General features: G+C 37.6%; 1 protein-coding gene across 1 annotated transcript; it reads left to right on the plus strand.

The window, feature by feature from the left end:
• The first annotated feature begins 49,444 nt into the window (after positions 1-49,444).
• Positions 49,445-50,091, plus strand: LOC149175515 (uncharacterized). Its single transcript, XM_089422861.1, has one exon. The coding sequence runs from the start codon at positions 49,502-49,504 to the stop codon at positions 50,075-50,077; it is 576 nt and encodes a 191-aa protein (XP_089278987.1). The 5' UTR covers positions 49,445-49,501; the 3' UTR covers positions 50,078-50,091.
• Positions 50,092-144,179: the final 94,088 nt, after the last annotated feature.

Consider the following 144,179-nt stretch of genomic DNA (forward strand, 5'->3'; position numbering starts at 1 on the left):
AGGTGACATTTTTTAGTGTAACAGATTGCCCCCTAAAGTGCGAAGCCTGGAATAGAATAGGGTTTTGTAATTCTAGGAAGGGTGAAGCGCTTTATCATTTCAAGGATTGCCTTGTGGATGGCCTGGTTGGAACCTGCAATTTTCAACACAAAATACATGGATAAGATTATATCATCACTGAGGTAGGCATTCCCATACTCAGATTCAAAACTTTAACTAATGGACTAACTATCCTGATACAGGAATGATCTTGCAGTACATTATTTTTATAGACTTTTGTAGACACAGTATGGACGCAGCCATCTGTTTATGATAAGTCTACATAGACAATGAATACAAAACTCCTCGCAGCCTGGATGGTAGAAACTAGATCCAGGGTCTTCACTTCTACTTCCCGAATTGGTACGATTCTAGTCATGTGATTAAATGATTCGATGTCGAACATGGTAGAAACCACTTGATTACCAGTCAATGATGTAAACTGTTAACAAGTGTGAGAGAAACCACCAGTAATGTCAATGGTTCTCAAAGTACCAAGCACAACCCGTGAAATGTGAATAGATGTTTTGATGTCGAACACTTCACGGAATCCTCTGATCGAAAGTCAATGATGTAAACTGACGTCAAAGGCGAGAAACCTGCCATTGATGCATGCAGACTTCAAGGTACTGTCGATTCCTAAGTCATCTTTCTAGATAATGTGTCGATGTCGATAGAAAGCGACCCGTTGCAGGCAAGCCCACAACACGAAATCATTGTTCAAGTTGAAGAAATGTTGCTGTAAGGACTGACTCAGGGATGGTCAATGGATGACAAGTATTTTGCAGATGAAAGTTTTGCTTGCAGACCTCTTGAACACATAACGACACAACAGATGGTTTGGTGACGAATAACTCAAAGTTGATCCCTGAACCCGGTTAAAGATTTTCAAAGTGATTTAGTCAACTGTGAGGTAAAAGATTTCCCAATCCAGGTGAATGAAAAGTGTCGTGTTCAAGAGCGGTAATAAAGTTTCTTCTGAGGGAAAAGGTGACAAATAGGTTCATTCTTCTCTTTTTTCCCCCACCATTTCTGGCAAGTACCTCTTTATTTTTAACAAGCTTGAGGAGGATAACATATGCTTGATTATAAGCTCATCCTTCGGACGAGTCCAACCTAGTTTAAATGCGAACCCTAGGAAGGAGTGGTTCGTTCCTGTTTGTAATTGAACAGGTCCTTTACTGTAAAAGTTTAACGAGCCCAGTATAGGAGAAACTCGGCGTTTTTCAATTTTAGAGAGTCTGAAAAACTTAAGGAAACTCCACGTTGAACTTTTTCGTATATTTGTGTCCCTCAAGCCCGAAAAAGTATAAAATAATACCTGGGGGAACCGCTTGATCTTGCGACCAAGGAGTACTTTCATAATAGTATCGTTGACCTGAAAAGTAAAAAGCGATCAAAGACACGTCGTTTTATTTCCTTATCGAGTTTGAAACGACAAAAACCCGGCAATCTTTTCCTGATTTTGCGGTCAGAAAAGAGCTAAAAAGGGGACCGTCTTTTAATTCCGTTTTAACGAGTGAAAAAGAAACACTCGGCGATCTTTTCATGTTTTAGGAGTCAGAAAAGGGCTTAAAAGATGACTCTGAAATTTTGTTTGTGAAAAATTACAATTTCCCTTGAAATCCCTTTGTCCTGCACAAAAGCAACACATTACTCATACCTGTTTAAAATAGGCAAAAATACATTTGAAAACATCTTTTCATGGTAAAAAATGAACTAATTCATCCAAAAAACCTATAAAAAGACCTTTTACCATGTCATTTTTACCGTTTCACTGTTGAGGTTGAAAAAGGAGCTTTTGACAAGAAACTTCCCGTGGTTGCTGCGGAAAATCTGACCGTCGGAATCGAACGCCGCTTCACCGAGGTATTTTACACATCCCACTCTACATTTTTATCCGTTTAGTTTTTTGTTTTTGGTCTCTGTTTTATTTTTTGGGGGGGTTTTGGGTTCAAAATGCGCCCCTCGGCGGACGCAGGTGCCCTTCGGGTGAGCCGCGTCCCCCGACTTTTTCTCACACGGGAAAAAGGTCTGGGGACGCAGTCCGCCTTCAGGCGAGCTGCGTCCGGACGCCCTGTGCTAAAAAGCCGGGGTGCGTCTTCCGCAAAGGGCGCATTTCAAAACCCTAACTCTCTCAAAAAACCACCAAATTTTCTCAAATTAATTTCTAATTGACTCTTTTGATGTGCAGGGCCCAAAACATGTTAGACTGGAGAGAGAGAGAGCACGTAGAAGACGATGAAGCTGCGATTAACCACCAACCCTCTCTGGATGCCTTAAGAACATGTGGATTGTACAAATATTGGACCATACCGGGCATGAGGGGCCAGGTAAGATTTTTGGAATGGCTAGTTGAGCGATGGAACGTTCAAGATCAATGCTTTTACATTGGAGGGCACCAGCTCGAGATAGAGCCCTCGGATGTATACTTTCTCACTGGCTTGCCAAACAGAGGTGAGCAACTCAACCTTGCGGGGACCAGGCCGGGTGGCCAATCCCTTGATGATCTCCGCGAGGAGTGGTGCAGACCAGGGACTCGCCATAAAAAAGGCGTGGAGATAAAGCACATCGCTCTGGCGGAACTTAGAGTTATTGCATTTACGGTCACTAGGATTTGTGGCGCGGCCGCCTTGCACATTGCCTCCGGATCCCAAATGCGGATGGCAGTTGACTGTTACCAAGGCACCATCTTCAACTGGTGCGAAGCTGTGTCGGCTCATATGAAGAGCCAACTAACCAAGGCAAAGAACGGACGACTAAAGACTTTTGGATATGGGCCTCTAGTCGTGAGCTTTGCCTTGGAGAGAGTTCCTATGCTGATCCCTCAGCAACTCACTGTTGATGACTTGGGTCCTCGGGAGCCAAAGCTTGTTCGATGGGTTGCGGTGATGGCCCGGCATCCTGACGAGGGTGCTGCAGTGGTTCGATTCTCGGACAGTTACTTCGACTGGCTAGAGGGCCAGCTTTTTGTGATACAAGACTTTCCATATGCCGGAATGGATTTCAGAGGTGATCCGGACATGGTTCTTCCACAGGGAGAACAATGGGATGACAGAGGTACTTTCATTTTCACAAGTTTTCTAATTATGTATTTTTTATTTTTCATATATATCGTCTCAAAGTAACAGTAAAATTTTAAAAATGCAGATGTTGGACCACAGCGTCCAGCCAATCTCCGGCCTTACGACAGACGACATCCAGCTGCACCGGCACCGGCCTTACAGGATGCGACAGCAGAAGTACTAGCCGATTTGGAGCATGATCTAGAGCGTCTCACGGCAGATATACCTGAGACTACTATGGACGATATTCCAATGAGGCTTCAGCGCTTCGTGGTTGCAGTCCCTGGACCGTTTAGGAGATTTCTGCGCAAGATAGCCCGCGCAGTGGTGTCGTACAGAGAGCACCACCAGTGATTGACTAGTCACTTTTGTAGTCACATGTGACATTTTTGACTTTTTGCACTATCATTTTGCCGATCATAAGGTGTGTTAAACCTATGATCGAAGACGATGTATATATTTTTGGACACACTTCTATCTATATCTATATATCACTATTATCGGCTTATCTTGTTTAACATGTATGATGAAATGTCTTTAAATTCACTTGCATGATTATTATAAATGTCTGTCCAACACTTGAGAAGCAATTGCATCTGCTAATGTATTCAAAGACCTTGGAATATGTTGATATTCAATGTAATCAAATTCACGTTCCAAGAGACGCACTCTCAAAAACAACCTTAATAACACAGGATTTCTAATGGCATAAACTCTATTAAGCTGTAATACAACAAGTTCAGAATCTAACCTCACTATCAAACGTCGAATTCCAAATGAAATAGATTCGGATAATAATTCAACCACTGCACTGTATTCTGCAATGTTATTCGTTGTTTGACCGAGGCTTACCCCATGCATAGAAACTAACTCGTCAGAGGGCGAATAGATAACCCAAGCTGCGGAAGAGATATTCCGTGTACTACGACAAGCACCATCAGCAAATCCAATGTATGTTTGGAGAGGCGTCGACATCTACAATATCAAGAGTAAAACCAAGATGAGCCAAAATAATGACGAAAAACCACACTTGCTAAGCTAAGCACACTGACTAAACTAACACACTTGCTAGCTAGAAAGGAAATCTAACCTATCTAAAAATTTCTCCATCCATCATTTTAAGCATAATACCTCTTTAGGTAAAGTCCATTTCTGGGTTTGCCCAAAGAGTCCCCATCAAAATCAACTAACTCATAAGCCCCTTTTGCTAGCTTTCGCTTTACAATGTAGGGCCCATGCCACATGGGAACGAATTTTCCAGCACCTAGCTTATCGTTCGCTTGATCATATAATAGTACTAGGTCTCCTTCCGAAAAACTTCGAGGGGTTACATTTTTATCGTACTGAGCTTTCATTCGTTTCGCGTGAGTCTCGATAGCTAAAGTAGCGTCACGTCGAGTCTCATCTAATTTAGCTAAGTATAACAACCGTTTCTCCTCTTCGGAAGTAGCTGGAAGTAATTCGACAGCCATTTGAAGTGATGGGATTTCGCACTCAATAGGTAACACAGCTTCTAAGCCATAAACTAGCTGAAAAGGGGTGAAACCTGTTGAATTTTTCACTGAAGTTCGATATGCCCATAGTGCCGAAAATAACATGTTATGCCAATTCGTTCGATGGATACCAATGATCCGTCGAATCATGACGACTAGAACTTTGTTGATTGACTCAACCAAACCGTTGGCTTGCGGATAATAAGGTGTAGAGCTATCGTGGCGCAAACCAAGCTGGCTTGTAAGTTCAGTCATCATGACATTTCGAAAATGGCTTCCATGGTCCGTAATGATTGCTTGTGGGACACCAAACCTAGTTATGATATGATTGAATACGAAAAGTGCAGCTGTCTTGCCGCTTGCGTCGAATGTAGGCATCGCCTCGGCCCACTTAGTAAAATAATCAACCGCAAGGATGATATACGCATGCCCCCCGGCCGAGTGAGGGTTACAAGTAATAAAGTCAATGCCCCATTTGGCGAATGGACCAGCGGCAATTATAGGGTGGAGAGGAGCAGGTGGAGCGCGCATCTTGCGATCAAACACTTGACAGTTGTGGCATTTTCTGACGGCAAGGATACAATCTTTAAACATAGACGGCCAGAAATAGCCAGCGCGCAACACCTTCTGAGCTGTGGCATACCCAGACATATGACCGCCACATGCTCCAGAGTGACAATCATTCAAAACTCTCTCAGCCTCATCGTGAGTTAAACAACGTCGAAAAACTAAGTCTGCCCCCAGGCGATAAAGTGTATCTCCAATAATTCTGTATTGCTGGGATTGAAACCGAATTTTTCGACGGTTTTCCTTGGAAGTTTCAGGCCGAAAGGTTTGGGTTTGGAGATAGATGATTATATCCCCATACCACGGATCTACAGTGCTAATAAGAAACAAAGATTCGTCCGCAATGGACTCCTCTGCCACAGTCTCTGTGTCAGCACTCGGGAAATCACACATCAATTCCGCGAAGACTAAAGATTTCTTAGACTTGGACTTCTCAAACTCCAAGTCGAACTCTTGCAGGATGACGATCCATTTAGAGTACTTGCCCCCTAGCAGTTGTTTTGTCAAGATATAAATCATAGGGTTGCAATCCGAAATAACAGTAGTTTTGCGGAGAAGAATGTAGTGACGAAAACGCTGGACAGCTTGAACGGCTGCCAGGGCCAATTTCTCCACATGCGAATATTTTAACTCAGTTGGATTTAAGGTTCTGCTAAGGTAATATATCACATGCTCTGCCTTGAATTCATCTTCTTGAACTAACACCATTCCAATGGTGGAATGCGAAGCTGCGAGGTATAAGAAGTAGTCCTGGTTGTAGTTGGGAGGATGCAATAACGGTGCATGGGTCAACGCGTGTTTCAGTGCATCAAAAGATTGTTGAGCAATCTCGTCCCAAAAGAATTGTACGTTCTGTTTCAACAACCGTGTAAAACCTTTAGTGACCTCGGCGTAGTTAGGGATGAATCGGCGTAAAAAGTTTGCTTTCCCTTGCAAGCTTTGGAGTTGGCGCAAACTCGAAGGAGGAGGCAATTGGATGATAGCCTCGACTTTCGAGGGATCGACGCGAATGCCGGTTTTGGAAACAACAAATCCCAGCAATCGACCTGTTTCTATACAGAAAACACACTTGTGGGGATTCAACCGAATTCGATAATGCCTACACCTCATAAAGATTGCTCGTAAATGGACAAGGTGATCAGCTCGGTGTAAAGAATGAGCAGGCAAATCATCGAGATAGGGTTGCACAATGTGCTTGATGTCATGAAATGCATAAGACATGGCCCGTTGAAAAGTAGCACCGGCATTCTTAAGGCCAAAAGGTAATTTGCAATAAGCAAATGTCCCCCATGGACAAATGAATGCTGTTTTTGGTTGATCGGCAGGTAGAATATTGATTTGATTATACCCGGAGAAACCATCCATGAAGGAAAACATCTCACTTCCGGCACAATCATCAATAATTTGATCGATATAAGGCGTAGGATAGTTGTCTTTTGGACAAGCTCGATTGATATCCCTATAATCGATACAGATTCTTATTGTTCCTTGTTTTTTATTGACGGGAACAATATTCGATACCCAATCCGTTAACGGGATCGGATAAATGAAACCTGCTTTCAACAGCTTTTCGACTTCGGCTTTGATTGCAGCTGCTTTTCGAGGGTGAATCTGACGCAACCGTTGCCGAATGGGTTTAGCATCCGGGTAGGTTTTGATTTCATGAACAACAATGGCAGGATCGATTCCTGGCATTTCTTCGTAGGACCAGGCAAACACGTCGCGGAATTCTTGGAATAGGGCCTTGTAAGTTTCAATTTCTTCGTCAGTACATGCGGCACCTATATGAATGTTCTCCTGGATTCCGGGCTTCACTGAAATGTCAATGGGAATAGTACGAGAAATATTCCCTAAATTCAGCTCTGAATCAGAATGTTTCGTTGGATCCTGAGCGTCTTTGACATATTCAGCGGTAAAGATAGATGAAAAATCATTTTCAAAGGCATCATCCTTAGGTAAAAACGAAGATCTGTGATGGAGATCGTCCCATGGTAGATCATCTACACTTAGGATTTCGCGAAGTTGTTCGTCAGATGACACTTCTTCGGGAAACGTTATCCGTTCTAAGGGTGAGGTGAAAAGTGACTCTTCACTGACCACATTCATTTGGTCGGTTGAATGAAAGTCGGTAAAAGACATAAGAGCTTCATAAGCAATTTCATACGGACTCAACGGCATAACATCACCGAGTGAGTCTAGCTCAGAGTCAGAGGGAACATACCAAGGATCATCATAAATAATGTTTTCTGACGTGATCATATGAATTGTTGCGAACGAAGGGTCTGCATTGAGTGGAGGGAGAGGAAAAGTTCCCAGTAAACCGGAATCCTTAACTAAACCTACACCAATGTCCCTATAAGGGATCGTCGTTTTACCAACATGCTGGATAGTTTCTAAAGAGGTTGGGTCGGATGAAAAGTATGTCAGCTGATCAATAGTCACGATCTTACCGTTATGTGGAAACTTAATGACTCTGAAGACCGATGAAACGACCGCTGTCATAGCATATGACCAACTTCGACCCAAAAGAAGGTTGTAGTCTAGAGGGGCATCAACCACTTCCACATCCAGACTAACGGTTTTACCTTCGACCCCTATAGGCAATTCTTGTAGAATACCAAACGGACGGAACCCACGGCCATCAAAGGCCTTAAGGATGGTGGGGGATTGGTTCAACGAAGGAGAACCAAGCGATCTCCAACATTGAATCGACATAATACACGTAGAAGCTCCCTCATCAATCACAGTCCGATGAATAGGCCTGTTTTTGACTATCACTGGAATTTGGAAAGCCATTTGATGGGGGAGACGCGGTGTACTACTTTCTAGATCAAAGATCATTAGGTTCGGGTCCTGAACATCGACAGCTCCAATAGCCGACAAAAGCAATTTTCGTTGCGCTGGACATGATTGCAGCACTTCGAGTGCCGACATTGCTGAAGGTGAAACAGCTAAATCTTCAACAATGTTGTAATTCTGGGCTGCTCTCGCATGTGGATTGAAAGCAGACCTTCGAAGTACACCCTTGGCGGGCGGCTTAATCACTAAGTCTGGGTTAGGTTTTTCGATCTGTAGTGGATCGGAACCAGGAGCTGAGGTTGATGGGTTAGAGTTAGAAGATTCTGCTTCTTTACCATCAACAGGAGCCTTACTACCATAATCTTGCGATCGAGTCGCAATCCTGACATGAGACATCATCAAAATGGGTTCTTCACTGGCATTCGAAGAAGAACCTATCATCTTATTTTCCTGCTCGGGGAATGGATTCTTTAACACAGCAGGAGTCGGAGAACCTTTAACTATTTTCACTACCTCGGCCCGATGAGGGCAGTCTCTCGTAAAATGATCTTCTTCACAAATGAGACAAGGATAACGAGGTTTGCGCTTTTCGTCATTAGTTTCCGACTTTTCCGTTTTCTCCTTTGGAGCCTTGTCTGCTTTAGCCTTCTTCTTTCCTTTCTTCTTTCCACCGTTTTTGGATTTGGCCGTAGATGACTCTACAGCGTGAATGTCGGCGGTAAGTTCAGGAGGAGAAGACTCTCCTGTCGGAGAATCAGGCAAAGTGATAATTGGAGTATTGGAGGTCTTGGAAGACTTCTTCTTACTCTTCGTAGTCACGATACCGATCATACCATCAGCGGCATGAGATCCCGAAGGAGCAGCAGCGATTTGGTTTGACTTTGGAAGATCCGGAATTTTCTCGTGTAACGTACCCGACTGAGTGTAAACTAAGTCAAGGTATTGTGCCTGAGCAATGACTTGCTCCTCAGTAACTACGCCGGCCTTAGCTACATCTTCAGTAATTCTTGGTAATAATGATTTTACAAACCATTCAGCTAAAATTTGGTCCGGGATAAAAACTTTCACTAATCTCCTTCGACGTCTCCACTCATGGATGTGATCAGAAATGTACGTGGATGTCGATTGTTTTAGCGAAGTTAATAATTCCGTACCATTATCGTATCTGACTGGTAACTGAAAATGAGTTAAGAATGAAGTAGCTAACTGGCTAAAGTTGTAAAAAGAAGCCCGTGGCAACTCAATGTACCACTTGGCTGCGAGACCAATGAGTGTACGCTGGAAAAGACGTAAGCGGATAGAATCATCTGAGATGGAATTTGATGCACACCAGAGGTGGTAAGTCATCACGTGATTAGACGGATCCTCTCCAGACTTACCTTCGAACTTGGGTATATCGCTGGGCAACTTATTTGGCATTGGCGGCCAGAACGGAAGATATTGAATTGGATCGTTCGTTAGGCGCGTCAAGTCGGGTAAATCTAAAGTCGCAATAAATGGTAACTGCCGGTTAGGATCTCTGAAACTCTGAGTCACAATACCAGCCCCAGGAGGAGGATATCCAGGATAACTAGGAACAGGATTCGCATTGGGGATATTATATCCTCCTGGAAAACCAGGATTAACCGGACCGTACTGGGGTTGTTGAGGTGGTTGATAATTGTACCCAGGATACGGTTGATACTGGTAAACCGGTTGTTGGGCAGCTTGACCAGGTTGATACTGTCCCTGGTACGGAGGTTGAACAAATTGAGGTTGAGTAGTAACAACCGTACTTGTACCAGGTTGACCTGCAGGCATCTGGACTGTGGTTTGAACCGTGGGTCCAGACAACGGTACAGATGTCTGAGGAGCGGTTACAGGGACAGTAGAAACCGGAGCTGCCGATACTCCAGATGTAAGCATGGTAGATGAAGCGGTAGCTGCTGCAGCCGTGTGAGGTGGAGTACTCGGTGCAATTGGCGGCTGAGTAACTACAGAAGTTACAGGGGTCTGAACACTTGACTGGACAGGTTGCGGTTGCTGGGGTGGACCAGGAACTGCAGGTTGTCCTGCTTGAGGTACCGACTGTATACTTGGTTGCGACATCTGTTGACCCTGTGACGGATCCCATGTTAACATTCCAGGGTATTGACTCGTAACAGGTTGAGGATACTGAGATCCATAGCCGTATTGAGGATAGGGTTGATAACTGTAAGGTGTAGTCCCATATGATTGCCCTTGAGGTGGTTGATAACCTTGACCAGGGTATTGACCCGTAGGTTGATAACCTTGAGGTAAATACGAATACTGGGGTTGACCTTGACCTTGAGGTTGGTATCCTTGAGGTTGATACCCTTGGGGTTGATACCCTTGAGGTTGCCATCCTTGAGGTTGATACTGATACTGAGGTTGACTTTGGGGTACGTATTGAGGCTGGGGTTGATACCCTTGGGGTTGATACCCTTGAGGTTGCCCCCCAGTCACAAATGAAGTACCTTGAGGTTGCCCCCCAGGCATTAACGAAGGTTGCCCCCCAGGCGGTAATTGGCCACCTTGAGGTTGGTTAATGGGAGTTGAACCTGACATCATATAAACTTCACCTATACTCAATGGTACATTACCACTGTTTCCAACTAATAACCCATGATCAACAGGTTGAGGAGATGCTCCCGCAAAGGTACCAGAAAGTGACTGATAACCAGTAGGAACAGAAGGACCGCCATGTAAAAATGATTCAGGACTTTGTGAAAACACAGACGACTGACCAGACATATTTACAGGAGAATGAATTCCTCTAGGTGGAACCGGAGTACGAGGTGTAGAAAAACCTACTGAGTTGTCTAAAAAATTGGTTAATGCAAGGTACCAAGACTCACTTCTAGGAGGACTGTAAAAGATGGATTCACGCTCCCTTAGATCAAGGGTAATTAGATCTTCAGAATCAGAAACGCCTATTTCTTCCTCTGGAACAAGTTCTTCTATAGCAATTAATCCAACAGGAAGATTTTCGGTGATAATTCTTTCTATTCTTGGTGAATCAGGAACACTAGGAGTTGGAGTAACAGGTTCTGAAATTTCAGGTTCTTCGCCTGTTTCACTGGCAGATGAAAAACTACCAGCAAGCTCGGAAACTGTAACAGCTTCGGGATTGTAACCTGTTTCTAATCTTTGGTAATCTGGATGGACTACCAAAGAAGATTCTCCTTCTTCAGGTGAACCTACTCTACTGCCACTAGGAGGAGTTACAAGGACCTTTAACCCTTCTAAATGACCCGGAATGTTTTCAGGAGATTCACCCCGCGATTTACGGAGTTTTCTTAACAAATCAATCCCGGTAACAATCTCAGGAGACTTGCCCCGAAGTCTACGGGACTGTCTCGGTAATTCCGCCACAATTAAAGATTTTAACTACAACACACGAAATCAAAGTAAAAAATTTCAAATCAAACCACCTAAAGTCTTCTAAAGAACCAATCAAATTTGAAGCACACGCCTAAATAATCTAGAGCGTCAAACCACACACAAACAGTAGTCTTCCGGACCAAAAGCGCTAGTTGGTGATTAGGCCCAACCTCGCAGGATTCAGTACAGAAATAGTGGGTGGAACAGTTACCCCGGCAACCTGCTTAATGAATAGACTGGACCAAGTTCCTCCACTTTAACCGTCTCGAAGTGAAGCGAACCCCCTAGAAAATCCAAGTGAGTATAACCGACGTCTGCTCCAGGTACAGTGGGACCTTCCCTCCACCGTCACCTTGGGTAGAATCCTAGATATTATGGCCACTAAGGTTACCAATCACAACAATTACACCTGGGGGAACAGTCTAAACTCCGACAGCACGCAAGGGCAGAGTAGCAAGCTCCAATCCCCTTACCGGCTCCTTGACAACAATCCAAGGTTTACCGATAAGTGACCCCTGGCTCCTCGACAATGGTTAATCCGAGGTTTACCGTTTGTAATACGTACTGCCTGGCGTCGTTCCCAACGAGGGAGGAATGATCCCCTCACTGGTTCGGACACGAGCTCGTGTTTCTCCTTTAAGAGGAGCTTTCCCAGAATGTAACTGAAACAATTGGATTTGTTCTACTCAAGATAGACTATCTGTTTGGTTTTGTAGTCTTGGAGAGTTAAGTACTCACCTACTCCAAGACCCTAGCCTAAGCTATGTTGGTGCTTCAGAGCCCTAGAAAAATAAAGATTACTAGATTGATTTTAATTTAAGCGTTACTTTTAAGGTTGTTTCTTAAGTCAAAAGGTGATGGAAGTGAAACTAGTGGTATGTTGACTCGACTCGAAACCACTACAAAATGCACCTAAAATGATTTATCCACTACTTTACTTTTTCGATGAATTGCTTAACTAAAAAGTTGAGAGAATGCAATCCTTATAAAAGCAACTTCTTAATTGAAGACAATCAAAGAAACAATTCGTTTTTCTTTTCCAAGCATAAAAACATAACTTCTCTTTACATGCACGAAAAAACTCTTTTCTTCTTTTGAAAACAAAAAGCTACTTGAAACAAGACTTTTAAGGAGATGTTTTTGTATTTTTCTTTTAATAAAGCAAATAAATCTAATATAACCAAAAAAAAACAATCTTAAAAACTCTTAAAATCTATGAAAATGCACTCATAAGCAAACTAAAGGCAAATTTACTCTAAGCAATCTTAACGAGGCCAAAACTAACAATGATTATTTCTAAGGTGTTTTACTTGATCACAATCAAATCAAGGACTAGCTTATTGCAGAACCAAAAACTAGTCAAAACAAAATTCTAATCTTTTTGTCCTTTTTGAAAATGGAAATCAATACTTTAAAAACAAGCAATTCGAAATTTGACCCAAAACAACTCAAATGACAAGTTGCTCAAACAAGGAGACTTTACGGCAGGCTCAACTTCTAAGAAGGTTGACTAACCAGAGATATCTAAGGCTGGACAACTTTCTAAGCTCAAAGTCACTACAAAGCCTTTCCAAAAATCAAACCCTAGGTCTAAACTTCGTTGAAAACCACTAAAACACTCAAAGCTCACAAAACGAGTTCAGGTGAGAATTCTTGACAGGGTACTAAAGGATCTGGGCAGAAAACACTAAGAAAAAACAAAATCTAAAAGTAATTTAAGGCAAAAATGGAATTTTCTTAACTTTTACAGGAAGACGCAGGCCAGCCGTTGTCACAGGTGCGACCCCGCACTGTGCAGTCGACAACAGCGCGTCCAAGGACGCACTGTGCAGCACACAGAGACTGCGTCTTTCTGGAAAAAAGAAGAAAAACTAAAGCCAACTAAAGCTACAGCTAAGCCACCCAAATACTAATTCTCACAGTCAAAAACCAGAAAATAAAAATGATTTTCTCAAAGCAAAGTTCATATAAAGGAAAAGACTCTCTCATTAATGGATTCCCCAGTGGAGTCGCCAATTTGTCACACGGAATCTGTCAAGGGTGCGGACACGACTGACCTTCCTAGAAGTCTAAGACATTCTAATGACAAACAAGACAAAATGGAGTGATCTTTCTCTAAATACACCTTTTACAACATGAAAACTACAAGTGTTTAGGCTTACCTTATTCCAAAACGCTGTTGTTGAAGTCCGTTCTTGACGATCCGGATGAGCTCCTCCTTCAAGTCAATTCCTGCAACCACAAACAATCAAACAATTACCAAGCACTTGCATTTCATATAATAAAACATATATTCAACATGCAGACCAAGGAACACATGAAATAACTCATTAACACAAGCTATTGAGAAAAATAAACCAGTTTGTATTAATAACGAAACAAAGAAACTCTTACAACCTGGCCTTGGTGTTGTGCAAGTTCCTCCCAGGGTCCATCAAGGGTTTTCCTCTACTTTGACAAAGCTCACCCTCTCCCAAGTAGAATCAAGTGAAGACAATCTCTCCTCACAAGGGCTCTAATGGAAGACCTAAATCCTGCAGCATTTACCCAAAGAAAATGTATAGCTCCAACCTCTTCTCCTTCTGGCTCAATGCCTTCATTTATAGTGCTGTAAAGAGGTTATTCAGGTCCACTATCAATGGGATCATCCCCCTCTATGGGTGGGATAGCTCCCTTATTGATGGGATAAGTTCCCCCTTAATAGAGATACATGAACCAACTGGAGGCGCATCCATTTCATCAAACCGACCTCTAGAATGTTCTAGAAGTAACCACAAGTAACTTTTTCAAGATAAAACTCGCGCATTTTGCCTTTTACAGAGGGACGCACCTGTCCCTTAACATACAGAGCGTCTATGGACGCGGATTTTGTGAACATGGTCAGCGTCCCCGCAGGTAAGGCTAGAGAGAACCTGCGACCCCAGAGATAAACATGATTTTTACAAGACTTTCTCTCATCTTTGAGTTTGAGATGGATAACAGAGGCATGAGACTTGCCTAAGAGGGTAGCATGACTTGTTGATTTGAGCCATACTAACTGTAAGTAGTCAAGGTGACATTTTTTAGTGTAACACATCTCCCACTCAATGACTTAGTTTTGTTTCTGTTCTAGGACTGTCCTCGTACAGACAAGGCATCACCATTTTGACTCTCCATATTTTTCCGTCTCATCTCCTCCGTCAGCAAGGCTGAGACTATTTCATCAAACTGCAAGGCAGTTGCATTCCTAACTATTGCAATAACTAGACTATCACATGAATATCGTAGAGAACACAACAAACTGATGCACTTATCTTCATCTGAAATTTTAATATCAACAGATGCTAATTGAGTTACCACAGTATTATATGCGTTCAGATGCTCTGTCACCGAGTCTCCATCTTTCATCGTTAGGTTATACAACTTTTTCTGCAGGAGCAGTTTATTCACTAGAGACTTAGATTGGTACAAAGTCCCTAACTTTTCCCACAAAACCTTTGTTGTAGCTTCCCTTGATACATTCAACAATACTGAATCTGAGACACACAATCATATTGTGCTCTTTGCCTTCCGATCCAACTTCTTCCATTCTTCATCGGACACTCCCGTTGGTTTAGTACCCGGATCTACCACAATCCACTGATCTTTATTCACCAATAGATCCTCCATCTTGAGTTTCCACAACTCAAAACTCTGACCATTAAATTTCTCAATCTCTATCTTTCAACTGCTCGGCATCTTCTTTCACCACTAAAATCGATCTCGTAAATCTCCCACTGAACAGGGTCTACCATAGGCTCGAGCGAAACGCCTCAGCAACAAAGGTGTCCCCTTGAAGCCAAAACTATTCTGATACCAAATGTAGGTTTTAACCTCATACAGAAATTACCTGCATATGAATTCTAAAACACAGAAAATAAATAATGCAAGAGCAGAACACATAAAACACATATACACAGAGATTTTCCCTTAGATCCCAAAACTGGGACTACCAGGGGATGATAGGTGTTCGCTTGTGTTATATTCTTTCCATGTAGTTAACAGGGGGTTTGAGGGGCACCCGTAACCCCACTTTAAGGGGTCTGAGGCAGCACCTCGGAAAATTTTGGTTTTGGACCCTATGTTAGGTTGGGTGGACCCACCTATGGTTTTGTGCATGATTTTCGCACATGTTATTTGGACGCGATGGTTTTCGGTCCATGGTATTGGATGCTCCGGCATGTATAAATATGTATTGTAACATTGAAAGGAACATAATGAAAAATTAAGCTGGTAGTCCCGGTTTTGGGATCCAGGGGAAAATCTCTCTGTATATGTGTTTTATCTGTTCTGCTATCGCAATATTTATTTTCTATGTTTTAGAATTTGTATGCAGGTAATTTCTGTATGGGGTTAAAACTTACACGTAACAACAATTGAAATAGAGAGTGAGATTGAAGCATGTGGTTTTTGCATGGAACATGCATGTATAAACATGGATTTGTGGGTAGATGGATAGATCTACCACCAGATGCTTGAACTTGTTGAGTTATATCTAGCTCATGTTGCTTGGAGTAGTGTGTTAGGCTACCATGAGTGTGATTGGTATGTCAAATTAAATGGTAATTAAATGATGAGTGTGTAACCATGTGTTTCCCAAAATGGAGGCTATAAATGTCTAGGGAAGAATGTTAAACCATCGGTGATCAATCTATGTGAGATCGAATTGTATTAACTAGTGAATGGTGTTTTAAATCCAACATGAATAATTATAATGTCAAGGATGTGTAGATATATTAACCAAATTGTGCAAATATATTGTTGTGTGTGCTGATCCTTTTGGTAACTATGTGGTTGTTTTATCATTAAACTCATTGATGATAAATTACTATTAAAATCTTAAGGCTTTTGGTATCTAGTTTTAGATTTAGGGGTTGTGTTTCCATATCAAACCTCAGATCATGCTTGAGATCTCAATGGAATTATTGATATACATGTAGTCCATGTGACTTATAAATTTGGAACTAAAAAGACAAGTTTCCCAATCTTATCACAATTAGAGAAAAATTTTGTGTCTTAGTGTGCTATTATTATTGCATTTATCATTTTGTTTTTCTACTTTGTTGAGAATGGTGGCAAAGCATTGGATCAAGTGGTAGAAAGGCAATGATAATAGGTTGTAGCATTTATGGATGGTAGTGATGTTGTAGGATGCAAGCTATAGTGAGGATAGGTGGCATGAATAGATACAAACCATCATGAAGAAGAAAGGAATGCATGGGAGAGCTAGGTAGTAAATAAAAAGGGAGAAACCTCATTGTGTGATTGTTGAGTTGTTTGTCATTTCCTTTCCTATGCATAGAAATGAAAGAGATGTGGATCAGATCTAGAGTTGAGTTTGTATTTCATTTTATTTAGATCTAGGGACTAATATACTTGGAATCATGCCCTTGTGGGAATTTATTCATGTACTAAATGAGCAATATGCATAATACATGCTTAATTTTTTTTAAAGTTTCTAGTGGAATAGGAGGGATTCTTAGGATTGCATGGCTTAAATCTAATGTATAATGGCTAATTGATTGCAACAATCACTTTTCTAGTATATGAAGAGACTAAGTAAGCATTTTGTAGCTACTGGTGATTGATCAACAAAGAGATCAATGATTATTTTTGTCAGGATGTTTTTCAAGATTAGAACATTTTAGTGGTGGAATTCAATTGTAGATATACATGTTGAATGTTTGAAAGTGAAGCTTTAATGTTAGGTTTGGTATCATTAACTCAAAAAAATATAATGATTACGTGAGGTTATGGTTGTATTATTTTCACTAGTATTAGAGGGAAAACGATCCATAAGGAGAATTGTGAAACCATGAAGTCATGGTAGATCTTATTTGAGATAAAATAACTAGTGTGGTAATGAGAACTTGAAATCTATAGAAAAAAAAACAAACCTCTTTGTTTGATTGTTAAATTATAGTGCTAAGTTGTAGCTTGGTTTTAAAAACCTAAAAGTTTTTTGTTGAAATTATTGCATAGAGTAGTGATTTAATAGTTGTTAGTGTGTTGCGAAAATATTGTTTAATTGTTTGTTAGACTATCTACTTATAAAATTTGAAATTGATGTTGAAAATAGAATATGTTTCATTCTATTGATAGGTAAAGGTCCTTATGAAATTGCTATAAAGTAATTCTTGAAAAAACAATGACGATAATTCCCTATTGCATATGATGCTACATAATTGAAATATAAAAGAAACCAATTACCATAAATCTTTGTTGCATATGATATATATAGTTGAAATATTGGATAAATAAATATCCGTAAATCTATGTTTCATATGATATGAAAGTTTAATTGATTGTATGTTATGGTGGTCTTTTTGTGGTTATGCTATCCATGATGCATGATATTGGAATATTTTTGCATTTGTTTTTTTTTTTTGTTAAGGACATCAATGCACATGTGTTTTGATTGAGAAGTATAGATAACACAATATATTGACCAATGGATTGGTGCAGTTAGATTTTATCCCATTTCTTTTGTATCAGGATTTATTTAGGCTCTTCTACTATCAACATTGAAAAGGTCCTGATGATGGATCCTCGTTGGGATTTGAAACGTTGATGAAAAATGGTTTTCACTGTGGATTCTCCGGTAACTAAATCTTAACATCAATATGGTGTTTTTTCAGGTTGTTTTCTATGCCCAATGTTTATGTGTTAGTTTTCCCTATGCGCGTTGTGGAGGATACAATGGCATTCCTTCTTGGTAACCATGTGAAATCGAATCTCTATGTCATGTTGTAATTAATGTTGCTTGTTGATATATTAGTATGTGTGCATTCACTTTGGTGTTATTAACTTTTTATTATTTCTTTCCATATTTTTATTTTTAAACATATTAATGAGATGAAAGTAAGAATGGTAAAATTTATCTATAGTTTAGTTGAACATATATATTAATAAATGAACTAGGTTGCTCATAAATAGAAGTAAGTTCATGGGTTAAAAAGTATAGTAAGTGGCACATGGAAATAAGTATATCTTAATGTATAGATGAAATAATGATTTTCAAGACATTTTTCTAATTAATTTTAACCTTATTTTGGTAAATATTTTTAGAACTTTGAGTTTAAGTTGTTTAATCTGAAGAATTCAAGTGCCTTGTGCATTTTTCAAGGCATTAAATCCATTTATGCATTCAAAAAAGTATTTAAAACAATAAAAAATCACAACCTCACTTGAAATTGTTTCATCAGATTCTAGTGAAAAAAAGTATATTTCGTTTATAAGTTAGACTATGCCGATAGAAATATATGGCAGGGATTGATGTCAAGCGAATAATAAATAAAGAAGCATGTAAATAAATAAATATTAAATTAAGGAGTGTTGGATTCTTCTCATTTTATTTGGAGTAGAGAGGGACACTAGAAATTATATAGGTTCATAGAATCAGATGTTTGGGAGTACCTTTGTAAACATTTTTATGGATTTTAGATGAAAGGGAATATGGTTTATTAAGGCTTAGTTAAGTAATGAATCACCAATTTAATGTCTAGACATTGATATAGCTGATAGACGCATGTTGTATTATTGGATACCTTTTTAATAAATATTGAGAGGGATAGATGTTTATCCCACATTAGGTTAAAAGGAGGGAATTCTAGGTTAATATTGACATGGTCATAAACTAGCTAAGTTAAAATTGATACAATCAATGATCGGTTTATGAGCCCATGGGATTAGGTAGTCCATGGTATTTTTGCATGGTATTTCATACAATGAAGCCTATTTAATTTCTAAGAAGACTTCATTGTAAGATTCATTGTGGTATACGCTTAGATGTTGGTCTATTGGTCTATATAGGACTAGGAAACTAGTGTAATCTTGAAGTGCATAATGTAAGCTTGATTTTTACTATGTAATGTATTTTAACCATTTAGTTCTAATTATTACATTGATAGTGTTGGTCTAGGTAATGTGCTGTAACCATTTAATTGGTAAATAATGCATTGATAGTGGTTTAGAGTGTGGGGTTTTTCTCTCCAAAAGGTTTTCCCTATCAAAGGTTTTTGTGTAATGGTTTATTGTTTCTTTCATTTTGTTTGCATGTTCTAAGTTGCTACACACTTATATCATAGATTAGTGTAATTTTTTTTCTTATTTTTTCTTTAGAATGTATATTCCAAAATTCCTCTAAGTACCTCCCCTTACTTCCATTGAGAGACCACTATGCTAGAAAACTAGGGTTGATTTCTCTTATTTGCTAATTGTTTGTGAATATATGTTGGTTTCTTATTAATTTTATTATCTTAATCAAACAATTACGGAAACATAAATTAGATAATAAACCCTAGAAGCGTGAAGAACATGCTTTGACTATAAAATAATAGTAATAATAATTTTTTCTTTTTTCATGAAATACATAATGATACAATAATAATTATGAAGGTCGAACCTAGTTACATTATTTAACACTCCCTATTAAAGAGGGACGTATTCATAATTACACAACATGATACAATGATACTCTCAAATTGAAATATTATCATAAGAAGAGTTTGGATTGATAAGCATCATGAAGCATCATTATCATAACCAACCTTATCAATTAGACAAAAACCAAGGCCTTGACTGATAAGCTCTAACCCTCTACTAGATTAGAGCACATTTTTTAGAGGCATACATTTGGACACCACTACCACCACCTCTCAAGGAACATACCCCATCCAGATGTTCACTAGGTATGTCCTTACAGGACTATTCCTATCTTGGATTCCCAATCCTCAAATAATATCAATCCTCTTCAGTACTACTCTTATCTGAGATACCCTTCCCTATCCTAAAATAGTATCAGTCCTCGGGACTACTCCTATCTTAGATTCCTAATTCTCAAGGAGTATCAGTCCAAAATGATTATCTAATCCTCCATTCTCCATACTAGTTCCTTCACTAGACTTACGACTGTTAGCCTTGGCCTAGTGCAAGACACATGGAGAATATGGTTTCCACCATCAGCCTCTCAACCAGGGAGGAGATCCTTACTCCCTTTCAACTAGGGAGACATTACCACAAGATTTAGCTTGTCTCATTCATTAGCTACTTATTCTTTCATGGAGATCTTAGTGGTATCTTATAGGTCTTCTCGGCTGCTAATAGCATCACATCATATCGAAATTTGACCTTCCTAGATCTTGACAATCTTCACACAAAATTGTCATCAAATGGTACATCTATCATCTTCAAGGATCCAATCTTCATCATACATACTAGCACATGCCTTCTCCCTTACAAAATTATCAACTCATGTTCTTCCAAGTGATCATCAACATTTTCCACTCAATCCATGTGCTCCCAAATTGAATCAAAAAGTTATCGCTACAATATCATCAAACAAGTTAACTAAATTGTTATATTTTATAGCCTATTCACATACTTCTCCAATATGTACTTTCAAGGAACCAAAACATATCCCATTACTACCATAGTTGAGAAATCACAATAGCCTTTAGTCAAGATGTGGGGTTCTTCATGTCAATTTTTTTCTTGTTGGCTCCCTTTGAGGTAAACATTCCTTTGCATGGTTTATCTTCATTTTGCAACAAAGTTCTTGCTTCATGCTCTTCAACTTTCAATTATTAATCACTGTGTTCCTCGAACGAACCAATCATAACTCTACAACTTCTATATCTCTAATCGACTTCTTTGATGCAAGCTTCAAACTTCTCCCTTCTTTTTCATCTTCATGCTTTTCCATGTTCTTCTACTTATTCCTTCTTTACATTCTTCAAGAAATCGTGATGATAAAAAACAATCATATGGTAGAGTCCTAACTTCCTAGTCTAACCAAGACATATCATGCTTATGCTCCCAAGTATATTTCTGCATCGAACTCTTCCTTCAATACTTTCTGAAGATATGGATTTTCTAATAAAGAACTTTTTCTAAGATATGCATACTTCTTTTCTTCATGTTCACTTTCTTTGAAATTCTATTTTAGTTGTAACCTTTGCATGAGTGATGAAATTCCTTTCTTAAGAAATGCTTCATTTAAGCTTTCATGTTGTTTCTAAACTATCTTCATACATTCAAACTATTATAATTCCTTCGATGCTTCTTCTAAGATCTTTTAAATTTTTTCCATTTGTCTTTACTAATGGTTTTGCTTCTATGAATCTATAGTAAATCCTTGTAGTCCTTCTTTTCTAAATAACTATTTCAGAATTAACATGATGTAAATGTAGTTGTTGCATGAAATATAAAGCACTTGATGGTCCAAATCTTTCTACCCTTTCTTTTCTATAACATTATATGATTGCTTCCAAATATACAATAAATCTATAGCAAAGGGAATAAGGTGATCCTTAATAGACTCAATGAGAATTCTTTGAGCCCTAACTTCTACTTTATTATAGTTGGCCAATTCTTGAGTCTTGTCCCTATCTAGTTGTGAAACCTTGCCTAGAACATGACCCATGACTTCATTTTCTATGAGAATCAATTCTCTTCTTCCAAGCTTTGAAGTTTGATGATTGGACCAATTTATTACATTCTTCATAGTCTTCAAGAGACCCTCGAAAATTTTAATGGTTAAAATAAATGGCTAATTTTAAAAAGGAATTTTAGAGTATTAAAAAGGAATTTATTCAAATAATTAGATTAAGTCAAATATTTATATTCTTAACATTTATTATTATTTTTAATTCCATATTAAAATAAATATTAAATTAATAAAAAAAATTCTAGATTAATATTTTCATAATATATAAAGTCAAACCTTTAAATAAATAAAATAAAATTGAATTAATTAGAATGAAATGTATTATAAATAATATTCTAAAGACAAAAATTAAGATATAAAAGAATAAAACCAATTATTAATATGGGGACAAAGGAGATTCTAAAAGAAACAAAAATAATAAAAAATAGGGAAATAATAAATCAAGAATAAAGACATAGGAATGACCATCAAAATAAAAGAGCAATTTCTTTTATCTAAAATTATGGATCAAACCAAAAGAAATGAAGGAAAAGGTAAACAATAATGGGTTATAAGGATAATAATACATAATAATTTAAAAGTAATAATAATAAATAATAAATAATAAACTAAAATTAAAATACTTAAAAACCATCAAGAAAAGGAAGGGACCCAAAAAATGCTGATTTTCCAGCTATGGTTTCTATTTAGATCGCTTAGCCTCCTTCGTATCTCTAAGGCTTCCCTAAACTTACGGTGATGGAAAAGATCTATACTAGCAATGACTCAGGTGTCTTCAATATAGATGTGATGTTTTGTCTTTTCTGCATGTTCCACCAATGCTAAAGAGTGGGTCATCCTATGTTTGATGTTAGATATATTCTCATGAATCCTTTGATTTATTGAGTGACCCGTCTCACCAACGTAGGGTGTCCTGCAAGAGCAAGGGATCATATAAAAAACTTTATTATCCTTAGGGTATAACGATTCTTTCAAATATATTAGATAGCTTTGAATAGTGTTAAGGGGCATAAAGATCGAGGGAACTTTGTACTTCCTAAGAATCCTTTCAATCTTGTTAGTGGTTCCTTTAATAAATGGAAGGTGCACCCCTGAAATCCAATCTTTAGGTTCCTTTTTAATCCTATAACTGTTGCTATATTTAAGGAAAGCCTTGGGAAATTTATGCTTTTTATAACCATTGTTAAGGAAAACCTTAAAGAGATGGGCTTTCTCACCATCAAGGTGGTCGACATTGGAAACTCTAAATGCTTGAGTGGCTAAGGTATTGAGAACACCCAACTTGTGAGTAGGGAAATGATGAAAATTAAAAGGAAAATACTACTCCATGTGGGTTTTCTTACGAAAGACCTAGTGGGAGAATGTACCATCATCCTTATTGCTTTCCATTTTTCTTGCTAACCTGAATGCCTTCTCCAATGAAATCAGGTTCCCAAAGGCGAACCTCATGTTGAATATTATCCTTTAAAGTCCCTATGAACACATCAATCATATGCTCGTCTGGAATATCTTTTACCCTTATGTTCAATTTTTGGAAGTCCTCAATGTGCTCCACCATTGAACCTTTTTGTTTGAGATTTATCAATTGGCTAAAAAAGGTGTTTCTTTTCGTATCCTCATAATGTGCTATCATTTCTTTCGTAAAAATTGCCCAAGTGACAATTTGTTTACGAGAGAAAAGTCATCGATACCATACAAACTGATTTGGTTCCAAATATAAAGTTGCAATATGTACCTTTTGTGTATTTTACACATTATGGAGATTGAAAAATTGCTCCATCTGTAGTATCCATGTTCTGGGATCCTTGCCATCAAACTTCCTCCTATCAATTTTTGGAACATGGTGGGTCTTCAATCCAACATTAGAGTCTATGAAATCATGATTAACATTTCTTTTGTTCTCATCGTGAGTTTCCTTTACTACCCTTTCACCATTAGTGACCATTTCTTGTAGCAACCTATTCAAATTTATCTTCAATTCTTCCATCTTATCATCCATGCCATTCATCTTAGCATCCACTCCATTCATCTTTGCTTCATTTACCATTAGTGAGAGTGAAATTTTTTGTACATGGTCTTGTAATTTTGATATATCATGTTGCATTTATTCCTCTTCTTCATGAGTCATGCTAGAGCTTTTAGGTTGCTTACTAGGTGTTTCCATTTTCTTTCTTTGGGGCATTAATTAATGCTAATAATTCTTCACTATTCCCTTTGAACTCCTTCAAACTAATTTTTCAAACCAATCTTATGCAAAATTTTAAAAAAACTACTGATCTGAAAATAGGGCGCTTAGGCTTCTTGTCTCACTTACAAGAACCTCTCCCACTCCCAAAGCTTGAATATCCCCAAGTCTATTTGATTAACCAATGCGGAATTAAGAAATGCTTGAAAATATGGGTGCATTCTTGTATTTGTTTTCAACTTATTACTTGCTTTGATTTCTGTTGTTATGCTGCAAATTAGTGCACTGACACTGATGTATAAATACATATAAAAAAAATAGCAGAGATAATGCAGCAATAAAACACACACAGAAACGTCAATTTAATTAGGAGTTCACCCACACTTCTTAGGCTACATCTCTGTGAGCTCTAGTCAACTCAACTAGGCTCTCTGGGATTATGGTATAAGTTTTTTTTTTTACAAGCTCTTTGGCTCAACTCCTACTTTTCTACACATAAACAATGGGTTCAGACAGCATTTAATCCCTAGCTCTTGAAGCTCTGACTCTGGCTCTAGCTCTTGGCTCTGGTTCTTGGCTCATAGTTCTGGCTCTTGGCTCTGACTCTAGCTCTTTGGCTCTTGGTTCTAGCTCTTGGCTCTGACTCTGGCTCTTTGGCTCTGGCTTTGGCTCTCTGGCTCTTCACTCTGGCTTCTTTCTGCCTTCTGCAATCTTCAGCTCTCTGGCTTTCCACTTGAACTTCAAGTGACCCCAAAGACTCCCTTAGATGCTCTGTGTTGTAGCTCTTCGGCTCTCTCTCTCTCTCTGCTCTCTCAGCTCTCTGCTACTACTGCTTTTAGCATTCAGCAAGAAATAACAACTCGGCCACCATCAACAACTCAGCAACCCCTGTTCTCTGTCATTATGTATACATACACAGATACACACACAATAAGTATGACCATAAAATCATTGGCCCACAAGGCAACCAAATTAAAAAATGGAATCCACATCAATGCCACGTGGAATACTCGGGTGAACCTGGGCAATGTTAATAATATTTCTTTCATTTAAGTGTTAATTTTGATCTGGGATTTAGATCGACAAAAAAATTACATTGTCAGAAAGCTCTCACCGTGTTGAGCATGATGTCTACATCAATATCTAATTCTACAAGGTTTTAGAAAATGGAATTTTTGTAACCCAACATATTGTTAAACATTGCGAAATTGGAGTTAAAACATCAATAACACCTTCCACAACCCATATTATTACAAAGGGGTGGTAGGTAGTGTTATAGTGTACCCTTGATAATAATAGGTGTAAGTCTAGATGTAGAGCAACATAATATGAGACATGTTGTATTCCCGAAAATACAATTAATAAACTTTGGGTGGGGTATGTGGTTATCTCAAATCAGGTTTAAATGATAAACGTCAAGGATTAATCTCAACTAAATCATTTATAGATTCAATATTGGTAGCTTATGGACTCATAGTATTGGGTAAGCCATAGTATTTTCTCAAGGTAACAAATTGTGATGAAGCCTATTTAAGGGTTTAAATAACTTCATTATAAAATTTTTTTGGTGGATTGTTGATCCAGGAGCATTCAACCCAAGAGAAAATCATTATAATTAAGTAGACATAGGGGGGTCATGTATTTTAAGGAAGCCGGATTCCTAAGTGATGAATTAATGTAATATTTAAGCTTTTGAGTGCATAAAATAGGAATTAATTAGATAATGTGAGATCTTTTGTAAATTCTCTCAAATAAATGAGAACATGAGTGGTTAATAAAGACAAATGAGTTAAAGGTCAATTATAACTCTTAAGCAATTTCATGATTCGAGGAATGAGAGAGAGTTTTTAGGAATTAAATGAAGTTAGAAGTGGACATAGAGGATTTAGGAGTCAGTTCAGTAGATTTAGGAGTGGAACCAGAATTTGTTCAACAGAGATTTCTAGGATAAATGTAAGCCTACGGGCAAAGTAGAAGGGGGAGGCCACTGATACTGAAGATTAGGCTTGTGGGAGACACAAAGTCTCAAATGTAATCATTTGTTTATACTTATGTATGCAGAGGTTTATTCCTAGCTACGTAAATGTGTAAAATGAGTATTTTATGAATGAATTACATATGAATTTGTAGGTTCTGTAACAGGGTTGCACGTAGAATTCTGCTGAACATGCAGAGGAGAGAATGATTTAGAGGAATCATCATGGGCTTTTGAATCCAATTGAGGAAACAGAGTGAAGCGCTGGAAAGGTAGTGAAGTGATAATTTGCTAAGGAGTTGAGCTTAGAGAATTTGAACCGCGGAAGTGGAAGAATGAAACCCTATGAGGAAACCTGAACCACAAAGGAAACGATGAAGAAATAGTGAAAAACGTAAAGAAAAGGACTAAGGAAGAAGTGAGTCGTCGAAGCATAAGAACCATTGGATCTCGAAGATCAACGGCGCAGGCGACAAGGAAAGAAACCCATCGATCTCATAGATCGATGGTCTTCGAATGCTGAAGAAGCACGAAGGATAATCGGTGAAGAGCAGTTCTCAAAGGCAAAGAAGTGGATTTCAGGCGGAAGGAAAGCTGTAAGCATTTTTTACCATTTGGCTACGATTCCACTATCGGATGACACATAGCAATGGAGGAGTGAGGGGAAACTACTTTATCAAGTGGTTAACCCCCATGCCTATTGTCTATCTGAATTCATGGTTGACCGTTGGATCTACTAAGTGTAGATCAACAACAGAGGACTTTAGGGCAACTTTGCATCAGGAAAGGATATCGACCGTTGGATCGAGAACTGATCAATGGTCGTGATCTAATGGAAATCGCATTAGACAGAGGTCAAAGGTTGGTGGACTGTGAAATGTCGATGCGTCGATAGCGATGAAGCGTAATCAGCTGTTGGAGGTGGTCAGAGATCAACGAAGTTTAGTGGCAGTGTTTAATAATTTGAGATCCAAAATATGTTCGCAAATCGGAGGCGGGAGGAGGTGTGTATTAATGTGACCTGCAGAGGAGCCGATACTTGATTTCAATAAATGCAGAACCTCAAAATATGTGCAGAGGTCGTATCAAGAGAAAAGGTAAATTATTGCATGTTTGTGGGTTATCTCCTTTGTAAAAGGTTTGTAAAGGAAAATAGTGCCGACGAAAGGTTTATGTATTAATTTATATGTAAATCCAACATTATGAAGGGAGATAAGGATTTCATGCGATAAATATAAATAACTAATGTTGAAAGAGGGAAGGTTATATATATATGGAGTTAAAGGGTTAACGAAGGTTGTATAAGGGTTAAGGAAGGTTATGAGGAGTTTTAAAGTCCCGATAGGAGGGATTTGATGAAGGATTTAATAAAGTCATAATTGAAGGCTTGAGGGTTGATTAATAGGGCCTTAACCATTGTTGGGTGAAGATTTGGCTCCTTCGTGAGTTAAATTCCTGGGACAAATGTGCTTATGCATTTTACATGCATACTATGGGTGTAAGCGAGGGTAACCCTACATCATTTTGGTATCAGAGCAAAATTGTAATTGAAACAATTGGTGTTAAAATATAACAAAGAAATTCTATGTGAAAGAATTGAGAACAAAGTTATGTGTCAAAGATGTTTATGCAGGCAAGGAAGGATCATATTCTAATTTAATAGAAAGTGGGCACAAAGAGGGGATGTGTAGTAGAACTCATAGATGCAAGAAACAGAGGACAATCCATTCAATGTACAGGTGAAATGGTGAAACAAGATCATGCTGATATCTTGAAGGTGAGGTGATATATTCTGTTTTTATTTTAGAATGTGTGTTTGTACATTAATGCACATATAAAGGTGAGAAGGTTGCAGTAATCTAGAGTGAGGAGTGCTAAATTGGTTCCAGAGGAAAGAACCAGAGAGATGCTAAAAGACTGAGCTCAAAGGAGAGAAGCTTAGTGAGGCATATGTAGCAAGAATGAGACTTGTTACTATAAAAGTATTGTTGTAGATCATAGAGCCAATTCCATAGAGGATGTGGGTAGAATTTCTAATGGAGGAAGATGGTAAGACTTTCTAAGTGAAAGAAGAGGTGGTCAAAACCAAGTATTTCATTGTGATTGAAATACAAGAGTACAGTTTTGTTCTTGAGAAGTGCAGATGAGTTGAAGCCTAGAAGGAGTAGAGAGAAGTGCTCAAAGGAGATTCCAAAGACAGAGAATCGAGGGCTTGCCAAAGACCAAGTACAGAGGAAAGCTTGGTGAGGTAAGTTGCAACAAGGAGGACTTGTTGTTGTAGAGGCTTTAATGCAGCTCATAGTGAGTGAGTCAGGAGCTCATGAAGATAGAGAAGAAGAAGATGGCTACTGATAGTCATAGTAGAGGTTCTAAGGAAGACAACAACAGAAGAAAGATGAATAAAGAGGATGCCAAGGAAAATGGAAAGAGGATGAGTCAAGAGGAAATTGACAAGGAGATTGTAGAGTTAAAAGAACAACTTGGTGCATTAAGGAGAATACTTGAGGAAAGCTAGAGACTAGGTTGGGTGTTGAGGAAGAAGCCAATGAAGTGGCATAAGTTGCAAGGAAGGCTACAATAGAGGCAAGTAAGGTGGCTGATGGAAGAACTCAAAGAAGCTGAGTTGGAAATGAAAATGGAAGTGTCCATTTGTGAAGCAAAACAGGGTGAAGTTATGAGGGAAGATGAAGACTTGAAGACTGAAACTTCAAGTGAGGCCAAAGGGCCACATGGTTTGAAATCTAACAATTTGTGTATGTTTGCAGGTGAAACATGTAAAGAAAGACAATTTGCTAATATTGTCATAAAGGAGAAAGAAGACAAGCAGAATCTAAATTCTGTTCTGGAAGAGGATGAGATAGATAGGTCTCATATACAGTTGGGGAAAGATATCAAGTAACCAAGCGAAGGGCTTGAGGAGATTGAAGAGGAGACCATCAAAGAATTTCTGAGTCATAAAGAGAACTTGGAACAGTAAGGAGATATGATGGTTGAAGCATCAAGTGAGACCACAAGGTCTTATGTTTTTAAAAATCATATTTTGTATATGATGTCAGGTATTGCAGGAGAAAAGCAACCTTTTGAAGATATCTTCAGAGTAGATGAAGATCTAGAAGTAGAAGGTGACAAAGAAAACTTCTCAGAAGAAGAATAATTTGACTGCATACAGAAGAAAGTCTATGGATGAGTTTATAGAAGCTCTAATAGAGATGAGGAATCAAGAACTTATTCTGATGAAGAATGAAGGAATATTGTCTCAGAAAGGTAATCAAATGATTTTGATTAATGTTATTGATGAAAACCAAATACAGGAGAATGTTAATGAAGATGGTGAGACAAGGATAACTCTAGGTGAAGAGTTACAGAGGGACAACAAGGCAAAATGTACTGAAGAAAAAGAGACTATGTTAGCTGAAAACATAGTAAAGGATCATCAATTCACCATAATGGCACAGTGGAAATAGCTGTGGAATCTGTTGAGATAGTCAAAAAAAGAGAAGGACATCTACTAAAAGATGTTAAGGAAGAAGAAGTCTATGCAAAAGACTTAGCAAAGGAAAAGAGGACATCTGATGATTTATCAGTAACAAAGGAAGGTATGGAGAATTGTGTAAAATTTCCAAATTCTACTCCAATTGAAATTATTGAGTTATATAGAAAGTTAGACATTCAAAGAAGGGAGTTGGAAAAACAGAGAATAGATGTTCAAGAGAGATTGTTGAAAAAAGGAGACAAAAGAATTGTCATGAATGACAATCATAAGAAAAAGGAGGTGGTAATGAAAGTTCAGTAGATTGACACTGCAAAGGAAGGAGTTCACTACGGTGGACAAGAATAGGAAGACATCGTTAGAGTAGATGATGTGGAAGAGAGACTAGTTGACAGTCTCATGAGTTCTTTTGAGAATTCAACATAACATACTGATGTGCTGACAGAGGAGAAAGAAACAAAGCAGCAAACTGAATTGTTGCCAAAGGAAGATAAGGCGTAAAAGTCTTATGATTTTGATGTTAACAAGTGTTTTGTGAGTGCAGGTTTTGTTGCAAATGCTAGAAGAAATTTGGCACATATGAGCAGCCAAATAAAGATTAAAGAAGAAGATTATGTGGAAGAATTTAATCCATGGAACATAGATTCTCAATTGCTAGAGAGAATGCTCGAAAGTCATGATTCAGTGTAGATAGAAATAATCATGAAAGAGGGTAAGGATGATAGGGAGGCAGTAAGCAAAGAAAAAGTTGGAACAAGAGCAAAATAAGAAGTAAAACTAAACTAGCAACTACAAAGTGGAAGTAACCAGGAGTAGTTTGAAGAATTAGTGGACAGCAGCAACAACCTGAAACAAAGAGAAAGAGGAAGAAGTAAGTGGCAGAGTATGGACCAGCCCAAAGATGTGCTGGAAAAAGAAATTGAAGAATTGTGGTAGCTGATGATGAAACAGGCCATAGGGAGGAAAATGATAGCAACAGGAAGAATGATCAATCAGAGCATGAACTTGATTGACAAAGAGAAGAAGATGGAACAGAAGACAGCAGAAGTACAGCAGCAACAAAGGAACAAGACATTTGGACAGTTACAAAACAAAGTATGGGATCCAGGAAGACAAAGATCAGAAGACACATGATCAGGAGATCATGAATATTTTCTACTTTGGGAGTCTAATGCAGGAGCATTCAACCCAAGAGAAAATCATTGTAATTAAGCAGACATATGGGGGTCATGTATTTTAAGGAAGTTGGATTCCTAAGTGATGAGTTAATGTAATATTTAGGCTTTTGAGTGCGTACAATAGGAATTAATTAGATAATGTGAGATGTTTTGTAAATTCTCTCAAATAAATGAGAGCATGAGTGGTTAATAAAGACAAAAGAGTTAAAACTCAATTATAACTCTTAAGTAGTTTCATGATTTGAGGAACGAGAGAGAGTTTTTAGGAATTTAATGAAGTTAGAAGTGAACATAGAGGATTTAGGAGTCAGTTCAGTAGATTTAGGAGGGGAACCAGAATTAGTTCAACAGAGCTTTCTAGTATAAATGTAAGCCTACGGGCAGAGTAGAAGGGGGAGGCCACTAATACTGAAGATCAGACTTGTGAGAGACACAGAGTCTTGAATGTAATCATTTTTTTATTCTTATGTATACAGAGGTTTATTCCTAGTTGTGTAAATGTGTAAAATGAATATTTTATGAATGAATTACATATGAATTCGTAGGTTCTGTAATAGGGTTGCAGGCAGAATTCTATAGAACACGTACAGGAGAGAATGATTCAAAGGAATCATCACGGGTCTTTGAATCCAATTGAGGAAACAAAGTGAAGTGCTGGAGAGGTAGCGAAGTGAGAATTCGCTAAGGAGTTGAGCTCAAAGAAGTTGAACCGTAGAAGTGGAAGAATGAAACCCTTTGAGGAAACCTAAACCATAGAGGACACGCTGAAGAAATAGTGAAAAACATAAACAAAGGACTAAGGAAGAAGTGATTCGTCGAAGCATAAGAACCGTTGGATCTCAAAGATCAACGGTGCAGGTGACAAGGAAAAAAACCCATCAATCTCATTGATCAACGGTCTTCGAATGCTAAAGGAGCACGTAGGATAATCAGCGAAGAGTAGTTCTCAAAAGCATAGAAGTGGATTTCAGGCGAAAGGAAAGTCGTAAGCGGTTTTTACCATTTGGCTCCAATTCCACTAATCAGAGGACACGTAGCAGCGGAGGAGTGAGGGGAAACCACTTTATCGGGTGATTAACCTCCGTGCCTGTTGTCTATCTGAATTCATGGTAGACTATTGGATCTACTAAGTGTAGATCAATGATGGAGGACTGTCGGGCGACTTTGCATTGAGAAAGGATATTGATCATTGGATCGAGAATCGATCAACGTTCGCGATCTAATCACAATCGCATTAGATAGAGGTCAAAGGTTGGTGGATTGTGAAATGCCAATGTGCCGATAGTGATAAAGCGCTGGTCGGCGATCAGAGGTGGTCGGAGATCGACAGAGTCATAGTGGCAGTGTTTAATAATTTGAGATCCGGAATATGTTTGCATATCAGAGGCAGGAGGAGATTTGTATTAATGTGACCCACAGAGGAGCCAAAACCCGATTGCGATAAAGGCAGAACCTCGAAAGATGTGCAGATGTCGTATCAGGCGACAAGGTAAATTATTGTGTGTTTGTGGGTTATTTCCTTTATAAAATGTTTGTAAAGGAAAATAGCACCAACGAAAGGTTTATGTATTAATTTATATGTAAATCCAACATTATCAAGGGAGATAAGGATTTCATGCGATAAATGTATATAACCAATGTCGAAAGAGAGAAGGCTATATATATGTGGTTAAAGGGTTAACGAAGGTTGTATAAGGGTTAAGGAAGGTTATGAGGAGTTTTAAATTCCTGATAGGAGGGATTTGATGAAGGCTTTAATAAAGTCATAATTGAAGGCTTGAGGGTTGATTAATAGGGCCTTAACCATTGATGGGTGAAGATTTGACTCCTTGGTGAGTTAAATTCCTTCGACAAATGTGCTTATGCATTTTACATGCATACTGTGGGTGTAAGCGGGGGTAACCCTGCATCAATTGTTCTTTGGTTGACAAGATTGGGTACGTTGCCACATGCCTCAGTGTTTTCCAGTATAAGAGGAGCAAGAAGCTCAAGGCTTCTCCCTACCTCTAGAGTTTAGTAAGGAGCAGAGCACTTTGTAGCTCCTCCTAGGATAAGATAAATAATTCATGACATGGAAAGGGAAGCTCAAATACAAAGGAGATTCATTTCAGATGCATATGTAGACGAGAAGGTTGGTGGATGGATACTGAACATAGGTAATATAATAAATAGGAAAACAAGGTATACGAAAATAACTAACATTTCCCATAAGATCAAAACAATTATGGCAAGGTGCTTGTTGAGTGCTTTGAAGTAAAATATAAGCTTTTGTTGAGCATAAATGAAGTTCTTTTTAATCTAAATAAGTTGGATGAAAAATTCAATGCCGTAGCTAAAAATATTGTTGACTTGGAGTTCATTGACTCTACTAAAGATAGAGGCCCTCCTAAGAGCAAAGAGTTTGAATCACCCTCCAATTAAATGGTATTTCTAGTTTATTTTGTTTTTATTAGAAAAATAGAGATATGTATAAGAATGAAATCAAATCTCATTGATCAAACTGCTTCGACAACCAGTACATTATATAGGCACACATAGCCAACTTCTAGGACAATCTAGATCCAAATAATTCGGATCACCAACTCACAACACAAACTACGAAGACACAACTCATGACAAATAAACTCAAACACTAACTACAAGAACACAACTCATCAACTATATTTGGACATGTCATTTCTACATTATTCCAACATCCCCCCTTAATGGAGAAATGAATTTTCAACAATTCCTAGTTGTTTTCTACATATTTCGAAGTTTGTCTTTCCAAGAGGCTTGGTAAAGATGTCAGCTACATTCTCACTTGTATTACAATAGACTAAATGAATCTCATTTGACTGTATCTTTTTCTTACAAAATGATGCTGAAATTCAATATGTTTTGTTCTGGCATGATAAATTGGATTATTTGCCGGCTTCATGGAGCTCTCGTTGTCACATTTGATATTTGTTGGTCCTCTTTGTTTTTCTCCAAAATCCTCAAGGATCCTCCTTAACCAAATAGCTTCACAAGTTGCATTGGTCAAGGCTTTGTATTCAACTTCTATGGATGAAAAAGAAACAGTTGCTTGTTTCTTGCTGCTCCATGATATGACCCCCGATCCTAAATTGAATGCATATCCAGTGGTTGATCTTCTATAATCGAGATTTCCATCCTAATCTGAGTCAGAAAAACCTGCCAACTCAACATCAGATTCATCAGTATACGAAATACCAAAATAAATTGTTGCCTTCAGATATTGAAGGACTTTCTTTGCTGCTTTCCAATGGATTTCACAAGGCTTACCCATAAATTGACTAAGGATGCTGATAGAATATGCTATATCTAGCCTGGTAGTGGTGAGGTAGTTCAAATTTCCCACCAATTGACGATACAAAGTTCCATTCACTTCTTCAGATCCATCATTACTGTAAAACTTGACAATCTGTTGCAAAGGAGTAGACATTGGTTTGCATTCAAACATATGCAATATTTCAAGGAATGTCTTTGCATATTTCCTTTGTGGGATGATTGTCTTACCATATTCCCTCCAAGTTTCAAGACCTAAACAATAATGCAATTCATCAAGATCCTTCATTTTAAATACATGTGACAACTGAATTTTAATTTCTTCAATCAACCTGAGTGCGCTTCCTGTTATGATAAGATTGTCAACATACAAAGATATCAAGGAAATATTATCATCTTTATCTCTCTTCATGTAGAAGTTAGGATCACTTTTGCTTCTCACAAAAACTTTTTCATAAAAGAATGAATCAATTTTCACATACCAAGATCTTGGTGCTTATCTAAAACCATAAAAGGATTTATTTAACCTACAAACAAGATGCTCCTGTCCTTGCTTTACAAACCCTTCAGGATGAACCAAATAACTTCTTCTTTTAATTCAACATTTAATAAAGCAGATTTGACATCTAACTGATGCATTTTCTAACTGTGTTTTGTAGCTAATGCAATCATGATTCTAATTGTATTAAGGTTAGCTATAGGTGCAAAAGTATCTTCATAACCAATGCCTTCTTTTTGTGAATAGCCTTTTGCAACCAGACTACCTTTATACTTGTCAATACTACCATCAACATTAAACTTTGGTTTGAACAACCATTTTCATCCTATGGGAACTTTATCTTTGGGAAATTATATTAATTCCCATGTGTCATTCTTCATTATGGAGCTATATTTTTCATTCATTGCATCTCTCAATTCTTTATATTCTTTAGCTTCTTCATAACTTGAAGGTTCTGCAACATTCATTACATGAGACATCAAGGCATAGTATTTATACCTTACAGGTAGCTGAATTTGACGTGATGACCTCCTTAGATTTTTACTGCTTTCATCCTTGTTTCTTGTCTGTGGAGTCTCTTGTTCTCTTCTTGGAGTGTTATGACTGTTGGATGCTTCCTGCTCTTGAACCTGTCCCTGTTGTTGTACTTGTTCCTGTTCCTGCTCAAAACTTGCTTCTATTTTGACATAATCATCAATATCATGCCCTATACCCTTGACCTTTCCTATACCCTTGACCTCTAACTAGACCTCACTGACCCCTAAGGAACCTAAGTTACTACAACATACGCCCATAAACAATAGATATTGACAGGAGCTCGGGCATTGCAAGAAAGTAACCCAATAGCCAATGATTGATGATAAGGAGGTAGCATCATACGTGTTATCCGTCTCCTAGTATCAATATGATTGCATCTCTATTTTCAAATCTCCCAGAAGCAGGTTAACCACATGAGGTAGGTTATCCATCACAGGTTGGTAGTGTTAGGATATTCCGACACATAGGAAATAGTTAAGTACAACTTGGTCTAGTGTATAGTTAGGTATAGAGTTAGGTAAAGTGTGTTTCTTTACCGTTGTACATTTTGTAACTTACAATCCGACGGTCACGATATGTAGTGATCCGACAGTTCATTCTCTCCTCAGTATTACCGACACTTGATCCGTGGCTTGACACCCGATTGGTCCATGAATTCTATTTAAAGCGCATGGAGGGTCATTTGTAGGGTAATCCGTGCATGAGAGAAACATATGTAAATTTTCATTCTTTTATTAATAAATTGCCTGAAGTGGCCGCGTTGGCTCAGGCCATGGACTGTTTCCCTCTTTGAGGGTTTTAACCACGTCAAAATACTAGTGTATTGATCTGCGATCTGGTTGTGAGCAGTGTGCTTTCGGTGTTCTATCTGAGGAACTTACCCTGTATAATCCTACATGGTATCAGAGCTATTTGAGGGCCGCGTCCGTTGGTGATCCAAATCTGAAGCCGGTAGAACTGCATCCGACTGCTGTTTCCTAGATCTGTTATTTCTGACTGCTTTCGGGCCGAGAGGACTGCTCTGTTATGTCGGGAGCATCTGTTCCAATGAGGAACCCCTTTCGTTTCACGCGAAAAGGTTTCTGGTAGCCCTAGCTGCGTCATTTTTAAGATCTGGAGGTATACAGTGTTTATTTGCAGTTTACTGTTATTTTCTCTCTGTTTATTTCGGTTTCGGTTTATTTAGCCTTTTTATTACCGGATCTATACCTTTCAATTCTGCGTATGCTCTTTGCCCTGCGACTCCGTGCGATCTGGGCAAATCAGAAACAGAAAGGAACGATTTTTCTCATGCGTATGCTCTTTTCCCTGCGCCTTAGGGTGATCTCGGAAAATTAGAAACATTGAGGAAAATATTTAGTTTCCGGCCAAAGCTAACTTTGAGCCGCAAGATTCATTTTTGAAAATATTTAGTTTTTCGGCTAAAGCTAACTTCGAGCCATAAGGTTCGTTTTCTTTGCATGTCCGTGTTAGGTTTTGTGTTTTTTGTTTTGTAGGGAAAAAGAGCTTTCTCAAGGCAAGCACGCAACCCAAAGCACCCCCCCGCTCTCTCTCTCTCTCTCTCTCTCTCTCAAATTTTTTGTATAGATCAATTGGTTCAAAGCTATTTTAAGAGAGTAGAGGTCTTGGGTTCAAGTCTCCATATTGTGGGGGCGGACTTTTTCATTTCCGCATATTCCTGCACTTCGTCGGCAAATTCAACAACTTTTTTTCAAAAAGCCATAACTTCTTCATTCGGAAGCCGTTTTCAGAGCCGTTTTTTTAAACCAGCCTAATTTTTCGAGATCTATCCATTGGAACACTTATTTTTAGCATCTTTTGCTTCAGTTTCTATTGAAATGGAAATTCAATACCAAGTTACCCTTGATAGCACCAACTACTTCCAATGGTTGGCTTACATTGAGGATTTACTTAGAAGTAAAGGTCTCTACAGAATAGCCTCAGGCCAAGAAAAGAAACCGAAGGATGAAGATAAGGCTGCTAAATGGGAAAATAGGCAAGATCAAGCACGTGGATTGATAGGGATGTCTATTTCTCCAGATCTTAGATTCCATATTGCAGAAATTGATACTCCTGATGAAGCAATGAAACAAATCAATAAAGTTTTTGGGATTAAAAATGAAATTAGAGCCCATCAACTTGAAAATGAGTTGCTTACATTGGACCCTAATAATTTTTCTTGCATTGAAGATTTCTTGTCCAAGTTCAAGACCCTTAGATATCTTTTGGAAGGTGTTAAAGTTAAGAAAGAAGATAGTAACCTTATCTATTCCATTCTTACAAAGTTGGGACCAGCCTACTCTGTGTTTGTTTCCACCTTCCATTCTACAAGAGAAGCCTTCATTTCTCAAGGAACAGACTACAAGCCCCCTTCCTTTGACTCTTTTTGTGATTCTTTAATAAGAGAACAAGAAAAACTCTTACACCTTGGTCTTCTGAATCTTGGAAACTCTTCCAAGAAAGCATTAACCGCCCAGCAGCAACCAAATTCAAAGAATCCTAAGAAGTCGTATCCTAAAAAGAATGGTCCTAAACCAAACAAAGGTCCTAAGCAATTTCAGCCCCAAAATGAAAAATCATTTCAACAAAATGATAAGACAAATAAAAACAAAGGGAAGAAGACTAATAGACATTGCAATTTTTGTAATCGAGATGGCCACTTAGAATCAAAATGCTTTAAGAAGATGGAAGCCTTGGAAGCAGCAATGAAGAAGCATAACATCCATTTGGGGCAATCTTCAACTTCAACTTCATCTTCAGGAATGGCACTTTCTGCATGTGGTTGTCAAGCATCTCGGTCTGGCTATGCATTAAATATATCTTCTTCTTCTCATTCTCATGAGTGGCTCATTGATTCTGGAGCTTCTTATCACATGGCCAAAAACAAAGCCATGTTTTCTTCTTTAAATGATTGTAACACCAAAAATATATATGTTGGTGATGATAGATCTCTTAATGTTGTAGGGACTGGAACTGTTCATCTAGACAATGGTTAGTTTAATGATGTATTATGTGTTCCAACCTTATCCTGCAACCTTCTATCTGTATATCAGATAACTCATTCAGGTGAAGGTAAAATTGTTGAATTTTCACCTCATGATGTTGTAATCAAGGACTTAAGAGATCCTAAACAGATTTTGGCTACTGGCATTGCTGATGATTCCACAAGGTTGTATAAGTTTCACAACTTTGGGTCATCAAATCTTCCCTCAGTATTTGTTGCTCATAACGATGAAGTGAGCAAACTTTGGCATGAGCGATTTGGTCACTTAAACTATCGCTCCCTTCAGCATCTATGTAAAGAAAATATGGTGACAGGTCTTCCTATGGTATCTTGCAGAGATGGTGTTTGTTCTGGATGTGTACTCGGAAAACATCATCGGGACAATTTTGAAAAACGTGCCTCTTGGCACGCCTCAGCCCCTTCACAGCTTGTGCATAGTGATTTATGTGGTCCACTTCCAGTTGTGTCATTCTCTGGCTGCAAGTATTTCTTAACTTTCATTGATGACTTCTCCAGACACACTTGGGTATACTTCTTAAAACTCAAGAGTGAAGTATTTAACACTTTTTTGGCCTTCAAGGCCTTTGTTGAAAAACAATTTGGACATCAAATTCTTAAGTTAAGATCTGATAATGGCGGAGAATATGTTAAAAACACATTCATCAACTATTGCACTGAGAATGGAATTCAAATGCAACATACTGTTCCATACACTCCACAACAAAATGGTGTAGCTGAAAGGAAGAATCGCACCTTAAAGGAAATGGCTAATTGTATGCTACAATCTAAAGGACTTGGTCTTAGTTTTTGGGCAGAAGCAATTAACTATGCAAATTACATAATAAATCGCACTCCTACTAAGGCTTTAAAGAATATCACTCCAGAAGAAGCATGGAGCTCAATCAAACCAGATGTAAGTCACTTTCGTGTTTTTGGAAGTGAAGCGTGGGCCCATATTCCAGATGAAAAGCATAAAGCTTTAGAACCTAAGAGTGAAAAATGTACTTTTGTTGGATATTCTGAAGATGTCAAAGGCTATAGACTTATTCCATTTAAGTCCAAAAATGTTATCATTAGAAGAGATGTAAAATTTGATGAAAATATATCGGCCTGCGAGCCTAGTCCGGCGGTTGTGCTACCTCTCCCTATCTCTTCTACTTTTGAAAACATTTCTTCTTCAGATGATGAAAGTGAGGATGACAATCCTCCCCCACCATCTCAGGATCCTCCTTCAGCTCCTGAGCTTCCAAAATGGGTTCGTGCTACTCGAGATGCAGCAGGTGATCTTGCCGGTGATCCTACAGATCAGCGATGTACACGTTCTCAGTTCGAGCGAGCCTCTTCTTTACTGGCTCAAGCTCCAGTAAATTATGATCCTGACACCTTTGCAGAGGCTTCAGGCCATCCAGATTGGGAAGCAGCTATGAATGAAGAATATCATTCATTGTTGGCAAATGATACATGGGATCTTGTTCCTCTACCAAAGGGACGAAAACTTGTTAGATGCAAATGGGTTTACAGAACCAAGTATGGACCAGATGGGAAAGTTGATAAACATAAAGCTCGTCTTGTTGCTAAGGGTTTTTCACAGGTTGAAGGCATTGACTACACTGAAACCTTCTCCCCTGTTGCCAAAATGAACTCTATCCGCCTTGTTCTTTCCCTTGCTGCCTCTTTAAATTGGGAAGTCCATCAGATGGATGTTAAATCTGCCTTCTTGCATGGGGACTTGCATGAAGAAATCTATATGGAACAACCCATTGGCTTCATACAAACAGACTCCAGCCTTGTATGTCGACTTAAGAAATCCCTTTATGGTCTCAAGCAAGATCCTCGGGCTTGGTATGCCAAAATGGATAGCTTTCTTTTAGAATCTGGCTTTTCTAGGTGTCATTCTGACAATACTGTCTACACCAAGAAAGTGGGCAACTTTCTTATCATCCTTGTTCTTTATGTTGATGATCTTATCCTTACTGGTAGTGATCCCAACCTTATAAACCATGTGAAGTCTAGCCTTAAAAGGAAATTTTAAATGACAGACTTAGGACACTTACACTATTTTCTCGGTCTTCAAGTCTTGCAATCCAAGGAGGGTATTTCCCTTTCCCAGTCCAAGTATGCTTGTGATATTCTACGTCATTTTCACATGGAAGACTGTAAGCCAGCCCCTTCTCCATTTCAGTCTGGAGTCAAACTTTCAGTCACTTGTACTTCTCTTGAAGTTGATGCTACATTATACCGTCAACTTGTAGGAAAACTCTTGTATCTAACTCATACTCGTCCTGACCTTTCCTTTGATGTTGGTCTTGTTGCTCGGTTTATGAAAAACCCCCGTGAGAGTCATTGGAAAGCAGCTAAAAGAATACTTCGTTATGTTCGAGGTACAGTTCAGTTCAGGATTCATTACAGTGCCGAAGCATCTCCTCTATTGGTTGGTTTCACTGATTCCGATTGGGCTGGTGACCCTGATGATCGGAAGTCTACTGCCGGTTATGTGTTCACTCTTGGTTCAGGACCTATTACATGGGCTTGTAAGAAACAAGCTGCCATTTCTCTTTCATCAGCAGAAGCAGAGTATCGTGGTGCCGTAGAAGCTAGTAAGGAAGCCTTGTGGCTTTGTCAGATCCTGTCAGAGTTTGGCTTTCAGCAGCAGCATTCGACTACACTTTGGTGGGATAATCAAAGTGCCATTCAGCTATGCAAAGATCCAGTCCAACATCAGCGCAGCAAACACATTGAACTGCACATGCACTTCATCAGAAAGCTCATTCACGACCATGTTCTTGAAGTGCAATATTGTTCAACAGATGATCAAGTTGCAGACATCTTCACAAAGGCTCTCACAGAGGCGAAGTTCACTAAACTTCGATTTATGGTTGGAGTTTAGGAAGTTGTCACTAAGGGGGGATAGGCTCTAGTGCCTCCTTCCTTCTCCTATTGTGTCATATTTGTAAATCCTTCAATCCTATCCCAAGTTGTTCTTAAGGGGGGATGTTAGGATATTCCGACACATAGGAAATAGTTAAGTACAACTTGGTCTAGTGTATAGTTAGGTATAGAGTTAGGTAAAGTGTGTTTCTTTACCGTTGTACATTTTGTAACTTACAATCTGACGGTCGCGATATGTAGTGATCCGACGGTTCATTCTCTCCTCGGTATTACCGACACTTGATCCGTGGCTTGACACCCGATTGGTCCATGAATTCTATTTAAAGCGCATGGAGGGTCATTTGTAGGGTAATCCATGCATGAGAGAAACATATGTAAATTTTCATTCTTTTATTAATAAATTTCCTGAAGTGGCCGCGTTGGCTCAGGCCGTGGACTGTTTCCCTCTTTGAGGGTTTTAACCACGTCAAAATACTGGTGTATTGATCTGCGATCTAGTTGTGAGCAGTGTCCTTTTGGTGTTCTGTCTGAGGAACTTACCCTGTATATTCCTACAGGTGGAACATCATTCTTAGAGGCGGTTTAGGGATAAACATACATGGAGGCGAAATATCGAATCTAGGTACCGACAGTGTTGTACAGAGCTTGCTTAACCCGTGTTATTCATTTTATCACCTTCATCTACATTTTCATGAAACACCACATCCCTACTTGCAAGAAATCTATGTGAATTAGGATAAAACAACTTGTATGCCTTTTAATCATCACAATAACTAATGAATGTGCACTTAATTAATTTTTTTATCAAGTTTTCTTATTTCATATTTTGGAATATGTGCAAATGCCTTGCATCCAAAAACTCTTAAATGATTCACTTTTAGTTTATATCCATAAAATTCTTCAAGAGGTGTTTTTAGATCTAAAATTTTGGTTGGACTCCTATTTTTCAAATAAAAAATAGTATTAATGGCTTCATCCCAAAAAGCATTAGAGATATTTTTACCTTGGTCCACTAGTGTTCTATTTTTCCTCTTAGCAACTCCATTTTGTTGAGGTGTATGAGGCACTGTAAATTGTTGTAGAATCCCATGAATTTTGCAATATTGATTAAAATCTCTTGATTTGTATTCTCCCCCATGATCAAATATGAGAATTTTGATGTATTTCCAGTTTTTTTTCCCACCATGTCTTTGAATTCCTTAAAGTACTCAAAAACATCACTTTTCTTTCTTATGAAATAGACCTAACTGTATCTAGATCTATCATCGACAAAAATAAGAAAGTACAATGATCCTCTAAGAGATCTAGTTTGCATAGGTCCACATACATGAGTATGATTAATTCAAGTATTTCTCTTTTCATTTTTTCTTCATGTACAAGAAATTCCTCTCTATGTTGCTTGCCAAGTGCACATGCTTCACATTCAACATGATTATTCTTCATAATAAGAAGACCTTCAACCATTGTTTTTCTTTGACGTAACATTAAATCACATAGTAAGGATTTGGTCGATTTTTCAAACTAACTAATGTGGTTCATCCTTGTCCTGAGGATGAACCACATTAGTTGATTTGAAATGTCGACCCAATCCTTACTATGTGATTAATCCGAAAGACTTCTCTCTACGTTATGGATCACAAAAGTCTTAGATCTAACATAACATTAAATCACTGTGATTTAAATGACCATACCTTTGATTCCATAACTTTTTTATTGACATTGTTGTAGATGCCAATGCTTTATGCCCTATCCTAGTCACATCCAGCTTATACAAGCCTCCAAATTTGGTACCTGTGGCAATAAACTTGTAGCTATCCTGGATATCTTTAACAACACAATGTGATTTGAAAAATTCCACCTTTAGATATTGATCAACAATAGTGGAAACAAAAATTAACTTCTTTTTGATACCAGGAACATACATCACATCATGGATCTGTCTCTCTTTTCTATTAGGTAACATTACACCTATTATTCCATAACCTTGAACTTGAAGGGATCTATTATCTCCTAGATAAACACATGTTCCATCAATGTTCTCATGATATTCATCAAACCAATCCTTACTACAAGACATATGGAGTGATGCACTAGAATCAATGAACCAATCATTCACATCATTAGTCTCAGCAGACAATGCAGTATCAGAATCAAACAATTTGAGATTTTTAAACCCATCATTGATTGAGGTGTCTTTGTCTACAAAATTCCCATTATGCCTTATGTTTCTCTATTTAGACTCATTATATTTGCTTTTATAGCAATCTTTAGCATGATGTCCAGGTTTGCCACAATAATAACAATCATCATTTCTTTTATCATGAGCTGGAAATTTAGATTGTGCCATACCTTTCTACTTTTCTTGAAGCTTTCCTCTTTTGCTTTTATCCCATGGATTTCCTTTGTAAGGTTGCTTACCCTTGGCTACCAATTCCAAATCTGATGTGTTTGAGCCTAAATTGAAGTTCTTCATCCTCTCTTCCTCTTGTAGAATAATGCCTGATATTCATCAAAAGTAAGAGTCTTCTCTCTAGCTGAAACACTTGAAACATAAATTTGATAATCTTGCACTATGCCATTTAATGTGATCGTGACGAAGTTAGCATTGAACACTTTTTCATCAATGTTTCCTAACTTATCACTTAGCTCTTTGACACAGGAAATGAAATTTCTTATACTTTCATTGGCGTCCATTTTAATTGACAAAAGCTTGGTTTTCAAGAAAAAAATCCCATTAGTATTAGATGTTTCATACAAGATTTTGAAAATATCCCATGTTTCTTTGGATGTTTTACAATCCCTAATATGAGGAATGATGTTGTCTTTAATTGAAATTCGTAGCAACACCTTTTCTTTTGCTTCGCTTTTTTCCCAATTTGGAATAGCTGCAGTAGAAATGGGTTTGGATCTGCCCCACTCAATATGTGCAACAAATTATTTCCCTCTAAACTTTTTAATATCTTGAATTTCCAATTTGCATAATTTCCTCCATCTGTGGACTCATCAAATAAGTTTCAGCCAAAAAATTTGTCCCCATTGAACAAAATGCACCCAAATCCACATCTACATCCAAATTCACTAGACCAAAACCAAATGCATAGGATCTAAAAAGAACAAGACTCTATTTTACTTCAAATAAAAAACAAAGCCAAAAAATACTCATTTCTCCTTTTCACCAGACACAATTTATGCTCCAAAAAAAGCTTCCAAATAAATACTTTCACCCAAACAATTTAAAAAACACCTAACACCTTTTTAACTCTCTTCACCAAAAATAATTTTCACCAATAAATAAAAACAAAATTTTCACCGTAATGTTTTTTTTCACCAAATTTTTAACTTCTTCTGCCTCCTACCTCATCCACAATTTTCTCTCAAAACGAAAAATAAAACAAATTGAAATAAGTGAATATGTGATGAGAATTCACATTTTAACATGGCCCCTTATTACTCCAATTTACTCTTCATGAGAAATTAACCTCAAACTTATGGCTTAGCTTGATTTAAAAAATCAAATCATACCTTTCAACTTAGGGAGCACCATGGCATGAATGATGGTGAATAAAATATTCACTTTCCAGTTAATTGTAATTCACACCCTCTAGCGCTGTGACTCCGGCCAATAGATTCCGCACTTTCTATATACTTCCACCGGCTTCTTACTTACGGAGACTGTAGTTACATACATCGGCTTCTTACTTACAGAGACTGTAGTTACATACGGACGACTGTAGTTACATATAGACACAACGACTACAGACCACACAGTTCAACAATATTCCTCAACCAAATAACATAAAAAAAATTGGGAGCAAGGTTGTAACAGGATCTCACAACCATATATTTCACAACCCTCACAGATTTGGGCTTACTTACTCTCAGATCTGAAGTTTCATTAGATCTCCCTCACAGATTTGGGCCTTCTTACTCTCAGATTTGAATTTTCATTAGATCTCCCTCACAGATTTGGAATTTCTTGCTCTCAGATCTGAAGTTTCACTAGATCTCCCTCACAGATTTGGGCCTTCTTACTGTCACATACCCCGGTAACCTCGCATGAAATAGTAGGGAGTTAGAATTTTTTTATACAAATTACCACAAGTAATTAACCAATTCACAGCTCCACAATCCATCATTAACCATTAGAGATAATATTCATTAGTACAATAAGTAAATTGCCATCAAGACAGCAAGTTGCATAACCATTGCATAACCTACTGTGGTAGTGTAATGACATAAACTGTCTCATGAATCCTTGCATCCATTTCTTGATATCCTCAGCCTTATTAAATAATCATGTACTAGGACATTACGGTTGTCACATTAAATAAAGAACCATCAACATCAAGGAATCATCATTATCAAACTGACACAAAAGGCAATCACACCATTTGAACACAAATTTACCCTGGAAACCCCGTAGGGTGAAAACCAGCAAACGTTTAATCTTATTATTAAACGCTCATGAGGGATTTCACCCCTCACTCAATGGCTTATAAGGGATTCCATCCCTTAACCATTGTTATCAAATCATTACAATAAGTTATCATTAAGTTATCACATAACTAGCTAAAAGCTAATACAATTTCCATGTAATCTTTCACTTACATACCGCCACATGCAACATTCCTTGTAGCATGATGGTTTTAGTAATGGACGATCCTGGAAGTTGAACTCATCTGCATGGACCAATAATCCTTCCCTTGCCACCATGTTAAACCTCACTTTCCTTTGGTACCAACCGCCATCGTTTCCTGTCAATGTAGTTGTCAACAAGCTTTGGCAACAAGATTAGATACATTATTAATCAAGCAATAAGCAGTCTCTAAAAGTGATCTTTCAATATCTACTCATGCACATCTACTCATCTGCATGAACAAGCATAACGTACTAATTAACTAGTACATATATTCAAGTAAATTATTATTCTACTTTTCACAATGCTTATTCACACTAAAGCATATCTCTCTTGAAGAGATCTAACCGTTAGTTTTACAAGTCCATGTTTTCTTTTTTTAAACATATAACACATTGGTCATGTTTACATACCAGGTAATACTATTGGTAATAACTATTGTTCTGCGCCCTTGCACATGCATTCCTTTCACATAGTTATTTTTCAAGAGTTTATCATAGTTTTGCTAACATGCAAAGAACACATACTTGAAGTACGCACTCTGTAACGAGATTTCCCAAACATAAAATGTTGCCTGCTGCAGTAATAATAGACATCCGAGGGATTGAAGGGCTGGGAATCTTGTACCAGCGGTTCATTTCAAAGTCAAAGGCGCATGAGAATTTACCGGTTGTGCAGAGGAAGAACCATGCAGGTCTCTTCTTGATCTTGATTTTTATCCACAAGTCTTTCACGTTATGAAAGAGATCAGGTGGGATCAGAAAAACTTCATCAAAATGATCAAACTGAACTTAGAAGCCAAGAATAATATCAAGAAATCACGGTTATTTGGAAAACAAGAAGAATATCAAGAAACTGATTTCAAAAACCAACAAAGATTCCATTAATGGTTGCGACAACATGAATCTGAGCACTCCATCGAGATGCTAATCCACAACATGGACTGACCCACCAAGCTACTGTTATAGGCCCAAAATGCGTTAAAACAAATGCGCGAGCTTCCCTAACCTTAGAACAATGACTGCATGACCGGACAGACCGAGCAATGGCAAAGTCAAGGAAAAATGAAACGCAGAATGTGAAATGTATAGCACATTCTCCTCGTATCAGATTAGGGGTAAAATAATAAATAAAAAAAAACATATGTTGATTCAAGATACCTAAGAAACAATCGTCCCCACTCCTCATGAGTCATAATATTTGCCGGGCATGAGTGGTCCAGTTTCGTGTATACTGTAAATCAAAGAAAAGATCGTGACATCCCTATAACAGGGTTCGTCTGCGGGTTTAATGGACGACAACAGTCCATGTTAAGCAACAACCAGACCTTTTCAAAATACCAACTTTTACCAAATGCTCTAAAGTGCCTCCTCTTTTACTCTCTGCATCTAACTTCTGCAGAAAAGGAATCAATGCCAGCGATAGAGAATCGAAACTCCCCGGCATAAGACGGTGCAGTAGGCTAAACTCTTCCATGAAACCCTGTCCACCGAACCTCTGTTCCCTAGAATGTAGAACTGAAATACACTTTCTAACCTTAACCTATAATGGAATTGCGGCCACGCTTCTCCTTCCGTTTTACCATACCGAGAATCGGTTCTCCATACCAAGAATCAGTTCCGGATACTAAGAACCAGTTCCGAAACTACATATTAACTCTTCATAACTGATTTGTAATTTTTTATTTATTTATTTTACCATGAGTTATTTTGGGGATGTTACACTTACTCTCAGATCTGAAGTTTCGCTAGATCTTCCTCTCTGACTCTGATACCATATTAGAAAAACAGAGAGACGTATAAGAATGAATTCAAATCTCATTGATCAAATTGCTTGGACAACCAGTACATTATATAGGTACACATAGACAACTTCTAGGACAATCTATATCCAAATAATTCCGATAACCAACTCACAACACAAACTACGAAGACACAACTCATGACAAATAGACTCAAACACTAACTTGAAAACACAACTCATCACCTCTATCTTGACATATAATTTCTACATTATTCAAACCCTTTTATGTAGTTTTAATAGTCAAGTGTTATCATGAAAAACACACAATACCATTTCAGTCATAGGCTTGCAAACTTAGTTTATTTATCTCATGAATTTTGTCATTATGTTCACACACTTAAGGCAATTAAGGCTTTACTTCTGTATTATTGGTTTAGTTTACTGTATATATACTAGCTAACGGATAAAAGATGGTTTACCTTTTTCTATAATAAATTAATATGAAATATTGTTATTTTTTTTCTTAACAAATAAGATTAAATATTAAAAATGATATATAACATTACACAGATTAAGTTGGATATAAAACAATTCCAAGAGACCTACATCCCTGAAACCTTTTAACGAATTTAAAAATGAAAACTCTCGTTATTCTATTTATTGAAAAAAAATACCCTTTACTCTATCACACTGAAAAAGGCAGAGAAAAAGACACTGAACACATGATATCTTGGCATCGAGTACTCCACGAGTTTTAGATGTCTCATTTCTACGAATCCCCCAAAATGGAATTTCTGTTTTTTTATGACATTGTCATCGTGTGAACTCACAGGTTTTACAGCTTTTTACCTCATCCAAAACAACATAAAAGGGGGACTTCTTATATCTTTATGGTATTGGCATGTAGAGAGAAACAGCCGTGTCTATATAAAGTATTTGTATTTAGAAAAATGATAAATTATATGATGGAGGCGATTTCAGCGATGTTATGATATGCATTTTTAAAAATATCATCTCCATTAAAATAAAATTGTATATGGATTTAGAATAAAATTTATTATTTTCTTTTAATTAATTAACAATGACAGCTTAAGAAAATAGCATACTAATCTAAAACTGATATATTATAAATATCTAATCCCTTATATGTCATTAACAAAATATTTTAAATTAACTGATTTTCAACAAACAATTAAAACTAATAACTATCCTCATTAAAAACATTCAAACCTACAAGCAAATTATATAAGATCTTAACATTTTTTTAGCTATGAAAAATTATTAGTAAGTGACCAATCCTTAGGGTGGATTGATATTAGATAATAAGGAAATGTTGTCATTTTATTTATTCAAATTTAAATCTCAAAGATAATATTTTGAGTTAATAATAATTATATTTTTATAACTAGTATAGATTCATTTTTGGTGCCGATCTAATGTGAGTCCAAAAGAATCAAATTTCTTTAAATGTAAACATTTTTAGTGTGTGAAATACAATATGTTATTTTCCATTGTTTAAATTGTTAATTTATGAAAATTTTAGGAAAAATCACATAGAGTAAATTCATTGTTTAAATTGTATTTGTGAATGGTAAATAGACTATATATAGGACCAAATAAAAGCTTCAACTATTAAAATTTAATTTTTTTAATGATACATAACTTTTTAAAAATGATAAGTAATTAACATTAAAATATTTTACATAACATAATCTCTTAGTAAGAAACACGTGCTCTTAACCATTAAACCCATTGCAACCATTAAGTTTATAATAATTATATTCTTGTAATAATTTCAAAAAATATGTAATGTTATTTCTTTTATATTGTTTTTTATTAGTTATATATTTAAAAAAAATGTAAAAATTATATAAAAAATTAAATATAAATATTTAAATACAAGTTTATATAAAATAATTTAAATTATAAATAAAACAATCTAATTTTTTTTGGGGGAAAATTTGTAAATTTTTAATTTTAAAATAAACATCAAAACTAGAACATGAAAACTACACCTGCCTGAAGCTGCCTGAAGCTGTTAGTACCCTCCTTTTTTTGAGAAAACAAATTCCTTACAACTGCAACTACCATCAAAGCCTTAGTGTGGTGAAAGGAATGTTAGGTGGGAAAGATGGTTTAGAAGTTCCGAGAGGCTCTTAAGGCAATGGGAGATGGGTAAGAGGGTTACAACATTCCAATTCTAGCAATATAGTAGATGTGAAATTTTCGATGTTTATTTATTACGAACCCTAATCCCTGATCTATATGTATAACAAAGCACTCAAATTCGGAGCAGTCGAGTGTTTGAATTCTGTTCACCAACTTTCGGTGACAATAAGCATGAGGTCGATGGCACAAAGGGCCACATGTGGCCGCAGTTTGATTTTGGTTGCTGCTTTCTTATGTATCTGCTGTTGCGCTTTCATTCAGCAATGTGAGTCGGAGGAGACGGCTTACGAGGTACTGGAGGAATATGACTTCCCCGTTGGCCTTCTGCCCACCAGTGTGGAGAGCTACACACTCGATACGTCCGACGGAAGCTTCGCAGTGTATTTGAGCTCATCCTGCAGTTTCACCATCGATTCCTATAAACTGGCCTACGAAAAGAAAATCACGGGGAAGATCAGCACCAACACCCTCAAGGATCTCAGTGGCGTGCGTGTCAAGTTGTGGATCTTCACTTTCAGCATCACCAAAGTTATTCGGAAGGGCTCGAAGTTGAAGTTCTACGTGGGATCAATTACCAAATCTTTTGCTGTAAGTAATTTCGATAACTGCCAAGAATGTGGCTCTGTTTTTGACTGTTCCGCCCATTTGACTCAGCTCTTGCAATCCGCCTAGGGTTCTAGGCCTTTTGTTCTTGTAAGATTTTTGAGATACATAGATTTAGATCTTCAAAACAATAAACAAGCTTGCAAGAGAAGGAAGGAAGCGAGCAAGAATTGAGAAAAGAATGAAAATTGATTCTACAACATTAGTTTTAGAATAAATACATAAAAGCAACTAAGTTAAGCTTAGCTGTACATGCAATAACTAAAGCTAACTAAAACTAAGTGTGCTTTATCTTATGTTAATGTGTACATGTGCCACATGCAAGCAATAAGTTAACTGGAGCTAATCTAGGTGCATGTACACCAACACAGCTAGTCTAAAAGTTAACTGGAGCTAATCTAGGTGCATGTACACCAACACAGCTAGTCTAAGTGCATGTACACCAACACCCCCCCTTAAGCATAACTTAGGTGAGTGTGATGCAAAATGAATGAGTCCCGGCAACACGACCATTTTAGGTACCCATATACAATGCATAAAAAGGAGGAAAGAGGGAAAACCCAGTGGGAAGAAACCCCCCCCCACCCCCCCAAAAAAAAAAAATATAATGCAAAAGTAGAGAAAAGACAACTGCTAGGCAGTCGTGTCCTTCAACCTGAGACGATTTCGCAGGAATCGAAACTTCTGCTCAGACAACTGCTAGGCAGTCGTGTCCTTCAACCTGAGACGATTTCGCAGGAATCGAAACTTCTGCTCAGTGAAAGTCTTGGTGAAGATGTCAGCAATTTGCTCGGAACTAGGACAGTACTGAAGATCGATGATCCCATCATGAATGAGTTCTCTAATGAAGTGCATGTGGATCTCGATGTGTTTGGTACGCTGCCGCTGCACTGGATCTCTGCAAAACTTTAGCGTACTTTGATTATCGCACCAGATGACAGTTGGATGATGGACACTAATCCCAAGCTCAGATAGGAAATGTTGTAGCCAAATTGCCTGAATAGTGGCATTGACTGCTCCTCTATACTCGGCCTCTGCTGATGATAAAGCAATGGCAGCCTGCTTCTTACTTGACCAACAAATTGGGCTGGATCCCAAACTAAGTACATAACCGGAAGTAGACTTGCGATCAATGGTGTCGCCAGCCTAGTCTGAATCTGTGAACCCGATGAAATTCAAAGAACAATTGGCTGCATAATGAATCCCATAGGTGATTGTCCCCTGGACATATCGAAGGATGCGCTTTGCAGCATTCCAGTGTAACTCATGTGGCTCCTGCATGTATCTGGAAACTGCTCCGACAGCATAGGAGAGATCAGGACGGGAGTGAGTGAGATAAAGAAGACTTCCCACAAGCTGGCGATACAATGTGCAATCAACCAATGGTGTGTCTTTGCCATTCTCAAGCTTTATCCCTGATAAGAAAGGTCTGGCTGCTGGCTTGCAGTCACTCATGTGAAATCGTGCCAAAAGATCTCTGGCATATTTTGGTTGAGAAATGGTAATGCCAGAAGCACGCTGATGGATCTCTAGTCCAAGGAAGAAATTTAGCAAGCCCATGTCTGTCATAGAAAACCGCTTATGCAATGCAGTTTTAATGTTAATAATGACAGAAGCTGAACTACCCGTTATCAAAAGATCATCTACGTAGAGTACTATGATCAACAAGGAGTCAATTTTCTTCAGAAAATAAACATTGGAATCAGATTTGCAGCGTACAAAATTTTTAGATAACAAATAAGAATCCATCTTTGCATACCATGCTCTAGGTGCCTGCTTGAGGCCATAGAGAGACTTCTTTAGTTTGCATACCAGAGATGAATTCTGCATGTATCCCGGTGGCTGCTCCATGTAGGTTTCCTCCTCGAGATCACCATGAAGAAAGGCATTCTTCACATCCATATGATGCACCTCCCATCCTCTTGCTGCTGCAATGGAGAGAGCTAGCCGAATGGAATTCATTTTTGCCACGGGAGCAAAAGTCTCATCATAGTCAACACCATGTACTTGCTGAAAACCTTTTGCTACCAATCGTGCCTTATATCGACTAACTTGGCCATTTGATGCTTTCTTGGTCCGGTAAACCCACTTGCATCTCACAAGTTTGCGATTTGAAGGTAGTGAAACCAAATCCCAAGTCTGGTTCTCAATGAGAGAGTTATATTCCTCATCTATGGCGGCTTCCCATTCAGGATGCCCATTTGCTTCTGCATAAGTTTGTGGATAAGGTCCATGCATCATATAAGCATGCATGGGCATGGATGGCTCCATAGCTAAGAGTGCTTGTGGATCTTCCGCAAATAGAGGGATAGAGGCAGGATCATCAAGGATATCACTCATGCTGCGCCATTTTTGTGTTGAAGGTGGTCGAGAATCTTCCGAACTACATGCAGAAGTATGATCTCGATGTTCAACAACTGGTGGTCTAACAGGGGTCACAGGAAAAGACTCATCTTCATCAGAATGCTGGTATGAAATTTCATCTGCATACTCATCAATGAGTGGTGATGAAAATTTGGTAACAAGTTCATCTACTGGTGCATGTGAAATATCTTCGTCAAACTTTACACTCCTTTCAATAAAGAGCTCTTCAGTGTGGATATCAAACAATCTGTACCCTTTGACTTCATCAAAATATCCAACAAAGATGCATGCTTTGCTTTGAGGCTCCAAAGCCTTTCTCTTCTCTGGAGGAATGCGGGCCCATGCTCGAGATCCAAAAATGCGGAAATGACTAACTTCAGGTTGCATGCCAGTCCAAGCCTCAAAAGGTGTTTTTCCAGTAACAGATTTATGAGGAGATCTATTCTGGATGTATGAGGCACAATTAATAGCTTCGGCCCACAATTTCGACGGAAGAGATCTTGCATGCAACATGCAATTAGCCATCTCTTTCAAAGATCGATTTTTCCTTTCAGCCACACCATTTTGCTGTGGAGTGTAAGGAACTATATGCTGCAACTGTATGCCTGCTTCATCACAAAGATTCTTGATTTCTTTGTTGACATATTCCGTCCCATTATCTGTGCGGAGTATTTTGATGCGTTTTCCAGACTGATTTTCCGCATGCGCTTTGAAAATCTTTAGATGTTGAAAAAGTTCAGACTTGAGTTTCAAGAAGTAAACCCAAGTGAATCTCGTGTAATCATCTATAAATGACAACATATATCTTGCTTTGCTCATTGAAAGCACTGGAAATGGACCCATGAGATCACTATGTACAAGTTCCAAAGGTGAAGAGGCTCTCCATGCATGCCCCTTCTCGAATTTTTCTTGTGGATGCTTTCCAAGAGCACAACCATTACAAACACCATCTGAAAATTCAATGGTTGGCAATCCTTTGACCATCCCTTGCTTACTAAGCTGTTGCATATATCTGAAATTCAAGTGCCCAAATCTCTCGTGCCAAATCCTACTTTCTTCATTTGCATGCGTAAGTAGCAAAATAGAATCTGATTGAGGAACAAAATCAGAAAATGTATACATACGAGATTGATCATTTACCTTGCCAGATGCAATCTTCAAATTGGTTTGCATGTCATAAATGCTCACGGAATCTGGGGTAAATTCCACTTTCCTTCCGCTGCCTGTGTGTGTCATCTGATACACTGAGAGAAGATTCACAGAAAGCCTTGGAATATGCAAGACATTTTCAAAACTTCCATCTTCGAATTGCACTCTTCCTTGTCCAGTTGCTGCAACTACAGAATTATCCCCCATGAGAATGGGAGGACCCGAGTATGCATGTAGAGAAGAAAAGGATTCCTTTGAAGAAGCCATATGATGTGAAGCTCCTGAATCGATGATCCATTCTTGTGGTGCAGAATGAAGAGCAATCAAAGCATGCCCGTTACCTCTTGGATCTGGTGCTTTTTCTCCAGACTTCTTCTTAGCATTCTCAGGAATGTGGTCTCCAAGATTGTGTTGCTGGAGTGTCTGCGCCATAAGATCTATAGTCTTCTTCATGCATGCAGATTCAGAATGAAAACCATGGTGGCAATATTTGCACATTGATTGCCCTTTCGTTCCTTTCCTTTCCTTTGAGCCAGATGATCCATCACGGGGTTTGGGATGTCCTCCCTTTCTTGGATCAGGATCCTTCTTCCCTTTTCCTTTCTGATAGTCTTTGGAATTTGCCTTTCCTTTTGCATGCACAGTAAGTGCATGCGCTTTGGAATTTTTAAGTGTGCCCATTTTGATGAGCTTATCTTGCTCATGCATCAAAGACTGAATAAGAGAATCCAGTGAGGGCATCTTCCAAGCTGCACCAGTTGTAGATCTGACTGTGTGGAATGTAGAGACGAATATTGCATACTCTGGACCAAGTCTTGATAAAATGGAAAGAATCAACTGATTTTCTTGCTTGGATTTGTCGATCCCGCATCCTTTCAGCTGAACCAACAAGGCTTTATACCTTGTGAAAAAATCTTGAATGTTCTCAAAGTTTCTCGGATCTAATGAGTTTAACTCATTTTCGAGAATGTGACCTTGCATTTCATCTTGTTTTCCAAACAATCCTTCCAAAATTTTCCATACTTCATTTGGAGTTGAACATGATTCAACATGAAATAGCAGTTCCGGAGAAATAGATAAACATAGGATGCCGAAGGCCTCGTCCATGCGATTGAAATATCTTGTTTTCTCCATTGCCAATGTTGGTTCAACTTTCGTTTCCATGGTTATTTGAAATAAGCCTCTACTTCTGAGATGAAGTTGAATCTTTGGCTTCCATTCGAAATAATTATATGGAGTGAGAATTGCCGATTGTGAAAACTCCAATTTAGACTCCATTCTTTGTTGTTGCTTCAATCTTTTGAACCTGCAAATAAAATTGCCTGTGCACTGATTACAAATCCCTGTGCTCTGATACCATGTAAGATTTTTGAGATACACAAACCTAGATCTGCAAAACAATAAACAATCTTGCAAGAGAAGGAAGGAAGCGAGCAAGAATTGAGAAAAGAATGAAAATTGATTCTACAATATTAGTTTTAGAATAAATACATAAAAGCAACTAAGTTAAGCTTAGTTGTACATGCAATAACTAAAGCTAACTAAAGCTAAGTGTGCTTTATCTTATGTTAATGTGTACATGTGCCACATGTAAGCAATAAGTTAACTGGAGCTAATCTAGGTGCATGTACACCAACACAGCTAGTCTAAAAGTTAACTGGAGCTAATCTAGGTGCATGTACACCAACACAGCTAGTCTAAGTGCATGTACACCAACAGTTCTGTCGTGCATTAAAGTTCGTGGAGCTTAGTAGTATTTTCTTTTCAGAGTTAGCAGAAATGACAGGTGTGTGTTTTGCTATGTATTTGTGCTCTGTTGGAACTAATGCTACGCAGTGGAATCCCTCTTACCGCCATAAAATAGAGGCAGCTATAATTTTAGAGGCATTTACCAAATCTCGTATGATTGTGGATTAGAACTGATCAGTGAACAAGTTTGACGGGGTATTGCAGTGGACGTCGTTGTTTGAAATTACGGACTATTACGGTTAATATAATATGGTTACTTCAGAACACACTATTGTAAGCTTTGAGATTTTGTATTTTTTAGTGTAAATATTTATTTATTTTAAATGTATGGGAGATGATAATAATTTTATATTAAAAACTATATATGTATATATATTTTCGTTGGAGTGTGTTTAATGGTTAAAATATTAAAAACAAAAATAAAATATTATATATATATACTGGTTTGAGTGGGTTTAATGGTTAAGAGATGTGAGATGTGTTTGGTTTTAAGGGTTAGAGGGGTAGAGTATGTATCTTTTGGCAGGGTTCAACATTGTATTGAAGTGGTTTTTTATCCCACAAAGAGGGAGTCTTATATACCAACTTGTCTTTTGATTGACCATGATGTTAAATAATTATTTAATTAATTAATCATGTGCCATAATTATATTAATAATAAATTGGCTCTTTAACTATATAAATATATAATTTATAGTTTTTTTGGTAATATATTATATTTAAATGTGAAAATAAAATATAATAAGTGTAAAAGAAGAGATTTGACCATGATCTTAAATTTTTCATAATAAAAAAATTGTAAGGACAATTGTATTTTTTTTTTTTTGGTGTCGATTGAACTTAGTGGCAAAGGGGGATTTGATCTCTCAATTTTCACAAATTTCATATTACTTCAATCACCAATTGAGTTACCGCTTGGGACAATAAGTTTTTAATTATATGAGAAGATTATAAATATTTTGTTTAACAAAATATTTTTATCATAAAAGTTTTATTTTTAATAATAAAAGATTGACATTTTAACTTTTAATCTCTTTCCTACTATGAAGAAATAATTTTAATTTTTTCTATATAAAAGTAAAAACAAAAAAAACAAAATTTAAAAAATTACAGTGAAGCTTACATCTTTCTTATATAAAAATAAATCTTTATTAATCAATAATATATCATTTTATTAACCCAATGTGGGTGACTACCGATAAAATCATAGTTGGGAGAGAGGGGGCCCAACCACCCTCATCCACTTGAAAAAGGAACTAAGGATGCTTGTCAACCACACTTCATGTGCCAAGTCTAAGACGATCCTTCTAGAGAAGGTTGGAGATAAAGGTGGCTCACCTAGCTTTGCAGATGAATGTTGGTTTAGCAAGGTTATGGGAGTTAAGGTGGTGAAATAATTTGGATGTTTGGATGCACACGATGGCATTTTGCCTGTGCCTATCCCTGCTCCTCAAGATGTGGCTAATAGGGAAAGAGTTCAAGCTTACTCCTTGGTGTTGCAAATTTCTCTATTGTTGATCGAAGCACCCAAATTTGGGATCCATGCTTTAGGGGCTTTTGTCAGTCTACCTTCCGCATCTTCAAAGTTTCACAAAGGTGGTCAAGGTAAGGCTCCAGCAAAGAGGAAAAAGTGATGGAGAACCTTCTCGCTTTCATTTTTCTGGTAAAGTTTTTAGGCCATGTATCAAGGTTGGTTTACCTTATTCTACTTCATTGGTCTGCTTGCTTGCTTGTTGGTTTATTGGTCTGTACTTGCATTTTATAGTCGATCTTATTGGCCTGGGAGAAGTAATTTCTCTGTGTGTTCATGTGTTAGGTTCTGGAAATTGGAACTAGGTCAGTTAGTGGGATTCTTGGGTTTTCATCTCAAATTTCTTAGTGCCTCTTATCTTGAAGTGCTATTCTTGAAAGCTATAGGTCCTATTTGAACTCTGGCATGTTCTTTCTTTTGGTTGGTTGTGTGTCGAGTCTGTGTGTTGTTGTAGGTGCCATTATTCTTGTTTGGAGGAATTCTATAGTGGGTAGTGAAAATTTCACTATCATATCTTATGTATTAGGGGTTTGGGGCTGGTTGAGGCCTCTCATGGGTTAAAGGGGTCACATAGTCAGTGCTATAGAGGTGTTCTCTCTCAGAGTCGAGACTTTCAAGAGGGTGTGGCAAAGATGCCTCCCCAGCATAATGGGGCTCATCATGGACTTGGTGAGACAATAATTCAGGGTCGATAGCTGCACTGTGAACAAATCCATGGATAAACCATCGACCCTCCCGAGTCAGAAGAATGGGGTAGTGTAATTAGACAATTGGGAGACACATTGGACTAGTTCAACTGGGATCACCAAGATGATCACAATGACACCATGGATTTTATGAACCATATCCAGCACAACTTGTAGGAGATACATGATCAACTTGACTATAGCAGGAGAGAGGGTAACGACGTATCTAGTCTCAGCTTGACTGTATGGAAACTCACTTAGCTGACATGGAGGTGCAAATGCATTGTGGTTTCAGACCTCCACCACCCACGGGATCATGTCCAAATCATTTGGTTGTAGTAAACTCGGATGATATATCATGCATGTTGGTTGTCTTTTAGTTTTTTTTTGGGTGTTTTGACACTTCTGGCCTAAGAACTTATGTAAATCATTGCCCATAAATCTAGTAGGAGAGACCAACAAAATTTTATGCCATAACACGATATAATCTCTTGAATTAATAAAAAACACTTGATTCAAAATATATATATATATATATATATATATATATATATATATATATATATTATAAATATTTTAATTATAAATTTATTACAGGAATGAGAATTTCAAACCATAAAAGTTAGTAACCAACTCGATTATGTTGTGGTTGTGGGGCTTCATCCATGAACCGAAAGATGTATAGACTAGGATTATGATAAGATGATAATAACATGAGAGGTGTAGATTAGGATTATGATAAGATGATAATAACATGAGAGGTGTAGATTAGGATTATGATAGGATGATAATAACATGAGAGGAGATTATTAATTAATTTTTTTTTAATATTTGATTTTATATAATTAAGATAGGTCAATTTTATAGAATTTTGGATTGAATACGTATTTTAATTTACATGATTAAGAGGATTAATTATATATTTTTTTTGTAAATTAGAATAATGTGAATACTAAATTTATATATTGATTTATATAGAGTAGATGGTGATAGGTGCTTTATTAAGGTACTTTGTGGTGAAAAGGTTATTAATTCAAAATTTCATGGGAAAAACCAAACTGAGTGTGCTCTCGATTATTTTGACGACTTAGATGCCCCTCGGTAAAAACTACTCAAACCACAGTTTACGTGTGTCAGACATCTTAGAACTCACATAACCTAGCAAGTCTAAAAAAAAAAAAAAAAAAAAAAAAAAAACATATATTAAAAAAAGTGTTTAAAAATGATTTATTGTTCAATATTATTAAAATTATTTTTTTATAATTATATTAATTTGTGTATGTAATAGGAAATTATTATGTATTATTAAAAATAAATGGTTTTTCTTCTATTGATATTTTTACCACACCACTAATTATAAAATGTAAAATAATCTTGAGTTGGTAATTAATGGACTTATGATTAATGATTTATTATTAGTAATCCATGGTATTTTTCAATAGATTAGAATGTGGTAAAGCCTTTTTATAAGCTTGAAGATCTCCATTATAAACTACCTTGATCCACCTATTCTTTTTCTAGCAGTTGAATGAAATATATCTTTGAAAGTTGGTTTTTTCATAAGCATATTTACCACATCACAACTATTTTTCATTTAGCATTTGGCATCACATGCTTGGGATGAAATTGTAACCATTCATTTTGGAGTTGTAAGCTAATCATGTTTAAATAGGTATATGGCTATAAGAACTATTTTAACATGAGAACTGCTAGTTTAATTAATCATAGGTGTAAGTTTAGATGTAGAAATACATGATAGGGCATATTATATATTCCCAAAAATATAATTAATAAACTTTATGTGCGTAGGTGGTTATCCTAATTCAAGTTTAAAGGGATGAATTCTATATTATATTTTACTCAATCATTAATAGATTCACTCGTGGTGGCTTATGGGCGTATAGTATTGGGTAATCTATGGTATTTACAAATGGTACATGTTACCGCTCAAACTAGCAGGGTATCCCTAAAGGGAGAATGCTAGACCAAGGGCAACAAATGGAGGCTTAGCCCATTGTCACCTCAACTAAGGCTCCCTTCTATTTACAAACTTTCACCGATGGGAGGAGACCTGGTATATTTTGGAGTCACCAATGAGGGATAAATCAATGAATGGATGTGATTGACCCAAATAATCCCTTTCCAAGGAGAGCTTGAAGGATGGAGCTTGCTTGCTTTCTAAGGAAGGTACAATTTATTCTAGGGAAAGGAAGGGAGGATTTGAGGGTTAAGTTTATGAGATATGACTTGTGAAGGGGTTTCCCAATCCCTAAATATTTTTTTTTGAAATTGTTATCCCAGATGGTCCTTGAAGAATTGTCCTTTCATAAGAACGGAACCACATGGGCCAAGTGGACCCAGCCTAGGGTAGGAGCAAAGAGTGTGGAAACAAATGATCTTATTACCCTAGAAAAGGTGGGGAAAGGATCAAAGAAATAATTTTCACTTGAAGGTGTTGAATTAATCCTATAAGTTACTAGAATTGGGGATGCTAGGGAAAAGTTTGATATCGAAGCTAGGGCTTGGCTTTTCTCCCAACTGCACTGTTGGAATGGATTTAAAATTGGAGGAGACCTTGGGGAGACACCAACATAGGAGACCCTAGGAAATCGAACTTTTTGGACAGATAGTTTGTCATGAAAATGATGTCATAGGTGACCCAACTTGGCTAGACCTGGGAAAAGGTGAAAATATGTGATTTTAGGTGACTACCTCTTGGTAGATCAATGCCTTAGTCTTGGGAGAATGGATTCTATGATGAATATGAGATAGGTCCTCTCATTCTTAGTCAAGGAGGCCACGAGACTACCTTGTTAGCCTTCTCAATCAAAGAGAAGTAATCTTGCAACTTTTATACTTCGATGTGAAAAGGAGATGACTTATCAAGGTCAATTCACTTATTGAATTACTCCTAGGAGATTTAGTTCACATTACGTGGCCCGTATGGTGAGATATGTTATGATAGAGACAAAATTCCACAATTTAAAGCATTAAATGCATGCAGCAATTAGCCCTAAAAACTATGAAAATCCCAGTCCAATGTATATGACAAATTTGAACAAGAATAACATTAAAAGATTGTACTTACATGTAACAAAATATATCCAAGCATACACAATTGACAAAATAGAAGCTCCAAGATAAGATAGAAAAAAAATCCATACATCAAAATTCATCCATAAAGCTCCAATTCATACGCTAGAAAAAGTGCAAAATTCTCAAGAGAGAGAAAAGATCCATTCCAAAGTGATGATGAGCAAACGAACTCATCTCACTTGTATTTATACACTAATTAGGAGTTCAAATTAGCCTCCTTTGACTACATGAGCCCCAAAAATAAAATAATGTTCTAATAATTCAACTTTTCGTGACAAGACAATTAAACTAGCCCATAAATGAAAGAATAAGTCTCTCAAGAGGTCAAATAATAATCCATGCATGTCGTGGAGCCCTCTAAGATGCCTAATAAGGTCCATGGGTGCCATAATGAAGATCAAGACCCTCAAAAACATTGGGCAAGAGGTTGGCCCCTTGTAATAACATGTGGTGCTCCAAATGACATGTGGTGGCACACAAGTGTCCTCATGGGTCTCCAAACAAATTGAATATGCTTGTAGATCACTTGTAAGGGATAAGATGATGGTGTAGGTGATGACACATCATCATGCAAGTCATAGATCATCTGCAGTGTATGGTGCATATCTAGGGCTAGCTGGGCATGATGGAATTGGTGCATCTTCCTCATCCAATAAGTGAACCACGAGCAATCTCTGAATGGTTGTGGGGATCCATGGAATGTTTTTTGCTATTGTGGAGGACCATGGCTCTCAACACACGCCCCACATGTGCCAATGAAGCCCTCAGGAGGGTTAGGACCCCGTATAAGGAGACCAAATCCAAGATGGAGACCATCTGCAATCCAGAATAAGATCCAATGCATCCCATAGCCTTCCAGTACAACAAGTCATTAGAGAAGTTTAGTAAATGAGCTTACCAATCATGGATGAAATGCAGGGAATTTATAATGGCCTGCCCTTCCACAATGGGCTTTGGGATGTGCCAATGTGTCCTAAACTCGAAATGGGTTAACAAAGAATCTTATTAGGTGGTTTCTACTTTTAATGGGAATAATATATTCAAGATACATCCTTCAAAAGGTGGTGGGATGTGTATATAGGTGAATGAAGTAGGGGCATGAGAAGGAGCAGCCCTGGGTCACATATTGGGCTGCAAGGGTAGCTAATAAGAGGGAAACCCACACTTGGGTTTATAATGTATAGGAGGGAGAAATTGTGAAACATAAGATGCCCCGACCTTGATTTTTCCACCCTTCTTTATATGCATTTTTCCTTTTTATTATTTTCTTTGATTAAATGCTCGAGGCTCAAGAGGTAAGAGCATGATGTATCAATATAGTAGTGATTACCCCCTTTAAAGGTAGGCAGGTTAATTTCCTACCAAGGGTTGGGACAATCATGGGTTCCTGTATGATGAAGTGGGTTCATATAACTTGTGGGAACCATGGTGATTGCCATGATGATGGGGTAGAGCTCATGTATTGGATTTTTCCCACATGCTAAATGTGTTTGTCCCGACCATCTTTTGCATTTTGTAGTACCTTTTCCTGTTGAATGTGGCCAAGTATGCTTTTGTCTTTCTTTTTAGATGCATCAACCTCTGGGGCATCATTCGAGTCCAACCCAAGGTGTGAGTGAGGGGAAGGGGCGAGCTAACCCTATGTGGACCCGATGGAAGAATGTGGACCTAGGTGGGAAAAATGATGAATGGAGTAATAATGAGTGAAAAGAGGGTAATATAAATGGATAAGGGAGAAGGACCACAGAACTAAAATCGGGGTTTCCTGTGAAATTCCATCCCTAAATCCAAATGATTAGTAAAAGAGATTCCACGAGACTATAATGCAAGGTTAATATCCCAAAAGGGGTCTAGGGGACAAAGGCACAAACCTAGCCCATTATTTCCACTGAATCCACCCATTAATCCATGCCCAGAAGTGTCCATGATAGGCAAACTAAAATACTAAATTATCAAATGAGAAGGCATACCTTTAGGATCGGGAGGCCCACCTTCAAACATACCATCAAGGTAGATGGACGAGGGACCATATGGTTGTCTTAGGTGGCAGAGAAATGGCACAAATGAGCTAGTTGGTGGCTACAAGGGACTTGCTGGTTGCCAGGTGAGGACCATCTTGAAGAAAAAAATTATCCTACAGATATCACCCAAAATATGGTGTATAACATCTCGCTCCAACTCATACGTGATCTCTTAAAGAAGTGAGAAAAGCTACTCGAATGAGAGGTTAAGAGAACTCCAACAATCTCTTGGTTACCATAGACCTGTCACTGACACATATAATAGATGGAAAAACATGGGGTAGTATGGTTTCACGACATCTCATGATCACACATGCTATATGTTAAGCCATAAAATCAACAGAAAATGAAATATGCCAATATGCATCTATGTATAATGAGAAATATCATATGAGGTTAGCTCTAATGCAGAAATCAACATGCAGTGCACCCTACTCTACCATGCATATGATAAAATTTGAAGTGTTAGGTATAATCATAGACCCACTACAACCAACATGTCAATTTATCAATATAAGAATGCATTCTTGCATGATTGTCTCATCTCCTGCAATCTGCCTAGGGTTCTGGGCGTTTTGTTCTGACCTACATTAAATTTCATGTAGCTTAGTAGTATTTTCTTTCCAGAGTTAGTAGAAATGATAGGTGTGTATTTTGCTCTGTATTTGTGTTCTGTTGGAATTAATGCTACGTGGTGGAATCCCTCTTAGTGCCATAAAATAGAGGCATCTATAATTTTAGAGGCATTTACCAATTCTTGTATAATTGTTGATTAGCACTGATGAGTGAAAAGTATGACGGGGTATTTTAGTGGACATCGTTGTTTGAAAGTACAGACTATTATGGTTAATATAATATGGTTACTTCATAACACTATTGTACGCTTCAAGATTTTGTATTTTTTTTAGTGTATTTATTTATTTATTTTAAAGGTATGGTAGAGGTTAATAATGTTATATTAAAAACAAGCATATATCTATAATGGTTAAGAGATGTGCGATGTGTTTTGTTCTAAGAAGTCATAGGTTCAAAATCTGAGGGGTAGAGTTTTTATGCCTTGGCGGGCTTCAACACTCAAATCATTGCTTTGAGATGGTTCTTTATCCCACACACAAGGAATCTCATACACCAACTTCTTGTTTGATTGGCCATGACCTAAATTAATTAATTAATTAATCATGTTTAATAATTATTATTTATATTGGATATTTAATTATATAAATATATAATTTATAGTATTTTTATGTAATATATTATATTTAAATGTGGAATTAAAATATAATAAGTGTAAAAGAAGAGATTCGACCATGATCTTAATTTTTTTATAATAAAAAGAATTCTATGGACAATTGTAATTTTTTTTTGTATCCGAGAGGAAATGAGAAGCAGATGATTGAACTAAGTTGAAAAGGGAGGATATGAACCTTGGATGTTTCACATTACTTCGATCATCAATTGAGCTACCCCTTGGGACAATAAGTTTTTAATTATATGAGAAAATTATAAATATTTTGTTTAATAAAATATTTTCACGATAAAAGTTTTTTATTTTCAATAATAAAGGATGGAGATTTTAACTTTTGATCTCTTTCTTATGAAGAAAGAATTTTAAACTTTTTCCATATAAAAGTAAAATAAAAAATAAAACAAAATTCAAAAAATTATAGTGAAGCTTACAACTTTCTTATATAAAAAAAAGTTATTAACCAATAATATATAATTTTATTTCCCCAATGGGCGTGACTACTGGAAAAATCGCCATTGGGAGGGAGGGGGCTCGACCACCCTCATCCACTTGAAAAAGGAACTAAGGATGTGTGTGAACCACGCTTCATGCGCTAAGCCAAAGATGATCCTTCTAGAGAAGGTTGGAGATAAAGGTGGTACATCTAACTCTATAGATCAACGTTCGTGGATGCATAGGGTGGAATTCTACATATGTATATCCATGCATCTATTCATGTTAATAGGGAAAGAGTTAAATCTTACTCTGTGGTGTTGCAAATTTCTCTATTGCAGTTTGAAGCACCCAAATTTGGGATCCGGGCTCTAGGGGCTCTCCTCAGTCCACCTTCCACATCTTCAAATTTCTACAAAGGTGGTCGAGGTAGGGCTCGAGCGAAGGTGTAGAAGTAATGGACAACCTTTTGGCTTTCATTTTTTCTGGTAATTTTTTTAGGCCATGTATCAAGGATTGTTTACCTTATTCTCCTATGTTGCTCTGCTTCCATGTTTGTTGGTTTTGTTGGTCTATACTTTCATTTTATAGTTGGGCCTAGTGTTAAATCTTGGAGGGTCTTATTTTTCTAGGAGAAGTATATTGTTTGTGTGTTGGTGTGTTGGGTTCGGGAAATCAAAACTGGGTCGGTTGGTGGGATTCCTAGGTCTTCATCTCAAATTTATTTTTGTTTCTTAGCTCAAAGGGTTATTCTTAAAAGCTATAGGCCCTATCTGAACTCTGGCATGTTCTTTCTTTTGGTTGGTTGTCTGTCCAGTCTGTGTGTTGTTGTAGGTTCCATCCTTCTTGTTTGGGGGACTTCTACATTGATTAGTGGGAATTTCAATGTCATATGTCTTATGTATTAGGGGTTGGGGCTGGTTGGGGCCTCTCATGGGTTGAAGGGGTCACCTAGTTGGTTTGATAGAGTTTTTCTCTCTTAGGGTCAATAATTTCAAGAGGGTGTGGTGAAGATGCCTCCCTACCATGATGAGGCTCATCATGGACTGGATGAGATGAGAATTCAGGGTCGACAGATGCATTGTGAACAGAACCATGGATAAACCATTAACCCTCCTGCGTCAAAGACTTTGGTAGTGCAATTCGATAATTGGGTGATGCATTGGACTAGTTCAATTGGGACCAATAAGATGATCATAGTGACACCATGGATTTGATGAACCATATCCAACACAACTTATGGGAGATACATGATCAACTAGTTAGCCTTTGGAGAGGTCAGCAATGCATCTAGGTTCATCTTGGCTGTATGGAAACTCGCTTGGCGCACATGGAGGTGCACATGCATTGTGTTTTCAAACCTCCACCACCCCTCAAATCAGGTCCAAATCATTTGACTCTCATAAACTCTGATGATATATGATGTTTTTTGGTTTTCTTTTAGTTTTTTGGGTGTTTTGTCATTTCCTGCGTATAAACTTATGTAAAACATTTCCATTTTGAAATTTCACTATGTATTTGGGCATGCCACTATTGGCCAATAAATATAGTAAGAGTGAGATCAATAAAATTTCGAAAACACCACAACACGATATAATCTCTTGAATTAATAAAAAACACTTAATTCTATATATATATATATATATATATATATATATATATATATATATATATATATATATATATATATATATATATATAATTTTAATTATAAATATTTATAATTATAAATTTATTACGAGAATGAGAATTTCAAACCATAATAGTTAGTAAGCAACTTGTTTATGTTGTGGTTGTTGGGCTTCATCCATGAACTGGAAGATATCTAGAATGGATTATGACAAGATGATAATAACATGAGAAGCGATTATTGATTTTCTTTTAATATTTTAATTTTATATAATTAAGATAGATTAATTTATAGACTTTTGGATTGAATAAGTATTTTAATTTATATGACTAAGAGGATTAATTATATATTTTTTTAGTAAGTTAAAATAATGTGAATAATAAATTTATATTTTGGCATATACAGAGTAGATGGTGACAGGGTGTTTTGTTAAGGTACTTTGTGGTGAAAAGGTCACTAATTCAAAATTTCATGGGGAAAAACCAAGCCGAGTGTGATCCTCACGATTTTGACAACTTAGATACCCCTGGGTAGTAGCTACTCAAACCACAGGCTAGGCATGCCAGTCATCTCAGGACTCACATAACCTAGGAAACAAGAAAAAAAATAACAAAATTATATATTTTTAAAAATAGGTTAATAGTGATTAATTTTTCAATATTATTTAAAATATTTTTTTATAATTATATTAGTTTGTGTATCTAATAGGAAATTATTATTTATTATTAAAAATAGTTGGTTTTTCTTATATTGATATTTTTACCACACCACTAATTAAAAAATGCAAAATAATCTTGAATTGGTAATTAATGGACTTATAATTAGTGATTTATAACATATAGTATTGGGTAATTCATGGTATTTGTCAATGGATTAGCATGTGATAAAGCCTCTTTATAAGCTTGGAGATCTCCATTATAAACTACCTTGAGCCACGTATTCTTTGTTCAACATGGTGAAATTTCCCAAGGTGAATGAAATATATTTTTGAAAGTTGGTTTTTCCAGAAGCATATTTAGCACATCACAACTATTTTTAATTTGGCATCATGTGCTTGGGGATGAAATTGTAACCATTAATTTTGGAGTTGTAAGTTAATCATGTTTAAATAGGTATATGGATGTAAGACATGTTTTAGCATGAGAACTGCTAGCTTAATGAATCATAGGTGTAAATCTAGATGTAGACATACATGATAGTGGATATGATGTATTCCCAAAAATATGATTAATAAACATTATGGGGGTAGGTGGTTTCCCCAATTCAAGTTTAAAGTGATGAATTTTATATTATTTTTTACTCAATCATTAATAGATTCACTCATGGTGGCCTATGGGCCTATAGCATTGGGTAATCTATGGTATTTACCAATGGTACCAACATGTGATGAAACCTATTTAAAGAATTTAATAACTGCATTGTAAAGTTATTTGGGTGGTTTGTTCTTTGGTTGGCTTGGTATGATTGGACAAGGTGAATGAAGATATGTATTAGAAAACTAGTTTTCCTCGTAAATGTTTCCAAGGTAAAAATCTCGTATGTCTTTTATGAGTAATTTGTGATTGTTGATGTTATTCCTCTCACTATTAGTTTTCATCTAGTATTAGCGCTTATGCACCTCAGATCCAAGGTGTTGACGACAATATATTTTTGATATAATCTTGGTTTGAGTGAGAGTTTATGCACAAATCTAGGGTATTAAGGACAAGGTTATTTTCATCTAATCATTGTTTGAGTTCGATCTTTTCCATAATGAAAAATTGTTGTTATAAATGGAAAGCATAATGTAGGTTTTAAACCCGTACAGAAATTACATGCATACGAATTCTAAAACACAGAAAATAAATAATGCGAGAGCAGAACACATAAAACACATATATACAGAGATTTCCCCTGGATCCCAAAACCGAGACTACCAGCTTGATTTTTCATTATGTTCCTTTCAATGTTACAGTACATATTTATACATGCTGAAGCAACCAATACCATGGACTGAAGACCATCGGTCCAATACGGTGGACCGAAAACCATTGCGTCTAAAAAACATGTGCGATAATCATGCACAAAACCATAGGTGGGTCCGCCCAACCTAACATAGGGTCCAAAACCAAAATTTTCCAGGGCGATACCCCGGACCCCGTAAAGTGGGGTTACGGGTGCCCTTAAAACCCTCTGTTAACTACGTGGAAAGAATATAACACAACCCAACATTCTCCCACTTGTTGTTTTCTTTCCACAGGGGGCCACAAGAGAGCTCAGACATTTTTCTAGCCCTAAAATGCCCATTGTCTCTCTACACCAAGAGAACTTCTCAGAGCTCATAGATTTTGTTAATGCATCTGCAGTATTCTTCAAAATGTCCACCTTTACTAACAACACCTTTTTGTCTTCTATCATATCCCTCACAAAGTGATACTGAACATCAATGTGCTTTGTATTTGAATGATATGCAGGGTTCTTTGCCAAGAAAATTTCACTTTAGCTATCATAGTCTATCCTTATAGCTTCCTGTACTAACCCCATACTTCAACACAATCTCTGCAACAAAACTGCTTGCTTACTTGCATGAGTGGCTGCCATGTATTCTGCCTTTGTACTTGACAGTGCCACTATAGATTGTTTCTTACTCATCCAACTGACTGCACCTCCAAAGAGGTTAAACACATACGCACTTGTAGATCTTCTCTGATCTAGATCTCCAACCCAGTCTGCATCAACAAAGCCATGAATATCCAATACTCTGTCTAATCCTGGTCTTCCTTGGTAACACAAACCATAATCACTAGTGCCACACAAATACCTGAAAACCCGCTTCACTGTTGTCCACTGCTCCTTCCCTGGATTTGACATAAACCTGCTCAAAAATCCCATTGCATGTACAATGTCTTATCTAGTATAGACCATTGCATCTACCGACTGCACTTGCATATGGAACACGGGACATGTCCTCTTCCTCTTCTTGTGTCTCGGGACACTGTTCAGCAAATAACCTCACACCTACAGGAATAGGAACCTTCATCTATTTACTATCCTGCATATTAAACCTCTGCAATATTGTCTCGACATACTTCCTCTGGTTTAACCAGAGCTTCCTCTTTGCCCGGTCTCTTTTAATTTGCATTCCCAAAATATAGTTTGCAGCACCAAGATATTTCATGTCGAATTTGGAGGACAATTGGGTCTTCAAATCTTGGATAATTTCTTTGTCATTTCCAACCAGCAACATATCATCCACATACAAGACCAAATAAATAACACGTCACCAATTAATTTAAAATACACAGAATGATCTGCTTTGCTTCTGGTGAAGCCAAGTCCCCATATAAATGTATAAAATTTCTGATACCACATCCTTGGTGACTGTTTTAACCCATAAAGAGACTTCTTTAACTTGCATACTAGTTCCTTTCTTACCCTTCACCGCAAAGCCTTCAGGTTGCTTCATGTAGATTTCCTCTTCCAGATCCCTGTGAAGAAATGTTGTCTTCACATACATTTGTTCTACCTCAAAACCAAAAGCAGCAATAACAGATAAAAGTAATCTAATAGAAGTTACCCTGGCAACAAGAGAAAAAATATCACCAAAATCAATTCCCGACACCTGGTAATAACCTTTTACTCCCAACTGAGCTTTGTATTTCTCCACTTTTCCTTCTGCATTTGTCTTCTTTTTGAACACTCATTTGCTGCCAATGGGTTTCCTTCTAGCCGGCAACTCCACCAGATCCCAAGCCTCATTTTTGTGCAAAGATGCCATTTCATCAACCATGGCCTCTTTCTAGACTTTTCCATCCTCTCAATCCACTACTTCCTTCACAGTTTTGGGATCATCATCAATAACAAACAGAGAAAAATTTGAACAGAAAGCATATGGACTATACCTTTCTGGCTGCCCTCTTTCTCGAACTGATCTTCTCATAGCCGGAGTTTGTGGCTCTTCATCTTCTGATTCCTCCTCTGCTGTAGAGTCTGATTCTTCCTCCTTTAGCTCAAACTCTATCTTCTCAGGTTCCTTTCGTTGGAATTCATGTCTAATAACATCTTTCACCTCTCTGAAAACCACATCTCGGTTGTACACAACCTTCCTTGTTACTGGGTTCCAAAGCTTATAACCCTTTAAACCATCCTTATACCCAATAAAGATGCACTTTTCAGATTTAGTATGCAACTTTCTTCTTTTCTCCTTTGGAACATGTACATATGCATCACATCCAAATACCCTCAGATGTGAAAGAGAGGGTTTCTTACCAGTCCATACCTCTTGTGGATACTTATCCTCCAATGCTGATGAAGGTGACTTGTTGACCAGGTAACATGCATTATCCACCGCCTCTGCCCAGAATTCTTGTCCTAACCTAGCACCACTGAGCATGCTTCTTACCCTTTCCATCAACGTCTTGTTCATTTTTTCTGCAACTCCATTTTTCTGAGGTGTATATGGAGTAGTCTTCTACCGTGTTATACCACAATTCTTGCATAATTCTTCAAATTCTTTACTGCAAAACTCTCCACCGTTATCTGTCCTTAGCACCTTTATCTTCTTCTCTGTTTTGTTTTCCACCAAAGCCTTAAATTCTTTAAACCTATCAAAGACTTCAGATTTCTTCTTAAGGAAATATATCCATGTATTCCTTGAGAAGTCATCTATAAATGATACATAGTACACAGACTTACCTAGTGATGGAACCTTCACAGGTCCAAACACATCACTGTGCACAAGTTCTAATATTTGTTTCACCCTCTTACCACTAGAGGGGAAACTCACCCGATTCTTCTTCCCATATACACAATTTTCACAGAAATCAAAATCCAGAGAGCTATTACTCATACCTTCTACCATACCTTTACCATGAAGTATTCAAAGGCCCTTATCTCCAATATGTCCAAGCCTTTGATGCCACAACATGGTCTTCTCTCCAAAGACCACTAGATTTTAAGCTCCACTTTCAGGAACCACAAAACTATTGCACCCATCAAAAACAGTGCTACCTTGTAGCTTGTACAAAGTTCCAATCCGAACTCCCTGCATCAATACTAGTGCTCCCCGAACCATCTTGTAGGTATCTTTCTCGAACACTGTCTTTACACCTGCATCATCCAGCTTGCTTACAGATATCATATTTCTAGCTAATGCGGGAATATGTAGAACACCTGGAAGCGTTCTAACCCTTCCACCTTGTAGCTTCAATTTTACTTTTCCGCGACCAACGATTCTAGCCTTCTTATCATCCCCTAAGAAGACATCACCATCATCGTATTTCTCATACTCGTAGAACCACTCTATATGGGGAGTGAAGTGAAAGGATGCACCTGAGTCAATCAACCATGCCTAATGATCTACATGTGTACTTGAAGAAGTCAAGTACACATCCCCACCTTCATCTGAGGTGGTTTTTGCCTCTACAGAAGGAGCATCATCAGATCCCTTTCCTTTATTAGGATCTTTAGATTTACAGTCCCTTTTGTAGTGCCCTTCCTTTCTGCATTTCCAGCACACCACCTTTACAGGTTTTCCTAGAGATTTAGATCTCCCTCTAGATTTAGATCTCCCACTCAATGACTTAGTTTTGTTTCTGTTCTAGGACTATCCTCGTACAGACAAGGCATCACCATTTTGGCTCTCCATATTTTTCCGTCTCATCTCCTCCGTCAGCAAGGCTGAGACTATTTCATCAAATTGCAAGGCAGTTGCATTGCTAACTATTGCAATAACTAGACTATCACACAAATATCGTAGAGAACACAACAAACTGATGCACTTATATTCATCTGAAATTTTAATATCAACAGATGCTAATTGACTTACCACAGTATTATATGCGTTCAGATGCTCTGTCACCGAGTCTCCATCTTTCATCGTTAGGTTATACAGCTTTTTCTGCAGGAACAGTTTATTCACTAGAGACTTAGATTGGCACAAAGTCCCTAACTTGTCCCACAAAACCTTTGTTGTAGCTTCCCTTGATACATTCAACAATACTGAATCTGAGACACACAATCATATTGTGCTCTTTGCCTTCCGATCCAACTTCTTCCATTCTTCATCGGACACTCCCGTTGGTTTAGTACCTGGATCTACCACAATCCACTGATCTTTATCCACCAATAGATCCTCCATATTGAGTTTCCACAACTCAAAACTCTGACCATTAAATTTCTCAATCTCTATCTTTCAACTGCTCGGCATCTTCTTTCACCACTAAAATCGATCTCGTAAATCTCCCACTGAACAGGGTCTACCATAGGCTCGAGCGAAACCCCTCAGCAACAAAGGTGTCCCCTTGAAACCAAAACTATTCTGATACCAAATGTAGGTTTTAACCTCGTACAGAAACTACCTGCATATGAATTCTAAAACACAGAAAATAAATAATGCAAGAGCAGAACACATAAAACACATATACACAGAGATTTTCCCCTAGATCCCAAAACTGGGACTACCAGGGGATGATAGGTGTTGGCTTGTGTTATATTCTTTCCATGTAGTTAACAGGGGGTTTGAGGGGCACCCGTAACCCCACTTTATGGGGTCCGAGGCAGCACCTCGGAAAATTTTGGTTTTGGACCCTATGTTAGGTGGGGCGGACCCACCTATGGTTTTGTGCATGATTTTCACACATGTTTTTTGGACGCGGTGGTTTTCGGTCCATGGTATTGGATGCTCCGGCATGTATAAATATGTATTGTAACATTGAAAGGAACATAATGAAAAATTAAGCTAGTAGTCCCGGTTTTGGGATCTAGGGGAAAATCTCTCTGTATATGTGTTTTATCTGTTCTGCTATCGCATTATTTATTTTTTATGTTTTAGAATTCGTATGCAGGTAATTTCTGTACGAGGTTAAAACTTACACATAACAACAATTGAAATAGAGAGTGAGATTGAAGCATGTGGTTTTTGCATGGAACATGCATGTATAAACGTGGATTTGTGGGTAGATGGATAGATCTACCACCAGATGCTTGGACTTGTTGAGTTATATCTAGCTCATGTTGCTTGGAGTAGTGTGTTAGGCTACCATGAGTGTGATTGGTATGTCAAATTAAATGGTAATTAAATGATGAGTGTGTAACCATGTGTTTCCCAAAATGGAGGCTATAAATGTCTAGGGAAGAATGTTAAACCATCGGTGATCAATCTATGTGAGATCGAATTGTATTAACTAGTGAATGGTGTTTTAAATCCAACATGAATAATTATAATGTCAAGGATGTGTAGATATATTAACCAAATTGTGCAAATATATTGTTGTGTGTGCTGATCCTTTTGGTAACTATGTGGTTGTTTTATCATTAAACTCATTGATGATAAATTACTATTAAAATCTTAAGGCTTTTGGTATCTAGTTTTAGATTTAGGGGTTGTGTTTCCATATCAAACCTCAGATCATGCTTGAGATCTCAATGGAATTATTGATATACATGTAGTCCATGTGACTTATAAATTTGGAACAAAAAAGACAAGTTTCCCAATCTTATCACAATTAGAGAAAAATTTTGTGTCTTAGTGTGCTATTATTATTGCATTTATCATTTTGTTTTTCTACTTTGTTGAGAATGGTGGCAAAGCATTGGATCAAGTGGTAGAAAGGCAATGATAATAGGTTGTAGCATTTATGGATGGTAGTGATGTTGTAGGATGCAAGCTATAGTGAGGATAGGTGGCATGAATAGATACAAACCATCATGAAGAAGAAAGGAATGCATGGGAGAGCTAGGTAGTAAATAAAAAGGGAGAAACCTCATTGTGTGATTGTTGAGTTGTTTGTCATTTCCTTTCCTATGCATAGAAATGAAAGAGATGTGGATCAGATCTAGAGTTGAGTTTGTATTTCATTTTATTTAGATCTAGGGACTAATATACTTGGAATCATGCCCTTGTGGGAATTTATTCATGTACTAAATGAGCAATATGCATAATACATGCTTAATTTTTTTTAAAGTTTCTAGTGGAATAGGAGGGATTCTTAGGATTGCATGGCTTAAATCTAATGTATAATGGCTAATTGATTGCAACAATCACTTTTCTAGTATATGAAGAGACTAAGTAAGAATTTTGTAGCTACTGGTGATTGATCAACAAAGAGATCAATTTTTATTTTTGTCAGGATGTTTTTCAAGATTAGAACATTTTAGTGGTGGAATTCAATTGTAGATATACATGTTGAATGTTTGAAAGTGAAGCTTTAATGTTAGGTTTGGTATCATTAACTCAAAAAAATATAATGATTACGTGAGGTTATGGTTGTATTATTTTCACTAGTATTAGAGGGAAAACGATCCATAAGGAGAATTGTGAAACCATGAAGTCATGGTAGATCTTATTTGAGATAAAATAACTAGTGTGGTAATGAGAACTTGAAATCTATAGAAAAAAAAACAAACCTCTTTGTTTGATTGTTAAATTATAGTGCTAAGTTGTAGCTTGGTTTTAAAAACCTAAAAGTTTTTTGTTGAAATTATTGCATAGAGTAGTGATTTAATAGTTGTTAGTGTGTTGCGAAAATATTGTTTAATTGTTTGTTAGACTATCTACTTATAAAATTTGAAATTGATGTTGAAAATAGAATATGTTTCATTCTATTGATAGGTAAAGGTCCTTATGAAATTGCTATAAAGTAATTCTTGAAAAAACAATGACGATAATTCCCTATTGCATATGATGCTACATAATTGAAATATAAAAGAAACCAATTACCATAAATCTTTGTTGCATATGATATATATAGTTGAAATATTGGATAAATAAATATCCGTAAATCTATGTTTCATATGATATGAAAGTTTAATTGATTGTATGTTATGGTGGTCTTTTTGTGGTTATGCTATCCATGATGCATGATATTGGAATATTTTTGCATTTGTTTTTTTTTTTTGTTAAGGACATCAATGCACATGTGTTTTGATTGAGAAGTATAGATAACACAATACATTGACCAATGGATTGGTGCAGTTAGATTTTATCCCATTTCTTTTGTATCAGGATTTATTTAGGCTCTTCTACTATCAACATTGAAAAGGTCCTGATGATGGATCCTCGTTGGGATTTGAAACGTTGATGAAAAATGGTTTTCACTGTGGATTCTCCGGTAACTAAATCTTAACATCAATATGGTGTTTTTTCAGGTTGTTTTCTATGCCCAATGTTTATGTGTTAGTTTTCCCTATGCGCGTTGTGGAGGATACAATGGCATTCCTTCTTGGTAACCATGTGAAATCGAATCTCTATGTCATGTTGTAATTAATGTTGCTTGTTGATATATTAGTATGTGTGCATTCACTTTGGTGTTATTAACTTTTTATTATTTCTTTCCATATTTTTATTTTTAAACATATTAATGAGATGAAAGTAAGAATGGTAAAATTTATCTATAGTTTAGTTGAACATATATATTAATAAATGAACTAGGTTGCTCATAAATAGAAGTAAGTTCATGGGTTAAAAAGTATAGTAAGTGGCACATGGAAATAAGTATATCTTAATGTATAGATGAAATAATGATTTTCAAGACATTTTTCTAATTAATTTTAACCTTATTTTGGTAAATATTTTTAGAACTTTGAGTTTAAGTTGTTTAATCTGAAGAATTCAAGTGCCTTGTGCATTTTTCAAGGCATTAAATCCATTTATGCATTCAAAAAAGTATTTAAAACAATAAAAAATCACAACCTCACTTGAAATTGTTTCATCAGATTCTAGTGAAAAAAAGTATATTTCGTTTATAAGTTAGACTATGCCGATAGAAATATATGGCAGGGATTGATGTCAAGCGAATAATAAATAAAGAAGCATGTAAATAAATAAATATTAAATTAAGGAGTGTTGGATTCTTCTCATTTTATTTGGAGTAGAGAGGGACACTAGAAATTATATAGGTTCATAGAATCAGATGTTTGGGAGTACCTTTGTAAACATTTTTATGGATTTTAGATGAAAGGGAATATGGTTTATTAAGGCTTAGTTAAGTAATGAATCACCAATTTAATGTCTAGACATTGATATAGCTGATAGACGCATGTTGTATTATTGGATACCTTTTTAATAAATATTGAGAGGGATAGATGTTTATCCCACATTAGGTTAAAAGGAGGGAATTCTAGGTTAATATTGACATGGTCATAAACTAGCTAAGTTAAAATTGATACAATCAATGATCGGTTTATGAGCCCATGGGATTAGGTAGTCCATGGTATTTTTGCATGGTATTTCATACAATGAAGCCTATTTAATTTCTAAGAAGACTTCATTGTAAGATTCATTGTGGTATACGCTTAGATGTTGGTCTATTGGTCTATATAGGACTAGGAAACTAGTGTAATCTTGAAGTGCATAATGTAAGCTTGATTTTTACTATGTAATGTATTTTAACCATTTAGTTCTAATTATTACATTGATAGTGTTGGTCTAGGTAATGTGCTGTAACCATTTAATTGGTAAATAATGCATTGATAGTGGTTTAGAGTGTGGGGTTTTTCTCTCCAAAAGGTTTTCCCTATCAAAGGTTTTTGTGTAATGGTTTATTGTTTCTTTCATTTTGTTTGCATGTTCTAAGTTGCTACACACTTATATCATAGATTAGTGTAATTTTTTTTCTTATTTTTTCTTTAGAATGTATATTCCAAAATTCCTCTAAGTACCTCCCCTTACTTCCATTGAGAGACCACTATGCTAGAAAACTAGGGTTGATTTCTCTTATTTGCTAATTGTTTGTGAATATATGTTGGTTTCTTATTAATTTTATTATCTTAATCAAACAATTACGGAAACATAAATTAGATAATAAACCCTAGAAGCGTGAAGAACATGCTTTGACTATAAAATAATAGTAATAATAATTTTTTCTTTTTTCATGAAATACATAATGATACTATAATAATTATGAAGGTCGAACCTAGTTACATTATTTAACACTCCCTATTAAAGAGGGATGTATTCATAATTACAAAACATGATACAATGACACTCTCAAATTGAAATATTTTCATAAGAAGAGTTTGGATTGATAAGCATCATGAAGCATCATTATCATAACCAACCTTATCAATTAGACAAAAACCAAGGCCTTGACTGATAAGCTCTAACCCTCTAGTAGATTAGAGCACATTTTTTAGAGGCATACATTTGGACACCACTACCACCACGGGTCAAGGAACATACCCCATCCAGATGTTCACTAGGTATGTCCTTACAGGACTATTCCTATCTTGGATTCCCAATCCTCAAATAATATCAATCCTCTTCAGTACTACTCTTATCTGAGATACCCTTCCCTATCCTAAAATAGTATCAGTCCTCAGGACTACTCCTATCTTAGATTCCTAATTCTCAAGGAGTATCAGTCCAAAATGATTATCTAATCCTCCATTCTCTATACTAGTTCCTTCACTAGACTTACGACTGTTAGCCTTGGCCTAGTGCAAGACATATGGAGAATATGGTTTCCACCATCAGCCTCTCAACCAAGGAGGAGATCCTTACTCCCTTTCAACTAAGGAGACATTACCACAAGATTTAGCTTGTCTCATTCATTAGCTACTTATTCTTTCATGGAGATATTAGTGGTATCTTATAGGTCTTCTCGGCTGCTAATAGCATCACATCATATCGAAATTTGACCTTCCTAGATCTTGACAATCTTCACACAAAATTGTCATCAAATGGTACATCTATCATCTTCAAGGATCCAATCTTCATCATACATACTAGCACATGCCTTCTCCCTTACAAAATTATCAACTCATGTTCTTCCAAGTGATCATCAACATTTTCCACTCAATCCATGTGCTCCCAAATTGAATCAAAAAGTTATCGCTACAATATCATCAAACAAGTTAACTAAATTGTTATCTTTTCTAGCCTATTCACATACTTCTCCAATATGTACTTTCAAGGAACCAAAACATATCCCATTACTACCATAGTTGAGAAATCACAATAGCCTTTAGTCAAGATGTGGGGTTCTTCATGTCAATTTTTTTCTTGTTGGCTCCCTCTGAGGTAAACATTCCTTTGCATGGTTTATCTTCATTTTGCAACAAAGTTCTTGCTTCATGCTCTTCAACTTTCAATTATTAATCATTGTGTTCCTCAAACGAACCAATCATAACTCTACAACTTCTATATCTCTAATCGACTTCTTTGATGCAAGCTTCAAACTTCTCCCTTCTTTTTCATCTTCATGCTTTTCCATGTTCTTCTACTTATTCCTTCTTTACATTCTTCAAGAAATCGTGATGATAAAAAACAATCATATGGTAGAGTCCTAACTTCCTATTCTAACCAAGACATATCATGCTTATGCTCCCAAGTATATTTCTGCGTCGAACTCTTCCTTCAATACTTTCTGAAGATATGGATTTTCTAATAAAGAACTTTTTCTAAGATAGGCATACTTCTTTTCTTCATGTTCACTTTCTTTGAAATTCTATTTTAGTTGTAACCTTTGCATGAGTGATGAAATTCCTTTCTTAAGAAATGCTTCATTTAAGCTTTCATGTTGTTTCTAAACTATCTTCATACATTCAAACTATTATAATTCCTTCGATGCTTCTTCTAAGATCTTTTAAATTTTTTCCATTTGTCTTTACTAAGGGTTTTGCTTCTATAGTAAATCCTTGTAGTCCTTCTTTTCTAAATAACTATTTCAGAATTAACATGATGTAAATGTAGTTGTTGCATGAAATATAAAGCACTTGATGGTCCAAATCTTTCTACCCTTGCTTTTCTATAACATTATATGATTGCTTAAAAATATACAATAAATCTATAGCAAAGGGAATAAGGTGATCCTTAATAGACTCAATGAGAATTCTTTGAGCCCTAACTTCTACTTTATTATAGTTGGCCAATTCTTGAGTCTTGTCCCTATCTAGTTGTGAAACCTTGCCTAGAACATGATCCATGACTTCATTTTCTATGAGAATCAATTCTCTTCTTCCAAGCTTTGAAGTTTGATGATTGGACCAATTTATTACATTCTTCATAGTCTTCAAGAGACCCTCGAAAATTTTAATGGTTAAAATAAACGACTAATTTTAAAAAGGAATTTTAGAGTATTAAAAAGGAATTTATTCAAATAATTAGATTATGTCAAATATTTATATTCTTAACATTTATTATTATTTTTAATTCCATATTAAAATAAATATTAAATTAATAAAAAAATTTATAGATTAATATTTTCATAATATATAAAGTCAAACCTTTAAATAAATAAAATAAAATAAAATTGAATTAATTAGAATGAAATGTATTATAAATAATATTCTAAAGACAAAAATTAAGATATAAAAGAATAAAACCAATATTTAATATGGGGACAAAGGAGATTCTAAAAGAAACAAAAATAATAAAAAATAGGGAAATAATAAATCAAGAATAAAGATATAAGAATGACCATCAAAATAAAAGAGCAATTTCTTTTATCTAAAATTATGGATCAAACCAAAAGGAATGAAGGAAAAGGTAAACAATAATGGGTTATAAAGATAATAATACATAATAATTTAAAAGTAATAATAATAAATAATAAACAATAAACTAAAATTAAAATACTTAAAAACCATCAAGAAAAGGAAGGGACCCAAAAAATGCTGATTTTCCAGCTATGGCTTCTATTTAGATCGCTTAGACTCCTTTGTATCTCTAAGGCTTCCCTAAACTTACGGTGATGGAAAATATCTATATTAGCAATGACTCAGGTGTCTTCAATATAGATGTGATGTTTTGTCTTTTCTGCATGTTCCACCAATGCTAAAGAGTGGGTCATCCTATGTTTGATGTTAGATATATTCTCATGAATCCTTTGATTTATTGAGTGACCCATCTCACCAACGTAGGGTGTCCCGCAAGAGCAAGGGATCATATAAAAAACTTTATTATCCTTAGGGTATAACGATTCTTTCAAATATATTAGATAGCTTTGAATAGTGTTAAGGGGCATAAAGATCGAGGGAACTTTGTGGTTCCTTTAATAAATGGAAGGTGCACCCCTGAAATCCAATCTTTAGGTTCCTTTTTAATCCTAGAACTGTTGCTATATTTAAGGAAAGCCTTGGGAAATTTATGCTTTTTATAACCATTGTTAAGGAAAACCTTAAAGAGATGGGCTTTCTCTGTTAGGGTCCCACCCTAACCCCCTTATTTATGTGATGGGATCACGTCATAGTCAAGAGTCAATAAAGCCCATATTAATATTTGTAAGTGGTTAACCCGCAATTAATGACGGGACCACAGTTAGTTGCAAATGGGCGGTAATATTAGATAGATGGTAAATGGGTGGTAGTATTAGATAGATGGTATTAATAAAACCCACGGTATTGGCCCATGGTATTGCATGTATGAGTCATATATAAAGCATAGAGACTCCCTGCGAGGAGTATCGTGTCTTGTTTTGTAATCGAGCTCTGCTCTATTGGAGGTTGCCCCCTCGAAGAGGCCTGTGAACATTTCTCTCTGAGTAATAAAATCATTGCTATTCTGTGTTCTGGGTATATTTTCTTCGCATATTCTGTGTTCTGGGTATCTTTTCTTCGCATATTCTATGTTCGGTATTACTTTGCAGGTTAAGAGCATAACAACTGGTATCAAAGCACTTTACAGGGCTCGGTGGGATCTCCAAATTTTATCAATTTTTTTTTTGGCTAGACACGTGTTCTGGCGTCTTTAAACCACGGGATCTGTCGTTAAGCGCATAAACCTGCGGATTTGGGGAGGCATGCACACAGGAAATACAAGAGGTGGTCACGTCTGTTGGACTCCCTTGTAACCCCTGTGGGTACCCCTTCGAGTAGTAGCGCATTAGACAGAACCGCGCACGGACTATCTTCCACGTACCCTTTGGGTATATAGGAAGCCCCCTAGCTCCCTTGAAGCCTCACCATAGATAAACCTTCGGCCGTCTTGTGGCTACAGTACACCGAGAACAGCACTCGGAGAGATTACTCGCCCGTACGATAGGGTAGTCGGGTTGTACGGCTAAGGGTACGGTCGATCCTCCTTAGTTAGAGCCCTGAAACATTGGGCCGAGTACTACTGTCAGACCCTTATGTATATTGCGATCTGTAGTACCTGACACTCCTCAAGACCATAGTTCCCTTTCTATCGGGGGATCAGACATCACCTATTCCAGATCAGCAAGTGCAACAGCAGCTGACATCAGTCCCGCAGCTCCATCAAATCAGCAGCAGCAGTTGTTCCACCATTCAAATCTCTCAGATCCACCGGATCGGAGTAGTTGTGAAGGGTTCCTGTCCCTGGATATAATTTTTGCAGGACTTTTGGCGGCATTGACATTCTGAGGATTTGGCGACTGCAGTATTGATCAGGAAGGAGTAAAACTCCGTTAGGAGTTTTCCAAAAAAAAAAAAAAAAGTCTGAGATCTTCCGGGGCGCTTATTGGTGACCTAGCCCATCAGAATCAGGACGACGAGCTGAGCAAGGTGGTACCATTCAATTTCTTAGTAAAATTTTTTTAGGCGGTCCCAATTTTTTCATCAGGTTGGTGTATGGTAGAAACTCACGCTCAAGCGATGGCCAATGAAAGGATAGACAAAATTGAAGACCATGTGAACTCCCTCCAAACTGCGGTGAAGAATATCGAACTTGAGCTTAAAGGAATAAGTCTCCAGATACATGATGCACTCCCAAAGGGCAAGGAGCCAGCCCACGAGGAGGCGTATAATGGCCATGAATACCATGAGGGTGAGTCTAGCCACTCTCATCACGTCTGGCACACCCATCCACCACCCAGTCAGCGACCTCCCAAGTTGGATATGCATAAATTTGACGGTTCTCACACGTCCGCATGGCTAGCACAAATGGAGCAGTATTTCCATTTGAATCATATCATAGATGAGGGGACTAAGCTTATGGTGGGCACCATGTACTTGGACAATGAACGATGGTAATGGAAGGAATGGCATCAACGTTGCAATGGACTTTTTCAGAATTGGGCCCAATTTGCCAAAGCTCTTCGAAGTTGCTTTGAACAGGAAGACTCTTTTTTGGGGCGTCTCACTAAGCTCCGACAGACAGGTATAGTGGAGGAATATATTACTACTTTTGAAGCCTTAGCCTTCCGCACTAGGGGTCTCACAGATGAGTTCTACATGGAATGCTTTATCAACGGTCTTAAAGAAGCCATCAAAGCTCAGGTTCTACTCCACCACCCTCCCACATGGACAGAGGCTTGCCAGGTAGCTCGTAAGGTGGAACGTGCATTAACAGCCCAATCCAGCCGCCCCAACTTCCCCGCTAAAGGTCGTCCCTCACAGGCTCCCAATACGACTCAGACACTTAAGATTCGAAAGGTGTCACCTGCGGAAATGGCCGAAAGAAGGAAGCAAGGACTATGTTACTACTGTGATGAAAAATATTCCCTGGGTCATAAATGCAAAGAGCCCAAGTTTTTTCAAATAGATGCCACTGACTACAGCTCCACCGAGGAAGATCCACCACTTGAGGAACCGAAGGCGATCGAAGAAGATAACCAAAAGGAGATTGTATCTGATGAACCAATTATTTCGCTAAATGCATTGGCAGGAATTTCTTCCCCTCAAACTCTCAAAATCAGGGGTTTTCTTAAACATCGCCCAGTAGTAGTCTTGATTGATAGTGGAAGTACCCATAATTTCATCCATCAAAAGATCGCTGAAGCAGCACATTGTTTCGTTAGGGCAGTTTCTAACTTCCAAGTCCAGATTGCAGATGGGGGCACAATGAAATGTGAAGGTCGCTGTGAAAATGTCAAACTTCAAATGGGGGATTATCAATTGAAAACCCACATGTTTGCAATACACATGGGGGGTTGCGACATTGTCCTAGGCGCGGAATGGCTCCGCACTCTTGGGCCAATCACAATGGATTTCCAGGAGTTATATATGAGTTTTAAGCAGAACAACTCCACACATACCCTCCGTGGACTACAAGCGGGAGCCCCCTCTATCATCAGCTCACATAGGATGGAAAAATTGTTAAAAAAGGGCCATCATGGAGTGGTAGCTCAATTTAATGCCATCCAGGTAGTCGACACCATGTCTCTGCCAATTCATCCTGAGATGCAACAGATTTTAAATAAACATCGGACGGTCTTTGACAAGCCTCATGAGCTTCCACCCTCGCGAGGGGAACATGATCATAGCATGACATTGGTTCCAGGGGCCCAACCCCCAAATGTGCGGCCATACAGATATCCGTTCACCCAAAAGAATGAAATAGAAAAAATCATCAAGGAATTGTTGGAAGCAGGTGTCATTCGTCCCAGCATTAGTCCTTATTCATCCCCAGTGGTCATGGTCCTCAAGAAAGATGGGGAGTGGCGGATGTGTCCCGACTTCAGGGCCCTCAATAAGTTAACAGTCAAAGATAAATTTCCCATCCCGGTGGTTGACGATTTGCTAGACGAACTCAATGGGGCTCAATTCTTCACTAAGTTGGATCTTCGCTCAGGCTACCACCAAATTCGCATGAAGGAAGTCGACATTCCCAAGACGGCTTTCAGAACTCATGAAGGCCATTATGAGTTCCTGGTCATGCCATTTGGTCTCTATAATGCCCCCTCTACTTTTCAGAGCCTTATGAATCACCTCCTCAAACCATATCTCAGAAAATTTGTCCTTGTCTTCTTCGATGACATCCTCATCTATAGTGGCACTTGGTGTTATAGACATTTTTGTGCCTCGCGTCAAGGAGCAGGAAATGTCGATAATTACAGGGATCCTCAGTCCCTAAACATGTTGTTCTTACCCCTAAAAGAACAAGGTCATCAATCAACAGCACTTCCAATCAGTTCTCCACCTGAAAACACTTCAGAACAGGCTTATTTTGGATCATGTCAGCTGCTTAACTGAGCTTCTGCGCTGTATTGCAACTGTCCCACTCTGTACCTGCGCTGGAAGTCAAAAACAATGAAGGCTACCTGCGCTGGGCGAGATTGGCCAAGTGGCACAGTCCTCCTGCAAGGTGTCAATTGCCCAGGAAGCTTCCAAACTGACACTTGGGTCATGAGATTCGCCCTGTGATGAGTAAGAGGTACTTGATCACCATGTGTAAGCAAGGATCTCCAAGTGGACACAGGAACTGAAGATTAACTGGAGATGGAGAGGACACAAGGCAGCTTCATGTCAGTCTCAAGCTGACTCATCCTTTTCTCTTCTCTCCTATATATAGAGCTCTTCTATGAGGTCTATAGAGGCTGGAATTTTGGTATAAGCAAGGAGGTGCTGTTGGTATACTGCCAGGATTATTGGGTGATTGTTTTACTAGAGGTGAAGAAGAGAGTTCTTGCTGCCGAGGAGGTGCTGCTGGATTGGGGCCAACATCATTGGTTGTAACTTCCTCTGGAACCCTGTTACTTTCTATCAATAAAGTTTGCATGTTCTTCTATATACTTGTTTTACATAGATGCTTTTGTGTTTACATGTATATTTGATGCAACCTAATCCATGCTTCAATTATGATTGCTTGTATCTCGTAGTTTGCTCCCTTTTGTTGTGCAGATTCTGTGTGTAGCTGGATCGGCTTGGAGAGTAAAGAGCTGGGAACGGGATACAAAGCGAGAAGGACAAGGATCGACTAAGCGCAAGACACCAGGTTGGTTGATCCTCTTTCTATTCTCTCTGTGCTTTCATAAAGATGAACATGAAAACTTTGTCATTCAGTTGTTGCTAAAGTCTGTCACCTTTAGAAAGGGTTAGTGTCATCCGCATCGGATACTTTTCCCCACAACAAACTGGCGACTCCGCTGGGGAGATCCTAGTATCTTGTTGTTGTAGTATTTTGCTATTCATTTCTTGAAGAAAGGAGTACCGAATCGAAAAGCTTTTGACTCTATCAAAAGCGAAGTAGAGGGTTTTTGCTACTCTTGCTCCTTTGCTGAGCAAATTCAAGATTTAAAGAGCTAATCTACAGATGAATCCTTACTCTTTGTGATAGATCTTTATCCTCTTGATCATCCCTTAGCCTGTACTTAACCCATAGCATTTTATTTCAGTCAAAACAGTACATTTTTGAGCTTTTTATGACCCGGAATTCTTAGCAGATGTAACTCTCGTAAGTCAGTGCAGGCTGTCCACAGGCAGTCTGCATTACAGCGCAGGTGCTCCCTTCGGGAACTGCGCTGAGAGTGAAACTGGCAGACCAGTGCCTGCGCTGGTCCAGTTGGCCTTAGTCTAGCTCAGCTCTTCCTTTGTGTCTTGGCCCTGTTTGCACTTGTTTTGACTGATTGCTTGCTGGTTATTGTATTTGCTGTAGACCACTTCTCCTTGACATTATTCCGCCTCAGTTGTGTGATGAAATTGTAAACGTTCTTTCAGTATTTCTTGTTTCAGTTACAATTTCCCATTGTGAAAAGCGAACCTAGTAGCTGTGGCCTCTTAGATTGCGATCTTATGAGTTAGTGTTATTGCTGTTCATAGCTATTTTGGATTGGTTTGCTTCTCACTTTATGGTTTGAATCTATACTTTTCCTGTATTTAAAACAAGTCTTTCATAAGGTGTTCTTTTGATTGTGGACGAGCTTGTTTATTTCTACTTGAAAGTTGATTCAAAAATCATACAACAGTTTCCTTTTGTTAAGCATCAACATTAAGGATAACGAAAAGAAATACATGCATTGTGCATTTTGCATTTGACTGTATGCTTGACGATTTAGGAAAATGTGCATTTTAGTGTGTGTTCTTTGATCTGTGGAAAAAGTTGTGTCTTGCTCTTTCCTCAAGTAGATTAAGGTTTTCAAAGTTGAAAGATTGAAAAGATTTTGCTTCTCATTCTTAGATTGCATATAGGAAGTTGTATATATACATCTCGTGGCGAACCTGAAAGGCAAACTGTTAAGAAAGATCAACATTAAAATAAACTCAATTTACATAACAACGCTTTGGAATTTAACGCAAACATCTAGAGGTCTAGGTAGAGACGTGTTCCGGCGTCGTTAAACATAGTGACTGTCGATCTCTACGAAGGTGGGTGATTCCTCCTGAGAGTCGGTGGCACTAACACGGATTTGAGCTCCCGCGTACCGTCGCGTATATTGGGAGACCCCTATAGGCTTTTATCCTTTATCCTTAGGAAACCGTGTCGGCCGCCCTACTGATCGCGATGCAGTGAACACAGCATTCATGAAGATCGACCACCCGTACCGTAAAACGTATTCTGTGGTTTCGCGAAAGGTTTGGCACACCCTCTGCCTAGATCTCCAGAGCAGTTTCTTTTGACCCTTTTCAAACTCTATAACTGAAAAGGTCCAACCGAGCATTTGTCACTTCGGGCTCGTTAATACATCGAAGGCGACTAGAGTCATCTTTAGCTTTTTCTCGACTCTTAAAACATGAAAAAGCAAGTTTGTGTCTAAAAGCGTCGTAAATAAAACTTATTTTAAAGCGGAACATAATCACCTGTTATTCCCACGTTGATCTTTCAGTTGAAAAGTATGGAGCCCACCAACCAAGGAAGTAACCTTGGCGGAAGTCCAAATCCCTTCTCCTCTTGGGGAGATGTTGGTGCGCCTCATATGGCTACATTGTCACTTCCAGGATTGACAATCGGCCTTCCTGTTTGGCTCTTTTCAACTAATGTTGTCCAAATCGCCACTAATCCTGAGCAGTCGAATCAACTGTCAGAACAATCTAGAACTACCCACCAGCCTTCTACCTCTTGTGATACTTCCTCTGATCCTTCATCTTCGCAGGGTAGAGCCGGCAAAAGTCAGCCTCCCAAGGAGAAGAAAGAAAAGAAGAAGAAAGGGAAGAAGCAGAAGGAGCCTCTGGCGAAGGCGACTGGGGGCAAGCAGAAGAAAACTGACAAAAACCCACACACTGCACCGACCGGGCCTAAATCGCCATGTGTCATTTGCAAAGGGATCCATTTCCATCGTGATTGTCCTTGTATTCCCCGGATACTAAGGGACTGGTCCCCGAGGTTGCACAATCCGGTAGCATCAACCTCTGGTTGTCAAGTTGATTGCATTCCCTCAACTAGCGAGAGTGAAGGACGAAGAAGGGGACCAAGATCACCCTGTCTATTGTGTGAAGGTCACCATGCCATCCACAAATGTCCATTCTTAGATGAGGCAAAGAGAGTTTTGGAAGATCGCCCGGTGTCACCGGTGCAACTTCCGCCTGGATACCGAAAACTCGCGCCTAATCCCTCGATAGTTGAAAATCCAGTTGAACCACTCAAGTGGTCAGCTGATGTGTCAGTCATTGAGAATGAACCTACCGAATCTAGACCAGACGAAAGTCTAAAGGTCGAAACGGCAGTTGACCCGGTTCTTCCTTCAAAGGTTCTATCGTCCAATGACTCCGTCATTGAAGACCTGTCTTCAAATGACACCATCACCGAAGTGTCATCTTCATGTGACACCCTCACTGATGAGAACAAGGATGACACCATCCAGGTTCTCTTTATCAGCACCGACTCCGACGAGCATCCGGGCAATGCGCCCATTCCTTTATCGCAGGAAGGAACATCATCTGAGTCGTATCCGGCCGTATATTCGGTCCCACCACCAAGCAACCTGGTTGTATCCTTTGATTGGAATCAACTAGGCAGACCCCGGTTACCAGCCAGTACACCATTTAGAATCATTGTCCAGATCTATAGAATGGTTATGGCTGGTACTATCATTGATGAAGGGGCGTCTGTGAGTATCCTTTCCTCTATTGCTTGGAAAGCACTGGGTTCCCCAGCGCTTTTACCTGAGTTGAGAAATCTCTCAGGTTTCGATAAAGGAACCAGTCGACCATTAGGAATCCTCCCCGATGTACCTGTTACATTGAAGGGGAAGACCGTCAGGATGAACGTGTTGGTAGTTCAAGGACCCTTGGATTATAACCTACTCCTTGGACGCGACTATATTTATTGCATGGGAGCGATAGTCTCCTCACTCTTTAGAGTAATGTGTTTTCCACACGAAGGAAGGGTGGTCAAGCTCGTAGACCAGCTTTCATTTCCGGGATCTCGCATCGCAAATAGTCAAATACCAATCCTAAATGGTCTGTTCACTCAAGATTCGCCTCCGCCCCCAGTCCTCCTTCCCGATGAGCGCGAGTAATTCGGAAAGAAAGACTAGGACCCAGGGGGCATGCACCCTGGTCTGCTTCGGGCAGAAGAAACTCCGGGTACGAGGAAGAATTTCCGCAGGAGAACATGACTAGTCCGTACCCCGTCCGAAGGAAGTGGGGTTGTTCTGGAATAATGATCTTTTGTTAAAGTTATGTGTTTGGGAATCATTCACCTTTGTCTAAAAAAGTGGGCAATGCCCAAGTAGGAATTCCCTTATTGTAACAAGTAGTCACCATCTTTAAATTCAAGCCTCGCCCATCGAAACATATGTTTTGAAGGATAAGCAGGGGCAGTAAACTAAGAAGGAGACCGTATTGTTGTGACAGAGGGTAACCATCTTTGGACAACCCAATGATAGACACCGCCGAAGAAAGAGATTGATTTGCGGCAGCGAATAGAACCACTCTTCGGATAATAAGAAAGAGGCAAGCCTCCCTCGATAATACAAATGTTTTATCTTTGAGTAGTGTTCTTCTATTGTCACAATAGCTGTTTGTTAAAAGTGGGCCGACAAGAAGTCTGAGTACTGCGTAAGACCCCTTAAAATAACGAGAAGACAAGTATCGTTAGCATTAGATTAGCAAGATGACAAATAACTGTGAACACCCAAAGAAAAGCAGAAGTAGGAGAGAGGAGGGGCAACCTCGAAATTCTATCCTATACCTGGGGGCATGCAAACTTTCTGGAGTGCAAGCTAGGGGCGGTTATTTATCTGGTTTTAAGATTAACCGTTTCCAAACTTGCATGAAAGAAAGCCTGTGGGGCAGAAGTAAAATTTGCCAAAATAAGAGCATAGCTGTAGTAAGGCATAAGCTCTATAAAAATTGGTCCTTATAGGAGGCGTTCTTATGACTGGTATATCGAGCAGTTTTAGCATATAGTTCATGCTCGTTAAAAAATAAACGCGAAATTCGAGCAGTTTTAGGCCTGAATTTATGCTCGTTAAAAAATAGAAAAGTGTGAGCAAATGTTTCCCCCAGAGTTCAAGCTCATGGAAAAAATGAACCGGTAAATAACCTTTTGAGATCGTAAATTCATTAGCCATAAGAACCTTGATCGTGTTTTCATCCACCACCTCCACCGTTCATTTGGCCGATCATTCACTTCCATTTGTGTGTTTACCTCTTTTGAGAAACAGCTGCGAAGAGTGATTTCACCTAGCCATCCTTGTGACACTGCCGTGATTGGAAATTCCAACCTGTACCTGGAATCTGTAGCTATCCCTGTTTATCACTCGTTCCTCAAAAGACGAGTCTTCTTTCAGCTCTTTTCACTGACTCGTAAAATATGAAAAGTTTGCCGAGTTTTGGCCTTCCAGCTCGTTAAAATGACCGGAACGCTATCCCTCCTCTAAATTTTAATCTTTTTGGACTTGAGGGATTATTGCACAAAAGGATCGAGCGCTTGCCTGGTTCAGCTCGTTAAAAATACCGAACAGCCATCCCTTCTGTATTGTTTTATACTTTTTCGGACTTAAGGGATTAGCTGACGAAAAAGGAATTATGGAGTTGACTTTCTGTACCTTTTTAGACTCTCTAAAAATGAAAAGGACCGAGTTTTCCTTGTCGTTAGACTCGTTAAAATAATTAAATAGCGACAAACTTGTCTTTAGACGAGAACGAGTTTCCCTATCGCTAGGCTCGTTAAATCTTAGCGATGGGCTTGCCCGAAGGGCAGGTTATAGAACAAGCATATGTTATCCTCCTCAAGCTTGACAAAAATAAAGAGGTACTGGTCAGAAATGACTGGGGAAAAATTGGGAGAACATAAAAGTTTAGAGGTAGCAAGTCACTCTTGAACATGACACTTTTCCTCCGTATTACATCGGGTTGGGTTGTCTCATTCACCGGTCTCGTCACCATGGTCCTCGCCACACCATCCATTCGGGGTAATGCTACCGATCCATCGCATCAGTGTCGTTATATGTTCAAGAGGGGTCATTCAGAAAAGTGTCAACCATGTCCCATCCACTACCATACATTTTCCTTCATCCATTTCATGATCGCCACCCTGAATCATATGTCACAGTTTGTTTCACCTCCACTAAATCATTAGCTCCATTCCGTGTCATTGATGTGGGATTCATCAAGGCCCTCCTTTGACGGATCACTTCTTGTCGACTTCAGCTCATTATCCAAGAAGTCGATCTAGGAACACCCCCATCAGTACTTTGAAGCTTGCATGCCTCAATGGCAAGTTTCTCACTTCCGGCGACAGGTATACATCAATGACCTTCGACCAGAAGATTTTGCGTGGCGTTCGACGCCAAGTCCTTTATTCACGCCACGTGAATTGTACTGCCGTACCTTGAGGGTCATCGTCATTATTGGTGATTCCTCTCGCGCTTGTTAACGGTTTTCATTATTGACCGGTAATCAAGCGATGTCTTTCCATGTTCGACTTCAGCGTAATTCTCACATGGATCGACTTGTACTTAGAGTGAAGATCGAACGAGTTTGAAGACCCCGGATCTAGTTTCATCCATCCGGGCTGCGATATATATTCAGGAAATATAAAAGCATTTGCCATGTACATCATTGCAGCAGATGATCATCCTCCTCAAAAGATGATAATTTTAGCGGAAGATTATCAGTCTGTCTTCAGACGATCGTCTGTCATATGTACCAAAATGTATTTATAGAAAGCTGAGCATGGGAATACCCGCCTCAGCTAGATCATGAGAATAATGATGAATGAAAGATAATGTATTGTATTGTATTGTATTACAGGGCACTCTCCTCAGCACTGGAACGAACTTCGGACCCTCTAGCTAAAGCATTTCACCCGATTAACGGCCTCATACTTTAGGGGGCAACTGTTATAGACATTTTTGTGCCTCGCGTCAAGGAGCAGGAAATGTCGATAATTACAGGGATCCTCAGTCCCTAAACATGTTGTTCTTACCCCTAAAAGAACAAGGTCATCAATCAACAGCACTTCCAATCAGTTCTCCACCTGAAAACACTTCAGAACAGGCTTATTTTGGATCATGTCAGCTGCTTAACTGAGCTTCTGCGCTGTATTGCAACTGTCCCACTCTGTACCTGCGCTGGAAGTCAAAAACAATGAAGGCTACCTGCGCTGGGCGAGATTGGCCAAGTGGCACAGTCCTCCTGCAAGGTGTCAATTGCCCAGGAAGCTTCCAAACTGACACTTGGGTCATGAGATTCGCCCTGTGATGAGTAAGAGGTACTTGATCACCATGTGTAAGCAAGGATCTCCAAGTGGACATAGGAACTGAAGATTAACTGGAGATGGAGAGGACACAAGGCAGCTTCATGTCAGTCTCAAGCTGACTCATCCTTTTCTCTTCTCTCCTATATATAGAGCTCTTCTATGAGGTCTATAGAGGCTGGAATTTTGGTATAAGCAAGGAGGTGCTGTTGGTATACTGCCAGGATTATTGGGTGATTGTTTTACTAGAGGTGAAGAAGAGAGTTCTTGCTGCCGAGGAGGTGCTGCTGGATTGGGGCCAACATCATTGGTTGTAACTTCCTCTGGAACCCTGTTACTTTCTATCAATAAAGTTTGCATGTTCTTCTATATACTTGTTTTACATAGATGCTTTTGTGTTTACATGTATATTTGATGCAACCTAATCCATGCTTCAATTATGATTGCTTGTATCTCGTAGTTTGCTCCCTTTTGTTGTGCAGATTCTGTGTGTAGCTGGATCGGCTTGGAGAGTAAAGAGCTGGGAACGGGATACAAAGCGAGAAGGACAAGGATCGACTAAGCGCAAGACACCAGGTTGGTTGATCCTCTTTCTATTCTCTCTGTGCTTTCATAAAGATGAACATGAAAACTTTGTCATTCAGTTGTTGCTAAAGTCTGTCACCTTTAGAAAGGGTTAGTGTCATCCGCATCGGATACTTTTCCCCACAACACTTGGGCGGCACATCTTCAGCATGTAGATCTACTCTTGCAACTGCTTCGCACGCATAAATTATTTGTCAAGATGTATAAGTGTTCGTTTGGCATGGAAGAAGTTGAGTATTTGGGCCACATTGTGGGGTGTGAAGGTGTCAAGGTGGACCCCAAAAAGATCCAGGCAATGCAAGAATGGCCTCAACCTAAGACCTTGAAAAGCTTGAGAGGATTTTTGGGTCTCACAGGCTATTATCGTAAATTTTTCCGCAACTATGGCCGCATAGCGAAGCCCCTAACGCAACTCCTAAAGAAAAATTCCTTCTTCTGGAACGAGGAAGCACAACAGGCATTTACCGCTCTCAAAACCGCCATGTGTTCCACTCCCGTCTTAGCCCTACCGGACTTCACCAAATCATTTGTCATTGAATGTGATGCTTCGGGAACAGGTATTGGAGCAGTTTTAATGCAGGAAGGGCGACCATTGGCCTTCACCAGCCAACAACTAAGTGGGAGGAATCTGGGCCAATCTACCTACGAGAAGGAAATGATGGCCATCTTACATGTAGTCGAGACCTGGCGACCTTACTTGTTGGGGCGACGTTTCCAAATCCGCACAGATCATCACAGTCTTAAATATTTTTTGGAGCAATGCCTATCTTCCCCACAACAAAATAAATGGTTAGCCAAAATGCTGGGATATGATTATGACATCATTTACAAGAAAGGGAAAGACAACAGTGTAGCAGATGCATTGTCGCGCCAATTTGAGGAGGAAAGTACTCTGCTCGCAATTTCCCTCCCCATTCCAGACTAGATTGAAGAGGCTCGCAGGGAATGGTTTTCACATCCCGGGCTCTCCCAACTCATTTCTCAATTGCAGGTAGATCCTAATTCCAGCAAGGGCTACTCGTGGCAGAATGATATTCTTCGCTACAAGGACAGAGTCGTAATATCACCAACATCCACCCTCAAAAGTCACATTTTGGCAGAATTGCACTCATCCCCCATTGCAGGACATTCGGGCTTTCCGAAGACGTATGCTCGCACTAGAAGATCATTTTTTTGGACCGGCATGAAACAGGACATCCTTACTTTCGTAGCAGAATGTGACGTCTGTCAACGCCACAAAGGGGAAACCGTCAACACACCAGGCACATTACAACCATTGCCCATTCCGGCGTCAATTTGGACGGAGGTCTCCATGGATTTCATTACAGGTCTTCCAAAGTCTGGGAACAAGTCAGTCATCATGGTGGTTGTGGACCGACTGTCGAAGTATGCTCATTTCTGCGCCCTACCCCAACCATTTACATCAACTTTGGTTGCTCAAACTTTCATGGATCAGATCTTCAAATTGCATGGCATGCCCACTTCTATTGTGTCCGACCGCGACCCAATCTTCACCAGTAATTTTTGGCAGGAGCTCTTCAAAATACAAGGCACTCAACTCAAACTCAGTACTTCATATCATCCGCAAATAGATGGTCAAACCGAAGCCGTCAACAAATGTCTAGAAACCTACCTTAGGTGTTTCACTTCAGAAAAGCAACACCTTTGGGTACAGTGGTTACCTCTGGCGGAATGGTGGTATAACACCAACTATCATGCCACCACCAAAATGACTCCCTATGAAGCAGTCTATGGTCAACTTCTGCCTTCCCCTACTTCTTATCTCACAGGGTTCTCCAAAGTACAAGCTGTGGATCAACTCCTACAACACCGTGCAACCATGCTCGCCCATCTGCACGAGAATCTTCATCAAGCTCAGAACCGTATGAAGCAACAGGCTGACCAACACCGCTCAGAGCACCAATTTCAAGAAGGGGATCAGGTCTTTTTGAGGCTGCAACCATATAAGCAAACATCACTCAAAGACAAGGGTTGTCAAAAGCTCTCTCCAAAATTCTACGGACCATACCAAGTACTTCAGCGCATTGGAGAAGTGGCTTACAAGTTGGCTTTGCCACCTACAGCAAAAATCCACCAAGTTTTCCATGTATCGTGCCTCAAGAAAGTGATTAGGAACAATTGCCGAGTTCAAACCAGTCTACCTGAATTGGACGAAGAAGGGTCAATCTGGCTTCAACCTGAACAGGTTCTAGACACACGAGACAAGCACCTGCGCGGCCGCATGATCAAGGAGGTCCTCGTCAAATGGAAAGACACCTCTTCGGAAGATGCAACTTGGGAACCAGCCACTATTCTTCAGCAGTTTCCACAGCTTCAGCCTTGAGGACAAGGCTAGTCTTAAGGGGGAGGGCATGTTAGGGTCCCACCCTAACCCCCTTATTTATGTCATGGGATCACGTCATAGTCAAGAGTCAATAAACCCCATATTAATATTTGTAAGTGGTTAACCCGCAATTAATGACGGGACCACAGTTAGTTGCAAATGGGCGGTAATATTAGATAGATGGTAAATGGGCGGTAGTATTAGATAGATGGTATTAATAAAACCCACGGTATTGGCCCGTGGTATTGCATGTATGAGTCATATATAAAGGATAGAGACTCCCTGCGAGGAGTATCGTGTCTTGTTTTGTAATCGAGCTCTGCTCTATTGGAGGTTGCTCCGTCGAAGAGGCCTGTGAACATTTCTCTCTGAGTAATAAAATCATTGCTACTCTGTGTTCTGGGTATATTTTCTTCGCATATTCTGTGTTCTGGGTATCTTTTCTTCGCATATTCTATGTTCGGTATTACTTTGTAGGTTAAGAGCATAACATTCTCACCATCAAGGTGGTCGACATTGGAAACTCTAAATGCTTGAGTGGCTAAGGTATTGAGAACACCCAACTTGTGAGTAGGGAAATGATGAGAATTAAAAGGAAAATACTACTCCATGTGGGTTTTCTTACGAAAGACCTAGTGGGAGAATGTACCATCATCCTTATTGCTTTCCATTTTTCTTGCTAACCTGAATGCCTTCTCTAATGAATCAGGTTCCTAAAGGCGAACCTCATGTTGGATATTATCCTTTAAAGTCCCTATGAACAAATCAATCATATGCTCGTCTGGAATATCTTTTACCCTTATGTTCAATTTTTGGAAGTCCTCAATGTGCTCCACCATTGAACCTTTTTGTTTGAGATTTATCAATTGGCTAAAAAAGGTGTTTCTTTTCGTATCCTCATAATGTGCTATCATTTCTTTCGTAAAAATTGCCCAAGTGACAATTTGTTTACGAGAGAAAAGTCATCGATACCATACAAACTGATTTGGTTCCAAATATAAAGTTGCAATATGTACCTTTTGTGTGTTTTGCACATTATGGAGATTGAAAAATTGCTCCATCTGTAGTATCCATGTTTCGGGATCCTTGCCATCAAACTTCCTCCTATCAATTTTTGGAACATGGTGGGTCTTCAATCCAACATTAGAGTCTATGAAATCATGATTAACATTTCTTTTGTTCTCATCGTGAGTTTCCTTTACTACCCTTTCACTATTAGTGACCATTTCTTGTAGCAACTTATTCAAATTTATCTTCAATTCTTCCATCTTATCATCCATGCCATTCATCTTAGCATCCACTCCATTCATCTTTGCTTCATTTACCATTAGTGAGAGTGAAATTTTTTGTACATGGTCTTGTAATTTTGATATATCATGTTGCATTTCTTCCTCTTCTTCATGAGTCATGCTAGAGCTTTCAGGTTGCTTACTAGGTGTTTCCATTTTCTTTCTTTGGGGCATTAATTAATGCTAATAATTCTTCACTATTCCCTTTGAATTCCTTCAAACTAATTTTTCAAACCAATCTTATGCAAAATTTTAAAAAAACTACTGATCTGAAAATAGGGCGCTTAGGCTTCTTGTCTCACTTACAAGAACCTCTCCCACTCCCAAAGCTTGAATATCCCCAAGTCTATTTGATTAACCAATGCGGAATTAAGAAATGCTTGAAAATATGGGTGCATTCTTGTATTTGTTTTCAACTTATTACTTGCTTTGATTTCTGTTGTTATGCTGCAAATTAGTGCGCTGACACTGATGTATAAATACATATAAAAAAAATAGCAGAGATAATGCAGCAATAAAACACACACAGAAATGACAATTTAATTAGGAGTTCACCCACACTTCTTAGGCTACATCTCTGTGAGCTTTAGTCAACTCAACTAGGCTCTCTGGGATTATGGTATAAGTTTTTTTTTTACAAGCTCTTTGGCTCAACTCCTGCTTTTCTACACATAAACAATGGGTTCAGACACCATTTAATCCCTAGCTCTTGAAGCTCTGACTCTGGCTCTAGCTCTTGGCTCTGGTTCTTGGCTCATAGTTCTAGCTCTTGGCTCTGACTCTAGCTCTTTGGCTCTTGGTTCTAGCTCTTGGCTCTGACTCTGGCTCTTTGGCTCTGGCTTTGGCTCTCTGGCTCTTCGCTCTGGATTCTTTCTGCCTTCTGCAATCTTCAGCTCTCTGGCTTTCCACTTGAACTTCAAGTGACCCCAAAGACTCCCTTAGATGCTCTGCGCTGTAGCTCTTCGGCTCTCTCTCTCTCTCTCTGCTCTCTCAGCTCTCTGCTACTACTGCTTTCAGCATTCAGCAAGAAATAACAACTCGGCCACCATCAACAGCTCACCAGCCCCTATTCTCTGTCATTCTGAGGTTTTTAAGCCAAATTGCACTGTCTGTTCATTTCCCCCTTCGATCTCCCTGTCTTCTATCCATTTCTTTGTCCCCAATCATGAGGAATCATTCCCTTTTCACCTCTATGGCTCTCTGAGCTTCACAGCGCATAGGTGTAATGGCGATTTCCAATGGAAGGTGACCAGCACACGGGAAACTGGTCGTTTTGCCTTCCTATTTTGGCTCGCTCAAATCCCTTCTTTGAGCATTAGCAATCATTGCTAAACACCCTCGGCGATGAATGCCACCTATATCGTAACGGAAGGGGCAATTGACACTTGCAATCCTTTGAAACGGTTTTTTTCTGTTAACATAGGAAAACCCTGCAAAACATGGAAAAATCCGTAGAACACTATTCATCTAGACTTGAAACATTCATAACACCACTTTATATCCCTATCGGGTCCGCCTGGGAATCGCTATCGCATATCACAATTGGCTTGCCCCTTTGTATTTCACAATACATTAAAACTGCGAAAATACATATAAAACTACCTTTCGACGAATCTCAAATCCTATACAATAATATATATATATATATATATATATATATATATATCCATCAGGTCTGGTTATTGCATCACATATATCCATATATATATGTATATCGACCCTTCTCTATTGTAACGTGCCGACGTAATACTGCGATGTGACAAGTTGCAATTGTAGATCGCACAAGTTGGAGGCCTTTCCATATAATAGGGTCTATGCCAGTGCCAATTGTGATTCGCTGATATCGGCGATCGCGATATCACATCGGCCTGGTCCCATCACGTATTATGCCGCTGATATCCGCCGACTGCGATTTCCAATCAGATCTGGACCATTGATCGGCCAGATCCGACGACGCCTATTCAAAACTGTTTAAACCTCCGATAGGCTCGCTTTTCGTTGTTTTCTCATGCTTTTAGCCTCTTTTCTCAAAGAACAAAAGGGGAACTTCTATTTATGATAACTCCTTCATCTGAAGTCGGTTTTAGCCCTTTCAAGTTGTGATGGATTCAGAATGAGGAGATCTTTGCAACGAGACCATTTCTTAGAGCAGCTTCTGACTTTCATTTTCCTTTAATTTACAAAAGATTTGTATCATTTGGCACCTTTTACCTCTTATATGAAGTCTTTTAGACTTAGAGGTTTATTTGGGATCCATTTTTGGATCACTCCTTCGCACTAAAGAACTTTTGGTCTCAAAAAGAGTGATATACTGATTTGAACAGTAACTAAGAGTGACTCACCCTCTTCTTTCAGCCTCCCTACACTTGCCTCTGCATAGTGCCTCTGAACCAAAGTTTTCGACCACTTCCCTTCTTGAATGGGCTGGTCTTCCTTCTTACCTTTATACAAAAATTCTGCTGAAATGGTTATGGAAAGTAGTTTGAACTCTTTTGTCTTGATAATTGATCCAAGGTGGCTCAAACCAGTGTGAAGTCATCTGCTCCACAAAACTTTCATTTGTACCTGTTTGACAAGCTGTCAACAACAACTATTAACAACAACAGAAATACAGACAATAACTGGATGGCCTAAACTCCTACTTCAACAAAAGAAACCGATTTTTACATCTTGTGAACACCTCCATGTCTTACATCTGCATACAAATTATGGACTAGATACAATCCCACAAAACATTCTTTTAAACAAATGACCCTTCAAGTCAAGCATGTAGAAAAAGACCATTAGGACTCTTTTTCCAAAAGATGAAACTTTCATCGTTATCTCCATTTGGAGACCATGTTAACTTCTCTGAAGTCAACATGGCATCAGATGCATGTCAAAGCAATCAACCCTGCAAGTTAATTACACATACATATTCAAATACAAGGAAATCATCAACATCCCTGTGTTCATGCACATCATCTCATGCATGCATATCATCCTTCAACTTTTGCTTAAGCACACTGTAATTTCGAAGCTGAAATGAAATATAATGTAGATGCATCAATAGACATGCAATTTTAATCGGATAAGAACTCTAACTATTCCTTACCAATCCCTTTCAAAGGTACTACCTTTGTCTGCACATCAGCGTCATCATGTGAATCATTCTGAGACACATCATTCATGGAGTCTTCACTTCCATTTCTGCCATCTTCTCTTTCCACTTTCTTCAGCTTTGGTGGGAGCATTGTTGGATTCAGTGTCCAACATTTTGTATCAAGATGTACTTGCTTATGGCAGTAAGTGGACTACATGTGCATCCTCTTGATAGCATGATTTTCCTTGTCCCTTGGACCTTTCGCTTCTTGCTTCTTTTCCTTCTTTTGCTTCCTGTAGGGGGTCATTCTCTTCTAACATCTAAAAACATCATGGTTATCAAAACCACAAAAGGAACATGCAATTCTTTCCCCATGCTTATGTGGAAATTTATCATGCTTTGAAAAATCAAAAGGAATATGATTAGAACCAGATTTATACCTGCCTCTTTCACCTTTATTGCCTTCATGAGGAGGTGAAGCAAATGAAGCAGTGACTCCCTTTGGAACACCATCAAACTCTTCAAGGTTGTTGGAGTCTCCCCAACTCTCTGGTTCAAGTGTGTGCTTCTGAACACCTGCATCTCGCAATTCATGTTTCAACCTATTGTATTCCTCTTGGATACAACCTTTACACTTTTGAGGTAGAGGACATGAAATGAAACTTCTTCTTGGGATTGTTTCAATGGCATTCATGGCAGCTTTGGAACTATCTCCATAAGACTATCTATAGCCAAGACCCAAATACTTAGGCCTTTCCTCAACCATTATTGGTTCAACAATACCTTGTGCATGCTTTCCCAAGCCCTTTCCTTCATAGCCCATCTTAGGCATTCGCTTGGAACCTATGCTTCTAGTATGTTTTTAAGAAGAACCAATACAAGCATTCTTAGAAGAATTTGAAGACAAACTGGAATGGATTACCTCTTCTTCAAGATGATACTTGACTAAGCCTTCTTGGGCAACAAAAAGTTGTGTTTCCAACTCATGCATCCTCTTCAGGTTCATATTTTCAATATGAAGTTGCCTCTCCATTTCCCGCAATTTGTCAGCAAGTGACAACTTCTCTTCCTTCATGGAATTCAGTTGTTCTCTAAGTATGCTGCTCTTCCTTCCATCCTCATACATTTCTCTCACCATATCCATCATGGTGGACAACTCTTGCTTCATGTTTTCATCAAAGAATCTTGTGAAGAATGCAGAATCTGAGGACTCACTTGTAGAAGTTGTCATTATGCCAATGAACAAAAAACTTCAACAAGAATAACAAAGAGCTTACCGAAGCAACCTCTTTCAAAAAACATCTTGTGCTTTGGATTGCCTTGAGGTCCTTTGGGATAGAAAAATGCCTTCAGCCCTTCCCTTTCTTGTCCTTCCTAGACTGAGCTATCAATAGCTTTCTCTTCACCTCTGCAAACTCAGAAAATAGTCAGTCTGCAAACAAGCATATAATCAATCAGAAAATCAATCCTTGACTGCCCAAACACCCTTTAGACAAGCAATCTTTGCTCTGACAATCAAGCATTCTAATATAACCTTCTTAAAGGTGTGGTTAACTGCTCCGATACCACCTGATCTGAAAATGGGGCACTTAAGCTTCTTGTCTCACTTACAAGAACCTCTCCCACTTCCAAAGCTTGAATATTCCCAAGTCTATATGATTAACCAATGCGGAATTAAGAACTGCTTGAAAATATGGGTGTATGCTTATATTTGTTTTCAACTGATTACTTGCTTTGATTTCTGTTGTTATGCTATAAATTAGTGTGCTAACACTAATCTATAAATACATATAAAAAAACAGCAGAGATAATGCAGCAATAAAGCACACACAAAAACGGCAATTTAATTAGGATTTCACCCACACTTCTTGGGTGACATCTCCGTGAGCTCTAGTCAACTCAGCTAGGCTCTCTAGGATTATGGCATAAGTTTTCTTTTACAAAATCTTTGCCTCAACTCCTGTTGTTCTACACATAAAAAATGGGTTCAGACACCATTTAATCCCTGGCTCTTGAAGCTCTGACTCTAGCCCTGGCTCTTGGCTTTTGGTTCTGGCAGTTGGCTCTGAATCTGGCTCTTTGAATCTTCGTTCTGGCTTTTGACTCTATCTTTGGCTTTTTGGATCTGGCTCTTTGGCTCTGGCTCTGGTTCTCCGGCTCTTCGCTCTGGCTTCTTTCTTCCTTTTACAACCTTTGGCTCTCTGGCTTCTCCAAAGGCTCCCTCAGCACCTTTGCGTTGTAGCTCTTCGGCTCTCTCGGGTCTCTGCTACTACTACTTTCAGCATTCAGCAACAAACAACAAATCGGCCACCATCAACAACTTAGCAACCCTGTTCTCTGTCATTTTGTGGTTTCTAAGCCAAATCGCGTTGTCTGTTCATTGTCCCCCTCGGGCTCCCTGTCTTCCAGCCGTTCCATTTTCCCCACTCATGAGGAATCATTCCCTTTTAGCCTCTATGGCTCTCTGAGCTTCATAGCGCACAGGTGTAATGGTGGTTTCCAATGGAAAGGGATCGACGCACGGGAAACTAGTCGTTTTGCCTCCCTGTTCTGGTTCGCTCGAATCCCTTCTTTGAGCATTATCAATCATTGCTAAATGCCCTCGGGGATGAATGCCACCTATACCATAACGGAAGGGGCAATCGACGCTTGCAATCCTTTGAAACAGTGGTTTTTTGTTAACATAGGAAAACGCTACAAAACATGGAAAAATCCGTAGAACACTGTTCATCCAGACTTCAAACATTCATAACCCTGCTTTATATCTCTATCAGGTTTGCCTGGGAATCACTATCGCATATCGCAATTGGTCTGCCCCTTTGTATTTCGCAACACATTAAAACTGCAAAAATACATATAAAATTGCCTTTCGACAGATCTCAAATCCTATATATATATATATATATATATATATATATATATATATATATATATATATATATATATATATATATATATATATATATATATATATATATATATATATATATATATATATATATATATATCCATCGGGTCCGGTTATCCCATCGCATATATCCATATATATATATGTATATTGGCCCCACTCCACTGTAACATGCCAACACGATACTGCGATGCGACAAGTCGTAATCAAAGATCACACAAGTCGGAGGCCTTTCCATATAATAAGGTCTATGCCAACGCCAATTGTGATCTGCCAATATCAGCAACCACGGTATCGCATTGGCCTAGTCCCATCGCGTATTATGCCACCAATATTTGCCAACTGCCACCGCCGATTGCGATTGCTGATCAGATCTGGACCATTGATCAGCCAAATCCAACGGCTCCTATTTAACCACTGTTTAAACCTCTGATAGGCTTGTTTTTTGCTGTTTTCTCATGTTTTTAGCCTCTTTTCTCAAAGAACAAAAGGGGAATTTCTATTTATGATAAGTTCTCCTTCATCTGAAGTCCATTTTCACCCATTCAAGTTGTGTTGGATTCAGAATGAGGAGATCTCTGCAATGAGACCATTTCTGAGAGCAGCCTGCGACTTTCATTTTCCTCTGATTTACAAAGGATTTGTATCATTTGGCACCTTTTACCTCTTATATGAAGTCTTTTAGACTTAGAGGTTTATCCAAGATCCATTTTTGGATCAACTACACACCTTTTTTTCACATTGTAAGAGTTTGATATTGAATCTGTTATATCTCTATAACTGCGGATCTCAAATATCTGAAATCTCGCCTCACGGTAGCCCTTTGAGTCCTCTTTCTAACCCCAGAAGTCTAATCAAGATTAGATTCTCCAAGAAAGAGTTATGCCAAATCTCCCACGGTGACTTGATTATAAACTAGTTCAGTAGAGCGAACTTGTACGATGCGCCACGTGTCACTGTTTGGGGTATCAAAACCCTAAAATCCAAAGCTCTGATACAAAATATTAGGAAACCAGCTCACAAAAAGATATAAATGATAGATCAACACCTTAGAATTCATTCTCTTCAAGGGGGTGACCTCCTTTACATTACATAAATGAACAATTCTTGGATGATACAAATGACTAAACCTCCCTTCTATACATAGGAACCTAAGGGGTCACAATATAATCAAGCCGACATAACAGTAATAACATAAGGACACAAAAATAACAATAGTGGGTTTTTATGGGGCATACTAATAAAAATATGGGGACAATAGGGGCACAATAATAACAATAAGGGATACAATGACAATAGTAATGGGGGAATCACTAGTATTATAAGGGCCTAACACTAGAAATCAAGACATCAAGAAAAGGTAAGCACTTGTTGACTTCACATTCCATAGTGAACTTAATGGAGCTAGACTGGTTATTAAGATGTTGTAGAAAGAGACCCAAGTTGTCTCGACCAAGAGGCCAGATGATGCAAGTGTCATCCACAAATCTTTGAATCCAAAGTTTTGGTTTAAATTGAGCAGAGGCCAAAGCTTTGGATTCAAAGTCCTCCATGAATAGATTAGCCACTACAGGGGAATGAGGGGAACCCATGGGCACACCACAAGTCTGTTTATAGAATTCCCCTTCAAAGATGAAGAAGGTAGAGGTAAGAAAAATTTTCAACCAATTTAGCAGTATCTAGATTCGTAATACGATTGATGACTTCCATGGCCTCATTTATAGGGATATTAATGTAAAGTGAGACCATGTAAAAACTCACAAAAATATTGCCAGTGTCAAACCTGATATCCTTTAACTCATTGAAAAACGATGCAGAGCCTTTGACATAGAACTCTGTAAGGTCAACAAAGGGTCTTAACTTTTGGGCTAAATACTTAGCTAGAAGATAGGTCGCCCCCTATGTTGTTGAGAATGGGTCTCAAGGGATCCCCCTCCTTATGGATCTTAGGAATTCCGTAGAGTTTGGGAGTAATATGATTAGTCTATATCAACTTATGGCTCAAGGAGCTAATAGAGTTACTAGATTTTATAACTAGAGCCACTTTTTGAGAAATAATCTTTAGGGGATTCCTATTAAGTTTTATGTATCTCCTACTGCTAAAAAGTTGCTCCAACAATTTTCTCCAGTAACCTTCTCTATCTAAGATAACTACAACCCCCCCACCTTGTCTTCTTTGAGAACAATGATTTCCTTGTTATTGTTTAAAGCTTCAAGGGCATCAAATTCAGGCTTGCTATGGTTTCTCTTAAGGGACTTTGCCTTTCTAAGGATAACGCACAATATTCCTGAATGGTATCTTTAGTGTTGTCAGGCAAATCCCTTATCCAAAATTCAATGTCACAAATAATTTCTTCCACCAGAATTTTCCTAGGAGCAAGGGAAAAATTCAAACCTTTTTCCTAAAAGACTAAAAGCGGAGGGGCACAAAAAAACTAGAGAGATTAACAACCTTTATAAATTAAATTACTAACGGAAGAGAGAGAATACTTCTTCTTTTCTTTTTAAAATTGTTATTATAATTATTAGAGTGAAATTAATTATAAGAAGAACCATATTACATTAAGAAGAGTCTTTTCAGTAGAAATGACATGGACATTTCGAACTAGCTAGTGTGATTCATCATCAAGACCATATCTTCTCTTAGGGGATTATTGTGCTAAAACGAATTATTGAATATTGAACGATCAATGAGGAGACCTGTACTACACTCAAACAAGGAGGATCCCTTCGTGTGGGTGGATAAGACATCATACTTCAACATATGATGTCTAAGCAGGGTTTGAAGAATGGACCGATTGGGAGGGTGGGAAATAGACGGTTGACGAAAGGAGAGGATTCACACTGCAGTTAGAATTCAAAAGCAGAGCAGAATAGTCAGGGCCGGCAGAACAGTCAGGCTGGGGAGGGAAATCAGATGGAGGTCTATTTTCAAGGGAAGTTGTAGAGGAGGGAAGAGGGTTCCGAAGAATAGGAACCTTTGTTAAAGACTCTGCTTCCTTCATTAAGGAGCTTAAGGATATTAGGCTGGACCCTGAGGACATTCTCATCAGCTTTGATGTGGTCCCTCTTTATACTTGCATCCCTATAAAGGAGGCCTTGGAAGTGATCTATCGCCTAACAGATCCTGATACTGCGCATCTGGTTGAGATCTGTCTCACTTCCACTTTCTTCTGTTTCGAGGGTGAATTCTTTGAACAGACTTGTGGTGTTGCTATTGGCTCCCCCCTTTCCCCAATTGTTGCGAATATTTTTATGGAAGATTTCGAAGCCAAAGCTTTAGCCTCGGCTCATCTCCTTCCCAAGCTTTGGGAAAGGTATGTAGATGACACTAATGTCATCTGGTCCCATGGCCAAGAGGAGCTTGATCGCTTCTTCAATCACCTCAACGGTCAGTCCTCTGCCATTAAGTTCAACATGGAGAAAGAGGTCAATGGTTGTCTCCCTTTCCTAGATATTCTTATTTCGAGGAATAAGGACGGCTATCTCTCCCACTTTGTGTTCCGGAAGAAAACGCATACTGAGCAGTATCTTCATGCCGATTCCCATCATTTCCCTACTCAGAAGATAGGTGTCCTTAACACCCTTGCTACTCGAGCCCTCAGGATTTCTGAGAATGAAAGCTTTGATAAGGAGAGATCCCATCTCCTTGATGTCTTTGTGGAAAATGGATATAGTAGACGTCTAGGTTAGAAGGCTTTCCTTAAAGCATCTAGGAATGCAGCTATTAAGAAAGAACCTAAGGAACGCCGACTAGGGGTCCACCTTCCCTATGTCCAAGGAACCACGGACAAGATTGCTCGGATCCTTAAGAGGTATGATATTCCCTCTTCTTTTAGACCCCTCAGCATGATTCGTAATTCCCTCTGATCGGTGAAAGATCCCGTTAACCCCAAGGACATGAAGGGTGTCTACTTGATCGCTTGTTCTTGTGGGACCCCCTACATTGGGGAAACGGGGTGCTCCATCCATCAGAGGATCAACGAACATGCAGCTGACCTAAGACATGGGAGAACCAAGTCTTCAGCGTTAGCAAAGCATGTGGTGAAGACCAAGCATCATGTTTGTATTGAGGAGGCTAAGGTTGTTGCCAAGGTTGCCCAGTTCCATCATCGTAAACTCATGGAAGCTATTGAGATTGAAAGAAGACCTAACAATCTCAATAGAGATGATGGCTGGAAGACCAGTAGATGTTGGATCCCTGCCCTTTCATCTTAGTTCTCCCCCCCCCTTTCATCTTTTTCGCTTTCGTTGTTCCCCTGAAGCCTTCCTGTCTCCTTTGATTTATCCTTCTTGCTCTGGACTCTTTCCAGTCCTTCTCCTTCTAATTTGTATCGTTCCTTTCCCGCCTTTGCCGAGTTGATATTGGTATTCATAATCTTAATAGTTTTTTATTTACTCATTATTATTTTTTATTTATTTATCTATTTTATATTATTTTTATGTATATTTTTATGTATTTATCTATTAACGAATATATATTAATAATATCAGTATTATTTATTTGCTTATTATTTTTTGAGTCGTCCCCCCCTTTTCCCTGTTTGATATTAGTACTTATAGTCTTAACAAATATATATTTACTTAGTTTTATTATTAGTATTTTTTATATATATTTTTTATTTATTTTATTTATTTATCTATTAATGAATACTTATTATTATTATTATTTTATTATTATTTTTTTTAATTTTAATTTTTTTTTTTTTTTTTTTTTAATTTTTATTTTATTTTATTTTTATTTATTTATTTATTTATTATTTTTTTTTTTTTATTTTTTTTTTTTTTATGTTATCCGTAACTAACCTTTATATATTGTTATTATTTTATATAGTTATTAACGAATATATATTTTACTATTTCTTTCGTAACTAATTTATATTATTTTATATTTTAATTTATTTAATTATATTATTATTGTTATTAGTATCTAGTTTATTGTAACTAACTTTTATATAGTGTTATTGTTGTTATTTTACAATTTATATATTAACGAATATATATTAGTATTATTTTTATTTTTTATTTTATTTAACTATAACTTACATTTACCTTAGGTATATAAAAGTTAGGTCTCCATTATAACTATTTCCCTAATAGAGTTCAGGCTTCTGTGATCCATATCAATTTAGAGAGAGAATCTTTGGCGAAAATCACATGGAAAATCATTTGTCGACGCGTTTCGAACCAACTAGTGTGGTTCATCATCACGACAGGTTGAAGAAACAGATCCAGCTGAGCAAGTTAAATAGGCAGAGCAGAGACTCCTGACTAACGGCTAGTTTGACTCCAGGATCGGGGTCAAAAATATTATTAGTTTAGTTAGCAGAATTAGGACCAAAATATAAATTGAAGGGTAATTTAGTTTACAAATTTTAATAAAAATTAGTTAAATAATGGACCTTAAAAGCAATATAGATAACATAATATTGTCTACATAATCTTCGGCAAAATCACATAATCAATCTTTTGTTGACGCATTTCTAACCAACCAGTGTGGTTTAACTTGTCCTGAGGATGAACCACACTGGTTGGTTCGAAACGCGTCGACAAAAGATTGATTATGTGATTTTGCCGAAGATTATCTAGACAATGTTATGGATCACAGAAGTCTAAATTCCTTAATAACATAATATTATTTAAAATATTAAAATTAAAATTATAAATTAATAAAAGATCTAACAAAAGTCAAAGGGGGGGCCATAAATAATTAAATAAAAATAAAATAATCAAATCAGAAGTAAAACCTATAAATATTATTAAATAAATAAATAAATTCAGAATAAGATTAGTTAAAACATAAAAATAATAATAGTAAATAAAATAATAAAGATAAAATAAACAAATCAAAATCAAAAAATTAAAAAATTATGGAAAAAATTAATGGAAGAAAATCACAGAGGATAGAAAAATAAGTAACGAAGAAATAAGAATAAAATAAATAGGTTAGTAAGAAAAACTAGTTAAAAAGTCTGAATAAATAAATAAAATAAAGACAAATAAAATATAGGAGGGTAGGTTAGTTAAATAAATAAATAAAATCAGAATAAAATTAGTTAAAAGGACAAAAATCAGTTAAAATAATAATAATAATAATAATAGTAAATAAATAATAAAGATAAAATAAAAATAATCAAATCAGAAGTAAAAACCTATAAATATTATTAAAAATTATCGAAAAATTAATGGAAGAAAACCATAGAGGTTAGAAAATTAAGTTAAAAAATGGTAACAATGTAATGAATAAATGAGAATAAAAAGAATAAAACAAATAGGCTAGTTAGAAAAATTAGTAACAAGTCGGAAAAAATAAATAAACTAAAGACAAAACAAAATGTAAGAGGGTAGGTTAGTTAAAAAAGTAATAACCGAACAAATAAAATAAGAATAAAAATAATAAAAATTAGTTAAAGGACTAAAACAATAAAGGTGATAATAGAATGAATCAATAAAAGTAAATCCATAAATCAGTAAAAATGAAAAGGTTAATACTAGATAAATAATAAAAATAATAATAAAAGTAAATAGATAAAAAGAAAAAACCCTACAGAAGAGGGCGGAAACCAACTAGGAGGAGAGAGCAGGGACCCAACATCTACTGACTTTCCAGCCATCGTCTCTATTAAGATTGCAAGGTCTTTTTTCAATTTCAAGCGCTAAATTTTTTAATTATTAAATTAATAATGTAACCCCCTTCTAATATCATTTCTTCTATATATTTATAGGTATGGTCATTAACTATCTTCCTCTAAGTAATCAATTTGACTTTTTGACTGTCCCTTGGTCAAATCTAGCCGTTGATCTAGATAGCTGTTGGAGGCCCTACTCAGACTATTTAAGTTGCAACGCTGGATCTGTTTCTTCAACTTGTCTTGACGATGAGCCACACTTGCTGGTTCGAAACGCGTCGATAAAGATCTTTCTATATGTGATTTACAATGATAGGAACCTTTCTTAAACCATGGTGAGGATGAGAAAAATCAGAGAAGGAAAGATCACAGGAATCAGAGCTCGAGCCAGATGAAACTTCTGAAACCAGAGTGTACGAGAAATTTGGATGACCAGGACGAATAGAAACAAGAAGAGGAATCAGAACCAGAAGATTGGAGTTCATTGTGCCGCTGCAACCATCAATGGAGCTAGCTCCAGAATCATTAATGTGTTCGGGTAGGTAGAGAAATTTTGAGGCAACATTCTCGATCATATGGGAGGACGCAAATCTGCATTCTGGAGAAGCGACACCGCGAATCCATGGATGGAGAGGAAATATCCTTTTTGCTGGAAAAAAATCGCGAAGAATCAGAAAAAACTACTGAGAGAAGAGGATCTTTCTGAGAGACTCAGAATTCTTTTAGATGGTTTATTCTACCAAATATCTACCAGGCAAAGAGATTTTAACACTGAACAAGGTTCAATCCTGGTCCAAAGAACTGTGTGTATCACGTGAGCAAGTTCCAGATGCAGAGATAACAATTTTCTTGATAGGAAATCAAGACGTGTTCTAACCCCGCAAATCTATGAACGAATCAGGGCTAAGCTCGCATTCAAAAATACTATGGTTTCTCGAATCATTAAGCCAATGTTTAATCTCAGTGAATACAGGAATAACAAATGAATCTCTACATTGTTTTAGGGATGACAGATCTGACTTGCTCTCTATTATAATTATTAAAATACAATTTTCTTAAATATATATAAAATTAATTATTCTTCAATATAAATATCAATAATAAATATCTAATTATATATATATATATATATATATATATATTTAAAATTTCATAATAAATATCTAATTATATTTATATATATATATATAAAATTTCATTCATGTATAATTGTTGAAGATGTTTTTTTATTATGTCATTTGTATAAAAGTTGTTAGCTCTAAATTTATGTTAAGAGTCCAGGTAATATCCCTAGGTATTTTTTTCGCAAATGACTATCCCACAAAATAAAAATAAAGAATTAACTAAAAAAATTAAATTTATATTATAATTTTTTTTAATTTAAAATAATTATTAGGCTATTAAATTAATTTAATATTTTGTAATATTCGATTTATATATATATAGAAGATTGGTTATTAAACTAATGTAGATTCATCTTAAATCTAAGAAGTGTTAAGTAGGATCAAAATTCTCGGAATGGAAATATCTTTTTTGAGTGCAAAATGTAAGAAAATATTTACACCTTGAGAAATTTGATCCTTCTCAGCACTTGATAAATCAAGATGGATCTAGGCTAATATATATATGAACGAAAAATCATGGGTTGTCAAAACCTTGAGATGGTAAATTAACTTTATAACCTCAATATTAACAATATTACTAATAAGAAATAGTTTGTTATAATTTTTTAATTTTAATTTTATTTTAAATATTTTAATTTTTATGTTTAAATAACATAACATTAAATATAGTTTTTTTAAATAAAAAAATACATCTTAAAAATTATTTTACATAGAATGATGTATTTTGTAACTATATAACTATATATCATATCAATCATTATTACTCTAATAATAAATAAGTTTTAATGAAAATGTACTCTAATAATAAATAAGTTTTAATGAAAATTTAATTTAATTTATGATTTGTTAAGAAGAATTAATTTATGAATTCAGGTTTGTGATCCATAATGAATTACGAAAATTCTTTCGGTAAAAATCACATAACAAAATTTTTTAATTTCTTAAATATAATCTTTTATTTATAATTTTATATAATAAAAAAATATATTGAAAAACTAATTTACCATAAAATCTAATCATTTTAAGTTTAATTAAATAGATTAAAACGAGTCTATATTTTTCTTAAGTTAAAAAAAATGTTTGCACGTGAGAGATTTGATTCATCTCCATATATCCAAAGCTAATATAGATGGAGGTTGATTTAATTTCTATAAATAAAGTGTTTTTCCCCTTTTAAATAGGCTATATGCCATGTGAATATCATGGGTTAATACCATGTGTTATTAGTGTTATTATAAACCTAGCGTTTAAAACGCTGAGTAACTACCTAGTCAAGTTTATCTTAACTACCAAAAAAAAGAAATTAACATAGAATTTTTATTTTTATTATTTTAATTTAAAGTTATTTTATTTTTATGCGGAGTTATTTTTATTTTTATTATTTTTGTTGACATAACATACTATTACAATACAACATCTTGTCCATATTAGGCTAGAAAGCGCCTTTTAGGTAAATAATAACCACCCTAAATCCATCTTAAATGAGTGATCAAATATATCAAGGTGCAAAGCTCTTTTTTTATTGCAAAACTTAAAAAAAGATTTTCACATAGAGAGATTTTATCCCTCTTGGTGGTTGATAAATCTAAAGTTAAGATGGATCTAGATTGGTTTAATTATTAATATTTAATCGTTATAATTATTAATTTTTTTTTTTATTTGTATATAATTTGATTGAGTCAATATATTTATATAACTTAACATCACATAACATAATTTAATTTTATAACATGAACACCTCTCAATACAATAATAAAAATATATATTAAAAATAAAATAAAATATAATTAAACTCATAAAAAAAACTTAAATAATAACCTCTATATTATAAAATATTATATAAAAATGATAAAATTCAAAATTCAAATCTGGTAAATCAAACTTAAAAGAAAATAAATATTTAAAAATAAAAAACCAACTTTCACTATCATTGGCTAAGAGCTCGTCTTCCTCGGACGTAAGGAAACAGGTTAACGGCCCAAGACCCAGAGGCATCTGGCAGGAGTGAAAGCCTGCTCCCTTACGGACCACCAGCGAGTTATTACAGGTGGCGTGGTTTTCCTTGATAACGGTGATGAGTCAAACTGACATTCGCGGATAGCAGCCAGAGATGGCTGTCCTCACTGTTGGTTTGACACCTGAGTTTGATAGGTTTTGCCACCTTCGGAAAAAAAAAAAAAAACAACAAACAAATGTGTTTACGATAAATTACAATATACTCTCTTTGTTTATGTTATAAACAATTTCTACCATCGAAAGTGTCTACATCTGTTTTAAAAGTGTTATTTTTCTCATTCATCCCATCAAATATGAAACTGAAGACATTTTTTTAATTTATTATACAGTGTGGTGATGTCATGTCATTAACAAGTGTGATGACATTATGACTGGGACCAATGACGTTTTCCATTAATTCACGCATGACCACACTTATAAAACCATAATATGGTTTATTGGAAATTAGTAACTCGTAAAAAGACCAAGGAGAGACCCTATTAATTGGAAAATAGGTGTTATTTTACCCACCTAAGCATGTGAATCACTATTTTGGGACCCAATATCAACTACAAAAGGAACCAACTCCTTATTCTATGATCTTTAGTTTTTTTTTGGTCAAAGTTAAGATGTCGAAATTATCTCTTCAATAGTGATCATTTTAGATTTATTTTTTCATAATGCTTTTCTTTTTATGAAGATTGAGAAAATCATTTTTGGTTGTTGGTAAATCTCCCACAATGTTTATGAACATGCTTTCTCAAGGATGAGTGGGTATAGGTAAGGGACGATATAAACCTTGTTCCTTGTTATTAGGTTTGTTGGTACAACAAAGCATGCATCCTTTTATGAACCTAGCTACATGTTCTTGCATTTTAGGCCAATACACATACCTCTACAAGTTGACCACTATCTTCCCTACACCAAACTACCCTGCAACCTTGGAGGTGTGAGCCTTTCTAATCAGCCACAAATTCTCACCTTTAGGAACACAAAACTTATCCAACCTATAGAGTATCCCATCATGAAGATGGTAGTCAATGGCATTGTCACCATCATGCATATGACTATAGTTTTGCAACTGCTAAAACACCTCCTTGAGGTCCTCATCCTTCGAATATGCCTCTCTATACGAATCATGGGTGAATAGCTCTATGTGCATCATAGTTCCGGAAGCTATGATCTTTGATATCTGTGGCCATGAAAAAATGTCGGCCAACTTGTTTTTGTTTCCCTTCTTGTACTTGATCACTAAATGAAAATGTTGTATAAACCCCATCCACTTGTAATGCCTGGTATGTTGTAGCTTATGATTATCCTGTATGTACTAAAGTGGCTGGTGATTTGTGTGGATTAATATCTCCTTTCTTGAGCTTGTTATTATTATCATTTAGGGCCAACATGATGAAATTCAAATTACAACTTATATTTGCAACTTGTGCTTCGAGCTGCAAAAACCTTTCCTCTGCAAGTTCAAGAGGGTTATTCATAGATTCATTAAACATGATTAGGGTTTTATGACTTATTTCTTAACCAATCTAGATCCCCTGCAAATATCCATAATATACCCAAATAATCCTTCTATGATTCCAATATGGTTTGTAAAATATCGTGGATATCCCACTAGACAGTTTGCCACAATTGATCTGATAAAACTATATTTAAAAAAATATGAAATCTACACTATTAGGGTTTTATTTCTCTTCAGATTTATGGATCAGTGATTACTATTGATTGCATGTGCATGTGAATTAAAATTATGTAGAAAATAGAGAACATCAAAAAAAAAATCACAAACCATGATTTGACACAAGATATAACTTAGGAAGCCCTTTTGGGAGAAAACCTAGTTGGAAGGTGAGGTTTCTTTGCACTCTTTCTCTAAATAGAAAATCATTGCAAATACAAAAAAGTATGGCTTATGGCCCATGGGGTATTATAGTGTACAAATTCTCTCTACATACTCTATCTCCTATCTCTCTTTGATATTCTTCTCTTCTATGGAACAAATGCACTTGAAAATAATGAAACGCTATTTCCTCCTAGCGACCTAGTTATTACACAATCGGTAGCCTACAAGTGGTTCGGTTTGACTACATCAACTCTTAACCAAAGTTACAATATGGAATCTTCTAAATTCTTCTTCATCATAATCACATGACTAGCCATTTTTCCATGAATAATAAGGGCTCACACGATATCCTCTCAAATTATGGTGGTGAAAACAGGAACCTCAACTTTCAAGTGGCATAATTTTTTGCATACAAACTCTGATTGAGGTGATTCTTACATTGTTGGAAAGGTCTCTATGTGTATAATATGAAAAAAAGGTTTCATACTAAAGTGACAAATTTTTACCCAAAAAAATGTTGTTTGATGCCCGAAAATGATCCCAAAAGTTTTCAAACCCTAATTCACCTAAGTAGGTCTCGTTAGTAATGGTCTTGTGAGTTGATTCCTCCACATTTTCCACTATAAAAGTGTCGAGTTTGATGAAAAAAATATAATGATATAATTCAGTTCATGGTGGGCTAGGAACTCGACCATCTTCTCTGATCAAAACATTCTAGTGGAGGTCATAGCCAAACTCATAGTTAAACAATATCTAGAACATAAAGTGGAGCCATATGCTCTGAAGAGGTGAGTTCCCTTCATGGTTCGTCTGACTTCTGGTACTCCATGGGGTTTTTTGGGTGGTGCAATATAAGGACAAATGGGCAGATGTGGGGTTGGAGTGATACGTTATCTCACACAATCTCACTATGTATATGTCAGATCTGCACTCGGGCAAGGCACCGATAATTAGAGGTAATTACTTGTTGTGCTCACTCTTCTACATATTTCCTGCTTAAAAAATGTCAAAAAAACTGAGGTGATGGAGGATATGAAGCTAGCCATAGACGATGCCAACATCAAAATTCAAATTGAAAATATTTATGAGTAAAGAATCCTTCAAGACATAAAAGAAGTTTCACTTCTTTTGACCGGTTCTCATTCACACACATTGTGTGTGAACTCAACTCCACCACTAATGGCTTATCAAAGGATGCATTAGAACTTCGCGTTGGGACATTGGTTATTTCAGATTTCACAGATGATGTGGAACAAGACTAGACAATCATTCATGTATAATGATACCTCACATTTTTTGTTTGTATCTTGCTATTTAGTTATTTTTTTTCTTTATCTTGTTGCAATATATATATATATATATATATATATATATATATATATATATCTGTGTGTGGAGCAAAATTCTTTGTTTTTCTAAGACACAAGAATACACTGGTTTTGACATCACAAGTCTAGACCATTTTTTCTCTCTCATAAACTATAATGCTTTTTTTGAAAAACACTAATAGCAACAACATACTTAAAAAAATTATAGACTCTAAAAAGGTTGTCAATCTCAGAGCCATATATATTCTTGCTTCTAAATATAAAAAAAAAATTACTGTAGGAAAAGGAATATTTACTCTTATAGTTCTTGAACAAAGCTCTATAATATACATTTTTATTCGAAAAAATAATATTAAAAAAATTAAATATATATTATTTTTATTATGTTGAATAAAAAATTATAAAATTATTTTTATAATTCTAATATTAAAAGTTATAATCTAAATAGATTTAATATTTATATAATTAATTTTATCGGGCCTAAAACCTTAAATATCAAAATAATTAAAATGATGTATAACGAGACCTTCAAGTCTTTCTTTGTTCATAACGGAGCCAACCTTTTAATCATTAAGTGAAGAAAGATAGTCTTGGTTTATTGTGGGAGGAATCTTTTAACCATTAAGTTAAAGATAAAAAATCTTTCCTTGTTCCTTGAACTTGAGAAGACGAGTACCGATCATTTCATCGCATCGAAAAAGGTCAAAAAAAAAATTGCAGGAAGCACTGCATCGACTGAATCCACGCGTTTTTTCATCGGAAAAATCCAAAAGAGGAATTTTTGTTTTTTGCAGCATTGTCATCTTGAAATTTGGCACAGAGAGAACCATCCGGCATAGAGTGAACCCATGGAATTTGCACTTCCGTTGAAAAAAAAAATAGAAAAAGGAACCTATTCTCTAGGACATGGGCATTCAGAAAGTTGGCAGGGGGAGAATCAGTTTTTAAAATGAAATGAACATGTTAATGCTTATGAATACGTTTAGCAATTGAATTATTGGAAACTTTTGATTGTGTATGTGTATGTGTATGTGTATGTGTATGTGTATGTGTATGTGTGAGTGTGAGTGTGAGAGGAGAAATTTGAAGCATTGGTATTGGATGGTAGTTGAGATGATGGCTTATATTGGTTTTTTAACATTTTAGTGATAATAATTTTTTTACTATTTTGGTTTTTTTGTTTTTTAACCTTTTAATTAGGGTTCAAATTTGAGGGTTCATAGAAAGGTATAGAATTATTTCTCAAAATTTATATAAAGCTTACTTGTCAAATTTGAAATGGAAATTGTTTCATATTTTTTCAATTGAATGGTAAGGAAACTTTTAATAATGTGTTCTGTTTGTTGTTATTTTTCTAATTTTTTATTTATTAATCATTTTTCTATGGACCATAACATTGAAGAAACAAATAATATTAACTTTTCTGGATATCATAATGGTTCAAGAAAATAAATGTTATTAATTTTACATAAGAGAATCCTATTGTTATGGAGCCCATGCATCCATGTATCACCTATTTATTGAAATTATTAAAAGATTTGCTTGTGGTGAATCATTTTGCTACTAACAAAGCAGATACAATTCCAATTCAAATCAATCTCCCATATTTTTACAGTTTGGATTTACAAATGATACCTACTAATCCTCCATGGGCCCACTTGTAGACCTTCTTACATCCTATTCCACTTGCTTATATTTATTTCCTAGATACCTTGCTTGCATTTACTACTTGTTCTCATTCCTTGCATTAATGAATATTACATTCATGTCTTTTTTATTGCTACTTAATATATGGATTTACAAATGGTACCTACTAATCCTCCATGGACCCACTTGTAGATCTTCATAAGTCCTATTCCACTTGCTTATATTTATTGCCTAGATACCTTGCTTGCATTTACTACTTGTTCTCATTCCTTACATTAATGAATATTATCTTCATGTATTTTGATTGCTACTTAATATAAAGACACGACAGTAGGCACTAGGGATCAAAATTGATTCAATGCAAGTATGATTCCTTACTGTGAGAAATTCAATACTAAATAATAAGTGGTAATCTTTCATGTTTGTTGACAAAAAATAATTTTATTTATGTATTCTTTCGTAGTGGTGTCATGCATTATAATGCACATATGCACTAACCTTTAGACTTATAATTCTTATGGTGAAATGCTCTTAGAAGTTATTTTTTTGTTATGGAAATTATGTTCTTGGGATTTTAAATAGTTCTTATAGTTTTTCTTTATTTGGAGATTCCAATTCTATTTATAAAATAATATTCTATTTTGATTTTCTTTAAAAAAACTCATTGGAATCTTTTGAAGGATAGGGCTACTTCCCTCATAAGAAAGAAAAACAATTTCAATGTAAAAATTTTTTGTTATACCTGAAGAATCATATTCTTATGATGAAAGAGTAAATGGTCCTATTAAATTCACTACATATGATTTTCATTTCCATTATAAGTAAATGGTCCAATTGAATTCTCTCCATATTATTCATAATTAGAATGGAAGTAAATGGCCTTATTAAATATTTTTGATATGATTTATATATAGATTGTAATAGTGATGAACCAATGCCATCTATGTGTACTCATTCAACTATATCTAGAGTTTTATTCTATAGATAAGATTTTGCATCTAAGGGTTGCATAACTCGACATAGTAGAAACTGTGATGTGTGAGGTATACGCTATGGTCTACATGGATGGCTTTACGCTATGGTCTACATGGAACAAGCGATCCTCCCGTAGAGGCATTGGGGGAATAGCTTGTTACATTAAGAAGAACATCTCCCCCTATGTTAGGCTTTATAAAAACGACCCTTACAACCAATTTAGTTGGATAGAGATCAGAGACATTAATAATAAAAAGTCCTACATAGCAATATGTTATTTCCCCCCCATTAATTCTAACTTCTATAAGAAGAAGAATCTAGATAAAACTAACCCTTACAATAGTTTAGAGAACGATATTTCTAGCCTAAGGAATGATGGTAATATCCTTTTAATAGGTGACTTCAATGCCCGAACTTCAAGTAACCAAGCTATTGTTTTAAGCAATCGTTCCAACCCTAATCCTCTTTGGTTAGACGAAGACCCTACCCTGGCTAGTAGGTACAAAAGGAGCTCTGAAGACCTCGGGGAAAATTTTTTTGGGTCAGAGCTTGTCAAGCTCTGTAGTGCTCAGGATCTCATAATTTGCAATGTCTAAAAAAGTGGCCCAATTCCAGCAAGATGACCTGCATCCATGGACTTGGTAGCAGCGTAGTAGACTACGTTATTTCCGATCTTCCTTTATACAACGAAATGATAAACTTTGACATCTTAAACGACCACGAGCCTGACTCCGATCATAGGCCTTTACTTATAACCCTCAATTTTGTCATGCATAGAGTTCCCATAGAAAATAATACTTACAACCAAAAGAACTTAATATTTGATAAAAATAAAAAGGACCTCTTTCTAAATGAATTAAAAACTAACTTGCCTCCTTTATCTAGTATAGATAACATAGAAGACCTATATCATAATTTTACTACAACCCTCTCATATTCTATTAAAAAGTTCTCAATTGAAGTCTCAAATAATAAAAGAAATAGCAAAACCAATCCTTGGTATGACAAAGATTGTAAGAATGCGAGGAGAGCAATTAAGGAAGCTGTTGATGATTCTCTTAAAATGGACAAGATAAGAATATACAAAGCCCTAATTAAAAGGAAAAAGAGACAGTACATTCGTCAAAGACAGGAGAATCTCTTACACCTCTCTAAGGTAGCTCCTAAAAAATTTTGGAGGCAGATTCTGACTAGGAAGACTAAGGATAATAATAAAATTGCTCTTTACGATTGGAATTCTTATCTTAAAAAGCTTTATGAATCTCCTAATGTCACGGATAATTTGGAAACCCTGCTCACAACGAAAGAAGTATTCTCTTTAGAAGACATTAAGTTTGGGGTTAATCGCCTCGCGAACGGGAAAGCTAAGGACATTGAAGGTTACCAGGCAGAAATCTTAAAAATTGGAGGCCCTGTCCTCATCCCCCACATCCACAAGCTTTTCAATCAAGCTGTTAAGCAAGGGTTCCCTAAACCTTGGACTGAGAGCCTCATTATCCCTATTTTTAAAAGTGGAGATACAAATAACCCCTCTAATTATCGAACAATTATGATCAGCCCTCTCTTAGCCAAATTATATGGTAGTATTCTGGAAAAAAAGTTAAGCATATGGCTTGAAAGTGAAGATAAGCGGGCTAAAGGCCAAGCAGGTTTCAGAAGGCATCACTCAACAACAGACCACCTTGTTACGCTAAGGATCATTGCGGAGGAATGTCGTAATGATAAATCCAATTTATTCTGCTGCTTTGTAGACTTTAGAAAGGCTTTCGATACGGTTCCTAGATACAACCTTTGGAATAGGTTAGAAGAGCTAAAGGTTCCTCTTGAGTTAAGAGCCGCTGCTATAAGGCTATACGAGAATGTAATTTCCAAGCTAAAGAACAATGAGGGGTGGTCAAAAGATATTAAGTGTAACATCGGAGTTAAACAAGGTTGCCCCCTCTCCCCTACTCTATTTGGCATTTACATCGATAAGCTCGAAGGTTATTTAGAAGAAGCAGGATGTGGTGGCACAATCTTAGCTGGGATAGTCATTATCCTTCTTCTCTATGGTGACGATATTGTTCTTCTGGCAAGGTGCCCTTCTGATCTTGATAAGCAACTCAAGCTTCTTAAGGATTTCTGCTCTACCATGGGTATGACTGTTAACACAGACAAAACAAAAGTTATGATTATCAAATCTAAAAAGGACACTTGCGCTAATTTTACGTATGACAATAATAAATTGGAGGAAGTGTATTCTTACAAGTACCTAGGAATTGATATCCATCACAAGCTCAACTGGAACCATAGCATTGAGAAAAGGATCAATGGGGGATGGAAAGCTTATTTTGGTCTTGAAAATAAATGTAAAACAACAAACCTCGTAATGTGGGATAAAAAGAAGTTCCTCTTTGAAACTTTAGTCACTCCTGTTATCTTATATGGTTGTGAAGTTTGGGGCTGCAGCATCTCCAGAGAATCATGGAGGAAGATTGAGCAAATCCAGAAGCGTTTTATAACTTATAACCTGAAAATTAAAAGTAATACACCCTATCCTATTCTCCTTATAGAAGCGGGTCTTTCTTCTATTGAGAGCCTAGCTATGCTCAGGTTTCTGATGTACAAGCACAAGCTCAATAACATAGACAATCATAGACTTCCTAAGCTAGCTTTAAATTCCAGCCAAAATCACCTAAGGCTTAACCGAGGATGGCATAAGGACACAAGGGCCTGGTTAAACTATTGGGAGATCAATGAGAATGATGCTTTGCAAAACATAAATAACATTAAAGATATTGTTACTTCTAAGTTCAAAGAAAAATTGTGGTGTGAGAAAGATTTAGCGTCTAAAAGAAAATTAAGTTATTATAAGAAGGTCATCAACCCCACCCTTGAAGATCAAAAGTATCTCTCTATTCTAACTAGCTCAAAAAAGAAAATTAATATAGCAAAGATTAGAACGAATTCTCATGAGCTCCATAGTGAGACTGGCCGCTGGGTAGTTCCTAAAACGCCATGGATAGAAAGGATCTGCCATATTTGTTAGAATAAGAGCATCGAGGATGAAAACCACTTCCTCTTAGAGTGCCCTGCATACAACCACATTAGATCTCAATTTCACAACCTTTGTTACAATACTGACCTTTCTAGCCTTTTACAATGCCAAAATTATAGTGAGCTCGGGAGGCTTCTCTCCAAGCTTTTTGAGCATCGGAATAACATCTTAAATCAAAATAAATAATTTGTCTTTTTAGGTCCGATAGATCATTATTTGGTCTCAGTGGACGTTAACAACCATCATCATCATCATCATAAAATTTAAAATTATGTTTCATTTTCATACGAAAATAATATCGTATTTTAAATTTGGAATATTGAAAAGTTAAAATGAAATTAATTAGTTATCTATAAATAAATCTATTGGGTCCTAAGGGATAAGAAATTGATGTGAAACACTCTCTTAATCTCAATCAAACACATAAATAATGTTGAAGCGAAGCCTATTTTGAATTAATTTAGGAGCCTTGAGCGATGTGTTTTCTGGGGCTCTAATAAACCATAACCATGAAGGCAATCTCATAAAATGTAAGGGGCTTGAATAATAAATTGAAACAAAGGCTCTCGAGGGAGAAGTGGAAAGCGAAAAATCCTTCAATCATGGTTGTTATCATAAAATTTTGTACACCTCTTGTACATATGATAGTAGAACAATAGCATGTCAGAAACAAGTTCAAACATCAGTGAAAGCAGTTCTTGGTGAAATAAATTCTTGAGACATGAGAATAGACAAGAAGAAATTGGAATTTCATTCACTAAAGAACGTTTTGACTAATTGAGTGGGACCACACATATGTTCTCCAGTAAACTCACATAGTCATAGAGATATTGTTTGAAAACCCATGCGAAAGCTGTTTTTGCATTTTTAACTGTCTAGTTTGTGGATTTTATGGTGCCTAGTCACACACATCAATATTCCCACCTTTTGGTTGAGGAAAATTGGACCCCATCTCTAATTTTTCCATAACAATAATCTGTAGTGGTTATGGAAGGTTTTCTAGAAAATCTCATCCACTTGGGTCTATAAAAGAAGAGTGAGGCTAAGGAATTAGAAGAGACATCTAGATTAAGGTTATGCTGATAGTATTATGTAGAAGAAAGGAGGACTAAGAGAAAGAGGAGACAAAGGCCCATATGTTAGGAGAGACTAAGTTTCTCCTCTTACAACTTGTTACACAATGCAGTGAAGTTATGATAAATTGGATGAGTACTGAACTTAATTTCCTTTTTTTCAGGTCCCAAAATTGTCATATTTAATACATATCCCCCCATCCCCCCCCATGATACCTTAGTTTACCCCCTTTTTTTACCAATTTTTACCTCTTTACCACTTACTTCCTTATCTTTTTGATGTAACAATGAAGAATTGGTAAACTCTTATTTTAATCAAAACCCCTTTGTTTATGTATGATTTCCAACTTTTAATTTTATTTTTATGATTCACAAATGAAATTTATGCATTTCCTGAACCAGCAGTACAGTTCCTACGCTCTGGTTGTTTCTTCATTCAACTTTGTGTATAAACAATGCAATTGAAGATATAGTTTAAATTTGCCTAAAGTGCAATCAACACAACCTGATGAATCAACTATATGAGTAAACATTTTGAATGAACAAGAAATAACCATTCTCTATCCTAACAATCTTACAAACTTGCATCCACTCTCAAAAAAATGTCTTGTCTCCCAAATCAAATCTTGATGCTGGAAATGTTTAAATTACTGATGCTAGTGCAGGAAAGACAAATTGGATAAAAAACACACTTTTTAATCTAAAAATTACAAGCCAATTTATTGTAAATAATTATCCAAAACAAAGATACAAGCATATGGTTTAAATGATCAAAACCTTCTTCATGCAATAATCTTTTCTGTAATCATTGTTTATCAAATATTGTAAGTGCATAAGTTTAAACCAATGTTCCAATGATTACAAGTAGAGGCTCTTTAAATCAAATTGACAACAAGAATATAAAAACTTGATAAACCAAACAACCACAATAATAAATTATCCAGACTTTGTTCTCACAATAATACAAAATGAAACAAATATTGACTCAGGGTTTGCATTCAAAATACAATATCAATTGTTGGTTCCAAGAAAATAAAATCATTGTGGTTTTCAAGACTTGTTAACATAAAAAAAATGTGATATAATTCAAGATCCTTATCCAATTATAATCTTAGATATAGCACACTTATGACTAAAAATTCCTAGATGTGGATATGAAATAAACACAAGTTAAATATCCATATGAATGGCAACAAAACAGAGTATAAATATCAACCACATAGAATCATGAAACCTTGCAAATAAATCACAATAGTTGACACACCAAGATATAAAATATTAAATCCAATAGCAGAAAAATAAACTATTCAAATAAAGAGACTAGCAAGAGAGGTGTCAAGCTTATTGGTGGGCCCAACCAATCCATCTTGCACCCTCTACAAACTACTTAAATTTCAAAGTCAATATGGGCTTCAAATACACTATACAATAAGGAAAGAACCTAGCATCAAGGATTTAAAATAAAATACTTTTTCAATCTCCTTTACATTGCAAATAAAATGCTTAGAGTCTAGTTAATAACAGTGGGGTGACCCCTAGAACTAAATCGAACAACATAAGAGTGTGGAAAAAATGGGATTTCTTTCCAGGCTTGGATCCATAGCTTTGTTTATATAAATATTTAAATTAGAAACTAAATAAAAAACAAAATAGATGAAGATCCAAACAATTTTCCATTGATGGAAGTATGGTGTATCCGTAGTCCAAACATATTTCAATCTATTGTGTCTTCATTCTCTATTGACATAGCTTGGTTTTGTGGGAAGATTGTTGTAGAATTATTTGTAAAAGAAAGATCACAAGATTCAAAGGTTTATGATTGTATTTCAATTCAAATACTATTATTTGTTTGAATATAATTTTATACTTTTGTTAATAGCAGACTTATGTTAGTGATTGCATATTGTGGCACTAATGTTATGTATGTAGATTATTGTTTATATGGTCAACTATATGGTCTTATAATTTTATAGATCCATCATTTATCTCTGGATTTTCTTATGCATATAAATGAAAGTATGAGTAACTAATTACTTAGAAATTTGTTATCATAAATTGATTTAACAATCACTAAAAGTATGAAAACTATTTCCATGCTTTACTGGATTATTCTTCATTGTTTTCGGTCTCTGAATAATATTGATTAGCAGAACTACTTCAGTGATTTGATATTAATGTTAAATTACATTTTTAGCCCCTATTTCCAAAGCCATGCACTTGGTATCTATGAACTTCTTCCTATTTGCCAAGTTAGGATAGCTTGTTTATCTTTTGCATTATTAGATTAGATTGCAAATGCATTTAGAAATGCATATTAGAAACTCTCCTTATGTAGGGGAAAACATCATGTGGCTTGGATAAGCCCTCATTTCAGCTAACTCAAAATACTGCATCTTTCAAGTAGCCACAAGAGGGAAAGTCTTTCCTGTTTCCTATTAGCACCAACAATCAATATCATACACCAGCAAGTAAAAGCTAGAGTTAAAATTAGATTTATGCATTTATGTTAGTTTAGATTAGTTAAGGTATTTATTTTTAGGATAGATTTAGGTTGAGGAAACTAAGCCCATAATCGATTGAAATCACCATCCCAAATGGAAAAGGGTCTAATTGGGGCCCTCACTGGGTGATTTCCTTAATGTTGATCATGGTCAATTTTGGCCATCAATAGGTTCTTAATGGGGTTGAAATCAACTACTCATATTTTCAAAATAATCTATAAAGGACCCTAGCACTTATGTATTTAAAATATTATCCATGTTTACTACTAAAAGGAAAATAAAATAAATTATCCCTTAGCTAAAATTAAAAAATAAGCAGCACATCCTAAGAATTCCTATGAATTTCTCACCACCCATCCCTTTAAATCCTGGGAATGCACATATTTTCCATTAAATTTTGTGACCACCACTTTTTCCAACGTCTTTGGAACTTCAAATATATCTAGGTCTTGAAAAACCACCATCCTAACATTTTATTTCTTAGATTTTACCACTTGATCTTCTTTCTTGCTATAGACTCAAATTTAATCCCTACTTCGTTTGTGGACTTGGAAAATAATGGAGATCTAAAACTGCCATGGAGGGACACTACAATAATTGGATGGACTGAATGAATTTTTTGCTCCCGGTTAGTGATTGAATATTTTCCTTCATGGATGACAACCACTTTAACACCATGCATTGGCACATACACTTCCCCATTATACTTGAGTTATGGATAAAGGATCATAATGAATAATATGACCAGGGGTGAAATATATCCACACATTCTAAATTGATGGTCTCAAAGTCCACTAATTCCTCCTCCACTTCTGTACTCATTGGAAGAAATAAACCAACCTCTCTATGAGCATCATAATTTACCATATTCAAGATTTAGAGAACCTGTGACACTTTTAGGCCCTCCAATGGGTATCCATCTGGAAACTGAAAACCCCCTTTCTGAGCAATGGAAAGGATCTCAATTGAGAGTTTATTTAAACGAAAACTATTTCCACATACCTTGCCTCTGTCAACCTTGAAACTACCTTTAGATATTTTTATGACATCCTTTTAATGAGATATTTTCCTTAGGATTTTTTGACCCTCACCAAAAGCCTAGATTTAGAGTGCCCCCAACATCGCCCCCCTCCCCCCGCAAACAACAAAGAGAGAGAGAGAGAGAGAGAGAGAGAGAGAAATTGAAATTACATTATTTCTCATTCTCAAAACATTTCAATATGATTCTTAATATGAGGGAGATGTGGAATTTATATAAATTAAGATTTCAATAATTATAACTATAAAACATTTATTATTGTACAATAATAAAATTATCCTAATTATTGCATGGAAAGGCACTTTCTCAAACCTAGTGAGAAGGAGATGAGCAATTCCTCTAGTCCTTAACACGCAGTCGATGTAGGGTATTATAAAGGAAAATTAATAACAAAAAAATTGATTCAGTAGTAGCCATAAATAACATATATCTCCACCTTAAGTAGAATATTTTATGTCCACCTTCAATAAAATATTTTTTTATCATTTTTTATATAAGAGAGAGAGAGAGAGTAATTGAAAATAAAAAATATATATATTATTCCACTAATAGGCTCTCTCTACATATCGATGCTAAGGACGTGTAATTCCTTAAGTTATTAACATGGAGTTGACACATCCTCTCTCTCTTTTCCTCTCACAAAAATACACACACACACACACACATATTGCAAGTAAAATGATTTCATTATATATGGTCAATACCTAGTTGACACATAATGTAAAAATAAATAAATAAATAAATAAAAATTAAATTAAATTAAAAAAAATTGAAACTATTCATAATTAGAAAGAAAGGTTTTCTGAGGAAAGAAATTTGCCTCCCTCTCAGCCCAAAGGAAAGAATGAGGTTGTCAGTACTAGACTAGTCCACATCTATACTAACTTAAGAGTGTTATTTTGAGGCTCAAATCCATTACAACAATATCCATCAAGGCCTAAAATTTCAACATGTCACTAGTGGGGATTTGAGCATAGGTGAGTAGGACAACAATCACTTTGCTTAAATGCACAAGATAATCAAAATTTACTAAAAAGTTTTGACAATTAGGATCTATCGAGGAAATAAATCATCCTCCCTCATAGCCTAAAGGAAAGAGAGAGGTCATTGGTAACTAGTCAGACAACATTATACACTCACTTAAAAGAATAACACAGTTACTCTATTTCAGAGCTATAATATGTTAAACTACGAGAATGGAACTTTGATGGGGAGGGTGGCAATAATTCCACCCAACCACCCAAGCTAAACTCAATTGATAATGAAAGGTACTTTCTAATTTTGTGCATAAATATATAGATATCATGACGATGATGATGGTGGTGATTAACATCCATTGAGACTAGGATTACTTTATCAAACATATAAAAGGGTAAGGTATTACTTATATTTCTTCGTTATCTTATTTAAATTATTAAATAAACTTAATAAAAGCATTCCAATATCACCATAGTGGTGATGAATTAGGAGGTTAGGAAGTTTGGTATGAGAAATGTTCCAAGGTCACCTTAGTGGTGAAGAAATAGGAGGTTAGAAAGGTGTTTATGGAAAATATGTCCCACTGAATAGTTAAAAGGATATAGCCCAAAGGAGAGGCCCAATTACAAGCTTCCCCATTTGGGAAAATAAATACCCCAAATTATATGGCCTAACAACCAATTTTGATGGGATTTAATGGTATGCACGGGGAAGGAAAAATTGTGATTCAATAAAACATTATGCTACAAGATATTAAGTGATGAAATGTAATTCTACAAAAAAGGTTAGTCTAGATCTACTAAAAGACAATGCAAACAGTGATATATGAAGTAGCGAAACAAAACAAAGTTACAATTTAGCAAAAAAGATTAGTCCAAATATTCTAAATGACAACTCTAGAAACCCAGTTTAATTGTAGAAGGAATTTTTTTCCTATGCTTGCTAGCAACTAGTGTTTCTTCAAATCCTATAACAATTGCATGAGACGTTGAAGCACTCTTCAAGATAGTCCTATAAACTATCATATCATCTTGAGGGTTATGGTAAATAGACTCATTGGCCATGATTAACTCTTGGTTCTCGTAAATTTCCACAATTACCATAAGAAAACATGGCTTTGATACCAATATGATACATAAAATACCATGGATATTTCTATAACGTCCCTTTGTATTACCTCCTCGTGCAAATTTATTATGGGAAGTTCTAATTAATTGTGAAAAATGTAAAATGAATAGGCTGAGGAAGAGGACACAGATTTAGAGTTGAGTGGAGAAGTTTCCTAGGAATTCCTTGGGGAAATGACCAAACTCAGAAGTTGCATTTAACTGCCATCTATACCCCTGTTGAATTAAAAACAATTTGCACATGCATTAAAAATGGTGTATGTTCTCTGGAATAAAAGATTAGGTATTCTTTCTATCGAGGGATGAGTCATATCTGGTCAACATGTAACAAGAAGGTGAAAATGCAAATAGAAGGGAGTGTGGGGGGACTTGGCAGAGAACAGAGGAGGAAAAGTAGTGAAGAAATTCAGATAGGATGCACAACCAAGGAGTGTGAAGAGAAATCATGGTGGTAGCACCTCAACAAGCACAGATTGTGCAAGAGAAAAAGTGCATGTGAATTGTGCATGGTGAGGAAGGGAATCTACCAAATTGCAGGTTGATAATTCTCTGGTCTGAATTCCCTAAAGTGTTTGTATGGGTAGATACACTATGTTTTCTAGAGTCCTATTAGACTGCAAGTGGAGGCATTGAGTGATCTATATTCCCATTTGAATTGAACTATACTAGTGTGAAGTTCCCTTGAGCACATCACTCCTCAAGCTCTAAATTTGGCTGAGGGGTTGTTAGTTACAAGAAAGATTGTAGTGTAGTTGGCCTATGTTTGGGTGGAGAGTTAAAGTCCCTCTCTTAGTTTCCATTCATTGAGTTGTTAAGATAAGTTTCTTACCTATATTTTTGTCCATATATATGCAACATGAATGATGAGTAATGTTGTTATATGACAATGGGTGTATCAACACTATTAATGAGGACTATATATTCTTGTGTATTTGAAATGAGATTGTTTGTATTAGTGCTCTCATGGTGTGAGGGACTTGCATCTCATTGTATTTATTGATATACATTAGAGAAAATTTCTGCCTAAAAGTGGTCTCTTGAGGAAAAATAATAAAATAATAGTTATTAATTTTGGAGGGAAAATAAGAAAACTACTTTTTTTTTTAATTGTATTTTTGGCTGATCTCCTTATATATTGACTAAAATTTCAAGTGTAGACACTCAATGGATGTAGAATTAAATTCCACATCCAATGAGTACCCATTATGCATACTTCTGGGAATACCCACATTGATAAAAAAAAATTAATATACATTAAAAAATCATGTTGAACAAGTTTTTTTAATGTATCTTCAGTTTTTATGAATGTGATTCTTCTAAGAAATATAAATAATGGGTACGCGTTGGATGTGGAATTTAATTACACATCTAATCAGTGTCTACACCTGAAATTTGAGTAAAATTATAAGGAGATAAACCAAAAATATGATTAAAATAAGTAGTTTTCTTCTTTTCCCTCCAAAATATTTAGATGTATCTCTTTTTAAATTTAAAGGATTTTGATTTATTTACATATTGTGACATGGAAATTTCATGGGAACTTTTAGGTTGAATTTCCTCTAATGTTTCTTCATTTAAAGAGCTACTTACATGATTTTGTATCATTGTATATTGTAACCAATTAAATTGTTACCGTGTGTGAAATTCCATGGCTTGGGTGTTATAACTGTTAAGGAATCTCTGATGTCCTAGAATAAATAATGAACTTGTTATTAATGTGTTGTGTATACCACGCTAGGAATTGGCATGGAATTATATTGTACATGATTGGTTGTTTCCTTCTTTACTCATGAACTGATCATGACTTCATTCATGATACATTAGGGCTTGTCATTGTAAAGGTTTTCATATCCATTCAATATTATGATTTGATGTTTCTATAAGTAAATAAGTAAATGTATAGATCGCTATAGGCCATGGATTAACTGGTTCTAATGCTTGTTAATGGGTAGATTCACTTCTCTATGGGTGGATTATTTCTATAGATAGTACTTGGATAGTTTATGATCGATATAAGACCATAATCCTTGTGATTATGAACAATGTGGGAAAAGTCAAACTCTTAGAAGAACCTTGGTTAGTTCCCTAAAATACTTACAAAATAACCTTAGATCATTCTGAGACTGAACATGCAAGAGTTAACCTTTGTATATGGGTCACATTTAGGTGAACAGAACATATCTAGGAATTCAGACATTCGGGAGAAATGGAAAAGTGAAATATCATGGTAGAACAAGATTCAACTAAGCTCAAATACATACACAAAAAGGGTTTATTCAAGGGCTATTTGGGGGTGGTGCCCAGTTTTGGTAAATATCATAAGGTATGAATTAGTGGTTGAAGCTGGATATGCAAGATGGGGCATAGTTGGGTTAAACCATGTGAGGCTAGATGAGTGGTGGTAATCCTGAATGGCATAATTTAGTTAGGTACCAAATGCATTAGATCTAGTTCCTAATGAGATGCATTGTGTAGGTCCAGATATATTCAAGGATTTAAAAATTTGTGAGGGCCAAACTCATATATTTCTTTATAAACTGCATATAATGTGAGACATAAAAATAATGTGTGAGGGCCAAACTCATGAGATCGATGGGCTAGTTGATGTGGAAAGTGCAACCTAGACCTAATGTTGGGTGCAGGATCCCCTAAGGGGAGTTTTGGGGCTTATAGCCCACATTTTGGTCAAAAATTGTAACTCCAATGTAAAGACTCTGCATTTTGTGGGCACGAAGCACATAGCTTGTAATAGAGTCATAGGGTTGTCCACCCTCAATTTTGTTAATGTAATGTCGGTTGTAGAGATCTACCCATGGTCTGCGGACCATGGGATTGTATAAATAGAGCGAGGCTCTAAGTAGTTAAAAAATAGAATCAAGCTAATCAAATATCAGAAGAAGGATGAGGAGTTCAGTCGTATCTGTGGAGTAAAGTCTAGTTTTGGGTCGTAGAGTAGGAGAAGGCCCTACAGCTGAGTGCGCATAGGCCTAGTAGTCCGTAGCTGAGTGCACGGACCCCTGCAGCTGAGTGCACAGGGCGAGTCGAGTCTGTAACAATTGGAAGTATTAATAAAGAGAAGTTTCATATCAATTCCGTGTATTTATCTCCTGTTTTATGCATTGAATATATTCGGTATAAATTGCACTTCTACTATTTATATGATGCACGAATGTGTATAATTGTATTGATTAAGTGAATGCAAGATAGAATATCTATTTACGCGAAGTTAACTAAGATATGTTAAGAAGATAAGTAAGATACGCAATGTAATTTAGGGAAATAGTGCAGTTCGATGCCATAGCAACACAAAAGCATCTAAACCCATAGTTAGGGCTACGCAAAAGGCGATTATAATAGATCTCGAGTGTATTGAAGGTTAGAATAGTGTATGAAGTAACATGTGCGAAGGTAGGTATAGTTGGACTAAATTGACTCCATAGACATCTCAAGGGTGCAAAATCTTGGTTCCAACATCGCCCCATACTGCTTCAGGTGAGAATTCAGTTCGCGCTCTGCTGGATCATGCTGAAAGGACCAGTAGTGTAGGGATTTGTTTGGCTAAATAAATTTGAACCTAGTTTAGGCCCCCCAAGCCAACAAATGGTTCCATTGTCGGGACCGAAATCTACATAGAGATGTCTGATGTGGTATCATTGGAATCTAACTAAGAAGAAAATTGAAGGCTGGTTGGCCAGAAGAATTCACGAGTTCGCAGCACAGGAGAACAAGAACCTGCGACTATCAAAAGAAGAGTGGCTAGACTGCTACCTGTACATGGAGATCCACGAAATATTCTTCATGTCCTTCCCTACTGAGATATACGAGTGGATCACGAAGCTATCAAATAGCCAAGGAAGGTGGAAACCTGACGGTCCTATTGTGTGGACCCCAAAGTTAGTGCGAAGGATGGAAGCATCAAAGGATAACATCGCACACACCGTTGATCATTGGATCGATCAGATTATAGGAGGATTCATTACTGAGTTCGTGGTTGACACCTCAGTCAACTATAGCGAGGTAGAGCGATGCTTTCTCAAAGGACCACGAGGTAAGTACGTAAAGTCTTTGAATACTTGGATTAAATTGCTATTGTGCGAAAAGAGGGTTATGCAGTTACCTTGATGTTTGGGGCTATGCGAAGTGGAAAATCTTACAAGAACGAAGGAAATAAGGGACCATAAACTAGCCCCTTGATTTCATCTCTGCGAGGGAACGAGGAAGAGCTCGTGAAGGTCTCATGGCGAAGTGCGATCCATTTGATAAGGCAAATAATTCTGCAAATTCCACCCCCACCCACACCACCACCAACGTCACTACCATCACCTTCGTCCTCACCTGTACCACCTCCACCACCATCGAGATTCAATATGGAAAGCATGATGAAGTGTCCTATGTTCAAAGGTTTGGGAAATGAGGCTCTGGACCAATTATGGTTCATGGTAAGGGCTGTATGGGAAGTGCAAGGAGTTACAAATGAAAATATAAAGAAAGCAACACTGGTTAGTGCCCTACAGGACCGCGCATTGACCTCATATATTAAGCACTCCAATGATAATCCAAATGCGGGAATTGCAAATATCCAAGCAGCGCTAAATAGAGAATTTAGCAGGCCAAAGTCTGATGCATAGTCAATCATTAGATTCAAAGAGATCACGATGCTACCAAGCAAGACTCCTTAGGAGCTGGATCTCAGGCTGAAATGTACAATTTGTGAAGCTAATATGAATCTGATGGATGGACAACATCACGAGTGGTTTGTAGCTTCGCTAATGCCACATTTAAGGAGTGTGCTATCGCAGCAGAAGATAACAACTTAGGCATAGGCCTTAGAGATTTCTATGAGGCTACATGAGACCCTAATGTAGCATCCTAACTTGGGAGTTTAGCAGATCCATGTGTAGCTGAAGAATTTATGCCTTGAGATGCAGAGTCTGAAATAGGATAGGATAGCTCGACCAGAAGTGCGCGAAAAGGTATGGTGTGTAAAATGCAAGGTTCAGGGTCATGACAAGGACCACTACCTAGTTTTCACAAATTACCTTGCAGGAGGACGACTGATGCCCTTAATACCAGAAGTGCAAGCCTAGCACGACACCTACTTTGTGGTGCACGATTTGTCAAATAGCAGGAAAACACACCATGGACAATTGTCACTTGTTACAGAAGTACACACAAAATTTGCAACAGTTGTTCTGCAACTTTTGTAGGTTAGTGGGACATGATGAGTGCACTTGTAGAAGCTATGAGTTAATGATGGATAGAAATCCCACCTACAGAGTTCAGGTTGAAATGCGGCCCCTTGACCAAAATGCAGGAATGGCACAAACAGGATTTCAAGGGCGCAAACGAGGCCGAGGCAGAGGAGGACTTGGAAGAGGTTGCAGAGAGTTGATATGCTACAATTGCAGAGGGCCAGGAAATTATGCCCACGATTGCATGAATCCAATGTGCCTGTCCTGTTTGTATTGCACCTTATTTGATCATGAGATAGAAGATTGTCCTACATTGATAGCTAGGATACGCGACAAAGGAGCGCTACGTCTACCCTGACTCAGAACTTGCTGATGATGAGGTCTGAGCCGTGCGAGGAATATCCGAGTGTGAACATTGTGCTCTGAAGTGGAATTGTGATGGGAGATGACAAAGGAAAACAACCGGAAGATAGTACTTGGGCTCACAAAGCTCTGACAAAAGAAGTAGAGTTTCATTTGGAGTGCACTCAGGAACCCTTCATGGAAGCTTAGAAGAGCTTCGTTGATGTCTCCACTTTAGAGAGATGGACCCATCTATGCTCACAATGTCCCTGTAAACATGTATGAAGCTACTTCGTGATAGTAAGGTCGTGAAAGGGTTACATGAATTCATTAACAGATGCATTGGGACCATGCTAGGATAATTGCACATAGTTAGGAAGATCGGAAAACATAAGACAAGAACGGGAAGAGAGATGAGACTAACCGTGCAGATCGGAAAATATGATATGGATCAAGTCATCTTGGATTTACGATTGGATGCGAATGTGCTTTCAAGATAGACATGGGAGCGAATGGGGCGACCTGTGCTTCAGTGGTCGCCAATTCAACTAAGGATGGCAAACCAATAGAAAATAATACCCATGGGGCAATTGCAGCGAATAACTGTGGATATCGAGGGAGCGAGCATGCTGGCAGAGTTTGAAGTGATAGAGGTTGTTGATGAAATCAATCCCCACCCCGCTCTCTTATGAACTAATTGGGTCACTGACATGATGGGGTGATTAATCTAAAGAAGCACAAGATGATTTTTGAGAGGAAGTCACTACGCGTAATTATACCCCTAGACCCTGCTGAAGGATCGCGCTATAAGGAGCCGATGCGTGACTATGAAAGTGATTATGATTTGGATTGCATCTATAAGATAACAACATGAAACCAAGATAGGGTGAATTCCACTGTGGATGGGCAGATTGCATGGGAGTGTGAAAGCTCCTATACTTCGGATTCAGATGAAGAAACGGAGCGATGGCAGAATCGGTTACATGAGGTAACTACATTGAATTGTAATATGATGACAAGGTCGCTGCTTTGCGCATCGAAAAAAGTAATAGACCTGCCTATTTATGATGGTCTAAGTGAGGTAGATACCTTCTTGAATAAATTTGAAAGGGAAGTGCTAGAAAAGAAACACTTCCAGGCCTTGGACTGGGTACTGCGTGCTACACCCGCGTGATGGTGGGGTATGCATAAAGGGAGCTTTGACGACTGGCGCGAGCGTAGGAGAAAGGTGCGCATGCGATTTGGGAAGCCTATGGTGCTATTGAAAGACATGTACAATGTACGGGATGGTCGATGCACGCATCTGGCCAGGTGGGCGCATGCATATGGAAAACAACCTACGTGGATGCACATGAACTCTGCACTAAAATGTATGGTCAATAAGTATGTGTTGGGGGGACAAATGTGCAAATGACTCTTAATGTTGGGGAACATTATGTAGGAATAAAAGTCATGTAGAAGGTTCTCTATGCAGAAGTGTCTAATAAGGTATGAAACGAGCAACGAAGTGATTGGGACCTACGCGTACCTGCTGCATTATGGGCTTATAGGACGACATGCAAGAAATTGACAGGATAGACACCTTTTAGGCTTGTCTATGGAGTGGAAGCCATAATTCTTATGGAATACATCGTGCCTAGTCTACGCATAGTAGTGCTCATAGGTATGACGGACTGCGGAGCCCTAGAAGAGAGGCTCACACAATTGAAGGAGCTCAAAGAAGAATGGTTTTTGGCTGGCTTCCACTAGCAATTCCAAAAGTAGCACGAAAAGGCTAGGCACGATCGACATGTTAAGTTGCGCACCTTCACGGTGAATGATTTGGTGTTGCTATATGATAGTAAGTTTGATAAATTCGCAAGGAAGCTCAGAATGCGTTGGCTAGGGCCACATGTTATTAACGAGATCACAGATGGTGGTGTGGTATAGTTGGTAAAGTTAAATGGAGAAATCTTCCCAGGAAAAGTAAATGGTAGTTGTTTAAATAAATACACAGGTGGCCCAGCCATTTGAATAGCCGACAGAAGCACAATCTTAGTGCTCCAGGTAGCTAAAGGGAGGCGCAGGACTATAAACTACTCTACCTGGGAGCTGGTTGATGTCAGGACCACATGCAGTAGCGAAGTGTCATAGGGTCCGCGACAATGTGAGGGTAGCTGCGCTACTGTGCAGGTCAGCTAGAAAGTGACCGTTACAGTCACTATTCATGATGTGATGCTTGGTTTGAGACCAAATGGAGCGGGCGGTAGGCATTTAAGATGAACTTTATGGGCTACATTCTTGAAAATCTATCGTCAATCGAGCATTAATGGATCAAATATGGGGAGAACAGTTGAATTCAAATTCAAAAGGCGCTATAAATTACGAAGGGTTGTCTAACAGAAAACACTTGGTAATTTGAGGATTGAGTTGTTGCACGCACAAACACTCATCAACCCAAACTTGTTCGATCTTCTGAAGGCAAATTCATTGCTTAAGCAATTACCCAAGCCATTAAGAGAATTGTGGAATCGCACTATGGAAACACCTGAGGAAGTGATGGATACCAAAGTAATGACAGCTGAGGAAGCCACGCAAGCCATTACAGAAGTAGAAGTCCCAAAAAGTGCCAAGATAGTCGCAAAAATCCCTAAATCACAGCACACACCGAGACCCAAGAAAGATAAGCAGGCTATGGTACCAGTGCACGTATCCCCTAGGAACCCATTAAGGACTAAGATTACCATGGAAGAAAAAGGGAAGGCTATCAATTTGGAGGCTGATGAGGAGGAAGAATTTGAAGAAATCTTGGTAGAGGAGGAGGATGTAGAAATGGAGGTTGAAACCCAGGGTGCAGACCCTCTTACCAAGCTACCCGCATATGTTCCTCCGTGGAAGGGTAAAGAAAATGTTACCCAAGACATAGATGAGAGAAAAAGCTCTCTGTAGACTCCCCTACTCCCTGACAGCATTATTTTTGAAGGAGTGCACCGGGGGCAAGTGCCTATACTGAAATTTAATGACTGGGATCTTGCGGACCACGAGAAGTTCCTACATTTGGAAACCACGTAGCTAATGTGCCAAAAGAAAGACGCATCGACTGGAATCATAGAGTTGGAGCTGTGTAAATGGCTGAGAGGTGTGGAGAAGGCATGACTGTTAATCCTACTCTACGTGTCGCATTACCATCGTGCCCCAGTGACCATTTTTGTCATCAGGCAGCTGCTTTGCTTGGTGCATGATTGGTGCTTATGGTTGGAGGATCCCATCACCATCATAGACCATTTGATTCATAGAATTACCTGGCTCCCTTGAAAAGGGGAGGTTCAAATGAACATCTCGGAGGGCAAGAGTGATGATTTGGCCACCGTGGAGGCCATGAAGAAGAAGTTTATGCTGGAGAAGAAGAAGAGAGGGTATGCCATTTCTAGCATCAAAAACTCGGTGGTTAAAGTCACAATGCAGATATTGGCAAAGAAGGTTATGAAAAAGTGTCGTGTGGATGAGGTGCCTGCGCTAGTGGTTACACTAGCAACACAATGCATAGAAGGTGTCCAGTTCAACTAGGCAAACTACTTATGTGGAGAGTTCCTTGAGAACTACCACAAGGCACAGGAGCAAGTAAAAACTCTTCACTATGCGTGACTTATATTGTCCATAATACTGGTGGCATGGGAATTTCCCAAAGACAACCAGTTCCCAACGATTGCACAAGAGCTTCTGGAGGCAGCGAGGTATGCTTTGTTGTGGGCAACCAGGGATGCGCAAAGTATAAGGGACAACAAAATATTCTGAGTGTTCATGGTGATGAAAATCAGAATGGGGATTAATCACAAGTTGTGGTTATCACCCATGGTCTACAATAGTCTGCAGAGCTTCGCGGACTTCAAGGTAAATTTACACCACGTTTACATCAGGGCACAGAAGGACCCCATGAAGATGTGGCACAAGCTACCCTATCTGGCGGTAGACGACGTCATCTTCACGGTCCTTGAGTCGTGGTCGTTGGACTGGCGCACTTCAGCCAGCTCCACGGTGGAAGCAGAGAAGTTCGCTGCGCAATGGAAAAAGGAAGAGGCGAAACTCTGAATGGCACAGTTGGAAAAAAAGCACAGAAACGAAGCAGCAGCAGCTAAGGCCTAGGTGGCACGCGACGCTGCAAAGTTGGCAGAAGAGCAGCAAAAGCCAGCAGAGGAAGCGCGTGGAGGATAGAAGTTGCCTTCACCCATGCCGGAGATAGATACAGAGCAAGGTGGTGTAGACCCGTAGACAACATCCACCTAGCTGAAATGTTGGTGCCCAAGAGAGCAAGTAGGGTTGCGAAAGAAGTCAAAGGCTTCAAAGACCTATTTTGACCCAATCACCCTCACTAAGGGGTATCTACATGACATTGGCAAGATGGTGAGGGACATCACCGTGGAGACCCTCCAACAGTTCGAGGAGGAACACCAGATGGTGTTGGGGGCCCTCCGGGCATAGATACAGGAGTTGCAGGTGCGCACTTCATAGGCTGGTGCTATGTCAACCAACCTTGTAGTAGGCACGTCCGTGGCCAAGGAAATGTTGCGTGCCTGGATGAACAACACCATAGTGCTGCCAGATGGAGCACTTGCTACAAAAAATGAGGCTAACAGGCCTATGGTCAGTGGGTTGAAGGGAATCGGGTTAAATGTGGTTGCACTCCCTCAGGAGACGCTCTATGTTTTGCAGGATGGATTCACTGCAGAACTGTGAGACAGGGAGGGTCACGCGCTCCTGGTAATGAGTGAGCATTGCATCGACATTGAATAGTTGAGCCTGCAGCATGATGAGGTAGTGGTGCAAAACAGACAGCTCGTGTAGGTGGTGGAGGAAGCCTACCAGATGGTCCAAGAGTTGGACATCGAAGTAGAGGAACCAGTGGAGGTGTGCGTTTGGAAATTAGCAGCAAGGGTGCGCGAGGCAAAGGAAGAAATGGCCAAGGTTCAGCTCAAACTAAACCCTTAGATAGCTGAACTGCAATTGAAGGCGCAACCTTCAACCCCACCGAAGGTTAGGGAACATCATGCCAATGCGATTACAACAAAAATAACAGAGGTTAACAGTTCAGTGACAAACTGTACAAAGCTATTCGAGCAATCGTTCGAGGTTCTCACTACCCTGCAGGAGTACCCGAACATACAGCACATAGAGATAGAGGTGCGCGAGCTACATCATAAATACAACGAAGTAAAGGGACTACACAGATGGTTTCCCTTACACAGAGGCTTGTGAGGATGCAACAGAAAAAAGCGCTTAAGGAGTAGGTGGATGTTGTTCGACATAAGGAAGCAGTTTTGAAGGTGCGCTTATAGCCATGGATTGATGAGGTGTACATCATTACAACCTCCATTGAAGCAAATCTTGCGTAGCTGCAGGCGACACAGGAAACGTTTTAGGGCAGAAATTAAGCCATAATGGTCTCTGAATAGTGTGTCAAGGAAGTACAACAGGCAGCTGCTCAGTGCACTGGCGATCTTGGCATGATTCAGGAAGAATTCGGAGGTCTTCGCGCAAAGGTCTATGCACCGCTAAAGTGACTCGAGGGCAAGTCATGATGTTTGTTGTTATCACAAAATCAGTACTAAGGGCTGCTACCTAGCAAGATTTTATGTAACTATTTCAACCAGACTTTAGACTAAGGATTAGCCTCCTTAGTCAGAGAGGGCTCTCTCACAAACTTTTGATAAAAATCATTCACAACAACAGATGGCTAACTCTTCACACATTCATGAAAACAAAGCTGGTTGGACACATATCAAATTGGTCTTCATTGGGCTATGGAGTCTCACACATTTAGTAAACAAAATCATAGTCATTTCATGGAAGTCAAGGCTCTTTGCATCAGATGTTCAAACATATTTCACATAAGCCATAGCCTGCCAAACATACAGGAAGTCAGAGCATTAAAAATGAATTCTGAGTGATTATGCTATAACAAGGCTGTAAAAGAACATTGAGAGAATAAACCACCATCATATTTGAACAATATAATCCATTGAGAATCTTGAGAAGAAACAACCACTGCTTTACTATTACTGTAATAAGTCTTTACATTGGCCCAAATAAACTCTGTTTTTGTATAAAATCTCCAACCTTTTTTACATCAGAGTCATTTCTATATATAGGAAAACAAAAAAAACAACTACTTGAGACTCCTCCTCCAGCATGAGGGGAGCTTCGAAATCCTATCATTAACTGCCTTATCCATATCTAAACAAACTAATTAATTACAAAGGTATTGCGCTGTGAAAACATAGAGTCCCATTCCCATTGAAACTCTAAGTCTTTCTCCTCGTGTGCATTGATGCTTTCTTGAACTTTGACACCTGTATCATTTCAGTAATAGCCAATACATGCTGGAGAAACATTCACTGAACGAGCAACTTCGGATACTTGTTGTGTGGATGACTCATCAGTTGATGAAGATCTGTGCCCTATTTTCACGGTCTCTGCCTCCCATTAATCCTTATGCACTAATGACTATGCTCCAAGCCATTTAATTCCTTTAATAACCACGCATAATCCAATATGCCTTATGATCTGGACACTTTGTGAGCTGAACAGGTGTACCACTCAAAATTTCGGTAACCCTACCAGAACCCTAAAAATTCGGCTATAAAGTAACTTTAGGAAGACTTTAACAAAAATTTCACCTTTTCCGTCAATACTTACACCTGTCACCTTTTGAATATCTGGATAGCTTTGTATAATCTCCATGCTGGCCTCGAGTCATCCTTTTCAAGATTTGTTGACCTCAGCATCAATTTCATTTTTTTTTTACATAAACAGTCATCTACAGCAGTTTCGTAGCGCGCTACGAAACTGCTGTAGGTAATCAAAACAGAATATATGAATCTTAAAGAACTGATGACTTAACTTCGTGATTTCTTCAGCTACTTTGTACAGGTGTAAGGGATCCAAAAAGTTTCAACATGATGACAACCAAAATTTATCAAAACTTGAAAAGCAAATTTCCTCTTGGATTAATCAGCTAGTTTACCTAGCTTCTTCTTCAAACTGCTAACTTCTTCCTTCAAAGCCTTGTTTTCTGCTCTTAAGCTTGTGTTCATCTGTTTCATGATTTTTGCCTGCTTCAGAGCTGGCACTGTCCACAAATATGCGTCAGACACTGAGTCATTTTGGCTCATTAGACTTGTTCTGCCTTTTATTACAACCTTTTTATAATTTGCATATCTCACTGCCCTTTCCTTAGAAACATTTTTAATCTGAGGCACTTCTTCTTGTGTTGTTCCTGCCTGTTGCTTGATAGCAATGACATTTCCACCTTGGCTGATGATGACCCTATTACCCTTGTTTTTACTTCTGGCTGCATGAACTATTCTGGTCAAATCCTCAAGTACATCTGTACTAGGTACTTCTAAAGGTGCCTTCTCTTTCTGCGCTTTCTCCACCTCTTTCATTTGTCTTCTTGTGACTGGCCTACGTGGCTTGAAAGCATATTCTTTACTAGGCTCCTCAAATCTCAACCTTTTTGAAGCTCTTGGTTTCTTGGTACTTTCGGGTGAAGATTGAGTGAGGTCAATATGCATTGGCTGCACTGGGTGATCTTGCTCAAACTCTATTGGTTCAATCTGTATTGGCTGATCTTGCTCAAGTTCAATAGCTTCAAGTAAGTCACTTAAACTGCCTTTTGAAATAGAGCTTTCTTCCACAGTAATTGACTTACCTTTCTCCTTGTTTAATTGACCTCTGGTTTTCACCCTTGAAATCTTTTCAACTTCACTTGGTTTAGCTTCATCCTTCTTTTTCTGGATCTTCTGCTTTGATGACTGAGGTGTCTCCTTAGATGATGACTTAGGTGTCTCCTTTGCTGCCACTGACTTCTCTGATTTCCTTAACTTGGTTTTAGGCTTCTTTTGGTCTGTCACCTCTTTTCTGAGCTCAGCCAGAGTAGGTTCTTCACTCCTTTCTTCCCTTTCTCTCACAGGCAATGGAGTGAGGCCTGTTTTGCTTGGAAAGCCGGCCATAAAAACAAATGAATCCCAATCTCTGCCAATCTTTTGTAAACCATCCAATACCAGCAACTTTACCAAGCCATGATGAAACAAGGATGTTTCACAACCATCTTTCTTTAACTGGATTTTATCACACATTTTACTAATGCTTCTGAACAAATAAAAAGGGATATCTATTGAAGCCTTACCTGTGAAATGCAACAAAAGTTTGAAGTGATAGGAATAAACTTTATTGTACCTTCCCTCGCATGTTAGGTATTTCTGGATGCATGTGAGGAGCATAGCATAATGTTCTTTTATGTAACTCCTTGGCACCGCTTTGGTGAGGTCCTCATTTACATACGGTTCCTTCAAAAACTCTTTACAGGGACTCATGTCGAATTTAAAGTTTTTGAACCATTCTTGACCTCCCCTCGGAATTTCAGTGATAATGGAAATGGCTTCAGGAGACACAGGAAATTCTAACATTGACACCTTTGAATTCAATCCAGTAAAATTCAATGCGAAAGCCTTCGTTACCTCTGCATGTCCTCCCTTCAATTTCTCGCAGAACCTCCAGCAACCAGCATTCCGAAAGGCTCTTGCTACACCTTCATCCCTGAGTTTAACATCAAGCCCCTCTGGCTCTGCCCTCAGGCACTTACCGGATCGATGTTCCCTCTTTTCCATCTTGCTTCGAATATCTTCACACAGGAAACTAATGGCAGCTACAGCTCGAAAACAATCTCGACTTTGGAGTGCAGGCTCGCTTGCAATGATCCCTTTAAATGAGAACTCGGGCTTCTCATACAGCAGACATGTTTACACATTATGAAAAACACATTATGACACAACCATACCTCATAAAATCCCTTAAGATGATATTCATATGCGTGATTCTGGACCTTATGGCGGAATGATGATTTATCATGACCTGGAGAGGACATCAACTGACAAACATGAACGGACCTATGACTCACCCCTCCCAGATTTGATATTACAAGAAAAAGCACTACAAAAACCCCGAAAGCCCGATTTCGTAGCGCGGACAGTTCAAATTTAACAAAACGCGCTACGAAATGGCTGGTAAATAGTACGCTGTGAAAAGACGGAAACATCATTGCGCAGCTAAATTGACCAAACAGATTGCGCTGCGAAACTGTGCAAAGTACTGATTACATGACATGCCTTAACTGACAATGATGGAGGGTATCTAACGATTTTTTTTTACACGAACTTACATCAATACCTTTTGAAATTCAAATTTCAAAATGACACACACACATATAAACCTATTCACAAAACTGAAGACTTTTATATGAAACTTGTGGACAACATTACATACATGAACTATGGTTCTAAGTGATAACATTTGTGTTGGGGGCCTGTTGGGCGTGGTATCCCCCAAGGTAATTTTTGGGGCTTAGAGCCCAGATTTTGGTCAAAAATTGTAACTCCAATGTAAAGACTGCATTTTGTGGGCGCGGAGCGCGTAGCTTGTCAAAGAGTCATAGAGTTGTCTGCCCTTAATTTTGTTAATGTAATTTTGGCTGTAGAGATATACCCATGGTCCGTGGACCATTGGATTGTATAAATAGAGTGAGGCTCTAAGTAGTTAAAAAATAGAATCAAGCTAATCAAATATCAGAAGAAGGATGAAGAGTTGAGTCATATCTGTAAAGTCTAGTTTTGGGTCATAGAGTAGGAGAAGGCTTTGCAGCTGAGTGTGTAGAGGCCTAGTAGTCTGCAGTTGAGTGCGTGGATCATTGCAGATAAGTGCACAGGGTGAGTCAAGTCTATAACAGTTGGAAATATTAATAAAGAGAAATTTCATATCAATTATGTGTAGTTATCTCCTGTTTTATGCATTGAATATATTGGGTATAAATTGCACTTCTACTATTTATATGATGCAAGAATGTGTATAATTGTATTGATTAATTGAATGCAAGATAGAATATCTGTTTACACGAAGTTAACTAAGATTTGTTAAGAAGATAAGTAAGATACGCGGTGTAGTTTGCAGAAATTGTGCAGTTCGCTGGCATAGCAGCACAAAAGCATCTCAGCCCTTGGTTAGGGTTGTGCTAAAGGCGATTATAGTAGATCACAAGGGTATTGAAGGTTAGAATAGTGCGCAAAGTAACCTATGCGAAGGTAGGCATAGCTGGACTAAATTGACACCATAGACATCTCAAGGGTGTGAAAACATTATTCCAACATCCCACCATACTGCTTCGGGTGATACTTCAGTCCTCGCTCTGTGAGATGATGTCGAAAGGGCCAGTAGTGTAGGGATTTGTTTGGCTAAATAACTATGAACCTGGGTCAGGCCGCCTCAAGCCAACACCTAACCAAATCTACATTAACAACATGTAATACATATTCCTTCTATGGTGGAGTGGCATGAACCTAATAGAAAATGTGGAGTTAATGACGAGCATGGGACAAAGTGTTTCTCATCTCTAGGCATAGAATTTCATCGTTGTGCCATGCTTTGTTTGTCCCAACACCTACTTTACATATTATTGATGTGGTGCTATGGCACACTGACATGGAGGGACAATGGGGGAGTTACATGTTGACCACCCCAAAATCTTGTATAACATAAAATAGGGATTTTTCATGAAGGGTCTAGCCCTGTGGGACCCCCTGTGGCACATGTTAAGGTAGTAGGTGCCACATAGGCTAGGTGGGAGTGTGTTGATGTCAATAGGGTATGTGATGTGGACACATTCTAACATAGCTCCCAAGCGACATGACACGTGGTAGGTAGAATTAGGCCTACTGAGTAGCCAAGGAATAGCTTGTTGGATGACACATGACACATGAGTAGATGCCACGTGGTAGGGTGACATCACCACGACATCAATGTGACATCAATAAGTGGTGACTTGTGTGTTGGGGCATGGGTTAATAGGCAGTGCAACAAAAAAATGTTAATCAACTGACATATGAAAATTGATGGATTATGGACCCCCCACCTTGTTAACTGTTAGGGAGACAATGGAGGCCTCCAATGAATATATTTCGTTGATGCTGACTGGTGGCCACATGGAGGAGATCAAGAAAAGGGTAAATGTGATTTTTTTAGTTGCACAAGAGACAAAGTACAAGACCCCCCCCGGCCCCCCTCATTAATTGTTGGAAGGGCGAGGGGCCACGTAATTAACGTGATCCATTGACGAGATCCATTATATTGCATCGATCTCACAAACTGCGAGGGGTTTACCTTGAACATAGGAACTAATTTGAAGCACGAAATGAAGAATACATCTGTTAACTATCACTAATATCATCATCTCACAATGTCAGTTTGGAGTGGTGATCACTTTCCATCTTGGCACGATGGAATTAGGTGTGCTGATGTGGAAAAGGTTATGAGTGACATGGCAGAACCATGTATGCCACTTGGAAGCTCCATGTTGTAGTGGATGCTAACGTGGTAATAATTAAATGGTCAAACTTGTATTGTGCATAATTATTTATCTAGGTATCCAATCAGATAAAATTTATATCGTGAAAATGTTCTCAATGAGCTAGACACAATGGTGTTATTCAAAATTAATTTTTCTAATTTTGGGAAAGGAGGATTTTTATAACCCCATATTGATAACGAGATCACGAATTTTGGCTTAATTTAAGGTAACACCTCCCATTTAGCCTAGAAGGTCCAAGGTGGTGGGAGGGAGTGATATAGAGTGGTATCTGAGCATGGTTCAACACGTGGACTCAATGGGACATTAAGTTGAAGGTTAGAATTAGAGCTTCAGGTTCAAAACTGGACTTGAGGAGGTTTTTATGGAAATGACCAATTTATTCTTTTGATAAGTTGTTTTTCATCATTATACTGTTGTTATCAGGGTCAACATATATGTTTAAACTTGCAGATGTCATGGTTGCTAATTTTTGTATAATGCTGATTTCAAACCTATTGATTAGTATGGGTATAAACATGATGATATGTCCTTTTGATATATGTGATTAGGATGGGCTTTAGATATATGAAAAATAGCAGATCAACATAC

Source organism: Pinus tabuliformis, chromosome 4_1 (assembly GCF_031772625.1).
Source record: "Pinus tabuliformis cultivar Carrire ecotype Pingquan chromosome 4_1, CPIR1, whole genome shotgun sequence".
Classification (NCBI taxonomy): Eukaryota; Viridiplantae; Streptophyta; class Pinopsida; order Pinales; family Pinaceae; genus Pinus; species Pinus tabuliformis.

Excerpts from the sequence above, each read along its gene's own strand:
- LOC149175515 (XM_089422861.1), top strand. The coding sequence starts at position 49,502 with ATGTATAACAAAGCACTCAAATTCGGAGCAGTCGAGTGTTTGAATTCT.